Genomic DNA, 144,179 nt, shown 5'->3' with positions numbered 1-144,179 from the left:
CCCGCGTCTCCCAGGAAAGTTACCTACGACGTTGAGGAGAGCCTTTCCTAGACAGAGAGTCGTACCTATTATAGGCCTCCGTAGAGAACTCAAGCATCCTTTTCTCATTCATCTTTCCATAAATAAGAAAATAGTTTTATATAAAAATAAAGCTTTTGACTCTCACACAATGCGAAACTCTATCTATCCTATATGCCCTTCTTAAGTCTACCCACCATTTTTTTTTTAATCTTTTTAGGACCTTGAAAACTGATACCACTTTGTAACACCCCCAAATCTCCCTCTACGGAAATACTAGCATAATACGTATAATTATACCGTAGAGATAGACTTAGGCGTATTACCGCCGCGTGATTACGCAAGCTACTCAAACTTACTAAATAAACCAATACTTTGCAGCAGAAACTTCAAAACTCTTCTTTATTTAATAATAGACTAAAAATAGTAACCATTGTCATGAGTACTCAAAAATAAATACAAGAACCAACATATCCTAATCTAGGTGAACCATTCCTGGGACTCCAAATGCCATGTATGACTTCACCTGAAATTAGTCAGCACTACTTACCATTAAGGTAAACAGTGCGAACCAAAAAAAAATAAGAATACAGATTAGCAAAATATGCTAAGTACGATAAGTGTGAGATAATTAAACTCAATTTATTCATAAACATGCTTTCGAAATCAATTCCACCCATTCCAATAATTAAATCAATAATTCCAACTCAAAATTCCAAAAACCAATTTCAATAACCAATATTAATATCCAATAAATCCAATTCCACTTATTTTAAAACCAATTCCAATTACTCAAAAACCAATTCCAATTATTCAAAAACCAATTCCAATTATTCCTCTCCCAAGTATGCACACCCCCCAAGCTAGTCTCCTTATGTTACAAGGCTATTCTTGAGGAAGACTCGATCATACAAAGTCCAAAGTCTTATCAAATAAACAAAATCCGCATAGTGGGATTACTAACATGCTTATAAAGCTTTAATAATAATAATAATAATTCAATAAATCCTCTTTAAATCCAATAATTCCAACTTTTAATAATAATTCCAAAACTCCTTTTTATTAAGTTCAACATGCTTTCAAACTAAATCCCTTTTAAACATGAATAATAATTAATTCATTTAAAACATGATATAAAATCAATACTCCAATTTATTTATTAAAACCAATTTATTTAAACATGCTTTTATTTCATAAATCATAATTCAATTTAATTCAATCATCACAAGAAATCATTCAAACATGCTCATTCAAATCAATCTTTTTCAAGGTATCTAACCACCTAACGTACCTTGATCCTCGCTTATCAAAACACACAAACGGAACCTCAAGAATCTTGATCGAACACACCCTCCAAATAAATATAACCTTAATTAATATAAGGTTAACAAATAATCACAATAATTAAATTAAAAACCTCCCAACTATATGTACATGAACCTTTTAAATTAATTTATCATAAACATTATTAAAAATCTGATTTTCATATAATTAAAACTACTCATAATAATTTTTATAAATTCCCCATAATAATAATAATTAATTGAATAAGAGAAAAGAAAAAGAAAAGATAAGAAACCAAGGAGAAGAGAGGGGAGGAGATGGCGGCAAGGGGTTGCTGGCGGCAGCAGGTGGTTCTGAAAGGTGGAGGGCGGCGGCAGTGGACGGCCGGAGAGGTGGTGGTGCGCAAGGAGGAGTAAAGAAAAATAAAAAGAATTTGAGAGAGAATTAAGAGAGAATTATGAGAATGTAGGAAGGATTATGGTAAGTAGGGTTTAAGGGATTACTTGGAGAAATGAGTAAAAGATTTAAGGAAAAATTGGATATTAAGGTGATTGTGTATAGTTGAATATGAAATGTATGTATGTCATGAAAAATAATTAGGAAATTGGAATTACTTGGGGAATAATTAAGAAGAATGAATGGCAAGAAAATATGATGATTAGATATTAAAAAGATGGAGAAATAGAGTTAAGGAAAATAAGAGATTTTGGGAGATAATTAAAAATACAATTTTACCAAATAAATTCCCCCAAAATAATTCAAAAGGGCTGAAAATATTGAGCTTACCATAGCTCAAATTTTCGGATTCCTCTAGATATATTTAGGAAGATTTTGCTCAGTTTTTAAGGAATAAAATAATTGTATAAATAATATAGAATGAATAATTAATTAACTCAATACCAACTATTCACCAATAAATAACCGAGAAAAATCAGATTTTCCATACATGGAAAATCCGAAATCCCTAGCTAATTATTGGGAATTTTCGGCCATCATAAATAATTAATAAAATATTATTTTGCTTTAATTAAAATATCTGAAATATGTAAATAATCCGGTTTTTAAAATAAGATAAATGGATAATAAATCTTATCCAAAATAATGATTAGTTTTCAAAATACTTTTGGCGCCAAAATTCAAATATTATTTTGGCTCCAAACAATTAATTTACTAAAATACCCTTTTTATAAAATAATTCCCAATTAATTAATTAGAAAATATGTATGAAAATACGGAGTATTACAATTTTAATTTCTAGTATCATATTAGGATGCTTTTATTGCTTTTTAATATCATGTTAGGTTGCTTCCTATTTTCTTTTATCATGATAGTATCATGTTAGGGATAAAGCTTTGATCTTTATAGTTTAGTGACATGCTAGGATGACATGCTAGGATTATGATGATGATTGTTGTTATGTTGCTTGATATTATTATTGTTGTTACTTGATCACGCCCTCTCTTGCAGGATTAAAGGGAATTTGTACTTGTAATCACGCTTAATAAGATAATTAATAATCTTGTTTAGGCTAATATGATTTTAATTCAAGTGATCACCAATAATAGTTTTATTTGTGCATTAATATTCAACCAACATAGATAAACAAGTTTAGGATTAATATATTGATTGTTGTTAGTCAGAAAGCGCACATGAATATGAGAAGAATAAAGTAGAGACCTATTTTTAGGGCAGGTTCAATCTCTTTTAGGTTGGATTTGTACCTTCATCCCCGAATATCCAATCATGGTTCCAGACCACTATAGAGTTAGCAATCTCATGGATCGTGAAGGGGTGTAACCTTCACCCTGTGAACGGTTTACAAGTTCCTAAAAATTGTTGGCGACTTTTTTACTCTAGCTTCCTTCCCTTTGGACGCCACCATACTTAAGTGTATGATCACATTGGGCTCAAGTGTGGGATGCTTGAAATATTCCCTACAGGTGGTGTTGAGAATCACATGTGATTTGTAGTTATCAACTTTCTTTAACTTCTTATCTTTCCAATTTTGTTGAGCAATTTTCACGATTTGGATTATGACAACATGTTTTATCATTTTGAGAATAATAGTATCATTATGAGTTTTTGGTTCTTTACAAAGTGTCGTACATGTTTCGTGATTCGAAAGATTTTTGCGATGATATAATATTTTTTATTCATGTCATCAATTGAGTGGAATATGTTTTAGCATGAATTATGTGTACTTTAAGGAGGTTTTAAAGTATGTCTTAAGTGGAGTATGCTAATACGTTTAGTAATGTGATAGTGACATACATTGCATTTTATCTTAATATAGCATATATTTGTGAAATAGTTGAAGTGTAATATTTTACAAATTTAATAGTGAATGACCAACGTTGTTTAAACTAGCTTCATCTTTTACTAAGTATCTTTTTAGGTACGAAGGTTGTGAAATAATACACTAGCTTTTAGGAAAAGTTGTTCAAAATTTCCAGAAGACAAGTGTTGGTGATTGGTGGTTGATGAAGAAATTTCACTAATGCGGCTATGTTATCTTCGAGGATTGGATTTGATTATGTTTTGAAATTTCAAGTTTTGGGTTGTCTTGTTACTTTATTCATCAAACGGTGAATGTGACATGTTTTCTAACCATTTGTGCGAATTAAGTTGATGTTGGTAACACGCTAGTTTTCCTTATTGGAAAAGTATTCTAACAAAAATAATTTAGCACTATGGTAAGGAAATTTTGAACATGTAACAATCCTTAAAAACTTGTGAAAATGTCGAGGGAGATAGGCCTTAAGCCCATGTGGAAAGATTAAAAGCATTACTTTCCTATCCTTATGGCATGTGTTGTAATGCTTGATTGAGGTTGAGCTCTTTTGAGTTCTTAATGGACCAATAAACCATTTAGGTTGGTGCTATTTGAGACGCACTTGATTGATCCACCGTTTGAGGTTGAGTCTTTTGACTCTTAATGAATCCGAATGTTTGAGTGGATGCACTAAACTTTGGAATCACCGTTGTTTATGATTGTTGTGAGGCTGAGCATTAAGCTCTTAATAAATCCATGGTCTTGTGGGGGTTAATGGTTAAAGTTCTTAGGAACATGTTTTAACCCCATTGACTAAGTGCTTTTGAGAAGTGCTTGTGATTCACCTATATGGTTGTGAAAACTAGCCATTTCTATGGAAAACTTGGGCGGATTTCCTAGAGCTTCCACTAGACCTAAGGTGAATGTGATTGGCTATAAAAGAGCATATCTCTTCTCGGAGTTCAAGTAAATTTTTTGAGTGATGTATGTGTTGTGGAGGTCTTGCACTAAATCTTGGAGTTTCAAGATTCGTCACTCCATGATCAAGAGTCTTAATGGTTTCAAGGTTTGTCTGACCTTAGACTTGTAGTTCATTGCCTCATTTCACTAAGCACTATATTTCAAATTACTTATGTAATATCTAAATGTTATGTATTGATCTCCTCTACCTCATTTTTTGTTGGCTTTTCTTTCCTTCCTTTAGTGGGGGATTGTTAGAAATAAAGAAAGGAAATTCAAAGGGTCAGATATGGGCGCCCGATCGGGCGAGCATCGCCTAATCAGGCGCGAGAAAATTCGTAAAATTCTGGAGTTTCGCCGCCGTGATCGGGCGAGCTCCGCCCGATCGGGCGCTAGATGACGTCTGGAAAAAGGGAGTGTCCCCGCGATCGGGCGCGAGTTTGTCTGTTGGACTCCAACGGTTCCCTTGGATTCCTTTTCTTGGTTAATTTCTTTTAACCCCCCATTTAAGAGGTTGATTATGGTGTTTTAATCACCATGATTATTCTAATTTTATTTTCTTATTGATTAAAGAGATTCCTCCTTGATCTTCCATCTTCTTCAATATTCTTTATAAATTGGAGGTTATTTTTTTCTGATCATATACACAAGAAAACATATCAAACACAAGCTTGCTTAAACACATACTCTATATTGGATATAAGTTACTTAGCTCCAACCTTCCACCCAAAAGTGCCTTTGTGTGGAAGTGGTGTGTTAACCTTAGGGAACGTGCCGGCGAATACAATTGTGCACCCCGGTTGCGTCGGAATTTTGTTTTCAAGTTAGTGAATTTGCTTCACGATACACCATACTCTTTCCATTGTCTAAGATCATTTGTTCGATCTTATTGTTTACTTCTTATTGTAGCCTTGAAATACATCTTATTTTACAACATGAAGAATCACATATCTTTTGCTTTTCCTTAACAAGTACAAAATTTATGTTGAAGTCAAAATGCAAAGTATTCTCACAACGGAAAAAATAAAATAAAAAGTAACATAAAATGAAATTGTTAAATACAAAGGGAAGGAGATCAAGGAGTAATTTTATTTTGTGCTAATATAATTAAGGAAAATTTGACAAAAATAATCTCAACTTTCGTCGATTCGCTCAAAATCCCAACTTTGAATTATTATAAAAGAAAATTTGCTAGAAAAGTACTTGTAACTTTTTTGCGAAGAAGGATCTTATATGCAGACCTGTCGCTGACCCAGGGTAGCCGGGGCACCCGCCCAGGGCCCACGGACAGAGAGGGCCTCATTTCCAGAGAGGGCCTTATTACAATTATATTTATTTAGAGATAAATTTTTCAACATGAGTAGCTTGGTGGCTAGGATAAGTTTGTAAGTACTTAATATACTCATAAATCAGTGGTTCGACTACTTTTAGCTCCAATTTGCTTTTTTTTTTTTCCTTTTTTTTTAATTATAAAATTACTACTTGCATAGTATATATATAAACCACTATAGCCTAAATTATTGTTTTATTATAATAAAATATCTATTGTTATGTTCCTAATAAAATAAAATAAAATATTATTTATGGACTTAGATTATGAAGAATGATCAATTTCATTCGTAAGAGAGAATCGATCATAATGCTTCTTTTATACTTTTTTTTTTTTAAAACATATAGTTGTAGACTTGTAGTACTATATAGAAGTATATATTTTTACATCGAGTTTAATTTATTATAAGTTTTTTTTAAAAAAAAAACTATAGTCAAAACTAGATTATTTGCTCATAACTTTTTCTTAAGGTTGATAATTTGTTCATATTAAAGTATATCCTCCCTCCATCCCTATTTGATAGTCACTTTTGGGCAATTTTCACGGGAATTAATAAACATGAAAAAGAAGTAGCAAAAGTACATTGAAAAAGTAAATTTACATTGAATGCAAAATTGTAGAGAGAGAAAGTAATTAAACTACATGGGAAAGTAAAATTTACATTGAAAAGTTAAATTTGCACAAATATTTTTGCAAATTGGAGATAATTTTGGTAAAAAAATAATATTAAGGATTTTTTGTAAATTACCACCCCAAAATGTATCATGTATTGAAATAACCACCCATTTTTTTTAAAATTAAAAATAACCACCCATATTTTACAAAATATATAGGTTTTACCACCCGACCTATACTCTGACCAGTTTTCCGAGCATGGGCCCCACATAACGGCTATTTTTTATTTTTATAAAAGTTGTTTCTCGATTTATTTCCTCCCTTGTTTCACAAACTACTCCCAAACTTAAAATTCTTCATTTTTTCCACAAATTCTACAAATTTTTACTCCAAGTTTTGCAAATTGACAAGCGAGTCCTTTGAAGAATGCACTTAAATTTTTTTACACCAATCTGTACAGCAAGGTAATTGAATAATGCACTTAATTTTTATTTTTATTTTAGCTATTTTGCAATGTTTAATGAAGTATAACCGTTGTTTGATTCATTCAATTGACTTGAATTGGAAATTAGGGTTCTTCATAATGAAATTGTGGGGCACATGCTTGGAAAACTGGACGGAATATAGGTCGGGGTGGTAAAACCTACAGTTTTGTAAAATATGGGTGGTTATTTTTAATTTCAACAAAAATGGGTGGTTATTTCAATACATGTTACATTTTAGGGTGGTAATTTACAAAAAATCCTAATATTAATGGTATATGAAAAAAGCAAATGTGACTAATAATTTGGGCACCAAAAATGGAATAAGTGACTATCAAATAGGGTCGGAGGGAGTGAAAAAAAAAATCCTCTTAAATATTAACAAAATAAAATAAAATAAAAAATACTTCGTACTGCATACAATAGGGCCCTAATTTATTCTTTCGCTCATGGCCCCCGAAATCTCAAAAACGGCTCCGCTTATATGTTTAAAGCGGTGGAAAAAATTCTTATAAGTCACTTTTGTTGTGAGGAGGGACTTTAATATCAGAATATTGGCATTGACTTTACGTCAGAAAAATGTCCTTATAGTCACTTTACAAATTCAAGAGAAATGGCTCTTGCGACAGAATTTGAAAGGAGAATGGGATAAGATAATCATTCCAACAATGCAAAGCATCCATCTTCATCCTCTTAAATCTAGTAAAGGATTGAGAAGAAGTCACATGTCGTAAAGTCACATGTCGTTGCTCAGATTTCAATCAGATGCTTCCATCTGTACTTACCTGATGCATGGATTCGTAAAGTCAGATATAACAGAGGTATTTCACCAATTTCAGATCCGTAGTGTGGAATTGATTATTACAGAAGGACTAGAGGAGGAAGGGAAGGGAAAAGAAAGGGATGGAGGGGGAGGTGAGCTTTATTTTCTATTCAAATCTCTCTAATTTTAAAGGAATTATATTTATTAAAGAGAGAGGGAAAATGAATCCATCCCTCTCCTTCCCTATTCTTCCCCTAATCATTTATACAATTTATCTACTACCTCCAGAACATATTAGATGCAACTTTGGAGCTCTCACGGAACCCAAGACAAAATTTTATAATAGTGATTTAGTGGATTAAAGAGTATGTAATTAAGGGTAGGAGAGAGAATGGAGATAATTAACCACCCCAACAACAACAGTCACCCAACTAGGCTACCACCGTCGCGTAACCGCATCCTCTCATCGGCACCACCTCCAGTCACCCTGAGCCACCGCAAAATCTACCCGTCGGCACCACCACTCACCCTGAACCACCACAAAACCACCTAACTCACTCTAACCACTCTGAACCACCGCAAAACCAACCCGTCGGCACCGCCACCCACCCTGGCCTTGAACTACCAGAACCAGTACGATCTATTCGAACCACCCAGAACCAGCTCATTATACTCGAACCACCCAGAACCATCTCAATCTGCTCAAACCACCACGATCTACTCGAACCACCCCTGAAATAGCCCAAAACCAACCCGTCGAACCCACCCCGGAAACCCCCTAAACCAGTCGAAACCTTCCACCACTCACCACTCACCCCGATCTACTTGAACCTACCTCAAAAACCTCGTAAACCACCCAATACAAGCCCAGCCACCCCTAAACCATCATATCTAAAGCTTTGATTAAGAAAAGAAGAGAGAAAAGATATGATAAAGAGACATAGAGAAAACGAGAGCCCGAGAGAGAGAGAGAGTAGTGCGCGCGACGTTGAAGGTGGTGGTGGCCGGTGATGTTGAAGGTGGTGGTTGCCGGTGACGTTGACGGTGGTGGTCGGAGGAGTTGAGAAAGATGAACATGGATAGAAGTTGAATGGATTTTTTGAGTTTAGGTTTGAATGTTTGATTGTTGATTGGAATTTGTTTTGGGTGAATAGTATTTGGTGAGAAAAATTATGTTAATTAAGTTAAATTTTTTTTTTTTTTGGTGTTTAGAGAGCCACAAGGGCGGGGTGAGAATCGATCCCAATATCTCCTGGAACCGGGAGGGAAGCTCTAACCACTTGAGCTATCCCTCACTCTCAATTAAGTTAAATTATTATCTAAATGAATTCTGATTTAGTTGTTTAATTGTGTTTATGATATCTTGAGTAAGGGTATTTGAGTAACTTTATTTACAAAAATTTACTAAAAAGAAAAGAATGAGAAAGTTGCATCTAATGTGAAATTTCCATTTTTGACAAAAGTTGTAAATAATATGTTCCACAGGTAGTATATCATCTTTGAGCATAAAGCTATTTGCTCCGAGCAAAGGTGATCAGTGGGCCATATATTAGGTTCAGTCCAGAACTGGCCCAAACTAAGCTATAAACTGGCTGGCCTAAAGCTGCAGGTCCATGTTTATTGTACATTTGTACCAATTGGTGTGGTCCAACTTTGCTATTAGTATTACATTTCTTACTGCCCATTTCATAACAAGGTGAAGGTTGTAATTTGTAAATGCATGTATCAAAGTGATCAAAGTGGATTCTCTTGTATATACGAAGTATTAAACATTGAGTACTTAAAGTCTATAACACACAAAAGTTGATTCTTTATATTACTAGTGTTAGATTTTCTGTGCATGTTTTGACCTGCACATTGATCATTTTCTTTTGGTTGAAACTTGTCATTGATTATTTTACGCTTCAAGTCTTCAACCAGTTAAATTTATTGACGATCATGATTTTCAAATTTTTTAGTAGTATTATTTTAATTAAAATGTAGCATTTGTATTCGGAAAATATGGTATCATATTGGTCAACAAATTAAATGAACCTGATCGATGTAGTTTATTTTTATTTTGCGAAACAAATGAACTAGATGTAATACATACAACTTTGCAATGTAGGAAACAATAGTATTAAATATAGATGACTTACTCTTTACCTTAATTAATATTATTCAGCCAAACAATGTAGAACTAATCTCCAACAACAGCTTAATACTATTAGGAGCAAATTTGCGAGCAAAAAGATAACACATGTTAGTAATTTGGCCACCAATAGTACAATTATCCCTGAACCTCATTTCTTGAATCATATTTGCTGAAATATTAGACCTTGATCCGAACATGGTAGGATGGCGGTTGCCTTTCCATTCAGTCCAAGTCAAGCTCCAATTCGAGTTGCGCTCTGGATGATTAAGCATAACCAAAATCTGAACATAATGCTCATCTTGATTCTGACAAGGCGAACTACAATGATCTCGAAACACAGGGTAGTATTTGGTGTCCGAAAGGATGTCTATGGATAAAACTCGGTCCATGACAACCCATTGAGCACCCTTCTGCCACTGCCATCTCTTGAGGGGTGGATCCATCTTCCCCCGCCATCTGTAAGGGCTCGACTTTTTGAAGTCAGGTTCGATTCCTACAAAGCTGAGATTAGTGTTCTTGATCAGTAGGTAGTCGTAGACTGTTGTGAAGTTGTACAAGGGGATGCAGGCTTCCGAGAGGAGGATGAATTTTTCGTTTGAGTAGTCTAGGAGTGCTGAGGCTAGTAACCGTCTTTCAGCATCGATCATTGATATGTTTGCCCACTCCACACTCTGCGCGCAATTATAATATTAGGATCCTTATATGAAGCAGCTAAAAGTACGTAGTAATATTAATCAATAACCAATCATTAAGTTATAATATTTTCCACTGATGTATATAAAGTACCATTTTAGGATATATATATTTGATGATAGATGCATTGCATACATCAAATTAAATTAGTGTAACATTTGTATCGATTGGTGTAAGAGAAGTAACGTACCTTGCTAGGAATCCTTCTACCATGGAAGACAGATTCCTTAGGCATAGGATCAGTGTAATTAGGATGAGTATGAATGTAAATAGAAAATTTATCTTCATGTCCTTTAAAGAACATCTCCCATAGAGGAGCTAAAGGCAGGGGACCTCTTGTCAAGAACATGAAGGCAAGCTTTGGAACCCGTCGAAAAGGGTACTCCGGTATCTGAGACACCAATGACCCCCGCCATAACAACTCTGCATCATCCTCTATATAATGCAGCAGTTTCTCCCCTGCAGAGTCATCCTCCTCTTCGCGTGCTGGAGGCGGGGATGGAGGGGGAGGGGGAGGCGGTGATGGTGGCGGAGGAGGCGGCGATGGTGTAGATGCTAACGCCTGAGTTACATGTTGTGAGGATGTTGATGTTGTGCATGCTATTGCTAATAACTGACTCTGATTTGTAACGTAATAAAAACTGAGGATGTAAAAACAGGATGTAATTCCAACAGACAAACCAACTACAAAAAAGACAAATTTAGACACTGAACTTGCTGTTGTTTTTTGATGTTGTTGTTGTTGATGATTTCCCATTTTTATTAATGCCCAACTTGCATAACACAAGTAATTAAACAACCATATGAATAAATGAATAAATCAAAACGGAAGTAATTACATAGTATTATACAGAAATGATAGATATTGTTGTGATGAGATATGAACATTTATGTAACATGTTAATAAACACATGGATAGATTGCTCCGTAAAAGAAGTCAAATAAGAATTGTGATGCAATAAATCGTGTATAAGGGCTAAATTAATTAAAGAGTCTTAAGTATACCAGATCTTAAGCAACCTACACTTTATGGAAAAACAAGCTTCCCTACTAATATTATTTCAGTTAGTAGCCACATAATCACAACAAGTCAACTTATCATTAAACTTAATATATTGTATATTAAGGGTAAGACTCGTTAGTCGTTAGTAGAATGCTTAATGAAAATTTCTAGACCGACTATCTTCAATGGGGTTTGATCCTTGTTATATGAATGATGTTAGTATAGGTAGTATTAAATAACATTCACTTACCATTGTAAGTTTTCAACCAATTATTACTCATTTATTACGATATTAACATGGGTCGTAATAAAACTTTAGATTTTTTTTTTTTTTTTTTTTTTGGGGGGGGGGGGGGAGTAATTAATGGGGAAGCCCCAGTTTCCCTTCTTGTAAATAAAAGCAACTTCATTAATATTTTAGTTATTTTTTGGTTGCTGACTCACTCCTCTCCCTCCTTCCCTTCTCTCTCCTGCTTCCTTCTTCTGCCGCTTATCAACGCGACAATGGTGGAATCGTTACCCAGATTTGACAACAAGCCACCACCACAGCATAGACCAACTCCAACCCACCATCTTGACAGCCATTTCCGGCTGAATTCTACGAAAACCCTAAGAAAAAAGTGGATAAAGAAAGGGCATTGTTAACTCTAAAGAGTAGTTTTTTTTTTTTTTAACCTCAAAAGCTGCTTCAATGGTGGAGAGAAAGGTGCTTCAATGGAGGAGAGAAGCTGCTTCAATGGAACAACCAAATATGTTAGTAATTGTGCAAAAGGAGAAAAAAAATAGAAAATTACATTTTAATCCCTATTTTGCTATCTGAAAAGACAAGTTTATCCCTATAAGATACATTCCACGTTTATCAAGAATAGAAACATGAAATTACTCGTAATTAAACCTGAGAATTGAAGTAGATAACAGTGACAATTGTATGTGTGTTAAGTCCATGGGCACCTTGAGCCAAGTTTTTGTTGACTTTTTCCAAGTAAAATGCATGTTATATGAAAGTTGAGCAGGATGGAGGATCAAATGAAGTCAAAGTCTTCAGGTAGAGCCTAGAAGAGGAAGCCATTTATTGACTTCATCATTTATGAAGATCCCATGCAGCATCCACAGTCCAACGGGCTCTCTTGTAAGGGATGTGATAGATTGTATTAATCAATTATGGGCTTTAACTAAAATCTTAAATTAATGGTCGAGGTCCAAAAATATGTTTTATATCTATCAACTATATTATAAGTCTTTGGTACATACCTATACGTCTTTTTAGCTATATGTATGTTTTAATTTCGAATATTGTCACTTCTATATATGAGTAATAACCTTTTCACAAAAAGTTGACAATTAGGAATACTTGTACGGAGTACTAGTTTTTAGAACACTTTACATTTAATCAATTATCAATAATACTACCACGAAGTAGTGCCATAAGTCACTTTCCAATGATTTATTCCGAACATGAGAATTGAGGCAACATCAATTACAAATGAATAGAAATCGTAATATATACTCTATGTATGATACAATTTTTCGTATTAATATGATTGAGAACAACAAAAATGACAACAACCAAACCTAGATAAATTACCAGCAACAAAAAGACAAATTTAACACTGCATTAAGCCTTACTTCCTCTGTGTTTTAATAAGTATTACAATTTGATTTTTTTCACTATTCACATAATGAATTTGACTTGATTAACTTTATAAAAAACAAATGTTATTGTATAATATATTGTTGGATTAGTTATAACATATACTTTCATAATATCAATTTTCCTACTCCCTCCGTCCCTAAATTACATTCCTACTTCTAGCATTTATTCCTCACATAATAGAGAGAAGTAGGAATATAATTTAGGGACGGAGGGAGTATAATTTTATTAACATATGATTAGATAAATTAATGGTCAAAGTCGTGTATCGACATGTGTGTTTGGTCAAAATGTAACACTTATTAAAACACGGAGGGAGTATAAGATTAGCTAAAAACGAAAGACAACAATTATCATTTTTCCCAATAAATAAAAATCATCTTTCCAAAATATCAACAAATACAAAATAAAAATATAGAATAAAAAACCATCGTCGCGTATTCTGTAATAATTTCCATAATAATTCTCACCCTTTTAAAAATTACATGCGATAACTCTTAGGAATATTTTGTTTGGATAATTTATATTCTCTAGTTTAATTACTTACTAGCTTAAGGCCCGTGTCATGCACGGTAAGTTTAATTTTTGTAAGAATATCTAACAAATAAAATCTGATAAAACATACACATCAAATATAGAAATTATCATGTCATAATCTATATTAATAGGCAAGCAACACATTAAACAAAAATGAAAATTTGAGCTACCTAAACCCGAGAATTTTTCCAGGCGAGGCTTGGTTTGATCGAGTCCAGTTGGCTATATTAATAAATACTTATTTATAAATGAATTTTTAATAAACATCAAAAATTAATCAAACAACAGACTAAAATTAATTGATATTTTACCTTTTCCTAGAATTAGACATATGATATAATTGTCAAACACAACATTTATTTCATAGCTATACTATACTTTATAAGTCCTTAATTTGTAATAATATATACGTAGTAGTAAAATTTCAGATAATTAATTTGAACCTATAGTCCTATTGAAAAAAAAATATTAGCTAAAGGAATTGGAAAAAATTAAGTGTTTTTTTTTTAAAGTAATATCTTTACCATCTATTATATGAATCAATTTATTATTACTTTTTTCGACAAAATTTAATAATACTCCATTTAAAAATAAAGACAACATAAAAGATTTGGAATGATATTATTATAGAATCAATATCAAATATTAACAAAAAAAATTGTCATAAAGATAACATAAAATATTTAAAATGATTTTATTATAGAATCTAATATTAACAAAAAAAAAAAAGTTAAAAGGGGAAAGGGAGTTTTGGAGGGAAAAAACAACACCACAATATGACACGTGTCACCCCCGGTGTCTGTTTTAGTATTTAGGGCCTGTTCACATTTACTGAACCGAGTTGAACTGAACTGATTGAAGCTGAACTGAACTGAATTGAACTGATTGGAGTTGAACTAAACTGAACTGAGCTGAGCTAAGCTGAGCTGAGCTGAGCTGAAATAAATATTTTATGAGAGAGGGAAATTAGGAACTGAAATGAATTGAATTGAATTGAACTGAAATTAAGTAAATGTAAACAGGCCCTAAGTTGTTATTGATTTGTCTTTAGGACTATTAATCGCCACGTTTTTTGAACTTTTAAAAATAGTGTGTGGATATTTACATCCATAAAAATATTTATACGGATTGTATATTTTTCCTCATGAATATTGTCAACAATTAAATTTTTGATTTAAGGTGAAATCAAAAGACATCCCGAACATGACAAATTATCGTTAGCCAGAAGTGTACAGAAAATCTTAACCAACTATATTTCAACAAAAGTAATGATAATAAAATACACCATATTATATGATAAAACAACACGTATACAAACTCTTATCACCATTATTAATTGCAAAAAAAAAGACCATAACAACTATGGAATATGGAGTACAGTACAAAATAACATTAGGAATTCAGAATTCTCATCACTAGCTGTGGATAAGAAACTTATAGCAAAAGGATCGAGGAAGCCCAAATTAATCTAATCCACATTTTAATTTATCTCATCTCATAACTTTATGCATTAATTTTTTATTATTTTATTTTTATTAGTTAAACGATAAAAGAAATACGATATATTATAAAAGGAGATATATTTACAGATTTATCTCGGAGATTAACTTAAACTTTCCGAAAAGGGCTGGTTATAGAAAATTTTCATTATTTATTTATACTCGGTTATAAACCTCAACAAAAGTGCCCCTCACCCATGTAAATTGGATCACAATTCAAGTATATCCACCAAATACAACGTACTGTATGTATCTCATTTGAGTGGAATTTGGATTTTCCAAACTCAACTTCATACTCCCTCCATACTTTTGTTAGAGTCCCATTTTTAACAAAGGACGGAGGGGGTATCTGTCACCGGCAGCATCGACGAAGGAACTGCGGCAGGCCGGCAGCCCCCCACCCACCCACCGAGACGGATCGGGCCACAAGAGAGGCAAGGCTGCTCAAATTAATTCCGGCGAGAACTCCTTCACGCGCGGCGCAAGTTTCCGGCGAGGGAGGACTTCCATGTCTCACCAAAACGTCCATGCCCACAGGCCTATGGCGACGAAGGTGCGATTCTAGATCTTAATTTTAATTTTAATTTTTGCAGTTTACTGATTTTTTTTTTTTTTTTTCTAATTTAAATTTGATTGGTGTAATTATTTTCAGAATATATGTTTAATTGAGTATGTTTTATATTTGATTAAATAAGGTATTCAAGTGAATTATGATTATGTTTAAGTAAGTATGTCTGATTATTTTGGTTGTCAAATAAAATGATGGAAATTTCAAGTTATTGTTATATTGTGAATGTTAGGTATGTTCCTTTGTAAATGATGTTGTATGTTAAAATATCATTATTTGATGTTGAATTAAGTTAAATTAATCAAAATTTGAATGTCAATAATTCAAAATGAAATTAAATCTTTGTAATCCTTAATTAAGAACATTTAAATGTACTATGTTTCAATTTATCTATTATGCATGTTATGAATATTATTAGGTAGGAAATTGAATAAAGTTCGAAAATGAATTAGATTGAGTATATATTTGAATAAGAAGTTAATTAAGGGACTATTTGGTTAAACTTCTTGGAATGAGCTGGAATGAATTCCGGTTTTATTTAAGTATGGAATCTCATACATGGGTTTTCTAACTCCACCTCATTTCCTTGGAATCTCATACTCACTATCTCCCAAGGATTCATAATCCATACTACCACTCTACCACTCAAGGATGAGAATCTATTCCATGATTAGGGGTGTCCATTCGGTATTCTGTTTGGATTTAGTCTAAATCTGATCTAATCCGAAATATAATTCGGTTTTTAATTTTCAATCCGATCCGAACCGAATTTCTCTCTCAATCCAATCCGAATTAAATTTCAGTTATTTGGATCCGATCCGAAAATCCAAATTTTAATATATTTTTTTAGCGCCTAATACAACTATGAAAATTAAGCTTTAATATAAATATAAGTCTTCAAAATCATGATTAAAATAAATAGTTCAACATCAAGTCATTTAATTAATTAATACAAAGTTCGGATCCGATCCGAATTGATAATTCGGTTTGGATTGGATTAGATTTCGGTTTTAATCCAAATTATGGACACCCCTATCCATGATTAAATCAAACAACTTTAGATTGATATGGGATATAAAATCCATACTACCCAAGTATGAGAATCCATACCATTTCATTCCAACTTAGTGAACCAAACGACCTCTTAAATGTTTTATTTTATATTGTTATCAATAGCCACCGCCGTTGAAACGCTATTGTATTGACTATGGTGATGACGATGACTTTGACACTGTTTTCTAGAGGGTTGACTACATCCGTTAGGAGGGTGAGAGAGGCGGAGAGACTCCGAGCTGCATCAGATGTGGCTCAATCTGACTTAGGTAGTGGTGCTCTGTGCTCATTCTCTCCGTTGAGTCCGGTGAGGATGCTGATGAGATTGAGGGTTCCATGGGGAGTACGAGTTGAGTGAGCTTTTGCTTTATGGTTCTCAATGTTTCACACAAGATGATTACCAAAGTTAGAGTGCAAAGACAGATTGCTCTCCCTCGATTAATCTCTCCAACTTAGACCCCCACTAGACCATACAATTGCCTGATGACAAGGATTTGCTTCGTGTTGGCATCAACTTTTACAATACTACCCCTGGAAAGACCTTGTTGAGATACGAACCGAACAAGGCACACCTCCTAGTGATGCATATGGTCACGCAGCATAAGAATACTTTTGTTGTAATATATGAAGTATTTTCAAGGCTATATTGAAATTAAAATAAGAAAATCGAAAAGATGATCTTATAACAATGAAAGAGTACGGTGTGTCGTGATGCAAATCACTAACTTGAAAACTAAATTCTGGCGCAATCGGGGTGCATAATTGTATTTGCCAGCACGTTCCCTAAGGTTAACACACCACTTCCACACAAAGACACATTTAGGTGGAAGGTTCGAGCCAAGTAACTTATGCCCAATATAGATTATGTGTTTAAGCAAAATTGTGTTTGATATGTATTTCTTGTGTGTTTGATCAGAAAAATAACCTCCAATTTATAATGAAGATTGAAGAAGATGGAAGATCAAGGAGGAATCTCAATAACAAAATAAAATTAGAATAATCATGGCGATTAAAACACCATAATCAGCCTTTTAAATGGGGGATTACAAGAAATTAACCAAGAAAAGGAATCCAAGGGAACCGTTGGAGTCCAACGACAAACTCGCGCCCGATCGAGCAGACACTCCCTTTTTCCAGATGTCTTCTCGCGCCTGGTCGGGCGGGTCTCGCCCGGTCGGGCGCTCGGTCGAGCGGAGCTCGCCCGATCAGGCGGCGGAACTCCAGAATTTTACGACTCTTCTCGCGTCCGGTCGGGCGATGTCCGCCTGATCGGGCACCCATATCTGACCCTTTAAATTTCCTTTTTTTATTTCCAACAATCCCCCCTTAATGAAAGAAAAGCCAACGAAAGATGAGGATAAGCAACATATTGTGCATAAGAGGAGATCAATAAATAACACTTAGATATTATATAAGTAATTTGAAATCTAGTGCTTAGTGAAATGAGGCAATGAACTACAAGTCTAAGGGTGGACAAACCTTAAAACCCTTAAAACTCTTGATCATGGAGTGGACGAACCTTGAAATTCCAAGATTTAGTGCAAGACCCCCACAACACATACATCACTCCAAAAATTTACTTGAACCCCGCGAACAAATATGGTCTTTTACAGCCAAGCATATTCACCTTAGGTCTAGTGGAAGCTCTAGGAAATCCGCCCAAGTTTTCCATAGAAGATGGCTAGTCTTCACAACCACATAGGTGAATCACAAGCACTTCTCAAAAGCACTTAGTCAATGGGGTTAAAACATGTTCCTAAAAACTTTAACAAATGCTACATTGTAGCCATTAATCCCCACAAGACCATGGATTCATTAAAAGCTTAATGCGCAATCTCACAACAACTATAAACAACGGTGATTCCAAAGTTTTAGTGCGTCCACTCAAACATTTGGATTCATTAAGAGTCAAAGGACTCAACCTCAAACGGTGGATCAATCAAGTGCATCTCAAATAGCACCAACTTAAATGGTTTATTGATCCATTAAGAACTCGAAAGAGCTCAACCTCAATCAAGCACTACAACACATGCCATAGGGATAGGAAAGTAATGCTTTGAATCTTTCCACATGGGTTTAAAGTTTATCCCCCTCGACATTTATAAATTATCAAGGATTGTTACATGTCCCAATTATTTCCTTACCATAGTGCAAAACTATTTCGCTAGAATACTTTTCAAATAAGGAAAACTAGCATGTTACCAAAATCAACTTAATTTGCACAAATGGTTAGAAAAATATGTCATATTCACCATTATGAGGATAAAGTAACAAGACAATCCAAAACTTGAATTTCCAAAACCTTACCAATCAAGTTTAATCCTTGAAAATAACATAGCCGCCTCATTAGTGAACGTACTTCATCAACCACCAATCTCCAACACTTGTCTTTCGGAAAATTGTTAAACAACCTTTCCCGAAAGATAGAGTATTTCACAACTTTTGTACCTAAAAATATACTTAGTAAAAGATGAAGCAAAACCAACGTTAAAAATCATTCACTAATAAAATTTGTAAAATATTATACTACAATCATTTCACAAAAATATGCTATGTAAAAATAAATAGCAATGCATGTCACTATTTATCATCACATAGCTAGACGTATTAGCATACCCCACTCAAGACATACTTTAAGACCTCCTTAAAGTACACATAATTCATGCTAAAACATATTCCATTCAAATGATGATATGAACAACAAATATCATATCATCGCAAAAAAATTTCCAATCGCAAAACATGTATGACACTTTGGAAAGAACCAAAAACTCATAATGATATTATTATTCTCAAAATAATAAAACATATTGTCATAATCCAAATCGTGAAAATTACTCAACAAAATTGGAAAGATAAGAAGTTCAAAAAAGTTGTTAACTACAAATCACATGTGATTCTCAACACTACCACACTACTCACATTGTAGACATACAACAAATATATTACCTTGAATCAAGTAGTGAGAAGCAAACTTAATCATAAGTATTAGATCCTCACAAGGTACTAACCAAATTCTTGTACTACTTTCTAGGTAATAAACTTAAGTCAATTCACACTTGAACTTTCAACTCACATTTCTTATCTTTAAAATGGAACTCTCCAATAAATTCACATAAGTCACCACTTAGAAGGCTTAACAAACTTCAACCACTAAAAGGAAGCTTATCATCAAGGATAAGGATCCAAAATAAATAAGTCATCTAAGTAAGACCTACATTGTTCCATTAAGACAAGAAAATCAAAGTAACCTTTACTCACAAGTTTAGCCTTGAACACTTCCAACAACACTTAGAGAATTGACATTGAAAAACTTTAGAAGAAATTTTAGAAAGCATACTCCATAAAAAGATAGGAGAACTCTAATCATGTTAGAAATAATCTAACTTATTCTCAATAATTTCTTCCAAGGTAAACAATCACTCACATCATCAATTCATTAAGTTAAGGAACCACTCTTCAAACATAGAGATATCAAAACAACAAATCAAGGCAAACAAATAATAATGTTTAGCATAACTAGTAGTCACTTTCATGCTTTGCATCAAATAATAGAAAGGTCTAATATTAATGCCTCTTATTCCTTAGGTAGTCAACTTGTTCACTCAATAAACAAAATAAATATATAGAAGAAAATATAACAATCAGACATGAGAATTCCAATATGCATAGCCAATCACTTGGTATATGTATAAACATGGCATAAAGCATAAAATTGCTAAAAACGAATTATTATAGTAAAGGAGATAATTCAATTGTGATGCATGGAGATTGCCAAATATTATGGTATATGGAGATAATCTAATAATCCAACAATAAATCCAACATTGTGGTGTATGGAGATAAACCAACATTCACATACAAAGTCATGGAACATCAAAAACAAGTTAAGATATTCCACAAACCAAGACTTTAAGTCCAATACTAATTCATCATATTACTTTTTCCCCCACATTAGACGACAAAGGTCTTTTACTAAATATTGAAATTAGACATGAAAAATCTACACATTTCACATGGGGCTCATAAGAACTAAATTCCTACAAAAAAATTCTATAAACTCATAGGATCATAACCCCCACATGTCAAAGTTAAGTCTAAAATCAAAACATAGTTAATAAAGGAGAAAAGAATATGTGAACATACCTTCATGGTGCCTTTAATAATTTACCTTAGCGATCAATGATTGTGGACACCCAATTGTGTCTCCTCAAAACCAAACCCAGTGATAAATACCTTTTACGTCATTTGATTATCGAACGAAGTGAAAGTGTGAAAAGTCTAGTGATGTGGATGTTTAATAAAATATCTCTCTTTCTGTTTTTGAAAACATTTCTTTTCTTACTCTGTTTATGAAAATAGCCAGTCTAATTTAGTTTGGTTCATGATAATGATCCAATAATAGTGTAGTTAGATTGGGCTCGAAAAGAGCTTTTCAACGATATATTATAAGCCCAATTCCGATGAATAATGAGGAAGTTATGGCTTAAACTAAATTTGGGCCCAAACAAAATTTGGACCCGAAATAAATTTTATATGCGGCCCAATGATCTAGAGGAGGGTCTATTAATTATTATTCCTAAGGTTATTAGGATTGATTTTAATCTTAAGGTTCTTTTAAATTCTAATGAAATTAGGATTGATAATTATATTTCAAAGAGTTTTATTTGGAATAAAATAAGTGTTTTATGATAAACTTGATTTTAATTTGATAAACACGGAATTTGCTACTTAATCATATTAAGAAGAGGATTCCGTACAAAGCGTGTTTTATCTTTTAATTAGCATTAAACGACAATGTTTGTCGCCTGGCGCTAACATCTGTCGCCTAGCGCTGATGTCTGTCGCCTGGCGACAGATGACAGTTTTATTCCGAATAGGACTTGATTTATTTTCGGACTATTTTTCTATAGATAGGGGTCGTATCTCCCCGTTTTCAATCATCAAGAATCAAGAATCAACAATCATCTAATTCTATTCTTTCTCTCTAAAGCTATAAGCTTTCTCTCTATATTCTTTTTCTAAACCTTCCTTCTTACAAAATTCCACATTCATTAGTTCTAGATACACCTATCCAAGTTCGAAGTTGCCTTCGCTATAGAAGTGAAAGATTTATAATTTTTGAGGGTTTGGTCCCAAATCTCTCTTTCAATTATTTAATTTAATTGTTTGATTTAATATTTTCCTTGAAGTTACTAACGTGTGTATTTTGTTATTAGAAAGAGATACGAGGCATCGAAGTAAGTAGTTTAAATTGTTATTATTTTGATATAAAAATCATGCTTTAATTATTCCTGGTATCATGTTAGGATGTTTTATTGCTTCCTAGTATCATGTTTAGGATAATAACTAAAATTTCTAATATCATGCATGTTTCTATGATGCTTTCTATTTCTTTCTTAATATCATGTTAGTATCATGTTAGGAATAAAGCTTTGATCTTTATTGTTTAGTGACATGATAAGGTTTGTTATTAATCATGTTAGGATCTTACTATTATTATTAAGCTTTATTGAGATTGAATATTATGATTATGATTGTGATTATTATGTTGCTTGATATATATTATTGTTATTGCTTGATCACGCCATCTCTTGCAGGATTAAAGGGAATTTGTACTTGTAATCACGCTGAATAAGATAATTAATAATCTTGTTTAGGCTAATATGATTATAATTCAAGTGATCGCCAATAATAGTTTTGTTTGTGCATTAAAATTCAACCAACATAGATAAACAGGTTTAGGGTTAACTTATTGATTGTATGTTAGTCAGAAAGCGCACATGAATATGAGAAGAATAAAGTAGAGGCCTATTATTATGGCAGGTTCAATCTCTTTTAGGTTGGATTTGTACCTTCATCCCTGAATATCCGGTCATGGTTTCAGACCACTATAGAGTTAACGATCTCTTGGATCGTTAAGGGGTGTAACCTTCACCCTGTGAACGGTTTACAAGTTTCTAAAACTTGTTGGCGACTCTTTTGCTGTAACTTCCTTCCCTTTGGACGCCACCATGCTTAAGTGTATGATCACAGTGAGGCTCAAGTGTGGGATGCTTGAAATATTCCTTACAATGATGATAAACCCAATGACCACCACTTGTAGTGATTGTACATCCACTAAGAATTTTTAGCTTCTTGAAGCACATTTGGATTCATGTTCTTTACTTGAACCATATTGACATTATGTGGAGATTTATTAGGTATAACGTTAAAAGAAATAAAATTCTTAAGAGTTACTTTCCACACATAAAGAAATCGATAACAATACTTTAGACAAATGTCAATACTGAACCAAATTGAACCAAGTAAGAACAAGAATGAACAAAACATGCAATAAGAATTAATAACTCTTGAAAACTCTCTCTTAAGATGGACAATTAAAGAAGTAAAATAATCTAACCATTGAATTAAATAATAACTCAAACATTATCATAAAGTTAACACAACTTAGTTAACACACTAATATATAAGATAGCCACCAAAAGAATTTCAAAAGCAAAATTAATAGAAGTAGTACAATCATATATGTATATTCTTCAACAAGAACTATAAATATATGCCACAATTAAGAGTCACAAAAACAATAACCACAATAATATTCTCCTATGGAGAAAAAATACACATATGACTGTTCACAAAATAATCACATAATTCTAATTCAAAAACTTTTTATACTTAATAAATTGATATAATTATTAACACAAGTTCTCGAAAAAAAGTATGCAAAGTAAGCAGTATGAGCATGAACAAAGTTCCAAAAGCATGACATATACATATCATTGTATATATTTGCTAAAAACAATAATCTTTGATAACATACTCAACAAATATAACACATGATTCATGGTAAAATTTATAAATCCTACAAGTTAACAAGTCATAAAAATTAACCATGAATTATCTATTAACATAGACATGTAAACATTAGGTACTCAACATATTGCTAAAAGAAACTAATCTAAAGCAATGGCCTAATATTTACTTTCTCAATGAACAAAACAAGACATGTTCAAACAACCAACAAATTGGTAAATAAAGTCAATTAACATATTTCTAAGTTCAAACCACAAGTATTAGAACAAAGAAATAGAAATAATCATACCATGTAATATCACACATATATAACATGGATTATACATTAGTCTATAAACTAATAATCATGTAACAAATACTACATTATGGATAAAATAATCATTTAATATTATAATGTCAAAAATCACAACTCATATATTTGCCAAAATGATTATTAGAATTAAAATCACATGCTAATCATAATCAAATTAAAATTAGTTTAGAAGGACCTCCCTTGATTTAATTCAAGTGTCAAAGATGAGCATTCTCGGTAGTACGCCAAATTTCCTCTCCAAAAATGCAGCTCAACTTTGAAGCCATAACTCCCAAATGTGAGCAACTATCAACGATCCAACCGTTGTAAATGAAGCCTCATATGTCTCGAACAAGCTCCCAAAATTTCAGCCCAAACGGAGAACAATTGACCTTCGATCGGGGACCATTTCCGGGATTGCTCCCAGAAAAACATGAATAGAATTTTTCTTCAAAAAATAATTTTCTTTGCACATTTAATCTTTCGATCAATACTCAATTAGTAGCCAATGAAAATATATACTTTCGTTTTCAAATTGTTGTAATATAAGAAGTATTTTCAAGGCTATATTGAAATTAAAATAAGAAGATCGAAAAGATGATCTTATGACAATGAAATAGTACGGTGTGTCATAATGCAAATCACTGACTTGAAAACAAAATTGCGACACAACCGGGGTGTACAATTGTATTCGCCGGCACGTTCCCTAAGGTTAACACACCAGTTCCACACAAAGGCACTTTTTGGGTGGAAGGTTGGAGCCAAGTTATTTATACCCAATATAGAATATGTGTTTAAGCAAGCTTGTGTTTGATATGTATTTCTTGTGTGTTTGATCAAAAAAATAACCTCCAATTTATAATGAAGATTGAAGAAGATGGAAGATTAAGGAGGATTTTCAATAACAAAATAAAATCAGAATAATCATGGTGATTAAAACACCATAATCAACCTCTTAAATGGGGGGTTACAAGAAATTAACCAAGAAAATGAATCCAAGGGAACCGTTGGAGTCCAACAGACAAACTCGGGCCCGATTGGGCAGAGCTCGCCCGATCGGGCGGACACTCCCTTTTTCTAGACGTCTTCTCGAGTCCGGTCGGGCGGGTTCGCCCGGTTAGGCGCCCGGTCGGGCGGAGCTCGTCCGATCAGGCGGCGAAACTTCAGAATTTTACGAACTCTTCTAGTGCCCGGTCGGGCGATGCTCACCCGATCGGGCGCCCATATCTGACCCTTTGAGTTTCCTTTCTTTATTTCCAACATACTTCCCCTAATCCTTGTTACACTTTCCTCCTAGCAATTGTGGCAACTTGAGAATATGAGAACGAGATGGTAAGTGGTGGTGGAGATTGGTGCATAAGGTTCGCCTTTTAGACTTGCCTTTTGCAGCACCATTATGTGGATCCTCTCAACTTGTTGGCATTCCACCCCTACGACAGATATGTGCTTTTCTTGCAAACACACAAATTTTACAGTAACTTCTATGATTATCAAACGTATGCCTGCCTGCTTATGAGGAACCTGACCAGCTTATTAAAGCTCTTACGCCTCTGCTACACCCTACTCACCTCACCTCCTCCACTTCGACTAGCACCACTAGTTCACATACAGTCTCACACAGCATATATATATATATATATATATATATATATATATATATATATATATATATATATATATATATATTCAGAGGTTTAGTTCTATTCTAATATTAGTCATCTATGCTCTCTCTATATTATTCTTGTGATCTCAGTATTTAACAATTTTGAATATTTTCTGATTCCATTGCTTATTAATTACATGTGCAACTTAAATGCTAGAAGTATTACATATCCTACTGCCTATTTCATAACTAGGTCAAGGGTGTAAATGTATCAAAGTGACCAAAGTAGACAGGTTATATATTGATTTCTCTTGTAAATATGAAATATTTCTTTAAGTCTATAACACACATAAGTTGATGCTTTTATATTACCAGTGTTACATTTCTGTGCAAGTTTTGACCTGCACATTGATCATTTTTTGTTTGAAACTTTTTTTTATTTATTTATTTTTTTTATTTTTTTTATTTTTGCGAATCAAATGAACTACAACTTTGCAATGTAGGAAACAATATTAAAGGTAGAGCACTTGCTCTATCTTTACCTTGATTAATATTCACCCAAACAATGTAGAACTAATCTCCAACAATTGCTTAATACTATTAGGAGCAAATTTGCGAGCAAAAATATAGCACATGTTAGTAAATTGGCCACCAATAGTACAATTATCCCTGAACCTCATATGTTGAATCAAATCTGCTGAAATATTAGACCTTGGTCCGAACATAGTAGGATGGCGGTTGCCCTTCCATTCAGTCCAAGTCAAGCTCCAATTTGAGTTGCGCTCTGGATGATAACGCATGACCAAAATCTGAACATAATGTTCATCTTGGAAACTACCATGATCTCGAAACACTGAGTAATATTCGTTGTCCGAAAGGATGTCTATGGATAAAACTCGGTCCATGACAACCCATTGAGGACCCTTGTACCACTGCCATCTCTTGAGGGGTGGGTCCATCTTGCCCCGCCATCTGTAAATGCTGGACTTTTCGAAGACAGGTACGATTCCTACGAAGCTCAGATTGTTCTTGATCAGTAGGTAGTCGTAGATTGTTCGGAAGTTGTACAAGGGGATGCAGGCTTCCGAGAGTAGGATGAATTTTTCGTTTGAGTGGTCTAGCATTGCTGAGGCTAGTAATCGTCTTTCAGCATCGATCATTGATATGGTTCCCCACACCACAATCTGCACTTTTAATCATTAGGATTGCATATAAGAAGCTAAAGTAGTAAGTAATATTAATCAATAACCCAATCATTAAGTTATAGTCTCGTAATGTACGGAGTACCATTTTAGAATATATATTTGATGATGCATTGTAAACATCAAATATGATAAATGATCAAATTAAATCAGTGTACGTATCGATTGATGTAAAGGAACTAACGTACCTTGCTAGGAATCCTTCTACCATGGAAGACAGAATCCTTAGGCATAGGATCAGTGTAATTAGGATGAGTATGAATGTAAATAGAAAATTTATCTTCATGTCCTTTAAAGAACATCTCCCATAGAGGAGCTAAAGGCAGGGGACCTCTTGTCAAAAACATGAAGGCAAGCTTTGGAACACGTCGAAATGGGTACTCCGGTATCTGAGGCACCATTGACGCCCGCCATAACAACTCTGCATCATCCTCTATATAATGCAGAAGTTTTTCCCCTGACTCTTTCTCCTCTTCGCGTAGTGGAGGCAGGGATGGAGGGGGAGGGGGAGGCGGTGATGAGGGTGTCAATGGTGTAGATGCTAACACCGCCTGAGTTACATGTGAGGATATTGATGTTGTGCATGCTGTTGCTAACAACTGATTCTGATTTGTAACGTAATAAAAACTGAGGATGTAAAAACAGGATGTAATTCCAACAGACAAACCAACTACAAAGAAGATAAATTTGGACACAGAACTTGATGTTGTTTTTTGATGTTGTTGCTGATGATTTCCCATTTTTATTACATCCCAAGTTGCAAAACACAAGTAATTAAACAATCTTATGCATGAATGAATGAATGAATAAATCGAAACGGAAGTAATTACATAATCTAAGGAGCAAGGGAGAAAAAAAAGTTGAAAAATTCTTCAACAAACACTAAAAAGCACGAGTAGAAATGTGAAGAGATAAGAACATGTAACATGTTTATATAGTCATGGATTGCTCCGTAAAAGAAGTGAAAAAAAGACTTGTAATGCAATAAATCGTGAATAAGGCCAAATTTGTTGAAGAGTTTCAAGGATACCGGCCAGATCTTAAGCAACCTACACTTTTTATGTAAAACAAGTAAGCTAGTCCACTCCTAACATATATTATTTCAGTTAGTAGGCAACTAGGCACATAATCACAAGAAGTCAATTTGTTATTAAACTTAATATAATATGTATTAAGGGTAAGACTCGTTAGTCCTTATGATTAGTAGAAAGCTTAATGAAAAGCTCTATCCCAACTATCTTCAATGGGGTTTTATTCTTGTAATATGAATGATGATGTTAGTATGGATAGTATTAAATAACATTCACTTACCATTTCAATTAGAGAGCAGGGGATATCTCAAGTGGTTAGAGCTTTCCTCTTAATTCCAAGAGATCTTGAGATCAATACTATTCACCGGTTTTTATGGCTCTCTAAACACCATAAAAACTTACCATTTCAATCAATTATTATTACGATGTTAATATAGGTCGTAATAAAACTTAAGGGTTTTTTTTATTATTATTTTCTTATTGTTTTTTATAAATGGAGTAATAAAACTTAAGAATTTAGTAAGGTAGATAACAACGACAATTGTATGTGTTAGGTCCATGGGCACCTTGAGCCAATTTTTTGTTGACTTTTTCCAAGCAATGCGTTGTGAAATTTTATACTATATGATAGTTGAGCGGAATTGAGGATCAAATGAAGTCAAAGTCTTCAACTTGAAGAGGAAGCCATTTATTGACTTTATGAATGATATGGCTTACACAATATTCTAGTCTTTGGTACTCTCTTTGTGACTTTGTGTTTATATAATACAAGTGGTACACTTTGATCGGCACATAGATTTAGACAATTTAATTTACTTAAATAAATTAAGAGGTAAAGGTGATTCGAGTTTTAAAAATTGTGAAAGAAAGATTGTGGGGTTATTAGTTTATTGAAAGTAATGAACGTGAGTGAAAAAAATAATAAAAATGCAGTAGTGAATTTAGGTGAGGATCATGAAATGAGAGAGTTATATTCTCCACAATCGTATTAATTGATGTGTAACACTAATTTAAAAAATACAGAGGAGTATGTCCTTTTAGTTAACGTATGTTTAAATTTCAAATATTGTCACTTCTATAATGAGTAATAAATCTTTTCACAAAAAGTTCACAATTAGGAATACTTGTACTAGTTTTTGGATCACTTTACTATTATTAATACGAAATAGTTGCTTAAGTCACTTTCCAATTATTTATTCCGAATATGAGAATCGAGGCAGCATCAATTACAATTTACAAATGGATAGAAAACGTAATACTCCGTCAACGCTCGGTCAAAACTGAGTTAGCTCGACTCGAATTCGACTCAACTCGAGATGTTAACGAGCACGAGTTGAGCAAGCTCTAACTCGACTCGATAAGCTCGTAAGCAACTCGATAATATAATATTAATATAGAATTTACAAACAAAGTTACTATCTTTAAACAAATTTGACACTTATTAAGCCTTAATTTATGTCATAAAAAAAGAAAGAGTAAATTTTTAATAAAATCTATATATAATAAGGAAAACAATATAAATTGAACAAAAAATAAATAAAGGCATATAATAATAGAAGGACCAAAATTTTAACGAGCAGATTGTGAGGTACTCGACTTGACTCGAAATTGCTCGAAACTTTAGCGAGCACAAGTTGACCACATGTAAAAAGTTTTCGAGTTGAGTCGAGCACCCCTCATCTCGTAATCGACTCAGCTCGATAAGCACCCCTAATCAAAACCTTACTATAAATTCTTTTAAAAAAAATACTCCCTTCGTCCCCTTTGATAGTCCCTTATGAGCATTTTTCACGGGAATTAATAAACACAAATAAGAATAGTAAAAGTATATTGAAAAAGTAAATTGATATTAGTAATGCAAAAAAGTAGAGAGAGAAAGTAATAAAAGTACATAGGAAAACAAAATTTACATGGAAAAGTTAAATTTGCACAAATATTGTTGCAAATTGGAGGAAATTTTGGTAAAAAATTAATATTTATGGTTGTTGGAAAAGGCAAATGGGGTGAACATTTTGGGACTAAAATTTGCCCATAAAGACCCTATCATTTGGGGACGGAGGGAGTATATAAATAATTAAATCTCTCAAATTGATTGATATCTTCCTCATAATTTTGTGGTTTGGTTTCATTGAAGAGGTTACATTCTTTGAATTCTTGATAAGTTGATATGGAGGTCATTCGTTGGATACTTGGATGCCTTCGTGTAGAACATGGTATTTCTTGTCATATCTAAACTAATCAATCAATATCAATAATCTATCTATTTATATACTATATTAAAAGACAAAAGCCTCAATGTAATACTGACAAATGTCACTCCCTTATTTGCTTGTCTTATTTATATAAATATTTCTAATAGCATAGTTATTTTTGTTAAACTTCAAACTTCAATCTATCAATAAAAAGCAATTTCTATACATTCATAAGATTTTCATGATTTCCTAACAAAATTTTGTATTTTATTTTTAGGTTAATTTTTAAATTACCACCCAAAAATGTATCCATTTTCAAAATGATCACCCGTTAATTTTTTATTTTTATTTTACCACCCCTTAAATTAAAAAAAAAAAAAAAAAAAAAAAAAAAAAAAAAAAAAACCTACTTAGATTACCACCATTTCAAAATTCCGTTGGATTTCTCTTATGTGGGCCCCACCTAACGATTTTTAGTGATAACAGGAAGAAGATGATCAATAGTAGTGGCAATTCAAACAACAAACTCTTGATTTTTTTTTAGTTGTTTTCTTTTGGTTTTAGGTTGTCTTATACTCAATAAACTGGTTTAAGGGGGAGTTGGAGTGAAGACAGGGCTGATTATAATACTTAGACATAGCCGTTACTAACCGTTAGGTAGGTCCACAGAACAGAAATCCACCGGAACTTTGAAATGGGTGGTAATCTGAGTAGTTTTTTATTTAAAGGGTGGTAAAATAAAAATAAAAATTAAACTGGTGGTTATTTTGAAAATGGATACATTTTTTAGTGGTAATTTAAAAAATTTCCTTATTTTTAGCAATAAATTATACTATATGTATTGTAATTCTTTAATGTTACCCGTAATTTTTATAATGGTGTAACTATGTAGATTTACTTACTCTAATACTACAAATAACTAATAATATCTTTCCAACATTTACTTCATCTATTTACAAATGTCATCAAGTTACAGAATAAATAGTGTTATAATTAATTTTATCGGTTGTTGTACTCCTTGACAAATATTGAATATTAAGTTGAAATGTTGCTTTAAAAAATATTAGAAACTTGAATATAAATTTAACTTTAATTGTCCCTTCAATTTCTGTACAATGTCTCTTACAATGACATTTTTTTTTTTACATAAGAAAAATTGAAGCAAAAATCAGTCCAAACGAGAAAAATACAAGTTAAATTAGACATTTGATAGGAAAATATATATAGGAGTAAAATGTTTTACAACAACTACTCGTGTTTAAAACTGTAATATTCGTACATTGACAATGTCAATACTTTTAAGAATTTTGAGAAAAAAAATATTATTTTGATTCAAAATAAAATTGTGCATTGCACGAGTGCGATACTAAATATATAACCATTATTGGAAATAATTTTATGTTGTTCTATATATAGTAATGTTGTAATTAGAATATTCTAATTTACATCAATCAATTAAATTATACTATAAGACATAACAAATCAATCAATCACTGATTCGTTTATCTAATATTTGTAATGAGATAACAAAGACTTGATATATTTTGGGAAATTGGCTTAAAATAATACCAACTATCAACGATGTGTGCAAAATAATATAAATTCAATTATTTGCTAAAAGTAGTACCACCTTTTGAGTTATATGTGCAAAATAGTACGCCTGTCACCATAAAAGAATCGCGAGATATATTTCGTCTATATTTATTATTATTATTATTATTATTACTACTACTACTATTATTATTATTGTTGTTGTTGTTGTTGTTGTTGTTGTTCTCTTTTCAAAATACATATTATGTTGACAGTTTCCTTTACAGTACAATCCAAATTAATAATGCCCCACTTCTTTATTAGGTTTTTTTTTTTTTTTTTTTGAATTGACAATATGTATTTAAATTATTTTTTTCAAAATACCTAAAGTAATTCTACTACCATATAATAGTAAATTTGGTAATTAAATGCATTAATATTTTGATATAATTAGTTTTCAAAAATTGTTTAAAAAATCCAAAATTTTCCCCACAGTATTTTGGTTGGTCAATTTGGAAAAATTTTGGATTTTTTAAACTAATAATATCAACATAATAATGCATTTAAATACCTTATTTACTATTGTGTGATAGTAAAATTACTATAGGTATTTTGAAAAAAAAATATTTAAATACATATTGACAATTTTAAAAAAAAAAAAAAAGTCTAACAAAGGGGTAGGGTATTATTAATTTGGATTATAAAGAAAATTGTTACATAATAATATGATACATATTTTGAAAAGAAATTGAAAATTAATTAAAAAAAAGTATTATAATAAATATAGACGAAATATTCCTCGAAATACATTTTCGGTGACCGACATACTATTTTGCACATACAGTACAAAAGGTGGTACCACTAATAGCAAATAGTTAATAATTGGTATTATTTTAAGCCAATTTTCCTATATTTTGTTGCATATTTTTGGTTAGTTTTTGTTATATAAATTATATTGAATTCAAAAAATATTTTATTGAGTTTGATTGATTCCAAATAATTTATTACGAAAAGTTGATCAATATGTTCCTAGCCAAAAATATGTCAAAAAATTATATATAGTGTGTAAGATATAAGGTTATTATTGTGTCTATAGATTTGGTGACTGCGACGAGTAAAACAAATATTAGATTATATAACTACTGAAGCGAATGATATTGACACAAGCTATCTATCTATAGCAGATAGATTATTGAAGCGGATGATATGACGAGAAAAAATTTAGTTTTTTCCTGACCGGGGATAGGAAATGAATCTTTTTATTTCTCTTATATTTTTTTATGCTCCGTCTATTCTCTTAAATAGTTATGTGAAGCATTATTCATTTATTTTTCAATTAATAAAACAACATTATAAAAAAAACAAAAAAAAGCCAATAAAATATTAAAACAAATGACAATGACATAAAATATTATTCAAATCACATTTCGTTATTTCTGTATCGGCCAATACTGCGACTAAACAAAACTTTAATAATTAAATTGTTAGTGAAAACGAGCCTTTTTATTACTAATTGAATTATTTTTATTTTTTTCCTGTGGGATTAATAATATGATTTATAAATCGTGCATCGCACGGGCACTATGCTAGTGAAATACTATAACAGACACAAAAATTGCACATGTCAATTTCTAGTGTAATTTTTTTCCCACCAAAAAACTCTTTCCCTTATTTACCCAAATCTTATTTGAGAATTTTAATATAATAGAACTATCAAAATATTATTTCAAATCTTTTCTACATATATTTTAAATAAATATATTCTTTTATAACTATAGTCATCTTAATTATTCCATACACATTCACTCTGTAAAATAGTATTCTAAAACTCTAAATATCATGAAATTGGGGTTATTCCCCCTATTATATATTTATATGTTAATAAAAAGAAAATTGATACCAACTAATCATTGAATTTTTAAAACACTCACATGGTCTAGCATGTAATTTTAACATACTCATTTATCTAATCGACTCTTTCGTCATATTTCATGTTTCATTTCATTATATATGCAAAATAAGGACATGTTCACATTTACTGAACTGAATAGAGCTGAAATGAATGTTTTATGAGAGAAGGAAATAAGGAGCTGAACTGAACTGATTGGAGCTCAACTAAACTGAACTGAAATTAAGCTGAAGTGAACAGGCCCTAAGAAGATACAGAGTAATAAATACATTATATTTGTATTTTATCTATGTTACTTTTAATAAAAAATAAAAAAAAATCTTTATTGATTAAATATAATGAAATTACCGTGCATAGCGCGTGACCTAACCTAATATTTAATAATTGAAACTTTTTGTCTTCTTATGCCACTTGTCATGTTTTTATTTGTCCATAATTTTTAGGAACTTTTCACATTTAAAATTTTTCTGTTTTAATGCAGGGTTTGTGATAATTTGTTGTATTGTTTATTACTCCGTATTTATTGGTTCCATAATATAATTTGTAAATTATTTATTTTGTTTTTCATTTAATTTTTTTCATCTATAACTTATACTAAAGTAACAACCGCTGATATTATTTTATTCTAAAACTAGACACATGTCATGTTGTCACTAAAAATTTTCCCTCCAAAACTATATATGATGTCATTGTTTTGTATTATTTATTTTATTTTATTAAAATTCTGGCCAATTACATTATTATTAGTATCAAATTTTGTCTTCCTTTTTTTTTTTGAAGGGAATTTAATTTTGTCTTCCTTGAATACTCTTTCATCATTCAATTTTTCTATGAGCTTTATTTATTTTAATATTTAATGTTTTATTTGTTTTGGAAATATTTTTGTTTTTATTTTTGATATGGAAAAATAAATAAATTTAGAATATTTTATTTGATCAAATCGTGCATCGCACGAGATTAATCTCGTTATTTTTTAAATCAAAAACCCCCATACATTGTAGTTAACTATTCTTTCTTTTACGAGACATTTTAGTTAACTATTCAAATCATAATGTGTTCTACATTTTTTTTAAACAATGTGTTTTACTTTCTTTTTATATTACATCAATTATCTTTGAAATAGGAATGATATAATTTATTCTTTCAAAAAAAAAGGATAAAATAATTATTAGTTTAACTTATTTATAATTTGAAAAGGAGTATCTTAAATTATATATATAATAAGTATCTTGGCAAAAAAAAATATAAAAATTATAAATATTATTCATATGATTTGATAAAAAATGAAAATCATGCATTGAGCGGGATAGATACTAATTATTTATAAACTAGTTTTGTGCCCCGTGCGATGCGCGGGTTGTTTATTGAATTTTAAGGTAAATGTTTAATCTATATATCAAATTTTAAAATGCATCATTAATACAAAATTAGTTAAGAATTGATGTGCTTTTGTGACGATTAGTAGGCATGTAATGACTAATAATAATGTTGGTGGAAATGTTCGATTTAATACATTAAAAAATTAAAAATTAACAAAAAATAAATTAAAAAAAATAGATGTACAAAGCCTGTAGGGTTGACCCGAACCCAAAACTTTAGGCAAGGGTTGAACATTTCTTGACTCTTAACCTAAAGTGACCTAATCCGAGATGACTCATGATTCGACCCTAATTGACAGGTCTACCGTAATACCCCGTATTTTTAATGTATTTTATAAATTATTTATTTAGTTATAAAATATATTTTGGGTCAAACTATTTAATTATTGGATTATGAATAAAACAGATTTTAATTTTTGGGTTAATAAGTATTATATCCAAATATAACCCATACCCAACTATCCTGTTTTTACATTTGGGCCAACTAAATTATCATTCAAGACCATAATTTTTATGAAGCCCAAACCTACCCTAACCTACTATGCACTATAAATACTTCATTTATCCCCAAAAATTTCTCACACAAAGAGACTAAAAAAATCAGATCTTTGGGGGTAAGTATTACTTTCATTATTTTTTTTTCCTTATTTTCTTTTTCTTTCTTTTTCTTTTCTTCTTTTTTTTCTTATTTTTCTTTTCCTTTCTTTGTTGCTTCGTGGGTTCATGCGTGAGTTCACGCATGGCTCCATGCATGCTCCAACATGTTGCACCCTTCCACCATGCTGCCACGTGTCACGCCGGTCTTTCTACCGTCCGACCACCTACTGCCGGCTACCACCCACAACCGTGAGCCACCCTTCTCTCTCCTCTTATTTTTAAATTGTTTTATGTAGTATGTATTTTTGGGTTTTATTGTTTGAAAGATGTTTAATTAGTATCAAAATAATGTTTTAAGGATTAAAAACTATAATTTCATATTATGTATTTATATTAAATTCTAATATTTTAATGAGTTTAAAGTTAGGGTTTAAAAATTATTAAAGACTTGATTTTTAGGGTTCTTATACAAATTGATTTGGGGCTTTTGTATATCTAATGATTCTATTGATTAATTGGGCATGAAAGTATGTTTTAATAAAGTTTATAAGGGAGTTTTAATCAAGTAATATTGCTGGAATTTTTATTTAAAGTAGTAGAATTATGATTTTAATAAAAGGCTTTAATTACCCATTGAAAGAGAGACTAATTATGGGTTTTAAAATAATTTTCAGATTATTATAACTTGTTTAAAGTGAGTTTAAGTTGCTGGAAATTGTATATACTAGGGTAATTAATATAGGGCTATTGTCCCTTTATGTTGGAGACTTGGTTCGGGAAGTATTGGAGTATACTCGGCTATTTTTTTTAAAGCTTATTTGAGGTATGTACGCGTACTCGAAAATTTATTAAGCGTGTAGAAACATGTTAAGATTTATTTAAGTGATTCCAAGTTAGTGTCATGCTAGGAATTGGTTGGAATGGTTGAATTGAAATGAGATTGGTGATATGAATTGGATTGATTGAATTGAGAATGGTTTTGGTGAATTATTTGTGAAGCATGATTGGTTGAAATAAATTATTTATTGGATTGGTGATTGGAAATAGTTAATTTGGCATGTTGTATATGAATCACACTTTTATTATTGGCATGATAATAAGCATGTTTAATTAAACTAAATGTTTAATTTGGTTTGGAATATTGAAAAAGAATTTTATTATGGTTCATATAATCTTTATTGATGTTGTAAGCATGAGGAAGGAGCTATTTAAGTGTCTTTGTACACGATGAATAAATTATATTTTAGTGTCTTAGTGCATTTAAGGTGTTTCTAACACCGAGGGATAGGAATTGTGGTGCATTATGCGTTTAAGGTGTCTTTGACACCGAGGTAGATTAAAAAGGGTTCAACATTAAATATTATGTAGTCACTAATTATTCAAGAATTAAATTGTACGTTTAATTGTTTGAATAATTATAATGATTGATTGTGTTATGGTTTGAGAGTCATCACTAAGTCTAAAAATATGTAAAACAACGTAAAGTGAAAGAGATTACGCACCAAAACTCTTGGAACGTATTTACCTTGAGTATGAACATATGGGGGGAGTTATGGGGTTTTATATTTAACCATAACTTCTATTGGGAGTACAGGACGTTGTATATTTCTTTTTATTATTATGCGTAGGAATTTGGCCACTTATGAGTGGTTCCTTTATACTGGCACGATTAGCTCCTGTGTTAGTATCCCTTTATTGGGGCAGGTGCAGACACCCAAATGTGTCTCCTCAAAACCAAACTCAGTGATGAATACCTTTCACATCATTTGATTATCGAACAAAGCGAAAGTGTGAAAAGTCTAGTGATGAGGATGTTTTTATTAAAATATCTCTTCTTTCTTTTTTTGAAAATATTTCTTTTCTCACCATGTTTTATGAAAACGTGCATTCCAGTTTAGTTTGATCCATGATATGGGTCCAATAATAGTGTAGTTGTATGGGGTTGAAAAGACCTTTCCAACGATATATTATAAGCCCAACTCCGATGAATAATGAGGAAGTTATGGCCAAAATATTAAACTGGGCCCAAACCGGATTTTACCTACGACCCAATGATCATGTGGAGGGTCCAAAGGTTTAATCCCATTCCTAAACTAATTAGGATTTATTAGAAGCTTCCAGAAGTTTATAAAAGATCTTAATTATCCTTTTTGAAAAGATAAGATGATAGAGTTTGAAATTGAATAAAAACTTTCCTTTTTAAAAACTTTCCTTTTTTAAGTCCTAATTCTATTCAAATTTAAAGATGTTCAAAGACAATCAGATATTATTTTCGTGCCTCATAATTTTTATCCAAATCTTATATTATTGTATAGATATTGAAATTATCTTTCCAATGATATATTATAATATTAATTCCGAGCTATAACGAAAAAGATATGAAAGGAATACGAAACTCTATCCAAAACTGACACCGTCCCACTATTTCGGCCATATCTTTTAATCTACAAAAGATTTTAATCTGATTCTAATTGTTTTGGAAAGTAGAATTCAAGAGCTTTCCAAAGACATATTATATGACTTATTTAGACTTTTGGATCAAAAGTTATGATAAAAACAAAATTCACAAAAACTGCTGACCGATGAGTTTTATTTCGATTCGAATTCGGATTCTTTTCTTATTCTTCGACTCTCTTTTTTCCTATAAATAGAGGTCATATCTTCCCTTTTTCGATCATCTACAATCAACAATCATCATCTCTCTCTATTCTCTCTCTAAAGCTAGAAGCTTTCTTTCTCTCTCTATTCTTTTTCTAAACCTTCCCTCAAACAAAATTCCTCATACATTAGTTCTAGACACACCTAGCCAAGTTCGAAGTTGTCTTCGCCCTAGACGTGAAAGGTTATAATTTCTGAGGGTTTGGTCCCAAATCTCTATTTCAATTATTTAATTTAATTGTTTTGTTTATATTTTCCTTGAAATTACTAACGTGTGTATTTTGTTATTAGAAAGAGGCACGAGGCATCAAAGTATGTAGTCTTGTTGTTCTATTCTTGTAGAAAGCATGTTTATTATTTATTAATTCCTAGCATCATGTTAGGATGTTATTATTGCTTTCTAGTATCATGTTTAGGGTGCTTCCTATGCATTCTAATATCATATCAATATCATGTTAGTATCATGCCAGGGCTAAAGCTTTGATTTTTATTGTTTAGTGACATGCTAGGATTTGTTATTAATCTTATTAGTATCATGCCTAGGATCTTGCTATTATTATGCTTTAACATGATTATTTTTATAATTATTATGATTTATGATTATCATGTTGCTTGATGCTTATTCATTATTGTTGCTTGATCACGCCCTCTCTTGCATATTTAAACGAAATTTGTACTTGTAATCACGCTTAATAAGATAATTAATAATCTTGTTTAGGGCTAATATGATTATAATTCAAGTGATCGCCAATAATAGTTTTATTTGTGCATTAAATTCAACCAACATAGATTAAACAGGTTTAGGGTTAACCTAATGATTGTATGTTAGTCAGAAAGCGCACATGAATACGAGCAGAATAAAGTAGAGGCCTATTTTTAGGGCAGGTTCAATCTCTTTTAGGTTGGATTTGTACCTTCATCCCCGAACACCAGTCATGGTTCCAGACCTATTGGAGTTGACGATCTCATGGATCGTTAAGAGGTGTAACCTTCACCTTGTGAACGGTTTACAAGTTCCTAAAACTTGTTGGCGACTCTTTTGCTCTAGCTTCCTTCCCTTTGGAAGCTACCATGCTTAAGTGTATGATCACAGTGGGGCTCAAGTGTGGGATGGCTTGAAATATTCCCTACAATAGGTTAGGGGGGAAACCCGTTCGATGCGTAATCAAGCTAAATAAATAAATTAGCTATGTATTAGTTGGTCGTTGAGTATGTTGTATCTTGTAAACAGGTGCAACAAGGTAAGTTGTGTGATGATAGGGTGAAAGCATGTTAGTGTGTTTTGTTTACACTTATGTACTCAGCTTTGCTGATTGTGTGTTTGTGTGTTTTGTTGGCCTTGTCTTTATCTTGGCCCTACAACGACCCATTTCTAATGGCGAGTAGTGGGGGCAAGTAGAGATGAGTTTTTCAGGTGATGAAGCATATTCATGATGGGCATAAGTGAAAAGCGAATCATGCCTAGTTTCCATAAGATTATGGTTATGATGTGGTTTATTGCTTTAATTATTATATTATATTATGCTTGTGAGACTAACGTAATGGTTTTTAAGTATTTGTTCGGTTTTAAGAAGGGCCTACAATGGTTCCAAGTTGTAGGTTGATTTCGTTTGACTTTGGTTTGACTTTACTTTCGTTTAGTTTGACTTTTAAATTGACTTGTTTTGAACTGTTTTAAAGAGAGTCTTCCGCTGTATGTCTTTGATAAATGCCTTAGTCGTTATCACGATGGCGGTAATGCCTTATAATTTCCTATCTCGTGTTTTAAAAAGGGTAAAAACGTGTATTTTAAAGGAAAGGAATTTGTAGGGTGTTATAAAGTGGTATCTGGGAGATTTGGTTGAGATTTTTATTACTACTAAAGCAAAATAACGTGTTTTAAAGTACTTTGTTTTAAACTTGGCCAAGTGCTTATTTAATTAAGTAATTGTAAAAGTGAGTTATTTTATTTCATTTTTATTTTAAGAGGACCGAAAATTAAGTCCTTATCGCTACTCTGACTTTTGTTTTCAAAACTTATGTTTCTCCAAACTCAGTCAAAGTGGGGGCTTCTATAGACACCTGATTGTGTCTCCCCAAAAACCAAACCCAGTGATGAATACCTTTCACGTCATTGATTATCGAGTAAGGTGAAATGTGAAAAAGTCTCATAAATCTCTCTGTTTTTAATAAAAATACTTCTTTCTGTTTTCGAAAATCTTTCTTTTCGTACCCTGTTTATGAAAAACGTCCAGTCCAATTTATTTTGGGTCCAATAATTGTGTAGTTGGATGGGGTTTGAAAATAGCTTTCCAACGATATATTATAGCCCAATTCCGATGAATAATGAAGAAGTTATGGCCAAAATACTAAATAGGGTCCAAAACGATTTTATATGGCCCAATGATCAAGTGGAGGGCCCATTAATTATCATTCCTAAAGTTATTAGAAATTGCTTTGATTAACTCAAAAGTGACTATCGCGACACGATAACCATATCGCGCCGCGATGACCCCTGCCGTTTCGTGACAGTTCCGTTGCTTCGGCGATGGTTTAGTTTTCTGCCTGAGTCCTCACGCCAAGTCTAATTAATCAGTTTATTAATAACTAAAGCTTTATTTAGTCCTTAATTATGTCTAGGCACATAGTTCCATGGTCTTACACAAGTGTCAAAGCATGCCACTTTCACTCACTCTTTAAGCACACACTTTGTATATGTATTTCACCATGACCATGTCTTAGGTTCATGCATGAGTCGCTCTTTCCGTCATTTGAGTTGGGGGTCCACTCTATTCCTAAATTCTTCCTAAAATTCTCTCCATCTATATCATCTTTCCACTCTCCACATAATTTCACCATACATGTCATTCCCCTCATCTTCCATGATCTCTTCCCATCCATTGTATGTTGAACCGAGTTAGAATCAAATAACTAACAATAAGTATCTATAACCTCCATTTCCACAGCACTTGGTCAAGGAGAGAAGGGAACTTAATCAAGGACAACAATTTCGTTCAACTTCTACTCTTTGATAAGCCCATCAGACACAAGAAAAGTACATACTAATGGCTACCCAACAAAAAGTTGATGAGTTGAAACAAAACATGACTAACTTGACTAAGATGTTCAAAACTCTTGCTCTTAAATTCAATGATCCTAGTAAACAACGATAGCTTGAACGCATAGAAGAGAGCCTTAGCAATATTTCCAACGATTATAAGTATCAAGGAATTAGCTCACAAGGGGTCTTAGTGGACAAGGAATTTCTTCCGCAGAAGTTCAATGCCAATGACAACCCTAAATTCAAGCCTACCGACAATCCTTACTTTCATTTAAGAGATTTCGAAACTATAATGAATATCAAGGAGATTGATAGGAAAGCTTTCCATTTGCTATTTTCGCTATCTCTAGAAACCGTTTGTCAACAATGGTTCTTTTCCGTAGACAAAGAGAAGATCTCTTCTTGGAACTCTATAAAAAACGCTTTCATTGATAGATATAAGTGCAACATTTAAGTTGAAAATGACCATAGGGAACTTGAGATGTTGAAGCAAAAGGAAAACGAAGGATTCACTTCCTTCTTCAACAGGTGAAGGGAAACTTCCGCTAAGATGGCAGATGTTCCTATCGAAAAAGAGTTCGTAAGGATGTTCATTAAGAATCTCCAAGACAAATACCAAAAGCACTTGAAATATCAATGCAATTTAAATACCTTCAAAGATGTTTACAATGTAGGCATTGATATTGAAGATGACCTTATGAAAGTTGATAACGCGAAAGGAAAGAAGAACGACCATCCTTTCTCTTCCACTCCCATTAATGAACTACATGCTACAAATACCTCTAAACAACGAATTCAAAGGTCGAAAAAAGTGTTCACTCTACTTGGTATGAGTTACGAGACAGCCTTTGAAAAGCTACACCACAAAGGACTAGTCATGCCCATAGGACCCATCAAAGACCCAGTTCCAAAAGCCAGGCCGCCTAAGTGGGATTCTAATAAACACTACAAATATCACCAAGGAAAGGGTCACGATACTGAGGAGTGTTGGAAACTCAAAGAAGCTATTCAAGACCTGATCGATAACAATAAAACTTCCAGGCCGCCTAAGTGGGATTCTAATAAACACTACAAATATCACCAAGGAAAGGGTCACGACACTGAGGAGTGTTGGAAACTCAAAGAAGCTATTCAAGACCTGATCGATAACAATAAAACTTTCGAAATTCTAGCCATCGCAGAAGATCAAATATCTTTCGATCCTAACTTTTTGCTATTATGTATAAAATTATTTGAAGACACTCTTCTTATTATTTGTTTCTATAATGACATCAAATAGAGACGGATTTCAATTTCGTCTCTAACTTAGATACGTATTTTTTATTTTGTCCCTAATTTAGAGACAAATTTTTCAATTTCGTCTCTAATATTTCGTTCACTTATTATAAATTATATGCATAGAAGTAAACATATAGTACTTGGTATAGTTGGTAAGAAATTCACCATGTGACTTTGAGGTCACAAGTTCGACTCCTACCAACTGCGATTCTTGAGACTTGGGATTCAAAGAGCCTTACATGCAAAGTCGAGCCGAGTTGACCTGACCTGAGTGAGATTTCAGATTGGTAAAGGCGAGTTTTTGTCTCGTAGTATTGATAGCAACCAATATTTATGATTTGTTGCTATTTTTATGAACCAACTTTAATAATTTGTTGCTATTTTTAGGATCCAACATTAATAATTTGGTGCTATTTTAGGAACTAACATTAATAATTTGTTGCTAACTTTAGCAACGACCAATGGTAATCTGTTACCAAAGTTGGCAATGAATGCACCAAAAACAGCAACCATCATGAAAACTATATTTAAATGGATGCGATATTGCAACAAAATTGCTTTGCAACTGGTAGCCAAAATTCCATGGCAACAAGCCTTTTAGCAACAACAAATTTTCGTTTCCAACCCGTTGCTAAATAGAGTTGGCAACGAATTTTTGGTGAATAGCAACAAATTTTAGTTGATGTTATATTTACTTAATTTTGTAGTGCATTATCATCATCAGTTTTGTATTTTACCAAATAATGAAGAACTTTTATCGGCATATGATGCGGTGTTGAAACGCACACAAATTAATAATAATTACCCTAAGACTACTAACTTGTAATTAGTGGAAGTAGGGGTCGATCCCACGAAGAATGTGCTTGCAAATAACTAAGAATAACAAAGACTCAAAACAGTAAAAGAATGATTGGGGGGTGTTTAAGGATAAAGATAAACTAACAACTAGGAACTTAAACTAATAAGAACAAGAACAGATAAGGAACTTGAGATACTCAGCAACTACATATAGAAATCCACCATGCAAATGTATAATCACGGACTTATTACTTAACCCTTTAGAATAGCTTGACTTATGGAACAAGTTCCTCTGTTTTCCCTTAGTAATGGTTAGATCCCGTACGACTTTCACTAACCCTAACCAACAGATAACCCCTATACTACGAGCAAGGAATTTAACCTGATGACAGCATTAAGAACTAGGAAAACATCAGGCCAAGACAACCACAACACTCCGGAACTTACGTGATTTGGCCTCGATCAAGAATTACTTTTCAATTAATAGAGTGGAACGTCCTCCTCTACAATTGTTTGCTACTCGATTAATGTTCCCAAGCAATTACGGACTTAGTAGTATTAATTAGCAAAAGAAATCAGACCCAAACAAATAGTTGTACACCTACTTATAAGAAATCATCATTCGTATGAACAAAACAATAATTCAAGAATACTCTAAAGCATTAATCATTAAAACCAACAATACTCGTCTCAAATACTTAATACATGGCTTCAAACTAATAGTTACTGAGCATAACAAGCTAAGGACTCATAATACAAAGATAAGAAAAGAAAACGAAACAAGAACCCATCAAGTTTCTCAGATTCGGATCTGAGTTCCTCTCAGGCAACTCCGAATTCCTTCGCTGCAATGTATCACGAAGAGTGACCAACGACTCCTAACCCTAGAAGGGTTTTTGGAGTGAAGCCTCCCTTCTCTCTCGTCTCTTCTTCAGTGTCTGGCTTGTTTTCTCTATGATTTCGTGGCTTTAAATAGGCTAAGAGATAATTGGGAATCTTTCAAAGATAAGGAAAGTAATTAGATAAAATTCTGAAAAATATATCTCTTCCATATCTTAACCAATTGATAAGATCTTCTTTTCATTCATATTTATCTTTTCCAACAGCTGCAGATCTTGTGAATTATTCCCCAAGATTTCCCAAATTCGTGGATTCAATGAACCTAGACGAACAAAACGTGCCCATCAAGCTGTTTTCATCTCCGTCAGTTTCTCAAGTTCCTCGACAGGAACTTCCAATTGTGCTCCGCATTGACTCCTTCATTTGGTTGATCTTTTTACCTTCTAAAATCACACAATAACCTATCAAAACACACAAATGAGAAATAAGCCACAAAATATCAAAAACCTAAATAAAAACACTAAAATGCTAAAGGAACTTATCCAAAATCTAAGGAACATATATATAAAATAGTGTCAAAAATGACACTCATCAACATATAATTTTAATTTTACAAGAATGAACATCATATAGCATGAAAATGAACATTTAGTTATTCAGAATAACATGAGAATATAACTATGAAAATTAAAATGCATGAAAGTGAACATTTAGCAGAATGAACATCCTATCAAACGAAAATGAACAACCAATGTTACGAATTATGAACATCTAACAAATCATATCTAGGAATCGAACATCCTTCAACAAAAAAGTTAGGGTTTCAAATTTTGTTGGCATCAAACAAAATAGTTAATAATAAATTACGTAATTATAGTTGAATAATTTCTTCATTTATTGTCGTTAATTTAGGCATTGATGTTGAAATTTTTGCTCAAAACAAATTAAATGTAGCGTAAAATTACAATTAATTTAACCAAAATTGAATATGTTCAAAATCTCAAATAAATCAAGCAAAATTCAAATAAATCAACAAAAATTGCAAATTGAGTTGGCCAAATATTGGAATGTATGATTAAATAAAATTTCTACATACAATCTATTTTGTAATTGAACAAATTTACTCTATTAGTATGAAGTTTAGAAACAAATTATAAAATTACCTTTTCTTTAGAGGTTGTCTTTCAAATTCTTTGAGTGCACCTTGAATATTCCATCACTATTATTCGTGTTTATGCATTTCTAAGCTTTGGAAGAGTGAGAATGGTGGTTTGAGAGAAACTAGAGAGAAAATGGGTCTAGCGATTCTAGAAAATGAAAAATAAAAAATATTTTAAAATATGTATTTATATACATGGTGATGTCACATAATGACATCACATGTATCTCTTTTCAGATTATAGAAGAGATAAGAAGAAAAGGGAAGAACAGAAGTGAGAATAGAAAGGGAAATAGAAGAGGAGGGTAGGTAATGGGGCCTACATGACATCACAATAGAGGAGTTGGGAAACAGGTGGTAATTTTTTACTCCCTCCGTTTTTAAATACTTGCTCCACTTTTCTTTTTCGGCCGTTTTTAAATATTTGCTCCATTTTCTTATTTAGAAAACTTTTACAATATTAAATTAATTTTTCTCACCTAGTGGACCTACCATGATCATAATTTATTATTTTCATATTCTCTCTCCTCCTATTCTCTCCACTACTTTTGCTTTTTATAATTTTTTATTCTTCCACCTATTCCACTACCTCCCTATATATTATATTTTTTTCTCCAATTTCTCCTAAAACTTCGTACATGAAAAAATGGAGTAAGTATTTAAAAACGGAGGGAGTATGATTTAAGAATTGTTTGTGATATGTAAAAAAAACAAAAGTTGTGGATGGTTATTACTAAAACGAGTATAATAATACTCCGTAGGTGGTATTTTCCAAAATAAAAAAATAAAAAAAAAAAAAAAAAAAAAAAAAAAAAAAAGAGAGAGAGAGAGAGAGAGAGAAAAGAAAATGGTTGTCAAAAAAGTTACAATGCATCATACTTCGTATGTAACTACTACGTAAGTACGTAGTAGCAAGCATGACCGATGACAATTCTACGCACATGCATGACAGCTTCATCATAATGATCATAGGCAACAATTTATAATGCTCCTTTGTTTTGTCAAATGAAATAAGGTAAGTTTTAATACTTGTATTATTTTAGAGCATAATGCTACCAAAATGAAAAATTAAATCGTAATACTTCGTATTATGAGATCAGATATGGACAACACTTGGTGAATGATTTTGTGCGTATAGGCCCTAAGTATTTTGGAAATACATAAGAGGCCACAATGGTTATTTAATGTTTATAGAAGTATATTTTAGAATTATAATGACATTTATTTTGCATAATACTATTGTTAAGGTAGGTTCCAAACAAAACATGTAAGTGCCCCATATTAAGAAAAGGAAAGAAATTAACCACTTTATAAGTCTAAGGGGTTACGTGTGTCTCCTATCGTTATATAGTTTTGGGATGAAACCTCCTTGGATTTGTAAAGTGGATTCTCTTCTTAGTTTATGGGTGTGGTCAGTTATCATGGGGATTACTGTGTCATTATTATAGAGGTTATTACTCAGACAATGTTGTAAAGGCTACTTCTAAATATAACCACGAAATAATGGTACCACCACCAGTCTCTTAAAAACCACAACTATTATCTAACAAATGTTATGGCCTTTTTGGGTCATTAGTTGGCTACTTCTTTTCACCAAATTCAAAAAGTTGGCTTCTTAGTATTTACTTTAGCACATAGTTTTTTTTTTTTTTTTTGACAAAGTACTCTAGCACATAGGTTGTGAGCTCATGTATTGCTCAAAGGATCCTTCTAACAAGTATTCTTGGAACATGTTAGACTACCTAATAACCTAATGCTCAACCTTTATTTTATTCACAGCTGTAATTTTGTGATACATAACTTGAATTATTGATATTCTTAATTATCAACAAGTAAGCAATGCGTGGTCTTGTAGAAAGGTTTAAATCTCACAACTATAAGGTGTTGGGATCAAATCCACTAGTGTCACTTTGGTGTAGGATTCACTTACCCTTTTTCCCACTCCCAAATGGCCTATTCTGCTAACTCGAGCAGGTTAAAATGTGAAAGATTCTAGCCCGATAGAACCCCTTCATCAACTTACCTACCAAAAAAAAAAAAAAGGTTATAAATCACTAAAATTAATTGAGTGAAAGTAGGTTGTGTATATAATATAATGTAAAAGTCAAAACTTTACAATAAATTAAGTAGGATATATAACAATAATCTTTACTTTATATCCTCTTTATGGATTTTTACTTTTTGTGCCTTCAATTTTTGTCCATTATTTATTTATTTATTTATTTATTTTTTCTGTCTACTTTCTTTGTTTTATTTCTTTAGTTTGTTCCATTTTTGTGGATGCATGATTTAATTTGTTATGACGATTCATATAAGATGACCCTTTATCATGTTGAAACTACTAAGGGCTTTGCTCTGTTACGTGTGAATAGTAAATTACTAGAAAAGCTCAAGGAAGTTACATGTGAAAAGTGTAAATTAAAAGTCAAATTTGATTTTACGATTAAAAGATGAAGTGTGCAATACTACCTTCATTCCATAATAATTGAAACTGTTAAAATTGACACATTTATCAATGCACTAATTATATCCCAAATATACATAATTAAATATAACTCAAGATTATTAAAAAGTTGATATTATAAAACTTTTATCATATCTTCTTAATAACGTTTTACATATACATAATAATATTTTTTATAACACACATTAGCCAATAAATAATAATAATAATATATCACCTAATAATAGTAATAATAAAAAATAAAAATAAAAAAAAGTTGTGTCAATTATTACGAATCGGAGGGATGATATATAACATTAATCATTACTCCTTACCATTCATGATAAGTAAAAGTTTATTATGTACTTTTGTGTCCACCGGTGATGAAACTGTGAAAGTAATTAATCTTCAAGTGGAGAGGAGCAAATTAATTTGCGTTTCATACTGACCTAGAATGTTTACATGAAATACGCACATTCTAGAAAATAAATTGATAAAGTTATTTACATGCCTACATTCCCATGCATGGAGACATAACCTTGACAATCTAGGTTTATTTATCAAACTTAGGAGTTGTGGACCTCTAAGGCTCTAACAACTTATAGTATATGAACAAAAGAAATTCTAGGACCAAAATATGTCTTTGGACAAAAAAATTAATAAAAAGTTTATAACCTATAATAATTATAAATGATTATAATATAAATCTACACATCTGTGAAAGACTAAGTTTGTGTGTCAACTAGAATCATTTATAGTTAATTAGCACTATGTAATGATGGATCTTGAACGAAAAATTTAGGATGGAGACAAGTTTAATCCTCAATCTCTCGTTCCCTTTTTTAAGAAAGAGTTTACTATTATGCCCAAAAAAATTTCTGTACATACATCAAATAACATGTTTATTTAATAACTCGACAGACCGATTAAAAAATTTATTTTAAATATCTAATATTTTAGCTATATATTGGTCATATACTCCGTACTTTGTATAAAATTGTGTGCTTTTAAGCCAATCCGACAGTCGGACGACCCCAGCCACTAGGTCAATCTTTGGCATAAGGCAGCTGCAGTACAATAAAACAATAATAATATAATTTTTTTTTTTACTTGGTTCATCGTTCATGTATAGTTGTCTATACATCTTTAATAAGTGTGCCGATATGATAAGACCTTGATCCTATACATAAATGTAATGCAATCACATTTACAGCACAAAGACAGCATATGGTAATGCAACACTACATAAAAAACATTAAGCATAAACTTTTTCCAAAGCCATATATTAGTATATTATTATTATTTTTCCAAAGCCATATATATTATTATATCATCTAATGAAATATACTTGACAATCTTTTTGTGATTTGTAATGGAAAATTGGAAATATATACGTGTGATTTTATTAAAATCGTCTTTAATATATATATTTTTAAATTATCTTTTTATAATTTTGATCTATGGATTATTAATGACAGTAATATTTAAAATCATGTATTAGTAAAATAAGCTTGTCTAAAGAATCGTGTCAGTTACAGTGTAATATGAAATGGAGAAAAAGTATTATATGGTGTGGCCAGCCATTATAGGAATGTCACGTCGTTAGTGTAATAGGGATTACTTAGTCAATGCTAAAGAGGTTACTTCGTCAGTGTTATATGGTCAACCGATCAGTGTTATAGGGATTAGTCGTTCATTATTACAGGGATTACTTGATCAGTGTTGTAGAGATTACTTTGTTATTTTATAAGTGGTCACACGGTATAGTCGGCCACGCACGAGATAGTAATCACCTTTAAAATGGAAATTTTTAACATGTTTTTACTTTGTTATGTCTACTGTTAGCAGACAGATTCTTTCTTAATAGTCCAATTCCATTTCTCAAAAGTTTGCAAGAATAAGCATCTTTCTTTCCAAGAAAAACTTTACTAAATAATTACACGCCATTCAATTAAAAGAATATCACTTTTAATCCCACTAGAAAAAAGATTTTATTCTTCAAAATCAGAAGGAAATTGCGTTACATATAGGCATTTTACGTTTCCATGTCGACCACATGAAATTCGCATTGTTCTAAGAAATTTTGGATTTGAAGACATAATGTAGACCAACATTTCAAGTTTAGGCTTGTTTATGTAGGGGTGTTTACAGCACAAATAGAGCCTCTTGTAAACAATTTACAATTTGATTGGCTAATTGTTTTGCTGGATTCATGAATGGGAAGGGTTAGAACTCAATTAGTTCGAGCACTATGAGAGTATGAGAGCTCGCTTAACTTAAAGTAAGTTATATTGAATTCGAGTTAGGAAAAATTGTTAGAGGAACTACCGCCCTAATAGGTCATATTGTCAACGAATACTCGCTTAAAAATTTATCAAAAAAACTACCCCTAAATTTAAAATGTTTGACTGTCACTACCCATTTTGGTTTTCCGACAACAAAATCCGGCAAGTGGGGATCGCTTTTGTTTTTCTTTCCAAAACTTAAGCACGAAATGATGAATCACACAGTTAAGAAGCCAAAACAAGTGAATTGAACATCAATTTAGAAACATTTCATACCTCTTAGTTAAAATATCAATTATTTTTCCCTTTTTTAATTGGCAAAATTTTGAAAATCTTGTGTTTTTAGGTTGAGTCGTTGTAAAGGGGATGGAATTGGTTGTTATATAGGAGGTTTAGGCTAAAGTTTTGGAAGGAAAAATAAAATTCGGCCACACTAGCCGGATTTTATTGCCGGAAAACCAAAATGGGTAGTGCTATTTAAACTTTTTGAATTTAGAGGGTAGTTTTTTTAATAAAAATTTTAAACGAGTAGTTATTGACAAAATGACCTATTAGGTGGGTAGTTCCTAACAATTTTTCCTTCCACTTATGGTCTTGTGAGACAAAGGAAATTAATGCATGTATTTTACATTTTCAAAATCATAAAGATAAAGTTATTCTTAATTAATAAGGTGGGGGGGGGGGGGGGGGGTGCTGTTAAAAAAAAAAAAAAAAAAAAAAAGGCCGTGTTGTTGTTAAAGGTACACAAAGTGAGCGACGTCACATAGCCTAAATCTAAATGCTAAAGGTTGTTAGGCATATTGGTTTTACAAGCACCACTCTTTTGGCGGATAATTAAATCTTTACATTAAATTTTGAATTTATAAAACAAAGATCCATTTTTAAAAATCATATAGTCGTGTATATATCTTTGTCCCAACCCTAATTCTTGATAACGTATTCAAGTTGAATGTTGTCACAAATCCCAACAATAGCAACAACAATTGTATGTTGTTTAACGGTTATCAAGCTAGTACGAAGTAACTACTATTGAAGTCAAAGAGCGCAGCTCAAGCTAGCTCAAAGCATATTGGATTCAACTTGACTCGTTTACAATCAAAGGCTTACCCTTCAAAGTTCACAATATAATACCTTACACATTACTAGTGGTGTAGGAGAAATTTAGTTAACAATTGTCTTGTTCGATCTCTACATCTTTTTGAGTTTTTATACTTGATCTACTAATCAAGTCCGGTCAATAAATAAAACTTGATCAACATCATTAGTATTTTACAATATAAAACATTTTTAATCTATCACGTATTAATTTATTATAGACCATGACAAAATATACTACGGAATAAAAGAAAATTTAACTCATCAAAATGCCTAATTAATAAAGATATTGAAGTTTTAATCAGTAATAATCAGTTTTTATTCAATGAAATAAACTAAAACAGTGAAACATCTGGACATAATTTTCATTTTTCAAGATATCCATGAATGTATGAGGAAAGGTCCATATGTAATACTGTACTAGTACAAGTGTTGTAAAAAAAAAATACTAGTACAAGAACAACCTAATTTGGAAAGAGCTACATAATGATGTTTTGGCAAGCTGTTTAATTGGCGGTGCGGCCGGTGCCTTGTAATTAAAGACAATAGCAGGATTATTATTTGAATTAATCACATTTATGATTTGATAACTGATAACTTTTTTTTTTTTTTTGACGGGAAGATAACTGATAACTTAATTAATTGCAAGATCACAAATCATTCATGCATGCATCTAACATTCTTAGAGAGTTAGAGAGTATCATGTCTAAGAAAAAATGGCAAATAAAGTAATACAAATCATATAAATTGAAAGTTGGATTAAATGTATACTTATTTCTAGAGCAAATTTTAACGTGAAGTTTGGTAAGTTGTCACTTAAAAGTAGCTACAAGGAACGAACTATTTCACTCATGACAAATATATGTGACAAAGGTATTAATAGAGAAATAGTTGTGAGGTATAATTAATTAATATTTGTTTATACTTATTCAATTATGATCAAACATTAAAGATTCCAGCCATACTGGAATAGAAATTCTTCATTTCATTTATTTATTACTCATCATCTTACATAAAACCTCATTTCTTCTTGGCACAAGTTGTTATCAAAGAGAAATCGTTCGCGTATAATTGATATATAGTTGAATGATTAAAGAAAGTAGTTTGTTAAACGTGGATCTGGCCGCACCCACATATCAAGAGAGAATCCACTTTATAAATTCAAATAAGATTTCATTCCAAAACCATATGACAATAGGAGGAGTAGCCCTTAGTCTTATAGAGTGATTAACGTTCTCTTCTTCAACCAATATGAGACACTTACATGTGATGATACTTATGAGGTCTATTCTTAATTCAACATAATAGGAATAATTTATTCCAATCCTTTCAGGAGAATTGAGAGAAAATAAAATATGGTTAGAAGTAGGGGTGAGCAAAAATTTAGGGTACCCTGATATGGAACCGGAACCTGTTCGGAACCGCAGGTTCCAAACCCGGAACCTGTTGATCAGGTTCCGGTTTCGGGTAATAAAATTAGGAACCTGTTGCAACAGGTTCCGGTTCCGGTTCCGGGTAATAAAATTTTGGATCTAGAACCTGTAGGGTACCCTGTTAGTACAGGTTCCCTATAGGGTTCATGAAACCGGAACCTATATGGTATTAAATATTCTAGACAATTAGAGTTGGTTTGTTATATTTGAAGTACTATACTAAAGTTGTAAGCATTTATTGTGATCATCTATTTTAAAAATAATAAATTTGTCACAATTTATCAAGTAAATATTAAGCTTACTTTGACAAACAGGGTACCCTGTTTAGGAACCGGAACCTGCAGGTTCCGGTTCCGATTACCAATTCTTAGGAACCTGTTGCAACAGGTTCCGGTTCCGGTTCCTATTTTTAGGAACCTGTTGCAACAGGTTCCGATTCCGGGTCCTGATATTTTTACAGGGTACCCTGCTACGCTCACCCCTAGTTAGAAGGGTTTTAATTAAATGAAAGACTAACACTTTAGCGTCAAACATTGTGTCAAAGACTAACACTTTAGCGTCATCTTCTAGTGATGAATATGTATGACCCACAAATCCACGATTCCTCTATTTTATTTCTTAATCCAAATGGATATAAATGATAAAACTAGCTACAAACTCAATACATAAGTAATCTTTAAATAAAAATAAAAATTAATCCACGATTCCTCTATTTTATTTCTTAATCCAAATGGTAATAAATGATAAAACTAGCTACAAACTCAATACATAAGTAATCTTTAAATAAAAATAAAAATAAAAATTAAGCTATGGGAAAAGCATAAATGGAAAGAAAGTAGTAGACAATAGACTCCACACAATAGGATTTTATACACATGAGTACATGACACATAAAGTAACATTATGACAAAGGAGTATTTAAGGTTTGTTTTCCTCTCATAAACGGTCACTTTTAAATAATACTCATTATATACTTATATATATTATCAAAACTCAGTTATAATATGACATCGTAAAAATCGGGAGCATTTAGGATTTGTTTCTCTCTCATAAAACACCCACTTTTTAATAATAATACTTTGTATATAATCAAACTTTTTTTCTTTTTGGTTGGGATGGAGAAGGGTCTTATCGGATCGAAATCTCTCACAGGTCTTTCTGATCCGGATTAACGGACTAGACACTTTTAAAGTGAGAGGAAGGATAAAAATCTCCACTCTAAACTTTCTCTAGCGGAGTTTGATCAATGATCACACAACCTTATTATTATGAAATGCAAAATTCTATGCTTGGTGTATATATGATGAAACTTTAGTTGTAACTTATAAGTCTTATGATCATCTCCAATGGTGAAACTCAAGTGAGTATTTTTAAGAGAGATAGAATATTTTTTGTAATGTATACCAATAAGTTGGTATCTAAACTTAGCAACTCCAAAAGAAAATTGCTAAGTTTAGATACTCATCTTTGAGTCTCATTTGACAAAAAAATGTGGACCCTTGTCAATATTCTAATATATTTTGTAATTTATTTAAGCTTTACCTTTTTATTTTTATTTTTTAATCTTACAATATTTGATATTTAAAAAAAAAATTGATTTGGTGGTCCATAAATTAAAAGTGACATTTGTATACTTTAGAGAGTCTCAATATTGAGAAGTTAAATTTTACATGAGTTGTTAAATTGAAAAGTGGGTATGATATTACCATTAAAGGTTAAAAATAACTCATTTTGTATTTTAATACTCAAATTTAAATCTCACCATTAAAGACGGTTTAAGTCTCATAACATGACACGGTACAATAAAATTATAGCAAAACATCCTACTGTATTTCATATCGAAAGAAGAGGTTTAAAGTGCATGAGTAGCTTACATGTGGGCCGCAATATCAAAAACGAAAAGCATAAAAGCATGAATATTTAGGGTGATGTGATTTGTGAAGTCACCTCTGCTTTTAGATTTTCAATCAAGTTCCTCCTCATGGTTTAAACGTTCGGCATGCACAAATCTGACACGTGTCAGAACATGTATGGCAAAACACATGAACATTGGAGAACAGCTGTCAGCAATGTCTAAAAGGTTGACTTTTTTTACACTGTCAGTAGTAAGACTATTTATACTCACTTTAACCTTTTGTTTTTATAAATTAGGACTTTACTTGGACCGCCTATAGGAAGATGACACACCCCTAGCTTCTTTTATCGTTTTCCTTTTTCCAAAATACAGCACATTTGAGCATGTCATGACATAAAAGGTGTGGTAAACTATTTTCGTTCGTCCCTTAATATTTGTCTCATCATCTCTATTACTTTTACTACTATTTTTTTTCATATCATTGTAAATAATATGAAACAGAGGTGGTAGTAGTATTCTTGTATTCTCATTGTCTTTCTAAGCTAATTTGGTTAACGGATTAATAATTTAGGAGTCACTTGATTTGATCATTTAGAGTGGGTTGGAAAAAAGTTAGAATCTATTTCATCTAATTAATTTTTTGTTTGGTTGAGCTTTTTAGTAATGGAATCTCATACCTAAGGGATTCTAACACCAATCTATACCCATAGAATCCCATACCCATCCAACCCCTGCCCCTAAAATTCAAAATCCATTGTATTAATGAAGGACAGAATTCATTCCAACGATAAAACCAACTACATTGGACCGGTATAGGTTTTAGAATCCATAACTTTCTAGTATGAAATTCTATACCAATTCATTCCAACTTGATGAACCAAACACACACTTAATATACATTTGTACTGTTAATGCAAAATTTTAACTAATAATATTTATAATTATTTACATGTAATCATAACAAGACGATAATTGAACATATACATTTAGACAAATCTAATAAGTAATCACGGGCCTGTTCTCTTCAGCTTATTTTCAATTCAGTTCATTTCAGTTCAATTCAGCTCCAATAAGTTCATTTCGGTTCAATTCAGCTCCAATAAGTTCATTTCAGTTCAATTCTTAATTTCCTTCTCTCATAAAATATTCAGTTCAGTTCAGTTTAGTTCCAATAAGTACAATTCACTTCAGCTCGGTTCAGTCAATCAGAACAGCCCTACAAGTCTAAGTGTAATCTTATGTATAAAATACTGACATTGGTCAAAGTCATGAGTGTGAATAGCACAAAAATCAATTGAGGTACTAAAGAAAAGAGAGCTAGTACTGAATATATTTAGTAAGTACATACTATTAGAGCTGGTTATTGGATAGGATATCCCAATGATAATAGAGTCAGAGCCAAACTTATAGGACTTTTAATGGACATGACCTTTAATGGACAGGGCCCTTATAGATTGGGTCAATATAAGGCCAAAATGTTTTTTCCAACTTGATAGACAAACAAAATAGCTAATGTAAAAGTAATTACATAGCTAAATTTGTATTCATATATACTTAATACTGATTTTGTTCAATATTTTAATTGATATTTTGTTTGCCTGCCCATTATCGACCCGCTATTGACCCATGATCCACACTGGCCCGGCTCGCTATTGACCTTATAAAATATGACCCTTTTTTACCCGACCTACAATCGACCAGCACCGACCTTGACCTGACCCACCCAATAACCAGGTCTACATACTGCGTAGTGTTGGTTGAGAATTCGCCTTGTGAATTTGAGGTTATAAGTTCGAGTCCCACTAATTACATTTGCTTGGGAGAGTAGGGGAATTCCCTTACCGTCTCCTTCTTCTCTCAAGCATTGACCAAAAAAACTAGTTAACTTAACCTGTAAAAGGCATCAATTCAGTAGAGTCTTTTATCTTACTTAAAAAAAAAATGCTACGTTATTATTATTCTACTATGTGAGATAAGAGAATTTGACAATTTGACAAGCCAAAAAAGTATGACTTGAAAAGGAAGTTAAAACAATATTAAATTAATTGACATGACAAGTACGAAGTAATATTAATTCTTACCTTCCCTTAGGTAAGTGAAATTTCATATCAAAATTTTCGATTTGCATTTTTGTTGTCAACTAAACAATCTATTTATATTTATAAGAAAAACTTTAAAAATAGTTTTTACCTCCAACCAAGTATCTTGAATATTCAAATTGAGAAAAGTGGTCTCATTTTACTTAGATACAAGAACTTACATCAATTGCGAGTACATGTTCATGTGTTGGACACGACTATCTTTAATGAAGATAAATCATATGATCAACATATTGTTAATGTAAAAAGTCAAGTTAAAAAATTTTCAACTATTTTGAGGACCAAACACGGATATATGAGGAAATGACAAAACCAATTATATATACAATATCGAAATAATTTAGGTTTGACATGAACAAGTTATAATTATTAACTACGTAAGGTTTGTAAGGTCGTGTTTAATTTGAATTTAAAACGTGCTATATAATAATTATGCCTATGCAACTCAAATTTGAATCATGTTACTTTCTGATTAGGTCGGATATAGTCAAATCGGGTTAGTTTTTGACACTTCTTACTTAAAATAAGTCATTATCAATTTTGCTCCCATTAGGTACATAATTATTAGGTAATTAGGCACTCCAATGATAATAATGCATGCATGGGGTCCAAGTTTTGCGTTTCTGTACCTTCTTTATTTAAGGGTGGCTACATGTGACTAACATAGATTGTAGCATGTATTTAAATGCTTCATGTCCCCTTTCATCTGCCACCCTCATTTTCCAACTTCCTTCATTTTGCTCAACTCAAAGAGAACTCAAAACTCTTCTTTATTTCTTCCCCAAAAAACAATTAAGGAACTCTATCTTTTTGTCTCCTTTTCCTCTCTTTCTCTCTCTAGAACACACATACACAAGATTATCATAAACTAAATAGTCAACTACATGATGCACAAATTTATCTCCTATTCTATTCTACTTCTCCTCCTTGGCCTATCTCTTCCAAGAACATCCGCTCGTCTACTGGAACTTAAGCACAAAGATGAGCAAAATCATCCAATCTCGACTGAAGTTTCATTTTCGAAGTTAGAAGACAAAGATTCCATATATGTAAGCTTTAACTAAAAAGTTACCTTGTTTTTTCTTTATTACATACAAATTTGAATCTTATTTGTTAGAAGGAAAAAAAACTAATGCATGATAATTATTGTTTTATAACTATTTTCAGGAGTTGATGGGATTAGAGATTTGTGGGAATGGAGATGAAGAGTGCTTGAAGAGAAGAATGGTGTCAGAAGTTCACTTGGACTATATTTACACTCAGCATCATAAGCCATAAAAGTGTAATTTATGGAGTGTATTAGCTAATTTTATGACTTACACATAAATACTTTAATTAGAATATAGATTAGTTTGTGAAAATATTTAGGAAAATGCTATACATAGCCCTAAGGGCTACATATAAGCATTTAATTTACTCTTGAAAATTGTTTAAATTTAGAAAATCATGACAAAAACACACTAATTACACCGATCTGCGCGTGTTTTTGTCATGAATTCCTAACTTTATACATTTTTCAAGAGTAAATTCAATGCTTATATATAGCCCTAAGGGCTATGTATAGCATTACCCAAATATTTAACCTCTGTTATATAAAGATGGTTAATTCAGGTTAAAAGCTAAGGTTTTCAATGGTTTCACGGATTTTTCCTCTTGTGAAAAACTAGAGGATTTTTTTTTTTTTTTTTTTCTTCCAGGAAACTGATGTATAATTAATGGCCCTTATTTTATTATTTAATCTATTTAGTACATCCACGGGCCAACCTATGTAGGGCCAACCTATGTAGCCCCATGGTAGGCATTGAACAGCCGCATCCCTATATTCTTAGGAAAAATATTTTAAAGTTTGACTTAATAGATTATTATACTATCTCTGTTACATGTTAAGTGCAACAAAGGGGTGTGCACATTTCCCAAGGAAAAAAATGGAAAGAGTGATTAAATAACATAAGTGCATGTGATTAGTTTGAGGAGAGAGAAAATTGGGTCCCATTATTTCTTGGTTTGCTTTTAAGAAGTCTGCCAAAATTTTAGGGGGAAAATAGTTCCCGTCCCAATTTTCACCAAACTTTTCAAATTGAATTTTAAAGTTTAAAATTCTTTCTTCCAAAAGGCAACCCCTTTATAAAAAGGCAGCCACATTCTCATTTCATTGTTCCATTACATAATCAGTCACCATGAGTTAGATTAAATTACACACAAAGGTTTTTTTTTTTTTTTTTTTTTTCTAAAGTAAACCAAAAAAAAAAAAAATTCCTACAGCAGCATTCAAGAACAGCTTCATCAGCAATCATCATCAGCCTCTTAAATTCCAACTTCAGGTTCCTTCTGCTTTGTTAAAAGAATCTGAAAACAAAACAAGAGCAACAAAAAAAAAAAAAAAAAAAAAAACAGAAACAGAGAAAGCAATGGATGAGGTCAGAGAGATGGATGGAAGAGAGAGAAAGAGGGGCGTAAGGTTTTGGATAGGGTTTCTGGGTTCATGAGATGAGTGAAGAAGATGAATGATGAAATTGGGCAGTTGATTTAAGATGAATTGATTGAATTAAATGTGGGTAGTTGGGAGGGTTGTGTTTTGATTTTGGTGGGAGTCATTTGATAAATTAACTAAGGGATAAGATCTAATCAAATCAATAAATTTGTGTTAATTGTGTTTTAAGAAAATTAAGTAAGGGCAAAATTGTAATTTGACAGACAAAATTATACTATATTAGGAAATTTTCACTTTGTTGCACTTAATGTGTAGCTTCCTTATTTGGCAAATGTTGCACTTAACATGTAACGGAGGTAGTATTTATATTTACATCTATATTTATATTTATATCTATATTCTTTTTAAATATATGATCCCAAAATTGAACAAAAACATCAAAAGGTAACGATGAATTATATCAAGAGCGTAAGAATCGTCAACTTGATGTTAATTGAATCCTTTCTTGAACAAAATTTTACACAAATCACACAATCAAAGAACGAAATCATTAACCAAAGTGTCAATCCTCATAAAGACTAGTCCCTCGAGGAAGGTATCCTTGAGAAAAAGTAAAAACTTATTGGAGACTCGCTATCAATTCCTTAAAGAATCTTGCATAAACGGGATGAAATCTACCTCAATATTTGGGTTACTTCCAGTAATCTAGTTTGTGTACCTTTCTCCTCGAATATTTCAACGAGGATCATCAAACAATTCACATTTTGATATAATTGTTAGTGTTTGCTAACATATTTATAAGTTTAACCCCAAGTGTCCTTGTGGCTATAGGAGTAAGTAACAAGGGTTTGTGTTTATTAACCCCCACCCCCTAAAAAAAAAAAAAAAAGAAACACTCCACCAAAAGGCCTTTGTTAAGAACCTAACCCTAGGCCCTTAATGCATTGGATTGCATATGAGAAGGTTAGAGTGAAGTAGTCACATAACCAAATGATATGTCACTTGAACTAAGCTAAACTGCAATAGATTTAATCAATCAATCGATCAAAGCCTTAATCCCATAATTGGGGTCGACTACATGCATCAAAAGTGCTTATTTCGAATAGTCATCCACAAAAATCTTCCTCACCCATCCCTTGCAATCAAATACCTTTATCCAATAGATTTAAAAACGGGGCTAAATAATTTCAAAGAATAGGACCTAAATAAGAACCCTTTTACGAAAGTTATATCAAATTGTAGATCCAAAATGAAGTATGAAGAATCAAGTATCTACTAAAGGCCGTAAAGGCAAGTATTCGATAAAGGTACGTGTTTTGATATAAAAGGTTTGAATAATACGGAGAAACACATACCAAGAGTAGAGATGGGCGGGCGGTATGAGATAAGGAATTTAAGAAGGGAAGTACGAGAAAATTAATAAGTGGTCTAAACAAGAAGGGAAAATTTAGTGATGAAAGCCATGCAGAGAAACTTACATCCAGGTAGTTGAAATATTTTTTAAAAGGAGGTTATTAATGAAGTCAACTATATATAAGAACAGTTGGGCAGTTATGTCAAGTCAATTTAATGATAGGGAGTAGTAGTAGATAGGTACAAACTGTAGATTGTACAACGGCTATTTACTTACTGCAGTAGTTCAAACTCTGGCATAAACGGTTACATTCCCAAGCTGATGAGATGATTTAATTCCTGTCTGTCTTAGAAAATAGCAATATAACAAGTTAACAACCATACCGTAGTCCTTGGTCATGTGGACGAACAACTAGCTTGGGGTCGCATATCATCTGTTACCAAACACTTCGTCAAATTAGAGTACTTGAAAAAAAAAAAAAAGTATTTGTTTTCATAAACTCTAACTTGGCGAAGTATTTGGTAACAGAAGGAGTTGAGTACTACACCTTTGTTCATTTGTTTTGGTGTAGAAAAACTAATAAGAGTTGGCTCAAGTGGTAAGCAGCTTAATATCTCTTAAGAAAGGTCTCGAGTTCGAGCCTTACTGAATGCAGAAAACTCTTATACGGAGATTCACCCGCTATAAGCCAAGGTGCGTAACCCGAGCCGGATCTGAATGTAGTCAGAGCTAAGCTCCGATGAACCGGGTGGGGCAAACTCAAAAAAAAAAAAAAAAAAAAATAGTGTAGAAAGTGCTACAGGGATAATGAGATAGACGAGTTTGATCACAAGTATTGGGTACCACCTTTTAATAATTTAACCAATTAAGTCAATTAATCATCCACAATTGATCTCTCTTTATAAAACCATTAAACCTCTTTCAACAACACTTCTATCAAAGTTTTGAAATTATTAAACCTCTCATTTTGCTAATCTCTCAGTCAAACACCCCCTAAAATCTCCCACCACTATTTTTCTCTTCTCCTTACCTTGACAATTTAATTTTAAAATTTCTCTCATGGCCTAAGAATTTGTCTTAAAACTGAAGCCAAATTTTTAAGGCAATTGAATTTCCCAAAGACTCTTTTCATTTTAATATTACAATAATTCTAACTAACTCTCATCAGTCATCAACCTCCTCACATTTACATCTCCAAACTACCATTCCTTGACCTTCCTACTCTTCCCTTACTAATTCTTATATTAATCATTAACTTAGTAATGAAAATAACCAGCATAAAAATGACAAGGACTAAACTATTAATACTACTCTTCCCTAACTAATTCTTATATTAATATTCACCAACTTAAATTTATGTATTCTTATTCATTGTTTACAATTTAAATCATGAGTTTCTCAATACACCATTTTTTTTCTTTTTCTTTTTCTTAATACTATGGTAAGGTTAACTTGGCCCCGGCCGAGGCTTCTATCACAGGAGCCCTAGCTAGCAATGCCTAAGAGTAGGGGGAGGGATTTGTTCAGGATGAGGCTTGAACCTCGCATCCTGAATGCAAGATGGCCCCTCGGCTGCACCAGGAGGTCTTCCTCATTAGTTTCTCAATACATGCAACAAATTCACCTTTGGGCAATTTATTTGATTACCTTTCAGAGTATACTTTTAACTTTTTGTTTTTAGGAATTACTTTAACTAGTAATCAAAAACTAATAGTCATCTAAGTTATAGTTGGATTATTACTAAAAATTTTACTAATTAATACTCTGTATGTTGATGATATTAATAGCTAGAAGTGTGCAGTTGACATTTTGACAAACATGAAAGTGAAACTGATTACATGTACTACGGAGTATAAACGAAGGAAGTACGGAGTATATTTACTATGGTTAGTTTCGACAAGTACTTCTATAACTTTCGGTGGCCAATAAATGCATCTATTACTTGACCTATCTTTCAATCCAGTATTATAAAATGACACATTGATCAATTCAATTAATGTTAAATCATATTAATCAGCCACTTCATCAATGTGCAGTACAAAAGTACAAAATACTTCTTATAGATCAAAATGAATTATGAATGTCTTTAAAATGATGAATTACAGTCTTTAACAAAAACATTATGAACAAGAGTTACCAAACAAATTAAGTTGGATGATTCTTAAATCATCAAGTGAAACAAATAAGTAAAACAAATTGAATTTAATTTGTTTATTAAGAAGGTCAAAAACAGATAAGTGTGTCATTAAGTCACTCCACTCTCACAACAATTGTGATACCGTCCAATACAAGACTTAGTCAGAGTATTAAACAAATTATTACTTGTATTAAACACACATATTTCAAAACTCGCAAAACTCAATAACGATTTCTGAATGTGCAGCCTTAGTTTTAAGAGCCATGAGGTGCACCAAGGCGCAAGGTGAAGGTGCACGTCTTTATGAGGCGAGGTGCTAGCTCTTGCACATGACTACAGATCAATAAATATTTCTTTTCGCATGTAACTCACTCAGGTACCTTTGGATAAAAACACTCATTTAGAGGCTAAACAGAGTATTGAATTTTCCAGAATAATAAATCTCAGACAATACTACCAAATCTAAGGTGACTAGCTACAAACCTACAATGTCTTAATAGGCACTTAGACAGTAGAATCACATGACACATCCCAAGTTAAGGAATTTCAATAACTCAATAGTCAAATCATAATTAGCAGGCCAAGAATCATCTCATTAAAAAAGATTATTACGACGCAAAATGCTATTACAGATCAGCTGGTGTATGCAATATAATATAGCATGATTGCATGAATAGGAAGAGACAACAAATTAAAGCATTCTATCTAATTAGATACGTAAACGTCCACTCACCAGAAAATATGATCACTGGTGTTCTTCTAGAAACAATTGCCAACACCTCAAAACTGTAGTTAAGTGTGCATGCTTATCACAAAGTCGCATTCCTGAAATAATAAAATAAAGCAAGTCAAGGGAAGAATTAAGTTATACAGAGTACCTATGCTAAGCATACTAAGACTACTTTCTTTCACAAAAATATAAGCCTATTTGATCTTATTCAAACTTATTTTAGTTGTGATTGGTATCTGAATTTATTTTATACAATAATTCAAATTTATCTGAGAAATTATCTTTCCTGAAAGTCCCTCTTTTGAAGGTTAAAAGCAACATGTAGCACAGGGAAAAAAACGTCATGAAATACACAAGTTAGGATGCAAAAAGTTTTTATCCAAAAAATTTCCCAGCAGTAGTCAACCAGTTTAAATTTTTTTTTTTATTTTAAAAAAATTCACAATTAATTGATCATATTTTGAGCTTTTCCATATCACTAACAAAATAAATCCTACGCAGAACTATATCGGTGCAACAAAATTGTAATTTTTTATCTAATGAAGAACATTTATGATGTTTTAGCTCAATTCTTGATTAAAAGTCGTAATTCTCAACCAAATGCTACCCATTATTAAGGAATAAAGAGTATTGTATAACAACACAGTACAGAAGGTTTTTGACAGCGGTAAAATAGCAGGAGAGTATTTAGTTTCAGCGTTCAAGAATTTAGGACCTTTTGCTAACATTTCAGCAAGAAAAACACAAGAGTTGGTCCTTCCATTCAAGAAGATATAAGCATCAAATGGAGGGTGTTGCTCCATATAGTAATCATAAAAGTGGGTCCAGCCATTTAATTCCTAATATAATGTTGATAAGATGTCTTTTTTAAAGGTACACAAATTAGACAAGGCATTGAAAAAGGAACACCATATAATGAGTCTTGATAACCGGGAAAAAAATATTATTGAGTCATTGATGCATCAGATATGGATGAGAAGTTGACCCACAGCTTCTAATTATAGTATAGTTAAAAATCAATGGAGAAAAAGGCTTACTAAAAGCATTTTTCCTATCCGGGCGGAGTTCCTCAGGCATCATACTCAGTTAGAGTTCACTCTCAGGAAAGCAACACCTTCAATCAAACTTTCCCAGCTTGCTTACGCAACCAACAGATGTTCCCTTTACGGTGGTGAACAGGCATAACGCAATGCATGTCTCTCTATGTTTGAGAAGCAATATAATATGCTCCAAACATCACACCAAATTAAGTCCTACAAACACAACAACATCATTAGTTTTCCGAGTAATTAAGCATAACCTACAAGGCTACAAACAACTACATATGCACTAACTATCAGATGTAAGATCATTTTGACAAAGAAAAGCACTATTGCTTAAGATTTCACCCCAAAAAAATAATAAAATAAATAAATACATTAATTAGAGGAACAATTCAGGACTTCTGGAGTCTAATTGAAGGCAAAGTACTGCAGCAATTAGTATTTGAAAACTACATTAAAAATGAGTGACAATTGTAGATCATTTTTGTCAATGACCGAGCCATAAAACTATTCAATCATGCAAATTACAGAAGAGATTTTTGACTAGATTGAAGTTCACCCTACTTATATAATTATGTGGCACCTGTAAATGATAAACATATGCGTAGTTTATAACTAAACATATCAGAAAATGTAATTTACAGTGCAGCACATTAACATAGTAAAATGGAAACTCTATTAGTCTAAAATATTTCTGTTACTGAGTACATGCTGACCACAGCAAACAGCAAAAGAAGAAACAAAGTTCCAATTTTTAAATAGAAACTCATCAATTATCCCATCTATAAAATAGAAAAACAAAAATAAAATATCAAACTGCAAGTACAATTGTTCATTATGTCAAGCCCTTGAGTCTAGACAAAGTTAAATTCTTCACTCCAACCTTAAGCCCAAACGATAGGAAGTTTATAAATCCTGGACACATACCCCTTTCCTGGTTTCTTCCCATAGGACAGAAATGTAGGCAGTCTAGGCACCTAATTGACACTCATAACATAATTTTTTTACTCCACAAGAAAATCTCTTCTTCATCTCTTCATTTCAAGTACAAATGAACTGCCAAAATTGGATCATGTAAGTCTGCAGTTGGCACCAAAACTATGATCGGCTGCTTGGGTTAGTTGATATGGTGGACTGGTGGTATTGGTTATTGGCTAAGTCCAACTATTGGGTGCACGTAAAGGTTTTAAACAATAAATAGATCAAGGGATGAATTTCTAGATAGACTCTGTATCGGCCTGGAAAGGTTGTTGAAAACAAGACTCTTTTTTCTTGGTTATCTAGTACAAAGCAATGTGAGCAATTAGTGTCTGCACCTAAAATATAACCTTTAGATTTCTCTCATAACGAGTATATAAAGAGCAATATGCCAAAAACTTCCATCTCTTTGTTTGGAATTAATACCTACATACACTGTGGTAGAATGTCCAAAAAAATATACTCCCTCCGTCCCTTAATACAAAGCCTCTTTCTCTTTATTATATGAGTAATAAATGCTAGAAAGAAGCTTTGTTTTAAGGGACGAAAGGAGTACTTTGTAGTAATTACTTTTCTTAAAATATTGTTTTGAGTAATTTGTTGATACATATGTTTATTAATGAAAAAAGCACTCATATGTTTACTAATGAAAGTAAAAGGCACTGCCAAAATGCTTTCAAATACATCAATACTCTGCATTAGTTTAACTGTCAGGCACCATCGATCAACAAGGATGTTTCTGCAGCAGGACGCGTTTGGACTGAGCCCCACCATAAGGGATTCGGACCACAGTCTTCTACACTCCTAGGATATTGAAAAAGGAAAGTTCTAACTATAAAAAGAGAATAGGAAAATGATGGATAGCTTGAGATTATGAATAGGTTCAAAGACTTCAAACCATGTGTCAGGATATATAAAAAAGATTACAAAGGATACTCCCTTACAGCATTACCTACTTTTATTTCTATTAAAACTAACTACTTTAGCAAGTATCCTAACCAATACCTTCAGTGAGCTACAGATTACTACCCATCTGTTTTGAGAATTTTAGAAGTGCCAACATCTTTACTATCTAACATGGTAATGTTATACCCTAGCATGCACATACAGTGTATTTTCAAAGGATGAAATATGTGCAGGTTAGATTGTTAATAGTCATCTATGTTATTGTGATTCAATATTTTGCTATTTTCCTTGACATTGATAACTGCAATCCGGTATGTAATAATGATGTATATTGCAGCTTAGCAAAGATAGTTTCTTTAATAATATAGACCTTTGGCAACCATCATATTCTAAAACTATGACCAAAGAGATCTGGCAAGTCAAGACCCAACAGACAAGGAAAGCTTAAGAAAATGTATTGGCAATTTGGCACCAGACTCTACAAGCCTACACTAACAATAGAACCCAGTGTCAGGGATAAGTTAACATAAACACATTAGGCACAGGATGACAAGAGTATTTTATTAAACGTTAAATTCTTCATTCCTTTTATCAGTGCTCTTTTTTTTTTTTTTTTTTGATTAATTAGAAAAAACGATCAGATACAGGATTTGCATACAGCAGCTATTTCCCTTAAAGAACGGATGTAAAATGTTTTCCCCAAACAGAACAATACACTTCTTCTATGGGGGAGGTGGGAGAAAGAGAACCAAGATAGTGAATGCGTAACATGAATGAGATTATACATCCTAAACATAATAATAGACTTTTCACTATTTCAAAAGGTTGAAGATTAAAATATGTAAGATTAAGATCCCCTGTTTATGGGATAAACCTTCATCTCCAAGCTTTAATCTATAACACCTAAATAAGAGAATTAGACAAATACTTTTAGCTAATTCATACCAATTAGCATGCCATAAATTTTAATATGGTTAACTACTTGACTGCATACTTTAAAAACAAATACAGATATGGACAGGCAGTATATCATGAGGTATGGGCAGGCAATATAACATGCATCATGGTGCCAAACCAACTAGACATGCATAACTACCATGAGTCATGGCTCAACCTGTAAAAAATGACAAGACATGCAAATAAAAATGGCAGAGGGGTGGATAGAAAAACTTGGCGCAACAGTAAATTCCATGGTGAACAATATGGAACATTTTCATGTCGGGAAAATAACCTCTACATCACTGTGTATATCAAGGGAAGGGTGGGGGATATGAATCATACAATGGATTCTTCCTTCGTAGCCTTACGCTAGCAAATCCTTACAACCAAAACATCATATAATAACCAGAATATATCAGCATTTCCTCGATTTCTATAATAATTTAGCATAGTCAACAAATCATTCCTCTCAGAATAAAAAGGAAACCAAAGAAAAGCAACTTAGAAAAGTCCATCTTCAGGTTTGAACTAAAAATTAGAGTGGACAGCAATGCATTTCAAAACAGAAATGCGAATATAAAGCTCAATCCAAGATCATAAATGTTCCTAAAGTTTACCATGCCTTCCCCAAATTTCTGGGCAACAAGTTTGAAAATACTCACATATTCACATTATCATGCAGAAGCATCCAATTCCAACAATTTCCAGCTGAATATATGTTCAGCGACTCAGATTCATATTTCGAACATATAAATCCATGCAAAGCATTGTTAGTAGGCAATGCTTTTGGAATTTTTTTTGGTGGGGATGTTAATGAAGAGAGGGAGAGAGAAAAAAGATCACCTTGTGGTCTCAGAATTCGGAATCTTCAAGATAAGTTAGTCGATAATATCAACCTTCAGATTTCCAATCAGCATCCATCATTCAAAGGACATGATGAAATAATAGGATTTTTGTAAAGCTTAAGATGCTTAAATCAAGCGCACACACAAACTTCTTCGTAATTTTCATCTACTGTTACTGACAGCAGGCTTGAAGGCTGTCCTTGTCCTTCATAACAGCATTCTGCAGTCCTTGAAGCACATACTTGCAAGTTAAACCATTGGGTGCAAAGCCCAATTTCAACATTTTATCCTGTAATTCCATCAATTCAGCAGCGCTGCTTTCCTCACTCCTAGTCTTAAGAAGCGCATTATAACTATCTGTATCGTAAAGCTGAAACTTCATAGCAAGTGAAAGAAGCAAGGATTCAGCTTTATCAGAATTATTTTCTGTACAATATGCAAATACCAAAGCCCTGCAGATATCATTGTCAGGTTTAAGATCATATAAATCCATTTCTTGCAATAGAACTTCTGCCTCCAAGCATCTTCTCAATCTGCACAAGCAGCTTATTAGATTTTTATATATGGCTAAACATGGATTGACCTTCCTTTCCAGCATCTTATTTTTATGCACCAATGCTTCTTCTAGGAGATTACCATCACAGAACGATTTAATCAATTTATCATATATCTCCCCATCCGACTCATGACCGTCTTCCGACATTCTATCCAAAAGTTTAATAGCTGCAAACGGATGATTCTCCTGACACAAAGAGATGACCAAGTACTTGTAGATATCACAAGAAATTGCAACTCCAAACCTTTTAAGCTCAACAACCATATTTAAACACGAATGCAAGCTACCCGCTTTCACAAATCCTTCAACAAGAATCTGACAGGTGAAAGCATCTGGAAGAATCCCCTTTCCAATCATATCATGAAGCAGGAGCCTTGAATTTTTCATCCTTCCTTCTTTGCAGTAACCATGGATAAGGGAATTATACGACATAATATCCGGAGTCAATCCTCTATCAACCATTCTATGGAAGACCTCATGAGCTTCCTTCAACTTTCCAATCTTACAGAGTCCATTCATCAACGAAGTGTAGGTAACTATATCAGGAGCCACACCCCTCCTATACATTATCTTATACAGATAAAACGCGTCATCCAACCTACGACCTTTGCAATAACTACCAATAAGTGTATTATAAGTCACAAGGTCAGGCACAAATCCTTCTTCCTCCATCTTCTCCAAGAACTCATTTACCTTGTCCACATTTCGGTCCTTGCACATCACATGAGTATAAATATTAAATGTACACGTATTCGGGTTAATACCAATCCTCCACATCTCTTTGTAAAGTTTCCAACATTCATCAACACATTCCGCCTTCGAAAGTCCACTTAACAAACAATTAAAAGCCAAAACATGAGGCACATAACCTAACTTAACCATCTTCCTAAACACCCTATTACCTTCCTTAATCAAACCATCTTTCACATAAGCCTTAATAAGCATATCAAACACAACAGGGTCCCAATTACAATCCTCAGAACATGAAACCAAACACTTAAAAATGTCAATTATTTCACCATCATCGGACTCGAATCGAATCAATTCAGACAGTAACTTCATTCCATGTACAAATTTCCGAGACCAAACCAAAATATGAACAATGATACAATAATTATGACAATTTGGCTTAATACCCAGATCATTTTTAACCCAATTAAAGAAAATAAGAGCAGATTGAGACTCACATTGACATCTAAGCAAAACCCTTGAAATTTCTTGGGTACCCAAATGAGGAATGAGGTCCTGCAATTGATTTGTGAGAAGGGTGGTTTGGAAATTGGGTTGTTTGAGAGCAGAGCAAATGAGATTGACTAAATTATTAGGGTTTTGAGTTTCTGGTAGGAATTTGTAAAGGGGGTTTAAGCTGGGTTTTGAGTGAGGAACAGTTGGAGGATTGAATGGTGTTGAAGATGAAGGAATCAGTGCAGATTTAGTGCAGTAATTTGAGAGAAGAATTTTTGGGTTGGTAAAAGATGAACGAATTCGATTCATTAGGAGTTTAATTGATTTTTTTTTTTTTTTTTTTGGTGCAAAGGAGGGCAAGCCCGTTTATTCAATAAAAGGCAAACAATTACACGATAAGTCGTGGCAAGGCCACACCTATGGTATCCTCCCAAAGTATGTTCTTTATTTCGATTGGAGGCTCATCGAAATAAACAACACGCTCTTCAAGAGGGACACCCATATTAGCTAGCTTATCAGCAACTTTGTTGCCTTCCCTATAACAATGTACTACAATAACATTACTACCAAAGTTTTTTAAAAGGTTGATACAAGAATTCAGAATATAATAGCATTCCCCTGCATTTCGATCCTTGCTTCGAATAGCTTCAACACATGCTTCATTGTCCATTTGAATCATAATGTTGATAGGTCCTAGTTGCACAGCCATTCTTGAGTCCAATCTCTAAGGCTAGTAGCTCAGCTTTATATGCACTGCACACCCCAAAGTTGGCTGTAAAGCCTCTTACAAAATGACCAGAGCAGTCTCGAATCACTCCACCCCCACCAGCAGGTCCTGGAGTGCCTTTTGCCGCACCATCAGTGTTGAGAGCTAGCCACAAATTTGGGGGAGCAAGCCATTTGATGAAGACTTCCTTCTTAGTTCTGATCTGTGCAGTAGCAGCATCTACCAGGGAATAAGTGTTCCAGGTTTCTTCAGTTTGAGAATGAAGGAACACCCCTGTATCTACAGGTATCTTCTCACCTCTGCCAAAAGTGGAGTTGTTCCTCCATTTCCAGATCCACCATAGTGTAATTGCAAAACATGTTGGCCATTTTTCAGAGAATATTAATCCTTCTGCTTTGAGGTTTCGAGTCAGCCACTGTGTGATATCGCCATTATAGAAGGATGGATAAAGGGCTGCACTTCCTACACTTTTCCAAATCTGCCTTGCAATTGGGCAGTCACGAAACAGGTGAATGAGATCTTCAGCAGCATTGAGTGAACAAAGAGTGCAGCGAGGATCATCCAGAAGATGCCTCTTCATTCGATTAGCATTACAGAGGACTCTATCATGTAGAGCAAGCCATAAAAAGGTGCGAATGCGCTGCTGAACCGGGGTGTGCCAAGCTAGCTCCCATTTATTATCCGTAGGGAATTGATCATCATCACGCATAATTTTCAAAGCAAATTTGATTGAAAATTTACCTTTGTTGGGACCCTTCCAATAACACAAATCACTAGCTTCAGGATCCTCAATTAACTTGTGAGAAGCAATTCGTTTCAAGCAATGTGGGGGTAATAGGTGTGAAAATAAATCCCAACGCCAATCACCCTCAGCAGCCCACATTTCTTCAACAGTGGCACCATCAATCTCATCAGGGATAGCAGCCACACTATGCACACGAAGGGGTTCATCTACTGCCCAGCAATGATCCCAGAACAGAGTTCTCTTTCCATTACCTATAGCAACCTTCGAACCTTTTTTCAACAGAGGAGCATTCTCCGAAATCCCTCTCCACACATTTGACATACAAGAAGTAGGTTGAAACATGTCAATGTCGCAGCGTCCTTTACAATATTTGAATCTAAGCACCCTCGACCACAAAGAATCTGGCTCTGAGAGGACTCTCCACCCAAGCTTAGTAAGGAAAGCCGCGTTTGTCTGCCTTGCTGATCTTAATCCAATTCCACCCTTTTCTCGAGGTAACTGCAAAGTATCCCAGGAAAGTAAATGGATCCGCTTACTTTCATCAGTCCCTCCCCATATGAAGCGTCTTGCCTTTTTGTCGATTTCATCACATATTGATCTCGGCAATTTGGCTGTCTGCATAGAATAGTTGGACATGGTTGTGAGGGTTGATTTGGTGAGAGTAATTCGACCCGCAAGAGACAAGTATTTGGTTTTCCAACCCGTGAGTCTTCTATCAATCTTCTCACACAAGTGTGCATAAGTCTCTCGTGTGACCCTGCTTGTCAAGGTTGGCATACCAAGGTAGAGTCCCAAGTCATCAGTGCGCTCCATACCAAGTTCCTGGCAAATATTTTGTTGGGCAGTAGCATCAACATTCTGTGAGAAATAGACTCTCGATTTGGATAAGCTGACCCGTTGACCCGAAGCTGAGCAAAACCGATTAAGACAATCTTTCACAATTGAGGCCTGTTCTGTCGAAGCTTCAGCAAAAAGGATTAGATCATCCGCGAAGAATAGATTCGAAAGCAGCGGTCCACCCCTACTTGCATACACTGGTTTCCATCTCCCAGCAAGAATAGCCTCTTCAATTACTTGGTTCAGTCTTTCCATACAAAGTACGAAAAGATAAGGAGATAAGGGGTCCCCTTGCCGAATGCCCCTAGAAGGAGTAAAGGAATCAGTTTTTTCCCCGTTCCAAAGTACTTTCATGGATGCAGTAGAGACACATTCCATGATTACTTCAATCATGACCATAGGGAATCTCATCTCCATAAGAGTATCGCGGATGAAATCCCACTTTAAACGATCGTAGGCCTTCTCAAAATCGATCTTGATAGTCATATACCCCTTCCCTCCTTTCTTACGCTTCATAGTATGTAGCACCTCTTGCACAATCACTATATTGTCCGTGATTTGACGCCCCGGAACAAAACTTGACTGTGAATCCGCAATAAGTTTTGGTAGCACCAACTTAATTCTATTCACCATAGCCTTTGTTATAATTTTATAGGCCACATTACATAAACCAATTGGCCTAAACTGAGAAGGTTGCTCCGGATTATCAATTTTCGGGATAAGAACAATATATGTCTCATTCAAACACTCCGGCAGCCCATTCCCCTCCAATGCTTTGAGCACCATAGCATAGACATTCGGTGCAACATGTTTCCAGTTTTTTTGAAAAAATAGGGCTTGAAAACCATCAGGTCCAGGGGCCTTAAGAGAGCCCATAGTTTTAATCACCAAGTCGATGTCACATTTCGAATATGGCCGAGCAAGAATTTCCCAGTCAGAGGCAGGGATTAAGTTACAAACTCCTCTGGGAATATCATAAACAGGGGTATCACCATCATCAGAAAACAAATTGGAGAAGTAATTCACCACAGTATTTTTCACCTCCTCCTTGTCATACACCCATTGATCATTATTATCTTTAATGGCCACAATTTTGTTTCTCCATCTTTTGACAACAGTACTAAGATGAAAAAAGGTCGTATTGCGGTCACCATATTGAAGCCAATCCACACGAGCCTTTTGATACCAAAGAAGTTCTTCCTGATGAAGTACGGTATCTAACTCCCTCCTTAGCTTTGCTTCCAGTTTAATTAAACCAGAATCTCTATGCAACGCTAATTTGGTTTGGATTCCTTGAATTCGGGCCAGCAAATGTCTTTTTTCTCTGAAAATATTATGAAACACATTCTTGTTCCAGTCTTGAAGTTCATTCGAAAAAGAGTGAAGAAGTGGGATAAGCGGAGCATCTTTGTCGAAGAGTTAAATTGATAAATTAGCAATTAAATTGCATGAATTCAAATAGTGTAAAGAGTTTAGAGTGGAAGAATTTAAGAACAACCAAAGTTAACTCGAAGCCAAAAGAAATGTTGAACTTTGTATGGTACCGTGGTACGTACTATGCGAGGGAGCCCGGTTTCTCAAAATGAAAGTGTTTATCAAATGGCAATCTGGTAAATAAGTTGCCTCGTATTCCGGAATAAAAAAATGTATATCTGCTCAAATGCCAGCTGTGACTCACGGTTCTCTGTTAACGCATGGTTAACATTTCAGAAGAGAGAGTGTGTAAAAAAAGGGGGAGAAAAAACAGAACCGAGCTCCACCTTCAGATTATAGCTCCACCTTCAAATTGATATTTAAGATCAACTATGAATTCAGTAATAAGGCTTCTCGGCGGCGACTGGTATTTTATTTTATATTTTTTTGTCCTTTTCTTCTCCCTACTCCATCTTCTTCTTGCTTTGACTGCTCGTGAAACCACTTTCACCACCACAATTTCAAACTAAACGAAAACCCTAATTGAAAAGGGTGAAAAGAAGGGTATGGTTAAACCTTAGAGGAAGGAAAGGTTTACATCCTCGTGCACAACTCCGTCCTATTGAAGGTTATTTCCCCACCTTCAATGGTTGAGTGCTCTGATTTCAACTTCTTAAAGAGGACTAAATTTCAGCTTTACTATAGGAGAGAGAAAATGTACAGAATTACAAGAAGAGTGGAAAAATGCTCAGTAAAGCCTTATAACGTCGTTAAATCAACGTCTAACGAAAATGTCAGTATTGCCCTTAAATTTTCAGATGAAAGTGCAATAAAACCCCTTGATAAATAAGGCTTGTTTCTCATTCTGATAAACTTGAATTTGCTCGTACTATGTGTTGCGCTAGTAAAAAAACATTTTTCAAACTCATAGAAAAGCATTTTTGCTAAATCGTGAGCCATATTGACGAATTATCAATATCTCATTTGACTATGTTAAAATACGAAATAATTAAATTTTTTGAAGATTATACGAAGTATATTGGAAAAATGTTTACGTTAAGATAAAGTAACATTTATCCACTTGTATATTTTTGGTACAGTATACGTCATATCTTAATTTAGGGATAAAGAGTAAAGGAGTGAATTGCGAGAACTTGTTCTATACACCCGGGTACATCCTGGGGCGTATTCATAATTTCCTGATCAGTTTGCTTGCCTGGACTTTCTTCTTCTCTTCGTTCGATCGATTGATCGATCAATTTTCCCCCTTTTCCATAACCACGGAAGCTGAAGTAGATTCAAGATGCCATTTCCATTACCGTTGGCGAAGTTTCCGTCAACATCGATCTTCCAACGGTTTCAAACATCGGCGCTTTCAAATTGCTTAGCTTATTCTGATGAGAGAATTGTTTAAATGTTAGCTGGAGTAGCAAATTTTATGATAATGTTGAACCAAATTACAAAGAAGAGGAAGATGATGATGGGTTCTTCAAGTTTCGTAGAGTATTTGCATTACCATTTATTAAATGAGGTTGATTAAATGAGCAAATAATTATTATTCATTTATTAAATGAGATTGATTAAATGAGCAAATGATCCGGGTGTATACAACAAATTTTAAGATTAATTAGTGGATAGATATATGTTGTTTTTTTTTTCTAAATTTAAATTTCTAATGAATTAAAAGCATTTATACTATACAATATGCTATTTACAAATAATTGATAAATAAATGTTTACAACATAAGAGAAGACAAATGCAACATTAACTATTACACAAATGTATATTATATATAATCTTCTTCGTCTTCTTGTTGCAATTTCCCCTTAACTTGTGAGCGATTATGAAATTTGGGTGATAATGGCTTTGGTGCTCGAGTTTGCCGATTAAATCCCCTTGTACAAATATAACCTAACAAGACATAAACAAATTATATTTGTTAAATATTGTTACAACCCCAACTTAATAATGTTGAAAAACAAAATATAATTATCTCATAATTACATACCACAATGTAGAGTTCGTTTCTCTAACATCCATATTAAACTTGTAGGAACTTTTATTGGACATTGAGTGGTTTCATCATCAGCAAAAACCTATAATGATCCAATGCAATGTTAAATCAAAAATATATACGAGCAATATATTGTACCATTAATACTATATATTGGAAAAGGAGGTCGGTTAGGGGTGAAAGTAGATTGGATAAAAACCGAAAACCGAACCAAACCGAACCGAGTAAGCAATTCGGTTCGGTTTTGTTCGGTTTTCGGTTTGGATCGGTTTGAGAAAATGAAAACCGAATTATATCGGTTTGGATTCGGTTTTGGGATTCTAAAAACCGAAAACCGAACACCGAACCGAAATTTATAAGCCCACTTATCTTAGCCCATTTTCCTACATATATATACTCAAACCCTAAATATTTTCGTCCCCTCTTTTCCTTTTTCCCTTTCAGCCGTTTCTCTTTCCCTCACTAAAACCCTAGATTTTCCCTCTTTTCTCCCTTACCACCTCACTCTGTCCGTCCACCACCACCAATCCACCACTTCACCACCACTACTTGTGTTCCGTTCCACTACTTGTGTTCCGTTCCACCTCAGTGAACTTGTGTTCTGTTCCAGTGTTCGTTCTCAGTGAGTCAAAGCCTCAAAGGTATGCTCGAATTTCATGGTACTCATTTCAGATTTCACTTCTCTTTTCGATTTGGCGAATTTCATGTTTTGTTATGTTTGAATTGTTGATATTCCTTTGAATAGTTGTGTTTCTTTGTTATTTTGGAGAAGCATGCATATATGATGTTCTATTATAGTATTATGTTCGAATTGGTAATACTGTGATAGATTGCTTATTTTAATAGCCTCTGTTTGATAGATTGATTGTTCTTTTTGATAGATTGATTGTTTTTCATAGATTGATTGTTTTTCATAGATTTGCATAAAAATCGTTGGTTTTTAATAGCCTCTGTTTGATAGATTGATTGTTCTAGTTTTTGTCTTGTTGAATATAATGTGGTTGCTGTGATGGACTGATGGTGATGGTTTCTTTTTTCTGTTTTAAATCAAATTATCAGAATGTCCACAAATATGGGTAATGTTGAAGGGAATGTCCCTATTGAGGAGCATGAATCTGACAATGAAAAATCCAAACCCAAGAGGAAGAGAATGAAGGATCGTTCCGAGGTTTGGGAGCACTTTATCAAGGAAGAAACACCCACTGGAATGGAAGCACGTTGCAAGTACTGTGGTATGAGATACAAGTGTGGTACAAAGAGAAATGGCACTAGTCCATTGTGGGCTCATATAAATAGATGCCGTAAGTATCCCTATAATACTCCTAAAGATTCAAAACAAAGTTTGTTGTCTTTCAAAAGTAGTAAAAATGAAAGTGGTGGTACTAGTGGATTGTCTTATGTGAAATATGATCCGACTTTAATTAGAAATGCTTTATCTTACATGGTTATAGTTGATGAATTGCCTTTTAAGTTTGTTGAGGGAGTAGGCTTTAAACATTTTTGTAATGTAATGGAGCCTAGATTTCATGTCCCTTCTAGAATTACTGTGGCTAAAGATTGTTATGAAACCTTTTTAATTGAAAAAAGAAAGCTGAAATTAGTATTAAAAAAGTGTAATTCAAGGGTTTCATTAACAACCGATACATGGACATCTATTCAACAAATTAATTACATGTGCTTGACTGTTCACTTTATTGATAATGACTGGAATTTGCAAAAACGTATTCTGAATTTTTGTCCTTTATCAAGTCATAAGGGGGAGGAAATTGGGAAAGAAATTGAGAAATGTTTGCTTGATTGGGAACTTGAGAAAGTATTTTGCATAACTGTTGATAATGCTAGCTCAAATGATACCGCAATAGGATATATGAGAAGGAAAATAAATGGTTGGAAAGCTGGGGTTCTTAAGGGTCGGTTCCTTCATATGCGTTGTGTTGCTCATATTGTGAATTTGGTTGTGTCTGATGGCTTGAAAATTGTAAATGAGTCTATTACTCGTGTGAGACAAGCTGTAAGATTCATCAAACAATCCCCTGCTAGGTTGGTAAGGTTTAAAAAATGTGTTGTGGAAGAAAAAATCAACTCTAAAAAGTTATTGTGCCTTGATGTGCCTACTAGGTGGAACTCCACCTTTTTAATGTTGGATGCTGCTTTAGTGTTTGAGTTTGCTTTTGAGAGGTACTCTGAGGAGGACCCTCATTATGTGATTGAGTTAAATGAGAGGGAGGGGAAGGGCTGCCCTACTTCTGAGGATTGGGAAACAGTTAGAAGGTTTTCTGAATTTTTACAAGCCTTTTATGATATTACTTTGCGTGTCTCTGGGTCTTTGCACGTGACTTCCAATATATTTTTCCATGAATTGGTGAGTGTTGCTGTCCTTTTGAAAGATTTGATTACAAATGATGATGTGGAGATGTGTCTTATGGCTTCTAAAATGAAGGAGAAATATGACAAATATTGGGGTGATCCGGAGAAAATGAACATGCTGATTTTTATTGCTGTTGTGCTTGATCCTCGTTATAAGTTAGATTATGTTGAGTGGATGATAACTGAAATTTATGATTCTAAGCATGCATCTGTTTTGGTGAATAATTTGAAAGAGTCTTTGAATGCTTTGTATGAGGAGTATCGTGGTTCTTCTTCTGGTGATGTGATTAGGGAGGAAATGTCCTCAAGTATGGACAATTCCTTATTTTCTCCCAAACACAAGAAGATTGAGGTATTGAAGAGTAAGTATAAGAAACACAAGTGTGAGAAAGATGGAGATGTAAAAATTGAGTTGGACAAATATTTAGAAGAGGATACGGAGGAGGATTCTGAAAATTTTGATATTTTGGGGTGGTGGAAGTTTAATAGTGCTAGGTTTCCAACAATGGGAAGAATGGCCCGTGATATACTTGCTGTCCCTATCTCAACAGTAGCCTCTGAGAGTGCATTCAGCACTGGTGGTAGGGTTCTAGACCCATTTAGGAGCTCCTTAACTCCGAGGGTCGTTGAAGGACTTGTTTGTGCTCAAAATTGGCTACGTTCTTCTCCCTTTCCTAATATAGAAGAGTGTTTACAAGAAGTTGAAGATCTTGAAGAAGGTAATATAAAACAACAATTATCATATGTTATTTTTTTCATTATTTCATATATATTATGTAACTTGTTTATTTTTTTTAATGTTATTAGACTTGAGGAATATGACAATTGGTGGTCAAAACCCGGACTTGGTTGAGCTTGATTGAGAGTTAGCTGCCAAGAATGAAGCTGCCATGTTGAATGAAGTTGCTGCCAAGAGCCCAAGAATGAATCTGCCATGTTTTTAGCTACTGCCTACTACTTTGTTGATTTGTGGACTGTTTTATTATCATGTGGACTGTTTTATTATTTTTAAGACTTGTTAAGTTGTTATGTCTCAATGTGGACAATGTCTGTAATTTAATTACTATGGCTGGACAATTTTTTTTAGTCAAGACTTGAGTGTTGTAATTCACTAATCCTAGACATTATGATTATGGTTGTGAAAGTTGTTTCTTAAAATTTATGCTTTTGTTCAGGAACAGGTACAAAATTTAGGCCTTCAAAAGGCCCAAAATTATATGTCCAATAAAAAGCCCAGATTTTTAGCCCAATACAACAACCCATAAAATTTCGGTTTGGATTGGATTCATTTCTCAAAACCGAATTATTTCGGTTTGGATTGGATTGGATTGAATCCAAATTCGGTTTGGATTCGGTTTCAAAAATCCGAAACCGAAATAATTCGGTTTGGATTCGGTTTGGGGTGTAATCCAAACCGAATACCGAACTTTCACCCCTAAGGTCGGTGACTCGATCGGCGGTGGTTTCCGAGCAAAGCGAGGAAATAAAGAAGCAATGTTAGGGTTTGGGATGGGTTTGATTGGGGTTTTTCTAGGGATCTCGGCGCGGCAGGGGTAGGTTTAGGCGACTTGGGTGGGGAATTTCGCGGCGACATGAATGTAGGGGAGGTGCTCAGGGGGATTCGGGGTTGGGGTTGGGGCTGGGTGGGCGGGTGAGGGATTTCGGCTGGGGTGGATTCGGACCGTCGCTGTGAGAGAAGAGAGAGAAAAGTGGTGGTGGTGGTGGTGGCGGCGGGGGCGGCTACGAGGCAGGTGAGAGAAAAGTTGGTGATAATGGTGGTGGGTGTGGTTGTGAGAGAGGAGAGAGATTGGGATGAGTTTAGGTAATTGATTAATTAATTTTGGTTAATATGTTGATAACATATAATCTTAATTATTTAATATGTGTTAGTAAAACTAACTAAGGGTACACTGGTCATTTTAAGTAAAAAAAATTATTAAAAGAGGAAAGTTTTAGTTTGTTGCAGATAATGTGTAACATCCATTTTTGGAAAATGTTGCACATAATACGTAACAGAGGAAGTATAATATAAATATTACCTTCGTTTATTATTATTTGCAACGAAGGTATTATTTTTGAGACAAAAATAATTTCTTTGTTGCAAATGATAAAATACGAATTAGTAGTTTACGCAATAAGTGAAATTTAGTTACCTCATTAATTTGAAAATAGGTACCATTGAGTGGAAAAGATTCCCTCATTGCTGTTCGAACAGGTATCTGTGATACAATTTAATTTATAAAAGGTTGGCTTTATAAATATAAAATAATTATTAAATTTTTTTAATTTAGAACTTGTTTAAATTGCTTACCAATATTGTTCCTAACACTGTCGAAGATTCATCAAAAACATTATCAGTTGAACACGCATTTTCCACATGATCAGATGATCCTTCTAAATTACCGCTCATCTTTTTATTTTGACCTATTAAATTACAAATTATGAATATAAAGTATATAATAACTTTATTCATGCAATTAGCAAAATACATTATATTATATGACTAGAAAATTTTATATAAATATCATTACTGGACACTGGTACAGAAAAATAAATAAATAATTTTATAAAAAATAAAACTATTACCTTGTGTCCATATGGCGAGAAGGTAAGGAATGTTCCCTATTTGTCTCTCAAACTGTAAGAATATAACAAATCACATACAAAAATTAGTTATATAGTTTGTCTAACATGTGCCTAAATTTGTTAAGTCTACAAGAAAATTCATTAAATTCTTAATTTTTATAATAAATAAATGTAGTATGAAATATTCTCATTACATTTGTTAGAATACTTTATGAATAATTTTGTTATTGCATACCCCTAAAGGCATGATACTATAAATAAAAGGGATTCTTTTAAAAAATTTAGCTTATAGAGTATGCTAATTTTATATTTTAATTTTCAATAACAATCTAAAACCATTCTAATACACCAAGTTTTAAATCTAAGAAAAAAGTTTACTAGAATGGTTTTAGATACATAATACACTATTATAAATACATAAACAAATTTGCACCAAGTGTCAACACTTAGATCCTCATGTACTTCGTATATGTACTTCATGTGTGTATAAATATATACTTTGTATATAACACTTTGCATAATTGATAACACTTGAAATCAAGCTTCTTGCTATTTTCCAAACAATAATGTTCCCTACATTCTTATCAAAAATTAACCAAACCAAAAAAAAAAAAAAAAAAAAAAAAATTTGTTTTTAAGCATAATCTATACTATATACTAAAATAATCACCATAAGTATCCCTAAAAGTACACGTGTCGCATTTATATTAAAAAATTTCCGCCCAAAAAATTTTACTTTTTCTCCTTTTGTTTTCTTAAAAAATAACGTGCTTTTTTTTTAATGAATAAGAACTTACAATAATTTATAAAAAAAAATATTATAAACCATGTGTATTTAACAAGAGAGTTTTAAGGATAGAAATTAAATGATTCAAATTTCAAATTCAAAAAAAAAAAATGATATATATAAGTCAGTTTATTAAACTAAATCCATTTTAATTGACTTTTATTATTTTTAAGTCTTATTATAAATCCGTGCATTTGCACGGGGCAAAAACTAATGTTGTATATAGTCCTTAAGACTAATAAGGAGCATTTAATATCTTTTTAGTACTCTCTCCGTTTCTTTAATATTATATATTACTAAAAGTTATAAAATCTAACAACAATCTTTGGTCAAATTTTTAAAAGTTTGACTATTAAAAGTCAAAATGGGACAAACAAAAAGAGGAGAATAATTTAGAAACGCGTGACAAAATCACGTGTAATTAATGTTATATTTTCATTTGTTTTTCCATTTTTAAGTTGCATTTTTCATTTTTTAATTTATAAACATTTTAAATCATATAAAATAAATAATTCAACAAAGAAATACATACGTTTTGTAGCAAGGGATGATTATATGGCAATTCATATCTGCATAACACATTATTGTCAATATTAGATTATCATTTAATAAATAATATTCATAATAAATCCATAATAAATTTGAATTGTTGAAATATTAATACTTACACTTGATGTTCCGTTCTCAATCAAATTTGAATAACTTGCTTTGGTAAAGGAATATAATCATCTTGAAGTACGCTAATTAAGGCTCTTGACAATAAATTAGGTGACATTGTAGCCTTTACAAGTTGATTTGACGATGTATGCTTAGACGTACCAATATCAACAAGTATAAATTCATCATTCACCTCATCAGCATTATTTTTAAATAAATCTTCAATGTCAGGTAATTCTGATTCTTCAACGTTCTTTGGAGAAGACGGAAACTCAACAATAGGGGATTGAGCCGTTCTCCGAACATCTGAATCTAAATTACTATGTAACATTGGAAAATGCAAAGGCTTGTATAAAGATGAATCATAAATCGATGACATTATAAGCTGAGATGTAGAACATTCCCTTTTGATGTCAAAAGGATTCGGAAGGTTCTTAATCATCTTTTTGGAACTCTTCTTCGACTTTACCCAAGGCAAACGAAGAGTTTTCATTTTTTCACTGCAATCATTTACAAATTATAAATAGGTTAGATATAGATAAAATGTCTGTCAGCGTACCATACAATACATTATATATAACTAAGCCAAATCAAAAAAAATCGGCACAAGTGATTTTTTTTTCTTTTTATAAACTATGTAAAGGGGTTGGCAAATCACACAACCTGTGTCGAGGCCAATAGTGTAACTACAATATAAAAAATATATATGATATCATATACTATTATTGAATTAGTTATAAAGTCTAATTTCATTATTTCATTATTGAAATTCACATAAAATTGAAATTCACATTAAAATAGAATAATTACGTGTCAAGGATGCTACAAACCTTTCTAGAAGACTCTGGTAATACTTGCATTCATTCTTGAATGGACATGCTCTACAATTGGGATTGTTCTTCATGCAAAAAACCTACAACATAATAACATTTTGTAATTATATGGTTAGTGCAGTCAAAACACACATTCAAAGAAACTCCAGTATACACTAGATGCACATAAGCACATTATCCATAAAATTATGTAATGTACTACATGGAGATCGGATGATAAAAAAAATAAATAAAAAAAAAAAAAAAAAGTACCTTCCCGAATGTAATCGCTTGATAATGAATTTTATACCTGTAATCCAACAAGAAAATATATGAATAATAAACTCTAGCGATTTTATAAGAATACCTTCCACGTTTCTTTTTGAATTTCTTCCTTTCCATATTATACATCTGTCAAAATTTCCAAATAAGAAGAAATGGAGGGAGTACAAAGAAATCGTACAATTTTTGTTTGTCCATATGGTCTATTCTGGGCCAAAGATATCTTTGAATGTCATCAAAATTTGGGTACCTACACGAAATTACTATCAAGGTTAGAAATTCTCGAATACTCTTTTTATCCAAGTTCTAAAACATGCATGATATTAAAGTACTTCGTAGTTCGTATATATTACTTGTCAATAAGATGAAAGGGAATTTCTTCAGGCAGTTTACTGAGAGGAACCCAGCCTAAACGCACTGCAATTCTAGCAATATTTACATCAACCTGGCATACATAAGTTGAAAGTATTAGCACAAATATTTTGAGTAGCTTTAAATAGCTTTACAAAGAGTAAGAAATAATCTCAAATTGTAACCTATACGTGTAGTACACTAGATAGCTTTGCATAAGGGGATTATGGCCCCGTGCACTTCACCTTATTTTTAAAGAACTGAAATTATTTTTAGCGAACTGAAATTATTTTTACTAAATTAAAATTATTTTTGCTGAATTAAAATTATTTTTACCGAATTGAAATAAGTTTTACTGATTTTATATTATACGTGTAATAAGAAATTAAAAACCATTTACTATTACAAAAAAATTTGCAACTCTTACGGGGAAGGCATCGTGACCAAGCGTCAAAAGTCGCAAGCATTCAACACTTTTCAAGAAGTCCATAGAAACTTAACAAATATGCCCTGAAAATCAAACAAAGGAAATCAAATTTTAATCTCTTATACAAACCTAAAAATTTTGCAAGAAAATGAATGTTATGAGTATATTCTTAACTTACTTTGCTATTTCAAATGGAGCTTCACGTAACCATTCAAGATCCATAGTACCATGCTTTTCAACAAGTCGATTGAGCATTCTCTGAAGTTACGAATAACAAGCATTAATAATATGTTCATTCATTCTCTACACGAAAATTTTCATCGCTTCATACAACTAATATAACAAAATTCCATGGTTCGTACCTGAATCTTTTTCCCAATAATCTTATGTTGGCCTCTCTTTTCAATTGCTTCAGCAATGTCCATCATCGGCGCCTTCCTTACTGCTTCCCAATCAACAGAATCTTGTGTTTCAGGGCTTCTTTCAGTACTCTTTCCTAGGAATTGCAATCGTATCGAATCCCAATCAAAGCTTTCAGCACCTTCACCTTTCTTTTCTTTGCCTTTAAAACTAGGCAAAGATGCTAGCATTTCCTTCATAGCACTGTCATATTCTTTCTTCCACGACTCTTCTTGTTCTGTTTCGGTTGGAGTTGCTTCTTCTTCGTCATCAGGATACACGATGATCGGGCCCTTTACATTACTACTATTCGTAGACTCTTGGCTGCTTGAGGTAGATACATCTCCACCACTATCCTCATCTTTATTGGTTCTTTTCTTTATAGGATATCTCGAAGCCAATTCCATGTATGCACTCCTACACCAATCATAAATTTAGTATACATATTATACAATGGAACTAAAACAATACTTTGTCTAAGTATGAAACTGAATTTAAAGAGTTGAAGTAAAAAAAAATTCTCAGCTGATTAAAAAAAATCTGTTCTGTTTTTGCTCTACAACAGCTTGTGCGTCAGTTGCACGAAAATTATGAACAAAAGAATCCAATGGAGCAATTTTTTTTTTTAGGAACCCAATGGAGCATTTGTTAAATTGGTGAGAAAAGTATGGAAAAAAAAATTAAAAAAAAAAAAATCGAATTTCTGGGTCAAAAATTAACTGTACTGTTTAATCAGTAGTCTTTGGAAAGAGCATAAATTCTACGATGAAAAATTTAACCGGGCCCAAAACCCGAAACCTGACAGACTCAATTAATCCAAAAAAAATCCTAATTTGACATAAGACACGAAAAGAACTATAAGTTAGCATTCTCAATAAAATAATCCAGGCTTTATTCCCAAAATTTACTTATTATATTTAATAGAATCAAATTTAAAACTTATTGATTATAGTAGAATAACCAAAGACAACAGTAATGCACATAAATTGATACTTGAAAATTCTCTTAATCAATTTAATTTTAATCAAGAAAAAGACAGTAAATTTCTAATACAACAGTAGATGATGAGTGTAGATACCAGGATCAATGCTCGCGGTAGTATTGTGTTGAAATCCAAATTGATTAGCTCCAGCAAAAGTTGCACCATTAACTGAGTCAGGAATCTCCGAATATGATGAACCACAAGGTTGTTTTCGACCGGATACACATCTAGTCGTTGGTGTCACATTGCTGGTAGTATTGTTTGTGAGGGTCGAATGTGGCTTTTCTGGGGTTATTGGTATCCAATAACCATTGTTTTGTTGTTGCAGTATTTCGGAATTCATACCTCTATATGAGAAAATTTTGGTTTTTGTTTTTTTTAGGGAAAGTATGATGGCAGCATATGAACGAATAAAAGAGAAAACTAAGAATAGGGGGATATATTAGGTATATATGTAAAACACAGCTATTTCACTATCACTCAACCTTTTTTCTTTTTTTTTTCCTTTGAAAGATAATATGGGATATTGGTTTTTCTCAGTCTTTAATATAAGATGAATATTCGACTGAGAAGGAAAAAAATGATGAATTTATAAGAATATCTTTTATATTAAAAGATAATCTTGGATCAAATGAATAAATGATAGATGAGACCAAGGAACCTTCATCCTTTGTAAGATTTTAACTATCTTTTTTAGTACAACGAAGAGGTTTCATTTTAGTAGTGCAATCATTTGCAAATTATATAAATAAGTTAGATATAGATAACCTATAAATTTTTAAATGGACCTGGTTCACACTAATTTATTGTGAACCACCAACATTAGACACAATATGATTATTTTATTAATAAAAATAGGTCACTATATTAAAATAAAGGTTATTATGTTGAAATAAAAGTTAGTGTGACATTATAAAAGTTATAAGAGGTTAATTTTTTTAATGAAATTTTTAATATAATGGTCAATATGAATAATAAAGATCAGTATGTTAAAATTAAGTCACTATTCAATATAATGTTGTACTTTAAGTTCATAATAACATTAACGGTCACACAAGTTTTAAAAAAGGATACTATGTTAAAAATAAAGTTACTATATTAAAATTAGGGGTCACTATGTTGAATATAATGTTTTTTTGATGCAACGGAGGGCCAAGCCCTTATTGATACAAACTAGAATTAAGCAATAAAACGAGGAGTAGTAACTCCCATACAATCCTCCCTAAGGGTGTCACGTATCTCAATCGGGGGGTCATCAAAATACGTTATACCCTCAATTCGGACTATACCTACATTAGCCAATCTATCCGCTACTTTATTACCTTCTCTATAACAATGAAAAACATGAATTTGATTACCAAAGGAGCTAATGATGTTGCGGCAAACACTCAGCAGGTGGACACACTCACCACCAAGGAGTTGGTCATTTTGAAGAGCCTCGATACATGCCTTGTTGTCCATTTGGATGATCAGCTTGGTGATGCCTTGTTGTTGAGCCATGCGAAGTCCTAATTCAAGAGCCAAGACCTCTGCCTTGTAAGCATTGCAGTGCCCAAAATTCGCAGCAAAGCCTCTGATAAAATGTCCTCTGCAATCTCTCAAAACCCCTCCTCCACCAGCTGGTCCAGGAGAGCCACGGGCTGCACCATCAGTGTTCAAAGCAGCCCAATCAAAGGGGGGGGGGGGGGCAGTCCAGCTTACAAACACTTCTCTTTTCCTTGAGCTTGTTATCTCATCATCACCCATAAAAACCTTCCAAGTCTCTTCAATTTTTGCCTTCAGAAAACGTCCTGTCTCAATTGGAATCTCAGCATTTCTTCCAAATAAAGCACAGTTACGCCACTTCCACATCCACCAAATAGTCACAGCAAAACAAACGGGCCATTTCTCAGAAAAAATAAGACCATTAGCTTCAAGATTGCGTATTATCCAACCCTGCAAATCACCTTGAAAGAATGAGGGATAGCACGCAGTCCCTCCAACACTTTCCCAAATATTTCGTGCCATAGGACAGTCACGCAATAGATGGAGAAGAGTTTCATCAGTATTTTGATTGCACCTTGAGCATCTAGGATCATCAGTGAGGCGTCTTTGCAGCCTGTTAGCATTACAGAGGACTCTATTGTGAAGAACGAGCCAAAGAAAAGCTCTGACTCGCTGCTGAACTGGGGTAGTCCAAGCCAAGTCCCATTTTGGGTCTGTCATAACATGCTCATCATTTTTTATGATGGATAGAGCATATTTGATTGAGAAACCTCCTGTTTTCGAGCCTTTCCAATAGCGAAGATCACCCAACTTTGTATTCTCCATCACTTTATGAGCAGCAACAAGTTTTAGAGTGTGGGGTGGGAGTAAATGAGCAAATAACTCCCACTTCCATCCAGCCCCTGGTGTCCAAAGTTCTTCAACAATTGCTCCATCCAAAGCTTCAGGAATCGTATCAATGGTAAGGTCTCTCAAAGGCACATCTGTCGCCCAGCAATGATCCCAAAAAAGAGTGCTTCTTCCATCACCTATAGCCACTGCCGATCCCTTAGACACCCATTTAGCATTTTCTGTAATCCCTCTCCAAACATTTGACATGGTTGTAGAAGGTTCAAACATGTCAATGTCACATCTTCCTTTACAATATTTGTGACGAAGAACTCTTGACCACAAAGAATTTGGCTCCGTAAGCACCCTCCACCCCAATTTCGTAAGGAAAGCTGAGTTTGCTTGGCGAGCCGAACGAATGCCTATTCCTCCTTTGTTGTGTGGTAGCTGCAAAGTGTCCCATGAGAGGAGGTGAATTCTTTCTTTCTCCTCATCCCCTCCCCAAATGAAACGTCTTACTTTTTTATCAATATTGTCACAAATCATCCGAGGGATTTTCGCTGTTTGCATTGAATAATTGGCCATAGTAGTGAGAGTGGACTTAGCCAAAGTACTCCTTCCCGCAAGAGAAAGATACTTAGTCTTCCACCCCGTAAGTCTTCTGTCAACTTTTTCACACAAATGCGCATAGGTTTCTTGAGTGACTCTGCTTGTGAGCGTAGGCATTCCTAGATAGAGACCCAAATCTTGAGTTGCTTCCATCCCCAAAGCATCATTAATCACAAGTTGTTGCTGCTCTGTTACATTGTGAGAATAGTAGACCCTTGATTTTTGGAGACTGACTTTTTGTCCAGAGGCTGCACAAAAACGCTTCAAACAGTCCCGAACCACCTTGGCTTGCTCTAAGGAAGCCTCTGCAAAAAGAATTAGATCGTCGGCGAAAAACAAATTTGACAGTAAAGGTCCACCTCTACTAGCATATATTGGTTTCCACCTCCCCTCAAAAATAGCCTCTTCAATTACTTGGTTTAATCGTTCCATACATAGAACGAATAAATATGGTGAAAGGGGGTCTCCTTGACGGATTCCACGAGTTGGAGAAAAAGGAGTCGTTTTTTCACCATTCCACAACACTTGCATTGTAGGAGAGGTAACACATTCCATTATGACTTGTACCATGAGACTCGGCAAATTCATCTCAGCTAGGGTGTCACGAATGAAATTCCACTTAAGGCGATCGTAAGCCTTTTCAAAATCTATCTTGATGGTCATGTAGCCTTTGCCACTCCTCTTTCTTTTCATCGTGTGTAACACTTCCTGTACAATGACTATGTTGTCAGTAATTTGACGACCCGAGACGAAACTCGATTGAGCTTGAGAAATCATCAAAGGCAGTAAAGGTTTCAGGTGGTTCACTATAGCTTTAGTTATGATTTTGTAAGCTACATTGCACAAGCCTATGGGGCGAAATTGCGAAGGAAGCTCTGGATTCTCCACTTTAGGAATAAGGACTATACAACGTTTCATTCAAATTGTCTGGTAATCCTTTCCCTTCTAAAACCGACAGTGCCATATTATACACATTAGGAGCAACAACTTCCCAATTTTTTTGATAAAACAGGGCTTGAAATCCGTCAGGTCCAGGTGCCTTAAGAGATCCCATTTATTTAACCACCAAGTCAATATCACTTCGAGTATAAGGTCTATTGAGCTTGTTGCGGTCAGTAGTAGAAAATCAGTGCACACACCAAAGGGAATGTCATAGCTTTCATCAGTTCCATCATCTGTAAATAAGGTCTCGAAATATCCTGCTACCAGATTTTTCACTTGGTCTTTATCATGAGTCCACTGACCATCTTGTTGCTTAATAGCCACTATTTTATTTTTCCACCTTCGAATGATAGTACTTAGATGAAAAATTGTCGTGTTACGATCCCCATATTGCAACCAATCAACTCTAGCTTTTTGATACCAGAGTAATTCCTCCTGATGCAGCACTTCATCCAACTCCTTGCGCAATTTTGCCTCCAACTTAATCAACCCCGAGTCTCGTCTAGTTGCTAAAGCAGATTGGACACCTTCAATTCTTGCCATTAGCCTTCTTTTCTCACGAAAAATATTGTGAAAGACCTCCTTATTCCAGATTTGAAGATCCTCAGACAGGGAGCGCAGCAGAGGAACAAGAGGGGTAGAAGAATTCCATTTGTCATGAAGAAACTCAGTGAATTTTTCGTGAGCCATCCAAGCTGCTTGAAAGCAGAAAGGGCGGTTCAAAGAGTCAAGGGGAGCAAAGCCATTAGAGGAAATGATTAGGGGGCAGTGATCTGATTGAATGGCCGGAAGATGTTTGACTCTAGCCTTATCAAACTGCAGACTCCAATCATTTGTACAAAGTACCCGGTCAAGTCTTGCACTTTTTCTTGTTGCAATTGAATTTCCTCGAGCCCAAGTATGCGTTGGACCTAAGAATTCAACTTCAATGAGTTGATTGCTCTCCACCCATTGATTAAATTTCACACTTCTTCTTTTTGTCTCATTGCAGCTAGAGCTTCTCTCCCAATTGAAACGTGTCTCATTAAAGTCCCCTACTAGAAGCCAGGGCTTATTATTTGCAGCAGCAAAATTCGACAAGTCCCTCCACAAATCTTGGCGTTTCGAAGGATCGGGGCTAGCGTAAACAGTAGTGAAATACCAAGGGATATCACCTACTCTCGAGATAGTCATCGTGATGTACTGATTCGTTTTTACAATTGGATCAACGGTTACCAATTCTGGTTTCCAAAAGACCCAAATCCCCCCACTGAAGCCTTGTGCATCCACCCTAGTGTGACCTTCGTAAGCCAATATCGAAGCAATCTTTTGAGCATGGTCTCCTCCCATATGTGTCTCGACTAGAGCAAACACACATGGCTTGTGAATTCTAATAATTTCCTTTAAAGCAGATAGGAAATCATTACTCCCTGCCCCTTGAGCATTCCACACCATACAAGTTATGGGGAAAGTATTGAGGTTAAGGTTTTGAGTATTATTCATAAAATCTGTAAAAGATGGGAAAATAGCTTCATATGCACGTGAGATAAGCCTCAGCAGCTGCATTATTTCATGTGGTAACCGCAAGGTTATCACTAGCTCTAGCGCTTCCATCCTCGGAGCTAACCATGAATGTATCTCCACCTCTATCTTGTGCTTCAGGGGGTTTGCCGTGGCAAGGTAAGGATCCTCCATCGGATAATTGGCACATATGATCTTCTCCGGAGGGATTTGGATCATGATCGGGGATGAGAGTAGGTGAGACATGAGTGAGCGAATTGGAAATTTGGCTTAGGAGTGTTTGCTTAGAGAGATCAGTGATGAAGGTCGTAGTTGTAGCTTGAGTGGTGGCTTGGTTAGTGACTTGAAAGGCAGCAGGGCTATTTTCTTTTCCTTCCGTGACAGCTTGTGAGGGATTAGGAAAAATACTTTTTTCTAGTTCATTGGATATATCTTTTAGGATAGAATTGGAACTAGATATATTTTGTTTCCTTTGATCACGCCCTTGATTTCCTTTACTCAAAGATTGTGTAATCTTTTTTGAATTATCTCCTTTTTTTCCAGAATTAAAATGTAAAATTCTGGTAACTTTTTCAGCTCTTTGAGAATTTTTACCCAAGTCAATAGTTTCCTCATAAGTTGCGGATATCTCCACATTATTCTCTTTCGAATTCAATCCGGAGATAATCTCATTGCCATTCACTCCCTGATTTTCCTCTGTTTCTAAAACTGCAAATCTTGAACCTTCGACATTACCAAAATGCCCTTGTGCAGATTTTGAATTCTTTCCAGGAATAACCTTAGGGACTGCTTGTGCTCCTTTCTCCGGTCGTGGTGGGCGCTTCCTCGGTGGTGGCTTTTGAACCACCATCCATTCCCCATAGTCCTGCTTCTCCACAGTTGTTATTATTTTTTCTTGAGCATTTTCTGGATTAATCTCATTGACAATAGAATCAGACTGATCCATTGCCTCCCTTACTTTGTTTGGGCATTTATCTTCCTGATGTCCAATTTTCCCACACCCAAAGCAAATCATTCTCAGTCCTTCATATTGAATTCTCCACACATGTCCTTTTAACCAGAATTTGGATAACAATGGTTTGGACAGATCAAGTTCAACACTGAGTCTAGTAAATTGACCCCGTTGTGCTAAAGCAGTGTTATTGTCAACTCTGATCACCTTTCCAATTTTTTCTCTAATCTTTTGAAGGAATTCTTTATCAAAGTATTCCACCGAAAGATGGGGGATACGAACCCAAGCAGTGAGATATCTCATAGGAGCATCATCCGGAATAAAGTTAGGAATCCATTTCCGAATTGTGAGGTAATTGTCGTCCAACATCCAAGGTCCTTGAGTGACAACATGATTGTAATCAGCAAGATTTGAGAACCTCGCAATGAAGTAATCATGTCCAATATCAGTTAACACAAGACCTCCTGCCAATTCCCATTTTTTCTTGAGACGCTTCATAAGAGACATGTAACCAATTTTGCAATTGAACATTTTGATGATAAGAGTGTGTTTCCAAGGGCGACGCAAACGTCTCTTTTCCTCCTTTGTCAACAGAATTACAGGGCATTTGGGATCATCAGGAATATTATCAGGCCATTCATCATCATCAGAGAGATCTTCATCCTCATCCTCAAAAGAGATGCTATTACCAAGCCCCTGCATTTGAGTAGAGTTCACCATTTCCTTGAAAGATAAAGAATTGGGATTAGCAGGCTCCCCATTCTTTGAGGGCAGGGGAGGGAATTGTTGATGAGTGTGAAACTCAGAATTCATCCCCTCTTTGTCATTAGAGAAGATGAACTGGGTGATTTTGCGTTTGGATTTCTTAGTTGATCTATCAGATTGGTCATTAGGCTGAGGCTGAAAGTCGGAGTTGAGACCATTTTTAGAGAGCATTTTTAGAGATTGTAATGTATATTGGAGTATAGGATACTATGTTGAATATAATGTCAGTTACGTGTGTATAAACCTTAAGTCCACAATAATATTATTGTGGACCAGGTCCATGCAAGATTTTCTGGAACCTATATAACATTGAGTTTCCTTTATAACGCTGACAAATTAAAGTAACTGTTGTAACAGTAACAAAAAAAATAAGGTGAAGTGAACGGAGCCTAGAATTGTGAATGTTGTAGGAATTAAAGTGGTTATAAATAGACAAATAGGTGGGGTTATATAATGTGTAACGTTAAGTTTTTGAATAAAAAATTGTGAAAGGTAATGCTACCAAAACTTTTGGAAGAAACTTGGTACTTTTATATTTTTTTTTCTTTTTGAAATAGGTAGTTATTTTCAAAATTTACTATAAACTTGGTAGTTATTAACAAGTTTTCCTCATTTTCTTTAGAAAGAAAGATACACAATTACAATTAGCCTCGTGTTCACTAAAAATTATAACCTAATCTATTTGAAGTATTTCATCCATTAATAAACACAAACTTTACATCCATCTAATGTCGTTAGTCTTTAATGACATTTCATACATTAGCACCATACCTCAAAGGTAATTTAACTCGTGAATTTTAAAGACCACAATGATACCATTTTAATATTTCAATACTTTAAATTTTCAAATGCACAAGGTGAAATTACTGATTAAAATAAATTGAATGGAATTGAAATTAATTGAATTGATGGGGTGTTTGGTTAAAGCTTTTTAGAACAAAAATCTCTTTAAAGTGTTTGGTCTGGATGTGTTTGAAAGAGTTTTGTGGGTTCAAAAAGCTCATATGAAGAGCTAAAGCTCTCTCTCTCTCTCTCTCTCTCTCTCTCTCTATATATATATATATATATATATATATATTATTGTTGTTGTTTTACACTCTAAACAGCTAATAACTAACCGTTATTTATCAAATACTTTTACACAAACAACTAATGACAATCATCCAGTTAAACTAGTTACTGTAAACTTCTAACAATCTATAGATAAAAGCTAACTGTCAAACAGGTCAAAACTTTGAATTTTTTTTTTTTTTTTTTTTTTTTTTTTTTGGGATTATGTACATAGCTTATGGGCCACACTAGCTATGATTGGGTTTATACTCTTCAATCCTTACTCATACCAAGCCCAAAACCAAAAACAAAAATAGCAAAAACACACCTTAATTTCATCTCCCTCCTCTTTCACTCACTCATTCACTCACCCACTCCCTCTTCTTCTCCACACTTGACCTTATCTTTCTTTATCCCCATTTCTCAACAACAATGTCAGACAACAACCAAACTCCCCCAATTGACCAACCCCCTCAACAACAAGATGACAAAGAACAAGAAGATGACCCAGATGATTCCGCAAACGAAGACGACTCAGACTCAGACTCAGACTCAGATTCAGACTCAGACTCCGACTTCGAACCCGACGAAAACGACACCGAAGGACCCACCCAAAAACAAAAGAAGCGACAAGCATACTACCGCCGCGCCGGCGAGTTCGACGACATAGCCGAAGGTGACTACTCCGCCGAAGCCAATATCAAGCGCTTCGCCCGCGCATACCAGTCCCGCCGATTCAAACAAGCGCTACAAAAAGAAGAGGATGCAATCGAATATGAAGATGACTTATTCAATTTTCCAAGTGATAGGGAGAATTGGAGGGAAGAAGACCTTAAAGAGTTATGGGCTGATGCACCTCTTGAGATGACTAAACCTGGGTGGGACCCAGCTTGGGCTGATGATGATGATTGGGAAGTTGTTAAGAAGGAAGTTCGAGAAGGTCGTGACCCTCCAATTGCGCCCTTTTATGTTCCTTATAGAAAGAGTTACCCTGCTATTCCTGATAATCATCATGATATTTCTACTCCTAAGTCTGTTATTGAAGAATTGGATCGGATTGAGGAGTTTTTGAGATGGGTTAGCTATGTTTTTCCTGATGGAAGCTCGTAAGTTTTGATTTTTCGGGTTTTTTGATTGATGGGTTTTTGATTTTTTTTGGTTTTGTTGTTTGAATGGATGAAAATGGTGGGGATTTGAGGGGTTTTATTGGGGTTTAGTGTAGGTTTAGGGTATGAATTATGCAACTGACTGAATTGAATGTTTGAAGCTGCTATTAAATTTTGCTTTAATAATCTGCTGCTGGGGTTTAAGTGTTTTTTTTTTTTTTTTTTTTTTTTTTTTTTTTTTTTTTTTTTTTTTTTTTTTGGGGTTTTAAAATGGCGGGGATTTGAGGGTTTTTTTTACTGGGGTTTAGTGTATGTTTGGGGTGTTTGAATTATGCAATTGACTGAATTGAATGTTTGAAGCTGTTATTGAATTTTGCTTTAATTTTCTGTTGCTGGGGTTTAAGTGGGGTTTTGGGTTTATTTTCTTGTTAATGAATTTTTTTGGCTAATTTTATTAATTTTCCCTTTTTTGAATGATAATGTGGGTTTGGGTGTATTTAAGCTGTGTATAATGATTTGTAATGTTTGGTGTATATGCGTTTGACTATGTTTTAGGTGATTGTTTGATCAGCTTCCCTATCAAGGGATGAACATAAGAAACTTTTTGCCCGATAGCTGATACCAGTTTCGAGTTTGCTTTGGTTTATGTCATCATATCATGATGAAAGATTAGTATGTCTTGTGCATTTGCTTACTAATTTTATGAAAATTTCCTTTTTGAATAAGTATATGAGTTTGGCTGTAATTAAGCTATGCATTATACTTTTGTGAAGCATTTTGGACTTGTGTTTGACTGTGTTTTATGTGATTATTTGATAGAAGCTGTTTTTATTCTATATCTCTGCCTGGGCCAATAAGGCTTTTGGGGTGGTTTAGGTTTTGTTATGGTATCACGAGGACTTCTTTGAGTTTTGTATGTTATTTTTTAGTTTAGGGAAGTATTCACAATGATGTATGAAGTATAGGTTTTGATGAAGATTAGGGTGTACAAGACATCCCGTCACCCCTGTATGTACTCGGTATAATATTGCTCAACACTGATTTCTTCATTGTTGTTGGAATCTTGTTGTGAGCCTTGTGGCTATAATTTTGCACAGAAAATCTGTTCTTAGTGATTGAACTTTTAGCTGTTATTGAGGTCCAAGACAGTTATTAATGCATATGGCTTTAAGGAATAATTAGTGCTAAGGAAAGTTTCCTTGTTTTACTTTGTTCATTATGATACAGAATTCCAATCCTACTTGCTTATGCTTATGTTGTTTCTTGTATGTCATTTCCAAAAGGTATGAAGGCACTGTGTGGGATGACTTGGCTCATGGAAAAGGTGTTTATGTTGCTGAGCAAGGTCTAGTCAGGTCTGTTTATAGTCATTTTTGCAATTTTCTAAAATATTACTCAAATATTCAGTTAATGTGGACGTTCATATGAATTAACTTCCAGTGACAAACTAAATTATCATGAACTTCTTACTGTAGGTACGAGGGAGAATGGCTTCAAAACCAGGAGGAGGGACATGGGGTTGTTGAAGTCGATATACCTGATATAGAACCTATCCCTGGTTCCAAGTATGTCTACTAACTATGGAAAGTATTACTTTAATTTGATAGTGGTCCAGGTAGAACTTCTGGATCTTGAGCTTCAGACTGACTCAATTGATGGTTCTCAGACTTGAAGCACAAATGCGAGCTGAAGGGAAAATCATAAAGAGAGATTTTATGAGCCCAGAAGATAGAGAATGGCTGGAGATGGATATTGAAGACAGTGTTCGTCTCACTAATGGGAATTATGAAATCCCATTCTACGAGAATGATGAGTGGATAAGACAATATGGAAAGAGGCCGTAAGTTATTGCTGTGACTATCCTCTTTCTCTCTCCCTTTTAGCTTCCATTTTTACTCTTTCTTTATTCATGCTGTTGACGGCTATAAACAATGTACATGTATTGTAATTTATCTTTTTCTTATTGTATGATTACATGTTAAGTATCTTAGTCACTGATTTCCACTACGTTTTTTTTCATGTTGATGCTTAGTTTCCTACCATCACCGTGTTTTGCAGAGTCCTGTATCGACGACATCTAAAAGTCATTCTGCATTCATGTTATGGTATTTTACATCAGCTTTAGGCATGGTCAGCTAGATCAAAATGTAGCAATTGAACGTCTGACCTTTTCTGGGCAGTCATTACTACATTTATCTTGGGCAGAGTAGTGAACTTAGATTTACTAACTTTATATGGGTCATTTTTTTTAAGGAGAAACTTTATATGGGGCATGTCCATTCTCTTAAAGTCATAATAATCTTGGTTGGTGATGAAAGCTTACCTGCTTGTGTACTTTTAGCTGAAAGAGAATTATTTTCCAGTTTCTCCTCAAAAGTTTTCTTCAATAGTAGAAGGCATCAGCTGACATCTTTATTTTCTTCTTCTACTCATTGTATGTTAATTGTGTCAGGGAAAAAGGTCGGTATCGTTATGCTGGTCAGTGGAAGCATGGCAGAATGCATGGATGTGGTGTGTATGAAATGAATGAACAACCCATCTATGTAGGTCCATATTAATTCCCTAAGTTTGATTTACGTGATACTTTTATACTATATATAAATTTCTCTTTATGTTTTTTCACGATCAGCATTGAGATATTAGACCATCTCCAATGGTGAGACTTGAGGGAGTTTTTTTTAAGGAGAGAGGGTGTATTTTTTGCAAAGGATACCAATAAGTTGGTGTTTAAACTTAGCAATTCCAAAAGAAATTTGCTAAGTTTAGATACTCAACTTTGAGTCTCATTTGACAAAATGTGTGGGCCCTTTATCAATAATATAATATATTTTGCAATTTATTTAAGTTTTATTTATTTATTTTTTTTTTGAAAAACTTACAATATGGATTTGGTGGGCCATAAATTAAAAGTAACATTAATATACTTTAGAGAGTCTCACCAATTCACCATTGGGAAATTAGATTTCGCATGAGTTGCTAAATTGAGAAATGGGTTGGGTATCAGTGTATCACCATTGGAGGTAAAAAACAACTCATTTTGTATTTCAATACTCAAAGTTGGGTCTCACCAATGGAGATGGTCTTAGCTTCTATGGGAAATGATTTTAACACTTTATTGGACAACATCAAATTGAACCAGTGTTTTCTATAGAGTTTTCTTGCCTTCTTTTAGTATATACTTCTATATGAAATAAAATCAAATAAGAGTGATTGGATTGGAAATAAATTATTTATTTTTTCTATAATTTCACATGACCTGTAAATCCACTGATATCAGCTTTTACTATGTTTATTGTTGCATAAGATGCAGCAGTATTATCAGGGAATGAATTCTTAGATTGCTTACCCTCTAGCTGATACTTATCGTTAATCTTGATTCTCTATGGTCAAGTTGCGTTTAAATTCATGTATACTTAGTCTTCATAGTTTTTATGGTTTTTATTTGAAGGGACGGTTCTACTTTGGTGAGAAATTGGAGGATCCTGCTGGTTGTACTGAAGAAATTTCCACGGTATGACACTTATTCTTTTACTTTTTGTCTAAGCAACAGGTTTGAGGGTGTCAGGAGTTGCTTTTACTTCTATTTAGAAATTTGTTCTTACGTAATGGCTATTCAGATGCATGCAGGCATAGCTGAAGTTGCTGCAGCCAAGGCTCGAATGTTCATTAATAAGCCTGATGGAAGTAAGTAATTTCACATTCCAATAAAACATTATTATAAGGATATCACAGATAAGAAAAGAGAAGGGTGTTGTTTCCCATTCCAATCAGATATTACTGTAAGGATGTCACAGAAATGAAAGGAGAAGTGTTTTGAAAAAGAGAAAAAAGAAAAGAAAAAAAAAAGAAATGAAAAGTGAAGGGGAGGGGAGGGGAGGGGGAGGGTGGAACAGTGGAATGTAGCAGGTTATATGTCTTCAGTTAGTAAAAGTGGCAAACCGTTGGCTAAGTTTGTAATATTATAATCTATAATGTTTATTGATCTATAAGGCAAACCTCAATGAGACATTGACAACTGATATTGTCTTTCGGATGCAGTGGTTAGGGAAGAAAGGGGTCCATATGGTGATCCTCAACATCCCTATTTTTATGAGGAAGAGGATGTGTGGCAGGCTCCAGGTTTCATCAACCAGTTTTACGAAGTATGATTCTTACCTACTCTTGAGAATTAACTAATGGTTAGCTCTGCATGCTATATAGTATGAAATATCTTGTTTCAATGATCCAGGTTCCTGATTACTGGAAAACTTACGTGCAAGAAGTGGATCAAGAAAGAGAAATGTGGTTAAACTCTTTCCATAAAGCACCATTAAGACTCCCAATGCCTGCAGAATTAGAATACTGGTGGGAAAATGGTGTGTAGTTCTCCCACTTTATATTTCCTATAAGTTAACTGCTTTTCTTAAGGAACTAGACTGATTTTTTATGTGAAAAGACCTTGAACTAGACCAAAGAATAATCCTGAGGCCTTTATTGAGCTAACTTTGACTCAATTGCCTACTCTTTGTTAGTTTTATAATTGACAAGTGATGACAACGCTGCTCTTTCTGATGATATTTTGTGCGTGTGTGTTTTTTTTCCTGGCAATTTCCCTGAATAGATACTTGATGTAACTGCAGCTTTTTATGAATGTTTCAGCACCTAAGGTTCGATGAGAGTTAAGCTTATATGTGTAGTATATGTTTACTAGCATGGTTTTTACTTTTGTGATTCTCTATTTTGTATTTAAGCTGTCTACAATTTCTTATGTGATTACAATTTCTCATTGCTTCCATTTGAATCACTACCCAAACAGATCAACCTCCAGAATTTGTTCTTCTAAACAAGGAGCCTGAGCCTGACCCTAATGGTCCATCTAAGCTTGTTTATACCGAGGACCCTGTCATAATGCACACACCAACTGGACAAATAATCAATTACATTGAGGATGAAGAACATGGTATCCGCTTGTTTTGGCAACCACCTCCAGGAGAGGGTGAAGATGTTGACCCAAAAAAGGTCAAATTCTTACCTCTTGGGTTTGATGACTTTTATGGACGTGAGACAGAGGAAGAGAGAGAGGGCTTATGGAACCGATTGATAGGTTCAATAGAGAAATCGTGTAAACCCATGTTTGAGAAGCTAGAAAAATGGACTGATGAGCAAAAGAAAGCCAGTGAAATAAGAAAGCAGCTCTTAGAACAGGAGCTTGAATTGGTAGAGGCTGAACTGACCTTGGAGGAGGCCCTTGAAGACATGGAAGAGGCGTTGAAACAACAAGAAAAGGAGGCAGAGGAGAAAGTTGACATGGATGTTGAGGAAGAGGGTGAGTCGGTTTCTACTTCTGTTGAGCAGGAAAAAATTTCACCAAAGAAGGAGACCGAAGTTGAAGATGAAGAGGAAGAGGAAGAAGAAGAGGATGAAGATGATGATTTAGCTCCATCAAGTTTTGGGTCTGTTGCAGACCCAAAGGACAAGAAAAATGGATCTGAGAGGTCTCCATTCTCCACACTTTCGTTTGCGTCATCTGGTTTGATTTCAACAGTAAGTTATTCTTTCAAAGCTATTTGTTTCTGTCATTGAGTGAATAATTGGTGTGATCATTTTGGTATACAATTATTTAGATCAAAATATACCTGGGAGAGTTTCTTGTCATGTGCTTATGTAGGAAAATACAAGCACAGGTATTCTTGGCAATTTTGGCATTTTGTCAGCATATCTTGAGTCAATCTACAGACTTTGAAACTGAATATTAATGTGATAACTTTCTGTGAATAGCATAGATCTTGTGAAACTCCTGATTTATCTTGTTGAAAAATTATATTCAGCTTGGAGTCTATCAACTCTAAAGTTAAGAACTACACGTGGTATCTCTGGTTTAAATGAACCAGATATGCTGGTTCAAGGTTATGATGCTTAAATTAGTCGTTTATTGCTTTATTTCTTTTGCAGGTTCCATCAATGGTTGAGAAATCATTTTCAGTGTGGAAGAAGGAAAGACCTTCACTGAAAATTCCACAGGCATCATGTAGCAGTACCAGTGGTTGTATGGATCATTCTCCTATAGTCACTTTTCACCAAGCATTCCCAGAAAATATGACCTTGAGAGCAAAAGCTCAGGCTGATCAAAAGTTCCGGGTGAAACGAGGTAAAAAATTGTTCGCTGCATCACGGACATCCTCTTCTCAGGCAACATGCTCCAATAATCGCCTCAAAGGGTGTAGATCTTGGGAGCTTCATTGGTTGAGTGCATCACCAAAGAGAAAAGCAGACGAAATATTGTCATTACACATACCACTTCAATGCTTGGATAATGCATTGGATATTGCTCTGCATTAATGAAGTGATACCATTCAATCAATCAATCAATCAATCAAAGCCTTAATCCCAAAAGTGGGGTCGGCTAACATGAACCAAATTTGATTATTCCGTGTAGTCATCAACATAAATCTTTCTCCTCCATCCCTTACGATCCAAAACTTCATCCTCACGTAAATCCATGCACTTCATATCCTTCCTCACTCCTTCCAACCAAGTCATCTTTGGTCTCCCTCTTCCTCGTTTAATCCCTCCATGGTCCCACTCTTCCACTCTTCGCACCGGTGCACCCTCGGGTCTCCGTCTTACATGTCCAAACCAACGCAGTCGATTTTCCCTTAATTTATCTACAATGCCCGCCACACCTACTTTCTTGCGAATAACCTCATTTCTGATTCTATCTCTTAAAGTGATACCATTTTGAAGTAAAAATTTTTTGAAGGCTGTAATTTGTTATCTGAGATGAGTTGAGTTCCTGATCATGTATGGCTCGGCCTCGGGAAGTAATAGCTGTATTTTAGGAATTACTCTTGTTTATTGCAGAATTGTTGTGTATCAAGATATAATGCAAATTTGATCAATTATATGTAATTTTATTTGTTATTTTTGAGAGGTAAAAGGCAATGTTTCACACGTTACTTAAATTTAACTCATCGTAAGGGGAATTATTACCTTAGATCTTAGAAAAGTAGTAATTAGGTGGAAACCAAATCAATCCGTCAAAGGCATGGTAATTGTTACTCCCTCTGTGTTTTAATAAGTGTTACACTTTGATCGACACATAGTTTTAGGCAATTTAATTAACTTGAATAACATAAGAGGTAAGTGGAGTAGTTGGAGTATTAAAAAATTGTAAAAGAAAGATAGTAGGGTTAATAGTTTATTGAAAAATAATAAATGTGGGAGGAAAGATACAATAAAAAAGTAGTAGTGAGTTTGGCTGGGAACCATGAGAGGAGAGAGATATAATATTTAAATGTAGGTTTTTGCCAAAAAAGGAAGTGTAACACTTATCAAAATACGGCCGAATTTAGTAAGTGTAACACTTATTAAAACACGAAGGGAGTATCTTTAATTTCTAACCACACTCTACAACAATAATGATTTAATGTGTGTGGCTCGAGTGATGTAGTGAATTTTATTCCTCTCTTTTTTTTTCAAATATATTATTTAAGCTATAAAATATAAACTATATAATAAAAAAAAGTGAACAATAATAACTAATGGTAAGAATATTAATTTATTTCTTATAAATTTTTCTGCTTGGTTTACTCCACCTTATTTATGTTGAATTTAAATTATTTTTATTGAAGTGAAATTATTTTTTTACTGAATATTATTTTTTTGTAAGGAAAAGTGAACAGGACTTCAATATATGTGAAGGTTGTTACACTTCCATGTGACATATTTTTTGCATTAGGATGCTGTAAAAAAAAACTAAAGAGTGCCACGTAACACATGCTCTATACTCTATAGGAGTATTAATACGAGGAAGCACTAATGTAGTGTTGTTATGCATTTGCAAATGCATATAATAAATACTAAAATATTAAAATTCACATGGAAAAGAGAGAAAAAAAAGAAAAAGATGTGTGGGATCACTTCTAATTGTACCATCGAAAGTTTATATAATACCATTAGTTATTAAATGATACTATATATGCACGTCAATTGTACCATTGAATGCATATATAGTACCACTGAATGCATACATAGTACCACTAAAATATTCAATGGTACTATTTGATCACCTAATGATACTATTGATCACTCAATGATACTGCTCTATAATCAAGTACTAAATTACGTGCAATTACACTCTTACCCCTCGTTATGCAATTATTCTTGCAAAACGGGACTCCCCTTAACAAACAAGCTCGTATTAGTACCGCTTCTTCTCGGCCCATTGACATCCGTTCAAATAGTCGTTATGAGTCGTGTCGTCTAATCTGTTTGGCGAACTAATTTGAATGGTTTCCTTGACAACAGCTCTTCGCTGTTCAAGCTCCAAGTCCTTGCTTCACTCCCTCAATTTTCACGGAAAATCCACCATTTACACTTTCCAGGTACTGCAAATTTTCCCTGTTCAACTCAATATTCTACTGACCCAATTCGTTTTTCCTACAATTTATATCATTTTTTTTCAACTAAATTGGTTTATTTCATGTATTTCTGAATGTAGAATCAATTTGGGAATGTATTTACAAGATTTAAATTAGCTAGATTGACTAGCTCTGCAATCTGCCATGCTTTTGCTGAGCATAATCAACGAGATAACAATAATCGTCCTAATTCTCAAACTTATTTATGGCTTTTGGAAGGATGGCTTAATTCGGGTTCTGGGTTGATAATTGATTGCAGAAAGCTTCATGGGTTGATTTTGAAATCGGGTTTTACTGATGAGATTGGATTATGTGGTCGTTTACTGGAATTTTTATATTGTCAATGATCAATTATGGGATGCACACAACCTGTTTGATGAAATGCTTGAAAGAGGTGTCAGTGTATGTGTTTCTTCATGGAATAGGATTCTTTCGGGATTTGCATCAAAGAAATTGTCAAGAGAAGCATTGGGTTTGTTTTCGCGTATGCTGAGGGAGAATGTGGATCCTGATGAGTTTACATTTAGTAATGTGTTGAGGGCGTTTGGTGGAGGTGCTAGGGAAAAGATTGATCTTAGTTGTATTGAGCTGATTCATGCTAAGATAATTGTATATGGTTTTGATGGTAGTCGTTTTGTGTGTAACCCTTTGATTGATTTGTACTCGAAGAATGGAATGATTGATTCTGCAAATTTTTTTTTGACAATGTAGGAGAGAAGGATAATGTGTCTTGGGTTGCTATGGTATCTGGCTTATCTCAGAATGGACGGGAGGAGCAATCCCTTCGCCTATTCTGTGATGAGATGCATACACATGGTATTTTACCCACGCCGTATGCTCTATCAAGTCTTTTAAGTGCCTGCAGTAAGACAGAGTCATTCGAGGTTGGTCAGGCGCTTCATGGGCTTATTTATAAGTGGGGTTTTGCCTCTGAAGTTTTTGTGTGCAATGCACTTGTGACACTTTATTCTCTCTGGGGAGATTTGAAGTCTGCTGGCAAGATTTTTGAGATGATGACGGAGAAGGATGGAGTATCATATAATTCACTTATTTCAGGACTTGCTCAGAAGGGACTTAGTGATCAAGCTCTTCATTTGTTACAGAAGATGCAGCAAGATTTTCTGAAACCGGACTGTGTTACAGTGGCAAGCCTTGTAAGTGCTTTTGCTTCCATTGGAGCTCTTGATAAGGGAAGACAACTTCATTCATATGCACTGAAGGCCGGATACTGCTCTCATATGCTCATTGAAGGGTCTCTGCTTGACCTTTATGTCAAATGCTCTAATATTGAAACTGCGCATAAGTATTTCCTTACAACTAAAAGAGAAAATGTGGTCCTGTGGAATGTAATGCTTGTAGCTTATGGGCAGGTTGATGATCTAAGTGAAGCATATCATATGTTTACGCAAATGCAGATGAAAGGTCTGGAACCTAATCAGTATACATATCCAAGCATGCTTAGAACTTGTACTTCTATGGGAGCTACAGATTTGGGAGAACAAATCCACACCCAAGTCATTAAAACAGGCTTTCAGGTTAACGAGTATGTTTGTAGCGTGCTTATAGATATGTATGCTAAGCATGGATTCCTGGATACTGCTGAAAAGATTTTCCGGAGGCTTACTGAAAATGATGTTGTCTCTTGGACTGCTATGATTGCAGGATATGGGCAGCATGAAATGTATGCTCATGCTCTTAAGCTTTTTGAAGAGATGCTATGCCGTGGGATCCGACCAGATAATATAGGATTGTCAAATGTAATCAGCGCATGTGCAGGCATTCAAGCACTCTACCAAGGTCGGCAAATCCATGCTCAGTCGTACATTCTAGGATACTCTGATGATCAGTCAATCCGGAATGCTCTTGTGAGCCTTTATGCTAGATGTGGCAGACTTCAAGATGCTTATCATGCATTTGAGGAAATTGATGTGAAAGATAACATAACATGGAATTCATTGATTTCGGGTTTTGCACAAACTGGGCATTCTGAAGATGCTTTTAATGTGTACACTCAGATGAATAAAGCAGATGTAGAAGCTAATCTGTTTACTTACACCGCTACAATAAGTGCTGCTGCTAATATTGCAAATGTTAAACAAGGAAAGCAAATACAAGCAAAATTATTTAAATCTGGGTATAATTTGGAAACTGAGGCATCAAATGCCTTGATCACTCTTTATGCAAAGTGCGGGTGTCTGGATGATGCCAAGAGAGTGCTCTCTGAAATGATAAACCGAAATGAGGTTACATGGAATGCAATGATTACAGGGTTTTCACAGCATGGATGTGGGGAAGAAGTCCTGGAAATCTTTGATGAGATGAAAAGGGTTGGTGTGGCACCAAATCACGTCACATTTGTGGGAGTATTATCAGCATGCAGCCATGTAGGATTAGTGGAACAGGGACTAAGGTACTTTGAGTCCATGACCAAAGAATATGATTTGACACCCAAACTAGAACATTTTATTTGTGTTGTTGATATTCTCAGTCGTGCTGGTTACCTAAGCTGTGCTAAAAAGTTTATAGAAGATATGCAATTCAAACCAGATGCAATGATTTGGAGAACTATTTTGAGGGCTTGTATTGTTCACAAGAACAAGGAAATTGGAGAGTTTGCTGCTCGCCATTTGTTAGAGTTAGAACCCAAAGACTCGGCAACCTATGCTCTCATGTCAAATATGTATGCAGTGACTAGGAATTGGACTTGTATGGATGAATCCAGGAAAATGATGAAAGAAAGAGGGGTGAAGAAGGAGCCAGGTCGTAGTTGGATTGAAGTAAATAATGCCATTCATGCCTTTTACGCTGGTGATAATCTTCATCCTCTAGCAGATAAAATATATGACTTCTTGGTAGAACTGGATAAGCGTGTAGCTGACATTGGTTACATGCAAGATCCGTACAGCCTTCTGGTTGATACAGAGAAGAATCAGGTTGTCAATGTTCATAGTGAGAGACTTGCTATTGCTTTTGGACTAATAAGCTCATCAAGCTCAATTCCTGTCCATGTCATGAAAAATCTCCGTGTATGTACTGATTGCCATAATTGGATTAAGTGTGTATCTAAAATCTCAAATCGGACAATTATTGTGAGAGATGCATATCGTTTTCATCATTTTGAGGGAGGTTTATGTTCATGTAAGGATTACTGGTAATTCAAGTACCTGGAAGGCCAGAATCTATACACGAATTTAATTCTGTGGCTTTCTAAAGACACATCCTTGCCGGAAAGATGATCAAAATCTCTGCTTAAGTTCCGGCTGTGAAGGGGTACATTGGTAAGGAGTGCTGATATATTACTTCAGCCGCTATGCTGTACAATCTCTATTACAATTCTTTTGCGCATATAACCAAGCTGAATTCCTCTCTGCTTCAGTTTTGTGGATATCTTACCCAATAGACCAATGCTTTGTAAGTGTAGTTGGTAAAGGAGGGTGGTTGAATTCATTGAAGAGGGAATGTAAAAATTCTGGAAATGACCCAATCAGAAAAGCTTTTTGTCATCGGCTTCAGACATTCATCTGTAAGATTAACTTGCCCTTAATTGTGTTACTCAAACTCTTCTAAAGCTTTAACCCATAAGAAATATTCAATAGATATACAGAGATAGCTTGTCATAATTATTTTCCAAAGCTCAATATGCAGGTATCCATATCATTCTAAGTTGTCAAAAACTAGTTGGATATGGGAATGACAAGGTAGAGGCGGAGTCAGAGTTTTGGTGTTACAAGTTGCATATTTGTAATTTAGCTGTGTAGTAGTGTAGCTGAATTATCTGAGGCAAAACACGAATGTTCTATAAAGAAGCCCAAGGAACTAAGGAAGCAAGTATTTGTCCAATCCAGCGCAACAGCAACTGTACTGTAGGGGAGATTGTGAGGGGAAAAACAAGCTGGTCATCTTTTGTCAGAAAACTGAAAATGTTGTGAGAGAACCATCAAGCTCAGTTTTCGGCTGGTGAATTGGTTTATTTAAGAGAGTGCAGTTGCAGAAAACCATGCTATACCGGAAGAAAATGTCAGGGACTTGTATTATTAACATAGTTTCCTTCAAGCTCATGATACGGAGTATCAGTTTAACAGGGTTTGGTACATTTGAAATCTATTTGAAAGTGAAATCCTGAAGATTAGATGAGCACAACTTCAGGAAAAAATTTCCAAAGTTGAGTCAAAGGTTAAACGAATGCAGTAACCAGAACTCATGCTATGCTGCATTGGAGGCTCTTGCGGCACACAAAAGAAGCCACTTTCGATAGCACTTCACAGTTGCTGGAATTGACTTGTCATTACTCTCAGAGGCGTCTTTCAAATTGGCATCCATCAATCTAAATTCTGTCAACACTAACCCATAATTGAAAGCTAATTTCATTGTATTATAACAACATATAACTATTCAAATTATTACACAGCTTACCAGGCTTTTCGTACTTGCCCAGCGTACCAAAATGATCAACTACACATGCTTATTTTTATCGATATATCCGTTGTATATTTTAGGTCAAATAACTTTTAGTTACTAAATAGACCTGACAAAACTGACTTCATAACGATTATCCTAACAAAATCAAGTTATTCATGAGACTGCGCCTATTGGTTGGCCACTTGGCCATTAAGGTAGTCTAGCTTGTCTTGGGACTCTTAGGTCCAGCAGGAACCGGCCATGTTTTTATCAATAAGGGTCAAAGACAAGCTTGGTTGGAATTTGGAAATGAACTTGACCCAGACAGTCGTTCACAATCTAATGATTCTTTGTCCTTGTTACTTTATTTCTCCACTCAACTTGAGCTTGTCAGATTGGACATTGGTCCATTTTTGCATGTTTATTACTCCGTATCCATTTTTTTTTTTTTTAAGAAAATAACTTCTTAATTACTTTTATATTCAATAAAAATAAAGGGTATTTATACCTCCGTTAAATATTCTATGCAACTTTGGAATATTTAATATCTTAAAATTGCACATAACATTTAATGGAGTAGTATATAGTACTTACACTTCAAAAATTCCTAAAACTTTATCACTCCGTATTTTTCATGATGTTTGACAATCAATCTCCAAATCTTCGGCGGCTAAGCAATAGCAATAACTCGTAATAGATCTCCATCTTCTTCAATCTTCATTATGAAACAAACATCAACAAGCATTGGTTGGCATCACTAACTTAATTACAACGATGAAAATAAAACCAGCTATCTTCCAATTTTGACTCATTCTTCGAGCATATATGTTAAAGCGGACTAACTTAAAAAAGACTGTTAACATTATCCAATAACTCTGGCTCTACACATAAAACAACACATGTAAATATCAGTATAAAAAGACAGTTGCATTTAATTTATTAGTCTAGTGCACTACTGTCTAGAGGTGTCAATTTGGATAATCGGATGGAGTTTAGATCCGGTCTATTCGGATCGGGTCTGTTCGGGTCGGATATATTCGGGTCAAAATTATTCTTTTAATTCGGATCGGGTCAGATTCGAGTCGGATCAATTTCGGATCATGGTCTATCGAGTCCGGGTCGGATATGGGTCGAGTCAATTCCAGGTCGATTCATGTTCGGTTCGGATAAATTCAGATCAGGTTCAAAACGGATTTAACTGGGTTAATTTCGGGTCGGATGAATTTTGGCCGGGTTAATTTCGGTTCAGATGGTTTCAGTTCGGTCAAGTTCGGTTTGATTAAAATAAGGTTAATCTGTTGATTCATTAATTGGTCAATTTCAATTCAATTCCTTTCTGTGTTTGGCTGGATTTTAATCGAGTTGACCGAATTCATATTCAAATAAAGTTATTTTTAGACTAGAGTTATTATTGAGTTTTTACCTTATTATTGGGTCAATATGAAGTAATTCATGTATCATATTTTTTATCGAGTTGAAAGAAGAGGTTTTAATGTTCAAGTATTACAAATTATTTGTAGCAACTTTTAGACGAGACGAATCACGAAGATAAAGCTTAGAAAGTAATTTTATATAATGGGTATATACATGAAGTAAACTTGTTACTCCGGATTATTTCTTTGTAGTAAAAAACATTAACTTATTAATAATTAGTAAATATAGCAGTATAAGAACTTGAATAAAAAGGTCAATAATTAATTATGGTCGGGTTAAATTCGGATCGGGTAAAAATCAAATCGAGTTAAAATCGGGTCGGGTTAATATAAGTTCGGGTCAAAATAGATCGGATTAGATCGGTTATTTGCTGGGTCAATTTCGGATCGGGTTGAGCTCGGGTCGGACCAAATCGGTTCGGTTTGAGTTCAAGTCGGGTCAGATCGAATTCGGGTTGAGTTCAGGTCGGATCAAATCGGTACCGGGTTAAGTTCAGATCGGATCGAGTTCGGATTCGGGTTGAGTTCAGTTCGGTTACAGATCGGGTTTGGGTCTTGAATTTCTCGGATCAAATCGGATCGGTTACAGTTCAAAACGGATAATTTTTTTCGGGTCGGTTCGGTTTTGACACCTCTACTACTGCCTTCATTACTATGAGTATATGGTTATAAGAAGAAAAAATTCTTGGTCAAGTAAATTGGACTCCCTCTCCCCTAATGATTACAGAAGGTGTAAAAATCACATCTGATCCGACCCGATTCAAAATCGACCCAAAAAAATATCTGATTCAAATTTAGACTCGTGTGGACACAACAATTTAGCATGACTCAACTTTAAAAATTTAGCCGACCCGACCTAACTTTACCAACCCGATCCTGACATCCGAATTGACACTAGTTACAGCCAGTCATTCAAGAATGTTGTATTTGCAAAAGTGGCAAAACAGATGTATGTGTCATTCTCACTGAAATGTCCATTTTCTTACCAGAGTAAGTGAGCCTATATGCATGAATTAAATGAACATGTAAGTGTGGTATGTCCAAAAAAAATGCAATGCATGATTGAGCAAAAGACTAGTCAACTTAAACACTCCAACAAGCAAAGCAACAACAATAACAGCAAGTTGATGTTCATGTTGTTTAGATGTCATCATTAAATTGCTTGATTTTTTTGGTTATTTTTATTTTGTTTTCTAAAGATAAGATAGTGAAGTTTAGTAATCAAGGTTTGAGCCGTCACGTAATAGTATTATCGTACCTAATTTAAACATAATTATGTGGCTAATGGAACCTTAGTAGTGACGTAATCAAGTTAAAAATTATGAAGTATTTAATTAATTTGGTTAATTACACCCTTAATCCATCTTGAATGTAGCCAGCGAGGCATACTACGTAGTACGTAGTGTAGCATTAGAGTTTTCGTCAAACTTCATCAATCTACAATCTACATCATCAAAATTGGTAAATATCTAACTAACTTTGGAAGGTATGTTTGGCAAGTTTACCCGTTTAATTGTCTAACCCTTGCTTACTTCATACTTGTATTGGTGTTCTTCACATCGCATTGAATTCTTTATATCATGGAGGATTTCAAATGAGTGTTAAAAAAATGTTACAAATAACCGGTGGCAGTATGGCATAGCCAGGATATTCAAACCTGGGACGAAAAATAAACATTGCATAGTTTGATAAAAACGTTAAAGAAAAATTAATTGAACACGTAGATAGTTCAATAGTTAAAGATTTACTGCTCAAAAATCAAAATACTTAGTCATATCATCCAGATTTATTATGTCACTCGCTTCATCTATCACTCGTTTATCATTAATAAAAGATTGGGGACAAAGTGCGCCGCAAGAACTTGTATTAGTTTGTGGGGACAAGATGCATATTTCGTGACAATATGTACTTAAGGCGTGTATAACAAATGGTATCAGAGCAACCATAACATTATAGGCGCTTAGCACCTACATACAAATGGTATTTAGAAGGGCATTTTGGGGTTTTTATTTTTTTCGTTTGATGTTTTTCTACAGTGGTACATTCATGTGTACTATTATGCTACAGTGGTACATTCATGTATACTATTATGCATGTATAATGTACTTTTTTTTTTTTTTTTTTTTTTTTTTTTTGATAATCAAGAAAACAAAAACAGTTACAGTCCCTTCCTTGCTGTTGTAGCAAGTAGGTGGGCTTCCTGTACTCTACATCTACTAACCTTCCTTAGAACAAAGTGTCTAAAAGTATTAGTTTTCTGCTTAATTTCATGTACTACCTATTTTACTTCCCTTCTAGCTCTTCTCTCTTCAATGAATGCGATTACCAGCTCCTTTGAGTCCGTTAACATGGTCCTCGATCTTCCTGCTAGAACCAGCCTTTGTAAGGCCATCAGTGCTGCTTCTGCTTGAGTTGGTGAGGTTGCAAAGATCGGGACCTTCCCTCTATCAATTACTGCACCTCTTTCCTTGATTACCCACCCTGCCGCGGCTCTGCAAGACTTGTGTGATTGAGTCACATTTTTTTCCAGGCTCCGTCAATGAGAATAGTGATGTCCTCATTACAGATACCTCCATCTAAGCTCCAATAGGGGGTAGTCGTGGCATCCTCCATAGTATTGATATTTGTGTCTTCATATCTTTTTGCAAATAAGTTAGTGGAGTTAACCCACCTGGTAACCCACTGGTTTGCAAGTGACAAAATGTTAGCCGGTTCAACGGCTTGGTTTGTGAAGATAATGTTATTTCTAGTGAGCCATAGGCTCCAAAGAATGCAAACGAACTGAATGGCAGTACTATCAGCCATTTTGCTATTTGAGAAGAAAAAAGTCAGGTAGTTCATTATCCATATTTCAATCTTCAGCTCCTCTCCATTTTCTGCATTATTTCCTAGCGTGCTGCACTTCCAAACTCTTCTTGGTATCTCACAGTCTCTAAATATGTGTTGTGGAGATACTTCCATTGAATTACATAACCTGCAAGTGTGGTTAACCATAATACCTCTTTTCTTGAAGTTGTTTGCAGTTGGTAACGCGTTGACAACTCCTTTCCAGATGAAAATTTTGTGCTTGGGCCATAGTTTTGAGGTCTATATTTTCTTTTAGAATCTTGTTGAGCCATCACCCTTCTCTTTTTGTTGGTCATGCCAGTAGCCTGATTTGATAGAATAGTCTTCAGAATCTGACGGTCGTCCCCAGTCCCAGCCATCATGGTTCATATGCTTTGTCGGGTGGATAGCAAGGATATCTCTGGCCACACTAGGACAGAACCATTTCCACACCATCCTACTACGCTAGTTTCTATTGTTATTGAGCAGGTCACTTACCATGCTTGACTTGGCCTCATTATTGTTCTGTTGTCTTTCATTGCACTTGATTAGATTGTTTGTTGTCCACCAATCTTCCTCAATTGCAGTAGATTTTTCATCTGCTATCTCTCTTCTTAGCCCTCCTCTCATAGAATGGATACTTTTGAAGATACATCTTGCTCCCCATGACATTGATGTTGTAGTATCTCCTTTCGTGCCTTTTTGAAACCAATCACTCTTGTATCTAGCTTTGAAAACTTTACTAACCTGTAATTGCGGGTCAGAAAGCATACGCCCAGCTTGCTTGAATGCTAGGGCTTTGTTGAGGCTATTTATATTCCTAAGCCCAACACCTCCATCGTACTTGTGTTATTCCAGAGTAGTAGTAGTTTTCCTCCAGTAAATCGGTCTTCTTCCTATAGATAATGCCCACCATAATTTGAGCACCAGATAAAAGATTTTCTTTAAAGTTGATTTTGGCAGGAGATAAGCAAGGTGGTTGGCCATGGCTACGAGAATGCCATTTATAAGGACACGTTTCCTAGCTTGAGAGAAGTTAAGAAATTTCCAAGAAGAAAACTTACTTGTGATTTTTTCCACAAGGCCATTGAATGTAGCTGCTGACCTCCCATCTACATCCATGGGGCAGCCTAGATAAGTGCCCTTTTGATCCTTATCCTTCACACCAAGGGTCTTTCTGAGTATCTTCTTGAATTTATTTGGCATATTTTTCGAGAAGATAATGTAGGATTTGCTCGGATGATATTGCACAAAATTGATCAAGGCATTTCTTCATTACCTCGAAGTTCTCAATATCCGCCTTAAGGAAGAACAGGGCATCATTTGCGAAGAAAAAATGTGACAAAATGGGCCTCGACCTTGAAACTTTGATACCGCTTTAAAATAGAAGATCGTTGCAGATGATTGAGTTTCCTTGATAAATTTTCCATACATAATATGAAAAGATAGGGTGAGAGAGGGTCGCCTTGTCGGAGCCCTGCTTTTGGAATAATCTTTTTTGAGGGCTCTCCATTGATAAGAACATGTTAAGAAACTGTGGTAATGCAAAGGGGTGTCCATTATTCGGATAAAAACCGAAATCCAATCCAATCCAAACCGAATTATCAATTCAGATCGGATCCAAACTTCAATTCGGATCGGATCGAATTGAATTTTTTTGAAAATTCGGATTTTTGGATCGGATCGGATTGACCTTGTTCGGATCCAAAAAACCGAAATAACCAAATTATGAAATTGTTATTTTACAAAAAAATATTGTTAATATTAATCATGTTAAACTATGTTTATGATTATAACAATATTAATCATGTAAATTTATGTTTTCAATACTTGTATAAATCATGTACTACTATACTTTCAAGAATTGAATTGTATTATTGCAGTTTTATTTTTATAATCGCATTAGACCCAAAAAAATTAGCAACTTATTTTAATTCGGATTTTCGGATTGGATCCAAATAACTGAATTATAATTCGGATTGGATCGGATTGGATTTGAAAATTAAAAACCGAAATTTATTTTGGATCGGATTGGGTTTGGGCTAAATCTAAACCGAAAACCAAATTGACACCTCTAGTAATGCACTGCATTATCCAGTTTATCCAAGCTTTCGGAAACTTCATTGGATGAGGACGTTTTTGACTAATGACCAACTTATTCTGTCATATGCTTTATTAAGGTCAGCCTTAAAAATGCTCTCGAACTTCCCAGACTTTGCTTTCTTTTTTTTTATCTTGTGTAGCATCTCATGAACTAGCAAACAACTATCATTTGTTGATCTCCCCGGCACAAACGCATTTTGGTTGTCACCAACCAGATCACCTATGATGCCCCTGAGTCTCTTCCCTAGACACTTTGATATGATTTTATATAAAGTGTTACAAAGGCTGATTAGTCTAAATTCCTAGACCAGTTCTGGATTATTCACCTTGTGAATGAGCGCAATGAATGTTTCATTCATCTATGAAAAAGCAAAACACGAGTTGAAAACATCGTCGCTAATTGTTTTCAAGTTTTGTTGGAAAAAGGAGGGGGGACTCTATCAGGTCCCGATAATTTGTGCCTATTCATGCTAAAGGCCGCTTGCTTGATTTCAATTTTTGAAAAAGGAATCATGAGCCAAGGTTTGTGTTCATCTGTCAAACTTAGGATAGGGTTCTTCCATTCCTCCCAAACATTATTATTCCACTCCTGCGAGCAACCTACATTAAAAAGCTCATCAAAAAGTTAGTAAATAACGAGTGTATATTGCTGTCTTCGGTGGTCCAGTTTCCCTCTCCATCCTTTATTCCTTTTATCTCATTTCTCGACTTTCTTGTGGTCGCACATTTATAGATAAAGGAAGTATTAAGGTCGGAGAGGCTGTCCCATTTTATCCTCGCCTTTTGCTTCTAATAATTCTGCTTGATTATGGTTTCAGCAAGGATATCCTTTCTTTTTACCGCTTCATGAGTTGCATCAGCCATGGTGGAGATATCCTTCTGATTTTCGACAACTTCATTTTTTATAGCCCTCTAGTCAATATGGTTTTTCTGCTTAAAGTTGAGGCACCAGTGTTTGCAAAAATGAAGAGAGGCTTGAAGTTTTTGTTGGAGAGAGAACATAGCAGAACTGTAGAAACCCATTTGTGTCTCCCCAAAACCAAACCCAATGATGAATAGCTTTTGCGTCGAATGATTATCGAACGAGGTGAAAGTGTGAAAGGTCAAGTGTTGCGGTCAGTTTTATTAAAAAAAATTTCTTTCTGTTTTCGAAAAACAACTCTATTTTATGAAAACAGCCAATCCAGTTTAGTTTGGTCCATGACAAGGGTCCAATAATAGTGTAGTTGGATGGGGCTTGCAAAGAGCTTTCCAACGATATATTATAAGCCTAATTCCGATGAATAATGAGGAAGTTATGGCCAAAATACTAAACTGGACCCGTTTGATCTTTACATACGGCCCGATGATCTAGGGGAGGGCCCAATGTTAATTATTATTCCCAAAGTTATTGGAATTAATGATGGTCTTCTAGAATTTTCTAGAAAGTTCTCTTAAGTACTAATAAAATTAGAATTAATAATTATATTTTGATAAGTTTTATTTGGAATAAAATATTATTTTATGAAAAATACGATTTCAGTATTCATACGGACTTTACGATTCAATTTTGATTGATAAGTGGACTCTGTGTTTGAAAGCGCGTAGGAATCCAAGCTTTTGCCAAACGACAGGCCTGTCGCTACGCGACAAGCCTTGTCGCCACGCAACAGACCTTGTCGCCACGTGACAAAGTCGGTTTTGCGGTGACAGTGTGGAGTTTTATTCCTTATCAAATTCTACCTATTTCCGGACTGTTTTCTTATAAATAGGGTCCTGAATCTTCGTTTTTAATAATCCACAACAATCAATTCTACATCCACAATCATCTATTCTCTAAATGCTCTTATCTCTCTCTAGCTTTTCACAAACATAATTCCGCATACACGAGATCTAGAAACAACTAGCCAAGTTTGAAGTTGCCTTCGCCCTAGACGTGAAAGGTTATGATTTCTGAGGGTTTGGTCCCAAATCTCTATTTCAATTATTTAATTTAATTGTTTGATTTTATATTTTCCTTGAAGTTACTAATGCGTGTATTTTGTTATTAGAAAGAGGTACGAGGCATCCAAGTAAGTACTTTAATTGTTTAATTGGTCTTATGATATAGAAATCATGTGAATATTGTTATTTTGGTTCCTAGTATCATGTTAGGATTCTTTCCTTAGTATGATATTTAGGGTGATTTGCTTATATCAATTATGATTTTTAGGATGCTTCCTATTTTCTTTTCTAATATCATGTTAGTATCATGTTAGGGTTAAAGCTTTGATCTTTAATGCTTAGTGACATGCTAGGGTTTGTTATTAATCTTGTTAGTATCATGCCTAGGATCTTGCTATTATATTTAAGCTTTATTATTAACATGATTATTTTTATAATTATTATGATGATTATTATGTTGCTTGATGTTATATTCATTGTTATTGCTTGATCACGCCTTTTATGCATGTTTAAAAGGAATTTGTACTTGTAATCACGCTTAATAAGATAATTAACAATCTTGTTTAGGCTAATATGATTATAATTCAAGTGATCGCCAATAATAGTTTTCCTGTGCATTAAATTCAACCAACATAGACTAAACAGGTTTCTAAGTATTTCATGTGCGTAATTTTGATTAGCATTATTGTCATATGCATAAAAAAGGTCCTCATTGGATAGACCATCTAAAATGAGTCAAAAACATAGGATTTTTACACGTAGGAAATTTGAGAAATATCTTTCACAACTAGAATTGAAATAATACTGCGAAATCTGGAAAATTCTAAGAACGTAGATACCTGCTGAGGCATGTAGGAACTAGCGTCTAGAAAACAGGGCTTGTCGCCTGTAAAGTGCTTCTGTTGCCTGGAGACAGGGGTACTTTTGCGGCGACAATCCCTGTAGTCTGGCGCCAAGTTCTTTCAATACCGAGCCAGAACTTTGCCTTCTTGTTTTGACCATTTCTAGCACTGTTCGCTCGATTCTACTTCCTGATTGAGTTTTTTTTTCTCTCTTTTCTGAAACCCATATGTGTTCTACATATGGACATAACCCTCTGGGGGTTCACGCTCCATCTACCCAATCGAACGCTCCTGACAACGACGGGTACATCCGAGTTTGTGAATCCACCAAACCGTGGAAGTAAGTTTTTAACTTGCGGGGTCCCATCCATAAGCGCCTACCCTTCCAAAGGTAAAGCTTCCGCGCGATGCATCCAGACTCATAACCATGGACCCTCTTTGACTAATCCATATCCTTGAACTTTAGAGAACTATAGCCATGGTTAGGTTGCAAACTCATTGCATCATATTGTGATTATTTGAACTATTTGTGCATTCTTTGCTTGTGCATACCCTATACGTGCTAACCGTTTGTTTGACTTGTGTTTAAGTCTAAATAAACCAATTAATGACTAAAAAGGACTTTGTCTAATTAATTAAAGACTAATAAAGTAATTAATCTGACATAGTACGACTGTAGGCGTGTCCCCTTAGAGTAAACTTACTGGAAACAGTCCCAGATTAATGTTCCAGCAATGGCGCAGGAGTTTGGGCTGTGGCGCCGCAGTTTACTGCTTGTTGCCTGGCGACAGATTTGTTGTTTGGCGACAAGCTTCAAAATGTGGCGACAGTTCTGTTGTTCCGGCGACAATCCAAATTCTTACTCGAGTCATCATGACGAGTCTAATTAAATAGTCTGCTAATCAGTTTAACCAATTTGTTAATGGCTTTAGCCATGTTTAAGTCCTTAATTGAGTTTAGGCACTTAGTCCCATGGTCATACATAAGAGTCAAAGCATGTCACTTGCACTCACTTATAAAGCACACACTTAACATGTATGTCACACCTTGACCATGTCTAGAGAATCTTGAATGCGTGTTTCCCGTCATTTTTTTAGGGGGGTAAGTCGGATATTAATCCTCCAATTAAACCACTTGTTTGAACCCATTCCCAAAAATATGCACCCTATTTTTGCTTTTTTTAACCATAAAATCAAAGTCAACTTGAGTCAAGTCATTAAAACAAATATGGTTTAATCTACAGCGCGTGGTTATGAAAGGAAGGGCGTTTAATCAAAGATAACAATTTCGTTCAAGTTCAACTTTTTGATAAGCCAATCGGTCGAAAAAGGAAAGCTAAGAAGATAATGACAAGTCAGGAAGAAGTCAACGAACTCAAGGGACAAGTAGCTAACATGGCTGAAATGTTGAAGAATCTGACTCTTCAAATTAATGACCCTGTGAGACAACAACAAATGGAGCTCATACAGGAAAGTTTGAGCAGATTATCCAATGACTATAGATTGCAGGGCATTAGCTCACAAGGGGTTTCGGTGGACAAGGATCTTCTTCCGCAGAAGTTCAATGCCAACGACATCCCGAAATTCAAGGCAATGGATAACCCTTATTTTCATTTAAGAGCCTTTGAAACTGTAATGAATATTAAGGGAATAGACAAGAAAGTTTTTCATTCTGTGTTTTCTCTATCTTTAGAAACCCTTTGTCAGCAATGGTACTTTTCTCTTGATAAAGAGAAAACCTCTAGTTGGGAGTCAATTGTAAACGCTTTCATTGATAGATATCAATGCAATATTCAAGTTGAAACTGATCATAGGGAACTTGAAATACTTAAGCAGAAAGAGAATGAAGGATTTACTTCTTTCTTTAATAAATGGAGGGAAACTTCTGCAAAGATGGTTGAGGTGCCTAGTGAGAATGAATCTGTGAGGATGTTCATCAAGAACCTCCAAGAAAAATATTCTAAGCATCTCAAATACCAAAATAACTTGCACACTTTCAAGGCCGTTTATGACATTGGTATCAATATTGAAGACGACCTAGCTAAACAAAAAGCTGCTAACAACAGTAACTCTAATAGTGGCTAGAAAGGCAAGAAGAACGACAATCCTTCTTCTTCCAAAACCACCCACTCAAATAATGTTAGCACCTTTAATTTGAATGAAGTCCTCGCCATGAATAATCAAGGACAAAAGAAACCATTTAGGAGAAACTTAACTCTTATTGGTATGAGTTATGACACTGCATTCGATCGCTTACATGCAAAAGGTTTTATAACTCCCATTAGACCGTTTGGGGACCCACCTGTTGAAAAGAGAACGGCTAGCTGGAACCCCAATGCACATTGCAAGTATCATCAGGGTAGGGGCCATCTCACAGAAAATTGTTGGAAGCTAAAGGAAGCAATCCAAGATTTAATTGATAACAACAAACTTCCATTGCCCCTTGCAAGCAAGCAGCCAAGTATCAATAATGCACCACTGTCAGATTCCTTGGCTATTTCCGATGAGGAAAACAGGTTGATCCCTCGAACCTCATTAAACCTGTCAAAGCTATTGAAGAAGAGGAGGAAATCTTCGAGGATGCTGAGGATCATTTTCCTTGTGGACGAGAACCTGCGACAAAACAAGAAGTGTGTATCCTTATTCAGGTTATATTGGAAGCAAGAGAATTATTACGCGAGGCCATGGAGGTTATAAAAGAACGAAACGAACTACTCAAAAGTAGACATCTACCTAAAGAGAAGAAATCATTCTCCCTCCAAGTAATTGACACACCCAAAAGGAGCAATAGGCCATACACTCCAATTGGGACTTCTTATGCAAATATGTTCAAAATGCTCTCCGAGAATGGTAAAATTCAACCTCTCGAACCGAGACCATTTGAATCACTAAAATGGACAGATAGGTACTACTGTCCATATCATCAATCGGGAGGACATACCATAGAAAATTGTTTCAAGTTCAAAGACTTGGTCCAAAGATTGATTGATAACAAGAAACTAGTTCAAATCCCACAAGAACAAGATGCTACCATTAATGGGGTTTGGGATAGTGATGACGAGGATGTCTACCTCAAGGACGTCGAAGAAACTCCACTTTCGATAATATATCCAGTAGGTGACATTTGGGATGACATCCGGGAGAGTGCAACCTCCCATTACTACACAACCTATTCTCACTACTCAGCAAGTTCCCATACCAATCATAGAAGACAACGATGTTGTCAAACAAATAAAAAAAGACTAAGGTCGAAATGAACGTATGGAAACTTCTAGCTACATCCCGAGAACATAGAGTTGCGGTCATGGATGCCTTAGCTAAAGTAGGGATAGAATCGGACACCACTCCTGAGGGGTTGGCTAACTTCCTCACGAGTGATCTCCCAAGTCCTACTAATTTGATCACTTTTTCCGAAAAAGACCTACCGCTGGAAGGTGACAAGCACAACAAAGCTCTCAACCTCACAGTAATTTGCAAGAGAATGAATGTCCCCATGACTCTTGTAGATAATGGATTGACAATTAACGTTTGCCCCCTTAGAACTGCGAGGATGTTAGGAATAAGAGATGAAGATTTATCTCCATCTACACAAGGGATAAGAGCCTACGATAACTCACGCCGCCAAGCTTTAGGCATAATTACTATGAACATAACGGCGGGAGTAATTGAACATGCCACCACATTCCAAGTGGTAGATATTAAGGCTTCATTCAACTTACTATTAGGACGCCCTTGGCTTCATGACCTCAAGGTCATCCCTTCATCTCTTCACCAACAAGTGAAAGCCATAGTTGGAGGAGTACCAATTACAATCGATGCTTCACCCATGAAGATCAAAACAGTAGAAAATCCACTAATCAATGTGGAGCACGATGAGAATGACGAAGATCTATGGGGCTTTAATGAAGAGGTCTCCTTAATTGAGGAACATGAAAGGACCCCTCTTCGCTATGACCTCCACTCCAACATGATAACCAATGCTATCCTGAGAAAACAAGGACACTTCCCTAGAATGACTCTAGGAAAGAAGAAAGGGATAGCAAAACAGATGGGACTACCTGGCCTCCCTAAATTAGATACTTTCGGACTTGGTTTCGAACCGACTCTCGAAGATCTAAAGCGAGCCCGGGAAAGATCAAAAACACGTAGAAATGCTCGCGCACAAAAGAAAGTAATCCCAATGGATCAATACCCTCTTACTTTAAATGGACAGTTCATAAGAGAGGGAGAAGATTATCCATATTACGAATTTCCAGAACCCTTTGTTGTAAACGGCATAAGACAACCTAGATTCGAAATATTTCTGGATTTTTGCTTTCTAGATGAAATCCTAACTCCTATCCATAAAAAAAAGCATCCCCATGCTTTGACTTTGATGTCATGGGACTTCTCTTTGGGCGAGAAAGGAATGAGCCAAGATATATAGAGGATAAATCTTCACTCATTCAAACAGTCCTACAAAGCGAGAACTTTGATCCCTCCAAGCTCATCACTCCAGCAGAGGATTTGGTACGAGGATGGCGCAAGACAGTGAAGGTGACTACTGCAAGCGGAAAGAAGATCTCAATAACTACAGGACAAAGGCCAATGTTTGAAGAATCGTCTGAGTCAGAGTCTTCCCCTATCGAGTCCTCTAAGTCTCTAGTTGTAGCACCTCCCTCTAGCTCTTCTATTTCAGCATCTACTCCTAGGATAGTTAGCAATCAAGTCCCAACGGACATTTCTTTATTCGATGTAATGATTTATGAGTTTAATAATATGTCTTCTTCCCCTTATTCCTCGTGCTTTTCTTTAACTCAAGATGACGAGTATTGCTTAAATAACGATGAAAATGACAAAGAAATTATTAAAGAAATGGAAACACTTGAAAATAAGACACCAATAATTGAGGACATTGAAACGGTTGATATCTCAAAAGATCCGACCATTAAAAGAGAAGTTAAAATCGGATTCACGCTATACAAAGATGAAAGAACCGGTTTAATTAATCTACTTAAAGAATTCATCGATATATTCACCTGGTCGTATGAAGATATGCCAGGTATTAACAGAGAAATAGCTCAGCACACTATACCATTAATCCCAGAAATGAAACCTGCAAAACAAAAGTTGCGTCAAATGAAACCCGACGTAGCTCTTAAAATAAAATAAGAAGTACAAAAACAAATAAGTGCAGGTTTTATCAGGGTATCCAAATACCCCAAATGGGTTGCAAATGTAGTCCTAGTTCCAAAAAAGGACGGTAGGGTTCGAATGTGTGTCGACTATCGAGATCTAAATAAGGCAAGTCCAAAGGACGACTTCCCTTTACCACACATCGATATTTTGGTAGATAATACAGCACTTCTCTCATTTATGGATGGATACGCAGGATACAACCAGATTCTCATGGCCGAAGAAGACATGGAGAAAACAACATTCATAACACCTTGGGGTACTTACTGTTACACGGTAATGCCATTCGGGTTGAAAAACGCGGGTGCCACTTACCAACGAGCAGCAACTGCCCTACTCTATGACATGATGCACAAAGAAGTCAAAGTATATGTGGACGACATGATTGTGAAATCTAAAGACCGTCCAGAACATCAAGTGGCCTTAAGAAAATTCTTCGAGAGGTTAAGAAAATACAACATGAGGTTGAATCCATCCAAGTGTGCTTTTGGAGTAACCTCAGGCAAACTCTTGGGATATGTCATAAGCTCTAGAGGAATAGAGATAGACCCAACCAAGATCAAAGCAATCATGTCAATGCCATCGCCCAAAATCGAGAAGCAAATTCAAGGATTTATTGGCCGGTTGCAATATATAAGTAGGTTCATATCTAAGCTAACAACAATATGTGAACCGATATTCAAGAAGCTTAAGAAAAACGTGCCAGTAATATGGGACGACGAGTGTCAAAAAGCCTTTGAGAAGATCAAATCCTATCTTGCCAATCCTCCCGTATTAGCCCCAGCGCTTCCAGGAATTCCTCTAAGGTCGTACTTAACAGTCACCAAAGAAACAATGGGAGCTATGCTCGCACAAGAGGTAGAAGGGAAAGCAAACTCCATCTACTACCTAAGCAAAAAGATGCTCGAATATGAAGCACGCTATACACCACTTGAGAAATTATGCCTCGCATTGGGTTGGGCCACAACCAAGTTAAGACACTACATGCTTGTTCACACAGTCTTTGTAGTGTCACGAATGGATCCTCTCAAGTACTTTTTCGAGAAATCCACGCTTAACGGACGCATCTCAAGGTGGATAGTCAACCTAGCCTAGTTTGATGTAAGATTCATGCCTCAAAAGGCCATTAAAGGATCTGTAGTCTCGGACTTCTTAGCGGACTTTCCAATAGAAGATTCGACACCAATACATAACAATGAATTTCCAGATGAAGACTTGATGGTCACAGAAGATGATACTTGGACTTTATACTTCGATGGAGCCTCGAACCAAAAGGGATGTGGCGTAGGAGTCCTATTAGTATCACCTAAAGAAAAGCATGTTCCAATTTCAATAAAGTTAGATTTCGACATTACCAACAACGCTGCAGAATATAAAGCATGCGTAGTAGGCCTCGAAACAGCTTTAGCATTGGGTGTAAAGAAACTTCGAATATTCGGAGATTCTTCCTTGATCATCAACCAAATCTCCAAAAGATGAAAAGTAAGGAGCGAAAGCTTAGCCCCTTACCAAACCTATCTGGAAACTCTCACCGATCAACTGAAAAAGGTAGAATACACATGTCTACCTAGAGAAGAAAACCAATTTGGCGATGCCTTGGCAAGACTTGCCTCAATGGTTAGGATTCCTAAGGAAATTGAGCAAATGCCTCTAATTATAGAGAAAAGACACAAACCAGCATACATTCAAGCTATAGAGGATGATGAAACAATCCAAGAAGAAGAAGAAGAAGAAGAAGCATGGTATACTGATATACTCAATTATGTCACCAAAGGAGAATACCCTCCTCATGCTGACAAAAGAGCAAAACGAGCTTTAAGACTTTTGGCTTCCCAATACGTACTCATAAATGATGAGTTACACAAAAGGGTACCTAAAGGTCGATCCCTATTATGTGTAGGCAAGAAGGACGCTCAAAGAACTATGAGAATAGTCCACGAAGGAGTATGTGGAACACATGTTAATGGCAAGATGCTAGTTCAAAAGATAATGCGAGAAGGATATTATTGGACTACCATGAATAGGGACTGTCATCAATATGTAAAAAGATGCCCTAAGTGCCAAATTTATGCAAACTTGCAACATATTCCTCCATATCTTCTCTACACTTACACCTCACCATGGCCATTCTATACATGGGGGATCGATATAATCGGAAAAATCACACCTCCTGGAACAGGAGGTCACGAGTACATCTTGGTAGCCATCGATTACTTCACAAAGTGGGTTGAAGCACAATCATATGCTAAACTCATTGCAAAACAGGTAGCACTCTTTATTGAAAGGAACATAATTTGTCGATAAGGAGTCCAACATGAGATGATAACTGACAATGGAACTCACTTTCAAGCCGAATGTGAAGAATTGTTACAAAAGTATGGTATTCAACATAGACCTCAAGCAAATGGAGCAATTGAGGCAGCTAATAAAAATTTAAAGACTATCATCGAGAAAATGACAAAAAATTACAAGGATTGGCCTAACAAACTCCATTTTGCACTTTGGGGTTATCGCACGTCAATTCGAACGTCAACAGGAAACACGCCATTCGCCCTAGTTTATGGAATGGATGTCGTGTATCCTGTAGAGCTAGAAATACCTTCTCTACGCATTGCGTTAGAAAGTAAACTCGATGAAGTTGAATGGATTAGAGCACGGTATGAAGAGTTAATTCTACTTGACGAAAACGACTAGAAGCTCTACATCATACCCAATGCTACCAAACTCGTATGGCTAGACACTTCAACAAGAAGGTCAAGACAAGAAACATCAAAGTTGGAGACTTGGTACTAAAAGCACTAAGGAAAAATGTTTTGGATCCAAGAGGTAAATTTAGGCCCAATTGGTCTGGACTATACATTGTCAAAACAATCTTGTCAGGAGGTGCAGCTCAATTAACTGACATGGACGACAATGAATTCTCAAACATGACCAATCTTGACCAACTTAAGAAGTACTACCCATAATTACTTGAGTAGGACACTCAAGAGAACTATGTTTGGCCTGATTCCTTAAGAAGGATACGTAGGCAACCCTTTAAAGGGTGCGACCACTTTAATTATCAAGAATCTCGCGCCCCAGCATCGACAAAAGCATAAACGTTAAAAAAAAAAGACCTTGTCGCCAGGCGACAAGTAGAAAAGTCTGGCAACAGACTCGTATGAGCAGCGCCAATTTTCTGTGATCATCTGGACATCTTTGGCACATTCTAGAAATTTTCTTTCGACTTCCGTACTTGAAGAAATTTTTTTGAAAAAAATATTTTAAGTTGTTTTCATTGCTTTAATGTAAAGTTAATTTAATTAAAAAGATGAAATTACATTAATAAATAAAGAATTACATTATTGATGGAATTTAAATAAAACTTATAAAAATTAAAATTATCTTAAATTGTCTAATAAATTGAAGGAAAAGCAATACTCTAATCTTTCTTTTCTTTCTTAATCCTTTTCCAATTCTTGTCAGAAGCTTCCTCTTCATCCATCACTTTTTCTAAGAGACATCTATTAGAGGCTCTACATTCGATTTTAGTATGGATAGTCTCTCCTATAGCTAAAACTCCATGCTTTTTCTCTACCCAAACCTTCTTTTCTGTAGAGTCCACTTTTCTTTTCCCTTTATCTTTATTATCACCCTTCTTCTTAGGCATCACAGGAGTCTTAAACTCAACTTTTTCACCTAGGCGTTCCTTAGCAGGAATTTCCTTGTCACCAAGGCGAGTCTTCACATTGGTCTTCTCTACTTTGGTTTGGTCCTTTTGAGATCTACCAATCAACCATTACTTCACATCATTGGAAAAAGAAGTTGGAACCTTTTGGGTAATCACTTCCCATAAAGGCCTAGCACCAATACTTGTCAAATCGTTCAACTTCTTGTGAAATGGGGAATTCATAAGGGCGACGAAGATCTCCCGTAGGAATGGTTTACGCAATCTCATATTGCCTCTTTACTCTACAGGGATAATAAAAGGTCAATTTTGACAAACTAGGAAGACTGCAAAAGGGTTGGGTATTACAAGCAATCATCTTTTTAAGCTTCCACCAGGGAACGACCCATTTAATGGAGAAGTCACAACAGGCAAAAACTTTGCCCCACTCACGGCGACCCATCTTCAAGGAGAAACGTTTCTTTCGCCGAACAAAGCAATTGGGGGTATATTTTTCAATATTATCAGGAGGACTAATTAATTCTAGTCTCTCCATGAGCCACATCTGTAAAAATCAATGCACATAATTAGTATTGCTATACAAAAATATGTTTTTAATTTCCGTAATTAAGAATATTATTTTTCTACCTGTAATAAAATTGGAGAGCCTCGAAGAGGTGCTTCTGGATTCTTTTTCACTTCATCAAGACTAAGCATAGTCTCTCCAACGATTAATGGCATTGGATTTCTCCCAGATTCAATTTGTTCTAGCACAGATATTATAATTGCTTGACCATCATTATTTTTACCATTAGTAAGAAAATATTGGCTAAGCATGAAAAAGAGGAAAGCTCTTCTCCTATAAACATGAAAAGATTCAGAGCGTGGTCTATCAAAATAAAAACGTGCAAATTTTTTTAAATCAACATTATTACCATGCACTATGTTTTTTAGATCTTTACCCCTAAGGTCATGGAAACGCTCATAATCTTTGTAATAATACTCACTCACCCTAGGCATTACCACAAGATTTAATGAAGGAAAGCCTAGAATGGCACCAAACTCTTCTGGTAAAGGGCAAATTTCATCATAGCCTAATCTAAAGCAATGAGTATTAGGATCCCAATATTCTAAGGCGGTATGAACGAAGTTTATATCAAGATCTGCCCCCTTTATGCCATAAATACCCCCCATATAGAAAAAGTCAAGTTCTTTTCTCTCCTTAGCAGTTAAAGAACGACACCACTCACGAGTGAAATCACAAAAACTCTTCTTAATTAAAGCCATGATTAATTTTTGAGATAATATGTTGGAATTATACAGAAATCGTCAGATTTGGGGGCTATTTATAAACAATTTTTCGGCAGATTTTTGAATTCTGAGAGGATTTGGAAAAATAAGTCTGTCGCCAAACGACAAGTTTGTCGCATGGCGACAAAAGGACACGCTTGGCGACAACGCGTCTAAGCCAGCGACAATTACGCGCTATGCAAACCGCGTTTTTCTGACTTCGATTCGACTTTGATTTTGCACATTACACCCCGTTATCCAATACCCCTATATACAAATTCACTCCATATTGTTTTTTTTTTTTATTAAATTGAGCTTAGGCTTATTTTTAGTCGAAATCATTTTTTTTCATTGTTTTCTTTTGGGGGAGAAAGTCGGATACCCTCCATTGATAATAAAAGTGACGGAAATTTTTGCGCAAAAACTAAGTCACAATTGCACACACTGACATGCACATGAAAAATAAAATGCAAAGATAAAATAGGCTTACTATAAAAAGTTTGTATGTACAATATGTCTAATATGTGAGTCATATAATACAACGGACAAAGTCCTATGAAGTCAAATAAATAAATAAGCATAGGTAAAAACTATGGTGCCGGAGGCCGTAGATGATGAGGTACGCCCATCATATCAAAGAACGCTGTAGTCCGGGGAGTATTGATAAGTGTTTTATTTGTCCACTTATCATGACTTTTTAAAACACAATTTTGTACTCTTTCCCCTAATTCAATCCCTTTTTCTAACTCTTTTTGTGCATACTTGCATCTTTTGGGTTTTCCGTTTCTTTTTATGTGTGTGCTCGTGTTTGTAGGTTCAATGAGATTATGGTTAAGTAGCATGAGCATGTAGACTTTCTCGAGGGAGCGCTATCAGGCAGGAGCGGGCGTGCACCCTTACAGGAGCGGCCGCTCCTCATCCCAGCACCACATTCTGCCTCCCCCTGCACATATAGGAGCGGGCGTGCAGCCTTCAAGGAGCGGGCGCTCCTCCCCGATCCTCTACTTTCTGTCCCAATCTGTTGCAAGAGGAGAGGGCGTGCAGAGAGCCCAGGAGCGGGCGCTCCATACAGAGGAGCGGGCGCTCCATACAGAGGAGCGGGCGCTCCTACTTACTGGAGCGGGCGCTCCTCCTGTTCTGAATCCCGATTTTGACGGATTTTACGATGTAATTTCTGGGCATATAAATAGGACGCTTAGCTTCAGTTTTCTGGATCTTCTTCCCATTTTTAGTTTTCTTAGGCCCTTAGTTCTTCTCAACCCTCATTAATTAGTTTAGTTTCTCAAAAACTCAATCATTTGTAAGCATTATTGGAAGTTTGTTCCATGAATTTCAACAATTTTCCCAACTTTGAAGTTTATTAAGTAATCTCTTTCCTCTATCTCTTGCTCTTAATTTTCAATTTTAATTGCTTTGAGTTGATAATTTCTCCCTTAATCTTGTTTATTTATTCTTGCATGTTTAATCCATCCTTGTTTCATCTCTTTCCTAGCTTATTTGAATTCATGAAAACCCTTACTTTAATTGTTAGATTAATTTCCACCATGTTTAGTGAGTAGTCTCTTAGTTAGGGGTTGGGTGAAGACCCAACCAAGCTATGGTTAATTGACTTGGAATTATTCATGTGCTACCTTGGATTGATAGTTGTTTGTGCTTGAATTGATAATTGCATGTGTAATTTGTTGGCCACATTATGCCCATGTGCTCATCCCTCTTCTCACATCGAAAGATGGGGTTTTGGAGTGAGTCTTTTCTTGTGTAATTAGATTATGCTACTTTCATGATTTTGGATGTTTGGTTTCATTGACTAGGTTGCTTTAGTATGGTAATTAGGTGAGAAATCCCAATTATTCGAGCTTCATGCTAGTTCGGAGCGATCGAGAGACAAACTCGAGCTAGAAACCCACTTCCTATCCTTGAGACTTAATCCTTATCGTGTTAGTGCTTAATCTAGGGAGTACTTATGTTGTGACTTTGAAAGAAGGCAATGATAAGTTCCCTTTCTATCTTCTATGTGTACTCATGATTCGTCCTTGTTATTGATTCCTTGGCTTTGGTTGGTGTTGAATCCCGTTTCCCCTAGCATTCTTCTATATAGTAGCTAACCATTCAAAACCCAATTTGTGACCGAATTAGCTTACAACCGTTTCATACTCTTGGTGTTCTTCACCCATTCCCTGTGGACACGATCCTCTACTTGCCCTGGACTTGTCTTAGGTTAGTTTTGGTAAAAACATTGTTTGGTTTAGGGTGATTGTCCAACGACCGATTATTCCACTACCAAAATGGCGCCGTTGCCGGGGAATGGCGTTAAGCATTGAGTTACTTATGAGATATGTGAGACTAGTTCATTTGTATAGCTTTATTTTTCTATGTTTTCTTTGACTAACCTACTAATCTCCCTTCTAGTCTTCTTTGTTTATGCCCAAACGCAGCAATAGGACACTTCCTCTTGTGCCGTTGAATCTCGAGCTTGAAAAAGTAGTAAGGGCAAATCGAAAAGAAAAGAGGGCGAAGGCTAGTGGTGTCACATCGAGTGAGCCACAAGTGGTAGTTGAGACCGATCAATCTAGTTCTAGTGAGACTAGTGGAGACACCATTCCATTAGAGTCACCAAGGACAAATTCTCCAACTTCTCCACCTCTTCACCAATTTGAGATGGCTCTTCCAAATAAGACTTTGAGAGAGTTTGGTGTTCCTCCTCCGTATCAAGAAACAAGTGGGATCGTTACTCCCACTACCGAAGCAAATAATTTCGAGATAAGGCCCGCCCTTATCACCTTGATTGAGGGTCATCGATTCTCCGGGGCAAAGCATGAGGACCCCATTGCGCATCTAAAGCAATTCACACGGTATTGTAGCACCGTGAAGGCAAATGGGGTGACTCCGGAGTACATTATTCTAAGCATGTTCAAATTTTCTCTTTCGGGGAGTGCAAGTGATTGGCTCGATAGGTTGACTCCGAATTCATTGACAACTTGGAATGAGGTAACTTCAGCATTCCTTGGGAGGTTTATTCCTCTTGGGAAAACGGCGGAGTTGAGGTCCAAGATTTCAAACTTCCAACAAGAGCCCGATGAGTCTCTCTACGATGCTTGGGAGAGATTCAAAAGCTATCAACAACAATGCCCCCACCATGGGATGGAAGATTGGCTCTTGCTTCATGGATTCTATAGGGGTCTCTTGAGATCGGACCGCATACTCTTAGATGGAGCTTCGGGTGGGCCACTCATGAACAAACCACCCGCGGAGGCATTAAAGATCATAGAGGATGTAGTCCAAAACTACACCGATTGGAGCCCCGATGAGAGAAGCACCTCTAAGAGAGGGGGAAAGTATGAGGTAAATGCTATTAACATGCTTAGTTCAAAATTGGATGCCTTGTCTTCTAAATTCGATCAAATGCAATCTTCTCCCCCTCCTATCTCCCCCCTCCCTAACTCACGTGCATCTAATTCTTCGAATGATAATGTGTCTATGCAATTGATGTCTTGTGATGTATGTGGTGGTGAAGACCATGCGTCTTCCGATTGTTATTTGTTGAATGAGAAATGTTCCCTTTCCCCTTCCATGGAACAAGTCAATAACGTGAATGCTAATCCTAGGTTTGACCCCTACTCCAACACCTACAACGAGGGATGGAAACATCACCCTAATTTTGGTTGGAGAAGTGGCCAAAACCAAGGGCAAGGTAGTGGTCAAGGTCAAGCTAGTGGTAATTATGTGTCTAATAATCAACGGAATTATAGAAATGACAATAGATACCAACAAAAAGGCCAATACTCTTCCACTCACAACCCACCCGGTTTTAATGGAGGAGTAAGACCAACCATAGCTCCTATCCCTCGACCACCACTCCAAATTCAAGCTCCCCCTCCTCCTAAGTCTAATCTAGAAGCATGTTGGAGCAATTCATGAACTCCCAAACTAAAAAGACAAATGACTTAGAGGAAAGCTTAAAGCAAATGCAAACCCACAATAAAATGTTGGAAAATCAAATGGCCCAAATAGCTAGTGCCCTTAAAGGCAAGTCTAGTACCTCATTGCCTAGCCAAGGTCTAGATCCTAGAGAGCAAGCCAATGCCATTGTAACTAGAAGTGGAAAAAGCTTGGGGGAAGTTCAAGGGAAGGGAATGCAACATGACTTAGAAGGTGAGAAGTCAAAAGAAAGAGTGATTGAAATGAGTGATTCCCACGGAGAGTTGAGAGTAGAAGAAGAAGAAGAGAAAACCAAAAAGAAAGAAGTTGAAGAAAGAAAAAAATAGAGTGAAATCCCACTACATGTGGCAAAGCTTCCTTTTCCGGGAAGGTTTGCCGGGTCTAGACTTGATGAACAATTTGCTAAGTTTTTGGAAGTCTTGAGGAAGCTTTATGTTAACATTCCATTCACCGATGCTATTAAACAAATGCCAACTTATGCTAAATTCCTTAAAGACATTTTGAGTAATAAAAGAGAAGTTGACTTTGTGGAAACGATTAATATGCCGGAAAATTGTAGTGCAATTATTCAAAATAAGTTGCCCACTAAGCTTAAAGATCCCGGTAGTTTTTCTATTCCATGTGCTATTGGTGAAATGGTAATTGATCGTTCTTTATGTGATCTTGGTGCTAGCATAAGCTTGATGCCCCTTTCTATGTGCAAAAGACTTGGACTAGGAGAGTTAAAGCCCACTAACATTTCCCTTCAATTAGCCGATCGTTCGGTTAAGATGCCTTTGGGAAAATTAGAGGATGTCCCCCTTAGGGTGGGCAAACTTTACATTCCGATGGATTTTATTGTGCTTGATATGGATGAGGACTTGAATGTCCCCATAATTCTAGGTAGGCCTTTCTTAGCCACGGCGGGGGCTATTATTGATGTGAAACATGGTAAATTGTCTTTGCTTGTTGGAAAAGAGAAAGTGGAATTCAAATTGAACCAAGTTATGAAATGTCCTTCCAACATGGATGATTGTATGAGTATTGATATTGTTGAGAATGTTATTAATGAATCCATACAATTGCATTTGCATAACACTAATGATTCTCTTGAGTATGAACTTGAAAGCAAAGATAGGTCTTGCAATGAAGACATGGAGATGGAGCCAATTGAGGAGATTCTTGACTCCACCCCCATGGACAAGGAAGAAGCAAACCTAGTAATTGGAAAAGAAGAAGTGAAGAAACAACTCATGAACGACAATGGTAAGGAATGCCCAAGTGTAGAGCTAAAACCTCTACCATCCAACTTGAGGTATGAGTTTCTTGGTCCATCTTCTACTTTTCCGGTTATTGTTAATGCTTCATTGGATGAGGTTCAAACCTCGAAATTATTGAATGTATTAAGGATGCATCGCAAATCTTTGGGATATAAAATGGATGATTTGAAAGGTATAAGCCCAACGCTTTGTATGCATCGAATTTCATTGGAGGATGATGCTAAACCATCAATTGAAAGACAAAGAAAGCTTAATCCTCCAATGCTTGAAGTGGTCAAGAAGGAAGTTCTTAAACTACTTGCCGCCGGTATCATTTATCCTATTTCTAATAGTAGATGGGTGGCACCGGTGCAAGTAGTCCCTAAAAAGGGGGGGATGACGGTTATTAAAAATGAAAAAAGTGAACTCATCCCTACTAGAACTATTACCGGTTGGAGGATGTGTATAGACTATCGTAGGCTAAATACATCCACCAAGAAAGACCACTTCCCATTGCCTTTTATTGATCAAATGTTGGAAAGGCTAGCATCTCACAAGTATTTTTGTTATCTTGATGGTTATTCCGGGTTCTTTCAAATCCCAATTCACCCGGATGACCAAGAGAAAACAACATTCACTTGTCCATATGGCACCTATGCTTACCGTAGGATGCCATTTGGCTTATGCAATGCCCCCGCTACCTTCCAAAGATGTATGATGGCAATTTTTGCGGATATGATAGAAAAAGAAATGGAAGTTTTTATGGATGACTTCTCGGTTGGGGGAAGTTCTTTTGATGACTGTTTAATTAATCTCACGCGATGTTTGAGAAAGTGTGAAGAGGTCAACCTTGTCCTTAATTGGGAGAAATGTCATTTTATGGTTCAAGAAGGCATTGTTCTTGGCCATAAGATCTCCCATGAGGGGATTGAGGTTGATAGGGCTAAGGTGGATGTAATAGAGAAGCTCCCACCCCCTACTAATGTGAAAGGGGTGAGATCTTTCTTGGGACATGCCGGTTTCTATCGGCGTTTCATCAAGGACTTCTCTAAAATAGCCAAACCTCTTACTACACTTCTTCAAAAGGAGTGTGATTTTGTATTTGATGATGCTTGTCTAGATGCATTTTGTAGGTTGAAGAATGCATTGATCTCGGCACCAATAGTGCAAGCTCCGAATTGGAGCCTCCCCTTTGAGCTAATGTGTGATGCAAGTGACACGGCGGTGGGTGCCGTGTTGGGGCAAAAGAAAGAAAAGAGGGTGCACGTGATCCACTATGCAAGCAAGACATTGAATGATGCACAAAAGAACTACACCACGACCGAAAAGGAGCTTCTTGCGGTAATCTATGCTTTTGACAAGTTCCGTTCCTACCTTTTGGGTTCAAAAACCATTGTCTACACCGACCATTCGGCAATCAAATATCTAATGTCCAAGAAGAATTCAAAGCCTAGGTTGATGAGATGGGTGCTTGCTTTGCAAGATTTTGATATAGAGGTGAAAGACAAAAAGGGGACGGAAAATTCGGTAGCGGATCATTTGTCAAGGTTGGAAATCCGAGATGAAGATGTTGATCAACTTCCAATCAATGATGAGCTCAAAGATGATGTTTTGTATGCTATCCAAGCAAAGTCATTGCCTTGGTATGCCGATGTAGTGAACTACTTGTCTTGTGAGGCGATTCCCCCGGAGTTCACCCCTCAACAAAGAAGAAAATTGAAGCATGAGTCGAAAAGGTACATATGGGATGATCCTATTTTGTACAAGATAGGGGTGGATGATCTTTTGAGAAGATGTGTTCCCGACGATGAAATTCAAAGTGTGCTTCATATGTGCCACTCATCACAATGTGGTGGTCATATGGGGGCAAACAAAACGGCGGCAAAAGTGTTGCAATGTTTGTTATTTTGGCCTACTCTCTTCAAGGATGCATGGGTCTTTGTGAAGACTTGTGACAAATGCCAAAGAACCGGGAACATATCAAAAAGAAATGAGATGCCTCAAAATCCGATTTTGGAATTGGAGGTGTTTGATGTTTGGGGGATCGACTTCATGGGTCCCTTTCCTTCATCTTACGGTAATCTCTACATTCTAGTAGCGGTGGACTATGTGTCCAAATGGGTGGAAGCTCTTGCATCACCAAAGAATGACTCCAAGGTGGTGATGAAGATGTTTAAAAAGATCATATTCCCAAGATTTGGCGTTCCACGGGCTGTGATAAGTGATGGGGGGTCTCATTTTGCTCATCGAACATTCAAGGCTTTATTGGTTAAGTACGGAGTACACCATAAGGTGGGTTTGTCCTATCATCCTCAGACAAGCGGCCAAACGGAGGTTTCAAATAGAGAAATCAAGCTCATTCTTGAGAAGACCGTGGCTAGAAGTAAGAAGGATTAGGCGGCAAAACTCGATGATGCCTTATGGGCATACCGTACGGCTTTTAAGACTCCCATTGGGACCACTCCTTACAAGTTGGTCTATGGGAAGTCTTGCCATTTGCCCGTGGAATTGGAGCACAAGGCTCGATGGGAAATCAAAGCCTTGAATTTTGACCTCAAAAGTGCCGGAGAGAAGAGAACTCTAGACTTGCATGAACTAGAGGAATTGAGAATGAATGCATACGATAATGCAAGCTCTTACAAGGCAAAGTCTAAGGAGTTTCATGACAAATACATTATGAAGAGAGATTTCAAGGAAGGTGATAAGGTTCTTCTCTACAACTCAAGGTTAAAGCTTTTTCCCGGAAAGCTTAAATCAAGGTGGAGTGGTCCTTTTCAAGTTGTAAAGGTATTTCCCTATGGCTCAGTTGAAGTTTGGAGTGAAAGCACCGGAGCATTCAAAGTGAATGGTCAACGCCTCAAGATTTATTATGAGGGTGAAAAGAAAGGTGTGATTCACTCCATCAAGGTAGAGGAATTCAATGTCTCCAGTTAATGTGATCGGAAGGTCGTCAAGCTAGTGACGTTAAAGAAGCGCTCCCGGGAGGCAACCCGAGTATTTTTGCTTTTACTCAAGAAACAACAAAAAAATAAAAAAAAACGAGAGAGAGATGAAAGAGATTAAACTAACACTTAACATTTTGAATGTTTTGTTTAGTGTTTTGGTTTGTTGTAGGTAATTTCCTCGGAGAAAAGAAATGTAAATTTGGAAACTCCAGATAGGAGCGGGCGCTCCTACCCGAGTGCACGCCCGCTCCTACTAGCAGCAAACAGGCAGGAACTCCAACAAATTTAGGAGCGGGCGCTCCTACCCGAGTGCACGCCCGCTCCTATACACGCAAAACTGGCAGGAACTTCAGAAATTGTAGGAGCGGGCGCTCCTAACACCCTGCACGCCCGCTCCTACTGACGAAAAGGAGGCAGTAGGTTCCTCCAAAGGCAGGAGCGGGCGCTCCTCTTCTTCGGAGCAGGCGCTCCTCCCCTGCCGTGTAAAAAAAAAAAAAGAAAGGGGGGATTTCATCCTTATCTTTTTAACCCTCTTTCATCTCCCACCTCTCATTCACCCATATTCATCTTCTCTCTCCTCTTTACCCACCTCTTTCTCACTCTAAAAACCCCATCTTCTCTACCTTCTCTCATCAAAATCATCATCAAACCTTCAATTTTTTCACTCAAAATTCACATATTCTTATTCTCCTTCCAATTCTCTTTCTAAAAATCACAAAAATTCACAAATTTGGTCAAAAATTCGAAAACCCACAAAATCTCCATTGAAGAACAAGAGCAAAAAGGTGAAAGATTGAAGAAGGAGGAGCAAATTTGGGTAGTCTTGGAGGATTTTAGAGTATTTTCATACTCTATTTGGTATAATCCACTTCTCTACTCAACTTTCTTTTTCAAATTTTCTTAATTATTGTTTATTTCATACAAATTGTGTAGTTCATTGCATGATTGGTTGGAATTGAACAATTATTGATGTTTTATGGAGAATTGTTAGAGAAAATTGTGAATGATTTTTAGAATAGTTGAAATTGTGATTGAAAATTGCTTAAACATTGTGATCTTGTGAATGTGATTTGTGTGAAATTAGTGAAGTGCATTGTTGTTGAGAATTTGTGTGTTGGAATATATTGTTGGTTGTGTTGTGGAACAGGTACATTTGGATTTTTAAAGGGGGTTTGAAGTTAAGGGTGTGTGTGGAGTTGTTTGTTGTTGAGTGTTTTTCCCAATTACCCTTTTCCAAACTAAAAAAAAAATGAAGAAATTCATTGGAGGGATTAAGAAAAGAAAAACAAGTGAGCCTCAAACATCCTCATCCCCTTCACAACGAGAAAACCCTAACCCACCACCAACTTTAAAAATCGATAAACGATTTAAAAAGCCTTTCGATGACCTTTCCAAACGAAAGATTATTCCAACCCGATTCTATCATCAACATTCAATGCGACTTCTAGGGGTCGATGAGGGAATTAGAAGAGTAGCCGAAAACTTCGGTTGGATAGACTTCTTGGACCTTGCGGAAGAAACCTTTTCTTCCCTAACTCTTGAATTCCTTTCATCGGTTTCTATGAAACGCATAAGCCTTGAGGATGAGCCATTGGAATGCGAAATAAAATTTAGAATGTTCAATGTCGAAAAAACCTTAACTTTGACGAGATTGAACGAAATTTTTGAATGGCCCACCCTCAACCAAGTCTATGACCCCAATGGTACTTACTTCTCAAGTTTTGAGGAGCAAGTGTGGTGGAATACCATTGCGGGTTATCCCAATTTCACAACCCGGTCTAGCCATGCTAGCCACATTATCCACCCCGTCCTTCGAATTTTCATGCGAATCATGAGCTATGCTTGTTTTTCTAAACAAGACTTAGGGAAGCTAACTAAAGAGGAGATCAAATGCCTCTTTCTAGCTTCAAGATTCGAAGGAAATGTGGAAGGGAATGTGAACATGGGATACTTGTTCATCAAGAGATGTTTTGAAATAAGAGAAAGTGGAGAGATGAGCGGAGAGATTAGATGCGGGGGAATGATTTCAATTATTGCGAGGAAGTTAGGGTTTGGGTCTTTTCTAGACCAAATGACCCCGGTCCAAAGTTCTAACATGCTTGATCTTAAGGCACTTAGTGATATGAAGTTCCTTAGTGAAATTCCGGGCCGAAATCTTCGCTATAGTTGGAAGGTCAATGGGGTGCATTATTGCACTCTCCCAAATCCGGCGGTTAATAACTCGGTGGGGGACACATGGCAAGTGCCAAGAGATCAACTCCCACGAGGTATGGCCGGTGGTGGCGAGAATGTACCCATACCCCGTCGTATGAGTACATCCTCCATTCCCCAATCTAGGGTAGATGGTTCCTCTTCCTCCTCTTCTCTCTTTGATGTGGAAATTGCTTTCAACCAATTAAATCTAACCAATCAAAGACTTCTTGAACAAAATGAGTACCAAAGTTTTGTAGCGGAGAGAAGCTACCAACATCAAGTTGAGAGGGGAGACTTTCTCCCTTACCTCAACTATCCCAACCGTCCCGTTCAAGAAGGGCCGGTAGCGGGTTGGAACAATGGCCAACCCACCTACCCCTTTTGGCAAGGCCCGCGTAGTTCAATTGAGGAGCTTCGCTCCTTTCCCCCTTATGACTACACACAACCAGGGGGAAGTGATTATAGGGGCGACCCTAGCTATTACTTTGTCCCCGAGGTTAGTGGAGATAGTTCATCTTCGGAGGTGCTCGATCCCCCCCTAAGGGGGCATTACGGGTTCCCACCCGGCTATGATGGTGGTTGGGGTGAGCAAGGTGTGCCGGACTTTGGCCATTACCGCACTTGCCCCAACTATGATCTACCTCCTTATGTAGACGCCCCGACCATTTCTAGTGATGTAGATATTAACTACAATTATCACTTTTCGCCGGGACGCCGACATAATTAGATGATCTAGGCATTTTAGTCACCGTTTCATTGCCCCTTTTCACTTCTTGGGACACCGAGGACGGTGCCAATCCCAAGCTTGGGGGAGGTTACTTCATTGCCTATTTTGTTTCATTGAAACGGTGACTACATGTCTAGCTTGGGGGAGTATTTAGGCCTTGCATAGGAGTTGGGATTTGATGTTGCTAGTTTCGTGCTTAATTTGATTATGCTCCGTTTGTCTTGATTGGTTAGTTAATGGTTGAATGTTTGCATTTTGATGAGCTTGGTTTGGTTTATGTGCTTCTCTGTTGATGATGATATTTGTTGATGAGCCTCCTCTCCTTCCCTAAAATCCAAAACCCAAAAATCCAAAACCCAAAAATCCAAAACCCTTAATCCAAATTCTTTAGTTAGTTTCTCCTTCCTGCCTCTTCTCCTTCCCTCTCCTAATCTTCTTTAGCTAGTTCCTCCTCCCTTAATCCAAATTCTTTAGCTAGTACCTCTTTCCCCTCCTCTAAAAAAAAAAAAAAAAAAAAAAAAAAAAAAAAAAAAAAAAAAAAAAAAAAAAAAAAAATTGGTAATAAAAAAAAAAAGAGTGCTTCCTTTAATTAGTTTAGACTTTGTATATATTATCTTTGCTTGTAGTCATTTGGCTTGATGATTCGACTAGTGTCTTTGATGGTAAAATGAATTCAAGTGAGCTTGTGATATAATTGTCCTAGTTTTGCAAATGGCGATTTATTTATGAATTGTGGAATGATTGTTTAACTCATATGTGTATGATCCACTCATAATAGTCCTTGTTTGCTTTGCTACTAATCACTACTCTTTTATCACCTTGTATATAAGAGACACTACTACATCAAGATCAATGGTAACTCCTTCCCTTCTTTTCTTGTTTATATTTTCCTTTTAGTCCCTTTTTCCTCTAAAAAAAAAAAAAAAAAAAAAAAAAAAAAAAAAAAAACATTTTTGCTTTTAGAATAGTCCTCAATGATGATATTGGATTGCATGTGATGGATATTTGCTTTCTTTTGGTAATAAAATTTCGAGTATGGTTTAGATGCCCTTGGTTGAACATAGAATTGGCTAGTTTAGGCTAGTGTGAGAATAACCTTACCGAATGTACGAAACCAAAAGTCTAGAATTGTGGTAAGAAGGTGTCGCCCATATCGAAGGAATTTGAACCCCGAAAGGTAGTAGTTGATCCCACATTGTTCCCAAAAGTGAGGTTGTAATATTTTTCAAGCCTACTACATTTTGAATGAGTGGCAAGGATCCTCTTTGATTTAGTACCTAGATCGAGAACTTGAGTCTTAACTCCCAAGATCGCGGCCTAAACTACTCTTAGTGATTATGAAGGTTGTTATGTATTGTTCATTCGCACAAAGTTAAGGCATGTCATTCTTGTTTCATTAGTTCAATCTTTAAGTTGTTATAAATAATAGTTTGTGATGTAAATGCCAAGTTTGAAAAAAAAAAAAAAAAAGAGAAAAAAATAGAGAAAGAAAGAAAGAAAAAGAAGTGATGAATAGCCACCACCCCAGCAATTAAACAAGCTTGGGGGTGCATTTTTGTTTCAAGTTTATTCATAGTTTGTAATTTGGGTCAAAGTTAGAAACCTCTTTAGGTTTGCTCTTAGTATTATATATCTTAGCTTGACTTTAATTGCAAAGCACTTCTAGTTTTCTCTATGCCTTAACTTTGTGCCGTAATCCTTGAGTCTTGTAATGTTAGTAGAGTAGTTGAAGCCATAGTCGGTGGAGGGAGTTGGTTCACAAGCATATGGAGAGGGTACTTATCATTGAGATGTCGAGTGTTCTAAACCTTCTTTTGTTTATTTTTTTTCTTCCGGCTCCTTCGAGGAGTCATGAGACACTACCATTAGGGGGAATTTGAACTTTGTGTTGGGGACGCGGTAAGATTGGTTGAATGGACCAAAGTTGAGTACATTCGGGAAGGTTAGCTAGGCCTTGGCTAGTCATGACCGTGGTTGATCTTAGGCATATACCTCATACTCGAGTTTTTATTGCTTAAGGATTCTTTTATCTTTACATGTGCTTTTCTTTGAGCGGACTAATCTATTAGTTTCTTTTGCGCCAAGTGAATTGCTTAGGGACAAGCAATTGGCTAGCTTGGGGGAATTTGATAAGTGTTTTATTTGTCCACTTATCATGACTTTTTAAAACACAATTTTGTACTCTTTTCCCTAATTCAATCCCTTTTTCTAACTCTTTTTGTGCATACTTGCATCTTTTGGGTTTTCCGTTTCTTTTTATGTGTGTGCTCGTGTTTGTAGGTTCAATGAGATTATGGTTAAGTAGCATGAGCATGTAGACTTTCTCGAGGGAGCACTATCAGGCAGGAGCGGGCGTGCACCCTTACAGGAGCGGCCGCTCCTCATCCCAGCACCACATTCTGCCTCCCCCTACACATATAGGAGCGGGCGTGCAGCCTTCAAGGAGCGGGCGCTCCTCCCCGATCCTCTACTTTCTGCCCCAATCTGTTGCAAGAGGAGAGGGCGTGCAGAGAGCCCAGGAGCCGGCGCTCCATACAGAGGAGCGGGCGCTCCTACTTACTGGAGCGGGCGCTCCTCCTGTTCTGAATCCCGATTTTGACGGATTTTACGATGTAATTTATGGGCATATAAATAGGACGCTTAGCTTCAGTTTTCTGGATCTTCTTCCCATTTTTAGTTTTCTTAGGCCCTTAGTTCTTCTCAACCCTCATTAATTAGTTTAGTTTCTCAAAAACTCAATCATTTGTAAGCATTATTGGAAGTTTGTTCCATGAATTTCAACGATTTTCCCAACTTTGAAGTTTATTAAGTAATCTCTTTCCTCTATCTCTTGCTCTTAATTTTCAATTTTAATTGCTTTGAGTTGATAATTTCTCCCTTAATCTTGTTTATTTATTCTTGCATGTTTAATCCATCCTTGTTTCATCTCTTTCCTAGCTTATTTGAATTCATGAAAACCCTTACTTTAATTGTTAGATTAATTTCCACCATGTTTAGTGAGTAGTCTCTTAGTTAGGGGTTGGGTGAAGACCCAACCAAGCTATGGTTAATTGACTTGGAATTATTCATGTGCTACCTTGGATTGATAGTTGTTTGTGCTTGAATTGATAATTGCATGTGTAATTTGTTGGCCACATTATGCCCATGTGTTCATCCCTCTTCTCACATCGAAAGATGGGGTTTTGGAGTGAGTCTTTTCTTGTGTAATTAGATTATGCTACTTTCATGATTTTGGATGTTTGGTTTCATTGACTAGGTTGATTTAGTATGGTAATTAGGTGAGAAATCCCAATTATTCGAGCTTCATGCTAGTTCGGAGCGATCGAGAGACAAACTCGAGCTAGAAACCCACTTCCTATCCTTGAGACTTAATCCTTATCGTGTTAGTGCTTAATCTAGGGAGTACTTATGTTGTGACTTTGAAAGAAGGCAATGATAAGTTCCCTTTCTATCTTCTATGTGTACTCATGATTCGTCCTTGTTATTGATTCCTTGGCTTTGGTTGGTGTTGAATCCCGTTTCCCCTAGCATTCTTCTATATAGTAGCTAACCATTCAAAACCCAATTTGTGACCGAATTAGCTTACAACCGTTTCATACTCTTGGTGTTCTTCACCCATTCCCTGTGGACACGATCCTCTACTTGCCCTGGACTTGTCTTAGGTTAGTTTTGGTAAAAACATTGTTTGGTTTAGGGTGATTGTCCAACGACCGATTATTCCACTACCAAGTATGCCCCTCACCATCTCCTGACCCGCCAGTCTGCGGAAACCTCAGCTCAGGGCCAGTCCACCCAGGCTCACCAATCGACAACGGCCGAGGCTGCAAGGGCTGCTGCGACGACGAGCCAACCTCGTACGTCCCACCACCCATCGAAGGAGCCGATGTCACGCCTCCTTGGCCCGTCGACCCACCAAAGACATCCTCAGCCGAAGAAACCGAGTCCTCGGCGGGAGCAACCTCAGACCGGCCACCTCGGCCGCCATCAGAAGTGCGGCGACGCCTTAAGCCAGATCTAGTCGGCTCTCTCCTAGCCTCGGGTCTCGACCGAGTGCGGGGTGAAGGAATAGGCTGTCCCTGCAAAGGTAAAACAAGTCAGTTACCAAGTAAAGGATATAATAAAAGGTGACACAAAAGAAAGACAAGAGAGATACCTCCTCAACGTCGTTCCCCCGACAGGTAGCTCGGTTCTGTAACCTCACGAGCTGGCTGTGAAAGGCGTCTATACACCTCGCCATAGCTGTCACCACCTCGCGAGAAAACTATCAAAGGAATAAAGTCAATAATAATACAAAAAAAATACAAAAGCAAGAAAATAGATAAGCTCACCTGAGTCTGGTGACGCGGAATGGAGCGCTCCACAAAACGTTGATCCTCGGGGGCTGGAGGAATCATCTCCTCGATCGGTTCGAACACACCCTGGTAATAGATAGACATCCTTGGAGGGACAAACTCCCTAGGCCCAGCCTGATAAAATAAAATTCAAATGATCAGAATTCACTTGGGGGCTACCTAAAGAAAAAATAAAAAGTAAAGCATACCGCTGCCTCCTCAGACAAAATAGGGGTCGGCGCTAGCAAAGGCAGCAAGTCATCCTCGTAACTCTGCTCCAAATGGACATGAGACCGCCAGGGAGTGCCAGGAAACGATCGACTCGCAGAGTCACGCATCAACGCCTCGTGAAACATATGTTGAGGCGGGCAAGTAGGGACAACGAAAACATCCGAGGAGTGCTGAATAGCTACTCTCTCGCCAAGATACAATGTAGCGTCATACGTCCCCTGAAAATAACGACGCTGGTAGTATACCGCGCGGCCAGCACATGTATAGCCAAATCAGCCCATGGTCGGTACACCACGGCAGGCTCCTACAAAACAGCTATGTAACATAAAAGCTCTCAAAAGAGTAATATCAAAAAACAAGTGTTCACGAGAAACTACCGAGAGGATCAGATCTCGAATACGTGTAGTCTCAACCTGACCGATGCGACCTCCCCAACCAGCGCCAACAGGAAGCTCGCTAGGTGAAGGTCTCACCAGCGCAAGCGAGGGGAAGTACTCGTAGAACCAAATCTACATAGATAGGAGAAAGTCAGCAAATTCTTGCACAAGTCTAGAGCTAATATCAAAAGGATAGAAATATACCTCTACCACCCTCCAAAAACTGGAAAGTGCGATCTCTCCAGACAAGGCCCTGTGGCGACAGGAACGTCGCAGGCGCAGAAGAAAGTCAGCATAGGCCAAGCTGGCCCAGTCATACGTCCCGACCAGGTGAAGGTTGCGAACAACCCTCTGGTAGTAGAGGAGCACTCGACTACCCTTGTCAGGAGAAAAGGTCCCTGACAGCAAAATAAGAACAAAGATGCGCACCCGCTGCTCGCAAGTGGCCGCATCATCCTCAAAAGCCGCTACTAAGGTGGAACGGCGGATGCACCGGAAACTAAGCTGTCCCGGCTGAGCCTCAGCACGGGCCCGAATAGCAATCGGACCCAATAACTCCAAAACCATCGGTGAGTAGACAATAATATCACTGTCAAATGGCAGTGGAGAAGAACGAAACTCCAAACCCATGATGAGACTGAAGTCGGCAAGAGTGATCGTCATCTTACCCCAAGGAAAGTGAAAGGTGTAGGTGGTGTCCCAAAAGAACTCCACCAAAGCTCGGACGACGAGGTTACCCCCATCATAGGAGTACATGGCCTGAGTAGCCCGAAAGAGGGGAGTCAACCCACAGGACTCCCACAGCTGTCGCAGCGCCTCGTCTCTGCTGAAGTACACTTTGTATAGCGTACCGATGACGTTGTTTCCAGAACCATGACTGCGAGTCCTCCCACTGATGAGCCCGCGTCGCAACCGCTCAGAAATATGGTGCTTAGGAGAAAAGAAGAGAGTGTGCTCATCCCACTCTGGAAGAGGTCTAAGTCTAGTAGAGGGGTCCTCACCCTCGCCGACAGGCTCGTCCTCCTGGCGTGTGTCCCTCGACTGAGAACCAGAGCCGCGTTGCCTAACCATGCTATGTTATGCAAATAATAAAGATTAAGGCTCTATAGTATCTAAGGTTTGCCTAGCCGCATGATACTATGTTCGCAAAAAAATGGAGTACGTAGTACTAAAACAAAGCACAAATTCAACATAAGCATAATTAGCATTTTCGAGATACCAAACAATTTCTTGCAATACTATGACAAACATTGTGACAATTTGAACAAGAAGAACTAGTAAAAACACAAAGAACGGGTCACATTGTTCTTCACGACCTCAAGAGGTCCAACAATGGTGAATCGCTCATTTCTTCACCAAATTGAGTCAAACAAGTCTCAAAACACTCCCAAGGCAATGCATAAGCATAATCAAGCAAGTTCAAGGCATAAAATTCAACAAAAGAAGCAAATTAAGAAAGAACATGTTTGAATTTTCGAAAAAGTCGCGAACAAAGAATGCATAATTCAGCAAAGAACCGAGTTAATTTTGAGTAAAACTTACATGGATCGGGAAAATAGATGAAATAAGCTTTGATTTGCAACAATTTTGAGCGAATTCGGTTGAGAATTGAGCGAGAACGAGAAGATCGAAGTTTTGAGCAAATGCGAAAAAACAGAACAGCAGCAGCGGAAAATGAAGAAGAAAGGGAGGGTATTTAAAAAACCCGACCCTGTCGCCAAACAACAAGTCTGTCGCATGGCGATGCGACAAAGTCTATCGCTTGGCGACAAGCAGAAATAGCGGCGACAAGCAGTTCCGGCTAGCGCTGGAGCGGCGACAGAGTACAGGGCTCCATAGTATGGTTATGTGAACCTCGTGCAGCGATTTGGGTTCCTTGGTACGCCAGTTAGCCCCTCTAAGCAACTTGACATGATTTAATGATCGGCTCGATTACGATTAAATCAAGTGATAGACCTGGTAAAAAGATCGTCTCACTTCGCTTAAAGCGCCTGAACATTGGCTCACTACAAAGGCACCGACATAATGGTTCATAAATAT

General features: G+C 35.3%; 6 protein-coding genes, 2 long non-coding RNA genes, 1 other non-coding gene and 1 pseudogene across 12 annotated transcripts; 2 read left to right on the top strand and 8 right to left on the bottom strand.

Moving 5' to 3' along the window:
* Nucleotides 1-9,884: 9,884 nt before the first annotated feature.
* LOC145589297 (glycosyltransferase BC10-like) lies at nucleotides 9,885-11,308 on the bottom strand. Its single transcript, XM_081645818.1, has 2 exons — nucleotides 10,742-11,308; nucleotides 9,885-10,529 (listed from the first exon to the last, which is right to left on the bottom strand). The coding sequence occupies exons 1-2, from the start codon at nucleotides 11,306-11,308 to the stop codon at nucleotides 9,885-9,887; spliced, it is 1,212 nt and encodes a 403-aa protein (XP_081501944.1).
* A 14,819-nt stretch (nucleotides 11,309-26,127) lies between these two features.
* LOC145587864 (glycosyltransferase BC10-like) lies at nucleotides 26,128-27,515 on the bottom strand. The gene is made up of 2 exons (XM_081644536.1): nucleotides 26,964-27,515; nucleotides 26,128-26,757 (listed from the first exon to the last, which is right to left on the bottom strand). Exons 1-2 carry the CDS (start codon nucleotides 27,513-27,515, stop codon nucleotides 26,128-26,130), a joined length of 1,182 nt encoding a protein of 393 aa, XP_081500662.1.
* A 16,311-nt stretch (nucleotides 27,516-43,826) lies between these two features.
* LOC145587863 (uncharacterized) lies at nucleotides 43,827-45,398 on the bottom strand. The gene is made up of 2 exons (XR_014101456.1): nucleotides 45,191-45,398; nucleotides 43,827-44,488 (listed from the first exon to the last, which is right to left on the bottom strand). It is a non-coding gene; the product is annotated as an uncharacterized LOC145587863 (long non-coding RNA).
* Nucleotides 45,399-58,605: 13,207 nt separating this feature from the next.
* Nucleotides 58,606-69,826, bottom strand: LOC145589620 (uncharacterized). 3 transcript variants are annotated; one of them, XM_081646278.1, is made up of 4 exons: nucleotides 67,758-69,826; nucleotides 64,086-64,301; nucleotides 63,052-63,143; nucleotides 58,606-58,742 (listed from the first exon to the last, which is right to left on the bottom strand). In XM_081646278.1, the coding sequence occupies exon 1, from the start codon at nucleotides 69,807-69,809 to the stop codon at nucleotides 67,932-67,934; it is 1,878 nt and encodes a 625-aa protein (XP_081502404.1). In that variant the 5' UTR covers nucleotides 69,810-69,826; the 3' UTR covers nucleotides 58,606-58,742; nucleotides 63,052-63,143; nucleotides 64,086-64,301; nucleotides 67,758-67,931. The 3 variants fall into 3 exon arrangements, with proteins under 3 accessions (XP_081502404.1, XP_081502403.1, XP_081502402.1); XM_081646277.1 differs by lacking the exon at nucleotides 58,606-58,742 and adding an exon at nucleotides 62,363-62,698; XM_081646276.1 differs by lacking the exon at nucleotides 58,606-58,742 and having other exon boundaries at nucleotides 62,816-63,143.
* Nucleotides 69,827-70,159: 333 nt separating this feature from the next.
* On the bottom strand, nucleotides 70,160-82,127 carry LOC145588890 (uncharacterized). Its single transcript, XM_081645482.1, has 7 exons — nucleotides 81,685-82,127; nucleotides 81,510-81,546; nucleotides 80,191-80,242; nucleotides 79,916-80,028; nucleotides 79,758-79,823; nucleotides 75,232-75,319; nucleotides 70,160-73,215 (listed from the first exon to the last, which is right to left on the bottom strand). Exons 1-7 carry the CDS (start codon nucleotides 82,125-82,127, stop codon nucleotides 70,160-70,162), a joined length of 3,855 nt encoding a protein of 1,284 aa, XP_081501608.1.
* Nucleotides 82,128-82,487: 360 nt separating this feature from the next.
* On the bottom strand, nucleotides 82,488-83,167 carry LOC145589295 (uncharacterized). Its single transcript, XR_014101640.1, has 3 exons — nucleotides 83,082-83,167; nucleotides 82,910-82,978; nucleotides 82,488-82,756 (listed from the first exon to the last, which is right to left on the bottom strand). It is a non-coding gene; the product is annotated as an uncharacterized LOC145589295 (long non-coding RNA).
* Nucleotides 83,168-86,066: 2,899 nt separating this feature from the next.
* On the bottom strand, nucleotides 86,067-90,296 carry LOC145588889 (uncharacterized). Its single transcript, XM_081645481.1, has 2 exons — nucleotides 88,949-90,296; nucleotides 86,067-88,711 (listed from the first exon to the last, which is right to left on the bottom strand). The coding sequence occupies exons 1-2, from the start codon at nucleotides 90,294-90,296 to the stop codon at nucleotides 86,067-86,069; spliced, it is 3,993 nt and encodes a 1,330-aa protein (XP_081501607.1).
* Nucleotides 90,297-93,293: 2,997 nt separating this feature from the next.
* On the top strand, nucleotides 93,294-101,024 carry LOC145589619 (protein TIC 100-like). The gene is made up of 11 exons (XM_081646275.1): nucleotides 93,294-94,124; nucleotides 95,408-95,479; nucleotides 95,600-95,689; nucleotides 95,791-95,964; nucleotides 96,577-96,667; nucleotides 97,573-97,635; nucleotides 97,742-97,808; nucleotides 98,163-98,266; nucleotides 98,353-98,479; nucleotides 98,920-99,647; nucleotides 100,056-101,024. The coding sequence occupies exons 1-11, from the start codon at nucleotides 93,451-93,453 to the stop codon at nucleotides 100,440-100,442; spliced, it is 2,577 nt and encodes an 858-aa protein (XP_081502401.1). The 5' UTR covers nucleotides 93,294-93,450; the 3' UTR covers nucleotides 100,443-101,024.
* Nucleotides 101,025-102,363: 1,339 nt separating this feature from the next.
* On the top strand, nucleotides 102,364-106,919 carry LOC145587862 (pentatricopeptide repeat-containing protein At4g13650-like; annotated as a pseudogene). Its single transcript, XR_014101455.1, has 2 exons — nucleotides 102,364-102,487; nucleotides 102,604-106,919. The product of XR_014101455.1 is annotated as a pentatricopeptide repeat-containing protein At4g13650-like (transcript).
* Nucleotides 106,920-129,194: 22,275 nt separating this feature from the next.
* LOC145590309 (small nucleolar RNA R71) lies at nucleotides 129,195-129,301 on the bottom strand. The gene has a single exon (XR_014101940.1). It is a non-coding gene; the product is annotated as a small nucleolar RNA R71 (small nucleolar RNA).
* Nucleotides 129,302-144,179: the final 14,878 nt, after the last annotated feature.

This window comes from Chenopodium album, chromosome 17 (genome assembly GCF_948465745.1).
Source record: "Chenopodium album chromosome 17, dcCheAlbu1.1, whole genome shotgun sequence".
In the NCBI taxonomy this organism is placed as follows: domain Eukaryota; kingdom Viridiplantae; phylum Streptophyta; class Magnoliopsida; order Caryophyllales; family Amaranthaceae; genus Chenopodium; species Chenopodium album.
The sequence above is the reverse complement of the archived record's forward strand: the minus strand, read 5'-3'. Positions and strand labels throughout refer to the sequence as shown.

Excerpts from the sequence above, each read along its gene's own strand:
- LOC145589297 (XM_081645818.1), bottom strand. The coding sequence starts at position 11,308 with ATGGGAAATCATCAACAACAACAACATCAAAAAACAACAGCAAGTTCA. Across the intron at positions 10,530-10,741 it reads GTAGAAGGATTCCTAGCAAG|AGTGTGGAGTGGGCAAACAT; the intron begins GTACGTTACTTC and ends AATTGCGCGCAG.
- LOC145589620 (XM_081646278.1), bottom strand. The coding sequence starts at position 69,809 with ATGAATCGAATTCGTTCATCTTTTACCAACCCAAAAATTCTTCTCTCA.
- LOC145588889 (XM_081645481.1), bottom strand. The coding sequence starts at position 90,296 with ATGCAGCTGCTGAGGCTTATCTCACGTGCATATGAAGCTATTTTCCCA. Across the intron at positions 88,712-88,948 it reads AAGCTATGACATTCCCTTTG|TCCTTATTCCTAAAGTGGAG; the intron begins GTGTGTGCACTG and ends AACGTTGTATAG.
- LOC145587864 (XM_081644536.1), bottom strand. The coding sequence starts at position 27,515 with ATGGGAAATCATCAGCAACAACATCAAAAAACAACATCAAGTTCTGTG. Across the intron at positions 26,758-26,963 it reads GTAGAAGGATTCCTAGCAAG|ATTGTGGTGTGGGGAACCAT; the intron begins GTACGTTAGTTC and ends TTAAAAGTGCAG.
- LOC145588890 (XM_081645482.1), bottom strand. The coding sequence starts at position 82,127 with ATGAAAACTCTTCGTTTGCCTTGGGTAAAGTCGAAGAAGAGTTCCAAA. Across the intron at positions 80,029-80,190 it reads TCTCGCCATATGGACACAAG|GTCAAAATAAAAAGATGAGC; the intron begins GTAATAGTTTTA and ends GTAATTTAATAG. Across the intron at positions 75,320-79,757 it reads CCTATTTTCAAATTAATGAG|GTTTTTGCTGATGATGAAAC; the intron begins GTAACTAAATTT and ends GGATCATTATAG.
- LOC145589619 (XM_081646275.1), top strand. The coding sequence starts at position 93,451 with ATGTCAGACAACAACCAAACTCCCCCAATTGACCAACCCCCTCAACAA. Across the intron at positions 95,480-95,599 it reads GCTGAGCAAGGTCTAGTCAG|GTACGAGGGAGAATGGCTTC; the intron begins GTCTGTTTATAG and ends TTCTTACTGTAG. Across the intron at positions 97,809-98,162 it reads CATTAATAAGCCTGATGGAA|TGGTTAGGGAAGAAAGGGGT; the intron begins GTAAGTAATTTC and ends TTTCGGATGCAG.